The 144,179-nt window shown below is 40.5% G+C and overlaps 3 protein-coding genes across 3 annotated transcripts; 2 read left to right on the top strand and 1 right to left on the bottom strand.

Moving 5' to 3' along the window:
• Positions 1-23,097: 23,097 nt before the first annotated feature.
• Positions 23,098-49,314, bottom strand: RIOK1 (RIO kinase 1). Its single transcript, XM_080806342.1, has 17 exons — positions 49,006-49,314; positions 45,944-46,148; positions 43,845-43,935; positions 42,594-42,663; positions 40,886-40,928; positions 38,821-38,913; positions 37,965-38,077; positions 37,783-37,863; positions 36,157-36,243; positions 35,584-35,721; positions 34,700-34,803; positions 34,389-34,495; positions 31,768-31,833; positions 28,445-28,564; positions 27,541-27,594; positions 25,786-25,938; positions 23,098-24,703 (listed from the first exon to the last, which is right to left on the bottom strand). Exons 1-17 carry the CDS (start codon positions 49,074-49,076, stop codon positions 24,593-24,595), a joined length of 1,707 nt encoding a protein of 568 aa, XP_080662468.1. The 5' UTR covers positions 49,077-49,314; the 3' UTR covers positions 23,098-24,592.
• Positions 49,315-49,519: 205 nt separating this feature from the next.
• Positions 49,520-105,601, top strand: CAGE1 (cancer antigen 1). The gene is given in 13 exon segments (XM_080807102.1): positions 49,520-49,599; positions 50,500-50,717; positions 54,370-54,457; positions 57,966-58,471; positions 61,177-62,235; positions 77,304-77,414; positions 79,386-79,466; positions 79,695-79,728; positions 79,731-79,801; positions 93,964-94,068; positions 94,881-94,951; positions 102,129-102,197; positions 105,477-105,601. Coding segments are annotated over 13 exon segments (2,514 nt in total). The 5' UTR covers positions 49,520-49,586; the 3' UTR covers positions 105,565-105,601.
• Positions 105,602-117,951: 12,350 nt separating this feature from the next.
• On the top strand, positions 117,952-143,962 carry SSR1 (signal sequence receptor subunit 1). The gene is made up of 8 exons (XM_080805382.1): positions 117,952-118,116; positions 121,703-121,815; positions 125,677-125,764; positions 127,039-127,301; positions 129,056-129,132; positions 129,911-129,989; positions 131,438-131,531; positions 141,614-143,962. The coding sequence occupies exons 1-8, from the start codon at positions 118,038-118,040 to the stop codon at positions 141,679-141,681; spliced, it is 861 nt and encodes a 286-aa protein (XP_080661508.1). The 5' UTR covers positions 117,952-118,037; the 3' UTR covers positions 141,682-143,962.
• Positions 143,963-144,179: the final 217 nt, after the last annotated feature.

The following is a 144,179-nucleotide window of genomic DNA, read 5'->3' as shown; positions in this document are numbered from 1 at the left end:
AGGATCTCCAGGGACTCCTAGGCAGTGAGCCCCGCAAGGGAGCTGATACTGAAAATCACTTGCCTGAAGCACCAACTTCAAATTCCTTCAAAAGACTTGGCTCCAGCTGTCATCTACTCTTCAACCATCTTTAATAATTTCATTTCCCCAGCGGGTGCCGCCATGCTCTGCCCTGCTGTTCTGCTCTCCGAACACCCTCCCCACCTGAAGTCTTCCTTATGCCCAGGACAAAATCAATTTCATCCGACCTTGGGCCTCCTCTGGACCTTGTAGTCAAGAAAACCCCTATTGTGTCACTTGTCATATTGTACCTATATTGCATTTTTAAAATATTTTTAAAGATTTTATTTATTTGAGAAAGTGGGAGCACAAGCTGGCGGGGAGGGGTCAGGCAGAGAGAGGGGGAGAAGCAGACTCCGTGCTGATCAGGGAGCTGGATCCGGGGCTTGATCCCAGGACCCTGAGATCATAACCTGAGCTGAAGGCAGATGCTTAACCGACTGAGCCACCCAGGTGCTGCCCCCCCCCCACCATATTGCAGTTTTAAAAAGATGTCTCTCTTTCCAGTTACACTACAGATTAACTCCCTGATGAAAGTCTTAACTAGCTTTGCGTCCCTCAGTTCCCAGCATCATTTTATTTATTTATTTATTTATTTATTTTAATTTTTTATTTCTTTTCAGCGTAACAGTATTCATTGTTTTTTCACCACGTCCAGTGCTCCATGCAATCCGTGCCCTCCCTAATACCCACCACCTGGTTCCCCCAACCTCCCACCCCCTGCCCCTTCAAAACCCTCAGGTTGTTTTTCAGATGAACTTCGCTGGTTCTCAATAAACGTGTATTAAAGACATGACTACATGGAGATGAATAGGAGGAGACCCTTTCTTTCCACATGCGGAATTTTATAGAGATAGAATAATATGAAGAGTGATGGACAATTTCTGCAGTTACTGCAAATTTCCCTGTGAGTCTGGAGGAGACTATGCCCTTCGTTTTCCTTCCGTCTCTCTAACTGCGTCTTCTTGCCAGTTTTCCTGTCTTCTTGTGATTTTTCTTCTTTTTTCTTTTTCCCACCGTCATAAGTAAAGATATGTATGATCTTTAAAGCTTTCTCAATTAAAAAGAGAGGGACCAGAAAAAGCTGTTGACTGACGACTCGGTGCTACCTCTCCTTTGCCTTCCTTGGCCTGCTTGAAAAGGTTCTTAAGAGATCATGAAGATAAAGAATTAGGCACTCATTCAAATATAGTATTTTTTATTTTCTTGTCTCAGGGGCTCACACCAATGAAATAAAAGATTTCTAGGCCATTTCTGCAGTGTTTGTATCTCCCTAACTAAATAACTCTGTTAGAATTTGCAATGTAGTTTTAGGTAAAGATTGTGATAAGCGTGCACGCGTGCGCACACACACACACACATCTTATTTTGTTCCTTCCTGAAACATTAAAAACAAAGCAAACAAAACCTTCACAGGAACGAGGAGATGGAGAGGGGAGACAAAATAGAACTTTGGAAGCTGGAAATGACCCACTGGCAAGTGACTTAGCTGACCTGAAAAGCTAACCACTGAACAAATGGGAAATGCTGAGCACAACCTGATTTACACCTCAAGAATCCTTAAAACACTCTAGGAATGGCAGCACCAGGTATCTCAGAAACTAGGGGTGAAGGAAGTATGACTTCCATCTGAAGGACGACTAGGTGAAAGCTGTTTAGGAAGTGGTTAACTCCATGGATTCCCCTCTCCCCCTCCCCAACTCTCCCCCTGCCCACCACCATCACCACAGCAAAATGTGGGAATTCAGGGGAAGGCAAAAAAATTCTCTGGACTGGGGGACACCAGGCACAGTTAGGGGTCAGGAGACTCTACCGAAGGGGGAAGAGGGTATGAATGTTTACACACTGATAATGAAACAATTAAAGGTGCAAGGCTTTCAGATGCTGGGAGCCAGGTTCTCACCACCAAGAGGGATGCTGGACTGTCCTAAGGGAGGATCAAGATATCATTTGTCAAGACAGCATCTTTTTGTAAACTATATTGCAGAGATATGGGAAAAAAGTATATTCATGAAAGAACAAGATCATATGAAAAAGCTGTGGTGAGAGAATTTTTCAAAAGCTATTAGAAATCAGGATGTTTTAAAAATGGAAACTCAATTTAAGATTGGAAACCTCCCAGGACAAAAAAGACAGAGAGATGAAAAATAAGACAGGGAACTAGAGATCCAAGGTAGGAAAGAGGTGAGGGGAACCCCATGAGACAATGAAGAGACCCCAGGATGACAGGTGTGCACCGGCACAGGGGCAACCAGGCCAAAGAACTTTTGTGAAGATGAAATTGACAGGATATTTGATGAAAAGGAATATTTGGGGGAAGGGACCTAGACAATTAGTAGAGAATTTGGGATGGAATTAGTCATAGCCAAGGAGAAAAGTAAGCAAAAAAAAAATTTTTTTAAGATAGCTGTTAATATTGGGGAGGAAAAAGTTTCCTACACCCTTTAAGATTCTTTTGGCTGGTCTAAGAGTTAAAGTGGCATGAGGCCAAATGTAATTACACATGCAAAGAGAATCCATATAAACAGAGGAGGTTCCAAAGACAGTCAGGCAAAATGAGGTACAGATCATCCTGAACAAGGAGAAGGGGGAGGGGTCTGGAACTTCAAAGACAGGGAAGACAATTCACAGGAAGATGAAAAAGGATAAATGTTTGGTAAACACATGTTTGCTGCGCCACCCAGAAACATGGGGAAGTAGGGAGGAATTTTAACAAACAGAGTTTGCTAAGCTCCTTCCTGTCTACTACACCTAGTTTATCTTACACTGTAGTTGTCAGTGTTGACACTTCCCTTCCTGGAGCAGGCCCTCTGACTAAATTCTTCCATGCAGTTAGGAGAAAGGTCAAAGGTTCTTCCCGAACCTTCTGTTTCCTAAAAATAATAAGCCTAAAATGATCCACATGCCAAAGAGATACATTAAGGGGTGGCGAATTTTGCTCCTCTGCATTAACTGAGGGAAGAACTAATAGCTGGAAGGGAAAGAAATATGGTTCAGGCTCTGCTCTGAACAGCAGATAGCCCCACTAGCACAAATATCAGAACTCATATGAAATATAACTGTACTGGTAATGGGGAGAAGAAAGGAGGTATAAGTGTGGGGGCCAGGGAGGAGCCAGGGCTGAGGGAGGAGAAAGACCTAATTCTCATCTCTTATAGAAGAAGGACAATAACGAATGACTGAATCTGAAAATAAAGCAATAGAAATGCAAGCTTGTTAACTGGAGAAATGGGGGCAAATACCCAAGAACCAACTTAAAAAACATAGCAAATACCAAGGGAGGAATAATTGGGGAGGGGGGAAAAGCATAGGGAAAGTGAGCTACGACTATTTTCTGTGTAACATGATGATTTACCTAACTTTTTAAAATAAATACTATATACACTTGACACAAGGTAGAACAAAGAAATATGAGGTTTATTAGAGGAAAATATGTTTAAACTAAAGCAACTGATTAATATAAAGTTTAGACATTTTTTAAGTAAAGAAAGAATCCACTGGCTAACACCAAAGTGAGTCAAATTCCTCACCTTAACTAGGTAGAATTATTCATTCTTTTCTTTTTTTAAAGATTTATTTATTTATTTCACAGAGGGGGAGGGGCACGGAGAGACTGAGAGAAACAGATTCTCTGCTGAGTGGAGCCCAAACAACCAACCAACAGACTAACTATGGGGCTCTGTCTCATGACCCCAAGATCATGACCTAAGCTGAAGTCAAGAGTCAGGCATTTAACTGACTGAGCCACCCAGGCACCCCTGGAATTATTCAATTGTAAGAAATTCACATTTTTGAAAGAATGGTAATAATTACATGAACTATCTGTAGAAAATGCAAGTCATGCTTAAAGGAAGCATATTTTCTACTAATGATTTTACAGAGCTAAAAGACTTTGTAAAGTCCAATTTTTGTAAAGGCCAATTTTCCATATTTCAGTATATACATAAAATAAGATAGTCCTTAGGAGTTTTCAACCTTGAAAGAAAATTCTTCCCAAATCTCTTGTCCCAATTGAGGTAAAAACTGACTTTCAAACTCAAAGAGTTAGAAGGACCAGACTCTTTGAACTATGAGTCTCCCAGCCAGGATTTGGGATATTGTGTCTTTGACCAAGCTTTCTCTGAAGAACCTCAAAGCAAGCATGGTTTACCAGCCATGCCACAAGGCAGATGGAACTAAGGCTTTTCCTTCTTACCTTTGGATAAAGTTATTCTCAAGACTCATATGTTAAACTGGGTTTTGGATTGGTCTTCCCTCCTCACACCCTGCATCCATTCCTCTTAGTTCAGAGATGTGGTCAAATCTCCCCCCACCCAGCCATATTCTTACTCCCTGTCCTTTCCATACTCAGAGGTCACTCTCCCTCTGAATGACCTCTCTCCTTCCTGTCCCCATGCAGCTCCCCACTGCCACATCCCACAAACACACACCTGGCACCTGGGACTATTTCTTAGACCAGTTACTCACAGAGCAAGTTTGAGAAACTCTGTAGGATGAGCTCCTTCCTTCTCCCTTAAACCCAAGGCTACCTCCTGAACTCTAAGAACACAGTGACAGTTCTGGGGTTCATCTGCTTCTGCATATCCAGACCTGATAACTTTTAAATTTCTTTCCTTTTTTTATATTTTAAAAATTTTATGTCTTTGAGAGAGAAACAGAGAGAGAGAGAGAGAGAGAGAGAGAGAGATAGAAAGAGAGAGAGGAGTGGGGAAGCAGAGCAAAGGGAGAAGGAGAAGCTGACTCCTTGCTGAGCAAGGAGCCCGATGAGGAACTCAATTCCATGACCCCAGGATCATGACCTGAGCTGAAGGTAGACGCTTAACCGAATGAGCCACCCAGGTGCCCCAACTTTCTCATTTCTTAAGACTTAAAGCCCCCTCTACAAATTCATAAGGCTACTTTAGTCTCTAAACACCAGCATTCCATGTGTGAACCCAAGAGCCTAGCATTCTTGTGTTTTCAGGGAAGTTTCATAATTTGGTAATAAGATCCATGTTCCCTACATGGCTATGGAAGTGGTTCATTCTTAGGGAAATGTTTGAAGAAGTGATGGCCACAGCATGGGGAAAGCTACCAAAAACACTGTTTGATTCTTGGGGAGTTTGCCCTTTGGAAGAGACGAGACCACATGGAAGGCAGAGGGGAGAGACAGAGGTTACTCTTAGTCCAAACACGCCGGCGTCTTGGAAATGCATTTCTTCCTGGCTGAGAGGTGGGATCGAAGATGAGGGTAAGGTGGCTGCCCTCTGAGTCAGCCCACAGGGCCTGGCTGGTTTCTGCTGTGTTCTGAAGTGGCTTAATCATGCACTCCGCCAAACCGAGGCAGCTCCAAGAATTCAAAGGGGATGGGGTGAAGTAGAATCCCCTGCTCGATTGCACTGACTTGAAGGTTTCTTAGCAATGTGAGCTAAGTGTGTTCCTAAAAGCAACCCACAGCTCTTTCTTCCTGAAAGGACCAAGTCACACACTGACCAACATTTTTGTCTAGGTAAGAGTCACAGATAAGGCCATTTGACAAAAGCACGGAAGTGATTTTGTCTAGAAACTGAACACTAACAGTAGAACAAAATCCTCCATCCTCGAATCCTGCTGGGCTGAACTGGGTTGTCTGCAAATTGGAGAGCACCCCACCACCAAGGCTTGCTCCCTCACCAAGCCTGATGCCCCGGAGCCATGTCTCCAGGTGGCTGCTGGCCCGGGACAGGAACCCCTCCAGAGGGCAGAGCAGCACACTGATCCCCCCATAAATGTGTGCAGAGCTGACGACAGTGTCGGATGGTTTCAAGCACTGGGTCATCTTTAGCATTGCTCGTCCATCAAAAACTCTGTTGAAACTTGACATTCACTTCCTACCCTTCCTCCTCATCCTGCCCCAAGTGACTAGCAGTAAGAAGTGAGGCAAAACTTTTAGTGTAGGCATAAATGGGATTTTATTTTTAATGGAATATAAAATGGTTATAATACCTGTAAACTTTTAAAGTCATCCCATTCAGGAGGAAATGGTAAATTATATGACCCTCGCTTTAAAATAATAAGTCAAATAATTCCCAACCCTAATAGCTACCTGTCTTAGTCTGTTCAGGCTGCTATAACAGAATACCATAGACAGGGTGTGGCTTATAGGCAACAGAAATGTATTTCTCACAGTTCTAGAGGCAGGGAACTCCAAGATCAAGGTACCAACAGATTCAGCCTCTACTGAGGACCTCCTTCCTGGTCACAGACCACCGTGCTCTCACTGTGTCCTCACATGGTGGGAAGGACCAGGAAGCTCTCTTTTGCAAAGGCACTAACCCATTCATGAGGGCTCTGTGACCTGATCACCTCCTAAAGCCCCCACCTTGGAATACCATCACATTGGGGGTTAGGTTTCAACATATGACTTCGGGGAGACTCACTCACTCAGTCTACAGCACTTTCTTTTTTTTTTTAAGTTTGTTTTTATTTATTTATTCATTTGAGAGAAAGAGAGGGAGAGAGAGGAGGAAGGAGCAGAGTGAGAGGGACAATTAGACTCCATGCGGAGCATGGAGCCCAACTCGGGGCTTGATCTCAGAATCCTGAGATCATGACCTGAGCTGAAATGAAGACTCAGAAGCTTAACCTACTGAGCCACCTGGGCAGCCCTCTGTAGCACTTTCTTAGACGATTCTTACAGGGATTGATTAACTATCTGAGACACTCACTGCCTTACTCTCTTCCTCTCAGTAGTCTAAGAGAATAGAAACATTTCCTTCACCAAACCACTGGCACAGCTCTCTGTGAAGACCAGATAGGAAGGGACCACTATCCTAACATTGCACCAACATTTAGGATAATGATCTTGCTTTCCTTTTTTTTTTTTAATTTTTTTATTAACATGTTATGTATTATTAGCTCCAGGGGTACAGGTCTGGGAATCGCCAGGTTTACACACTTCACAGCACTCACCACTTGCTTTCCTTTATTTTACCATAGTGTACTAAATAATAGAGTTCTGCATCATTTTAAACTTCATGCAACTGTACTGACTGAGGATCCATCTGTGTGTATCTCCATGTCTTATTTTTTTTGCTCAATCTTTTTGTTTGTTGTATGCACCTCTCTTTATTCATTTTCATTTGCATCATATTTCATTAAACAATTCCCAATGTTTTGGGAATGAGCTACTTTCCCCATTCTACTGCTGGTAGATAGTGAGCTACTTCTAGTCTGGGGTTAGTATGAGCAACGGGGCGGGGCCGGGAACATTCCTGTATACGGCTCCAGGGACACACGTGCACAAGTTTCTCTAGGGCAGTGCTATCTGGTCGAACTTTCTGCAATGATGGAAATTTCTATATCTGTGTTGGCCAACTCAGTGGCCATCAGCCACATGTGGCTATGGGGTATTTGATATATGGCCAATGCAACCGAAGAGCTTAATTTTTATTTATTTAATTTTACTTAATTTAAATTTAAATAGTTACCCGCAGCCTAAAGGCAACCACATCAGGCAGCACAAGTCCAAGGCTGTACATAACACTGGAATTGCTGAGTCATCGGTACGGCAACTTTGACTCTTCTAGATAACGCCAAACAGTTTCCAAAGCTCCTGGTCTGGCTATCTATTATTGTATGTGCAAAAGAAAAATGGCAACTTCTCCAAGCCCCAAGTGGCAGCCAGACTTCTTCAGAGAAATATGGATGTTGAGTCTGCAGGACTCTCAAGTGATGTATTAATGTTGGTTTATGAATAACATGTTTTAGTGACATTTGCTAACTCCCTTAGCAGGTTATAGTGAGTGGCCTTTACTATATTGAACAATAGAAAATATTGGGAATTGTACAACATTTGCCCATGAAATCAAAGACTGGATTCAAGTTTTGGGGTTAGGAAGTAAAAGTGAACTTAGAATCATTGGTATAGCAAAAGGAAGCCTATGTCGGATCCAAAAGCCTGACTTCTAATTCTGATGCTCTCTTGGTGGTGGTGTGACTTTGAGAAAGCCGTGTAACCTCTGAGGCTCCATCTATTCTCGCATTCATGGGCAGGCATTTGGTAGACACTAGGGATTTAAACGGAAGACAAAGTCTCTGAAGTATCACACTGTGTACTTGAGGACAGAGCCATATGAAGTATTTATTCAATCATCAATCTATTCAGTTGCAGTAATGAGAATAAAAAAATCTTACGCTAAGAAACAATCAGGAAGTGAAAAGAAAGCCAACAGAATGGTAGAAAACATTTTAAAATATCTCTGATAAGGGGTTAACATCCACAATATATAAGGAATGTCTATAACACAACCACAAAAATATAAACAATGTGATTTTAAAATAGGCAAAAGATGTGAATAGATAAAGAAGCGTGTCTTCTCCAAAGAGGATACACAGATGGCTAGCACACATATGAAAAGATATTCAACATGACTAATGATGAGAGAAGTGCAAACTGAAACCACAGAGAGATCATACCTCAGACACATTAGGATGGCTACTATCAAAAGAATAGACTAACAAATGTTGGCGAAATTGGCATCCTTCATGTACGGCTGGTGGGAATGTGAAATGGTACAGCCATTACAGAAGACCGTATGGCGGGTCCTCAAAAAATTAAGACTGTAATTGCTGTATGATCCAGAAGTCCCACTTCTGGATATATATCTTTAAGAACTGAAAACAAGATTTCAAGGAGATGTGTGTCCCCCCCATGTTGATAACAGCACTATTTGTAATAATCAAGAGGCAGAAGCAATTCTAGCACCCATCCACAGAAGAATGGATAAAGAATATGTGGTACGTATAAACAATGGAACTTATGCTGACATTCTATTTATTTATTTAGAGATTCATTTTTTTAAGCTTTAAAAATAACTTTATTGAGGAATATTTCACATGTCATGTAATTCATCCTTTCCAGGTGTATAATTCAAGGATATTATGGTAAATTTACCAAGTTATGCAACCATCACCATAAATCAGGTTTAGGATATTATCATCACTCTAAAAATCCCTTATGCATATTTATTGTTGATTCTCCTCTCTCCTGAGATTCATTTATTTTTATTTGAGAGAGTGCACACTCACATGATGCAAGTGAGGGGGGCAGCGCAGAGGGAGAGAATCTCAAGCACATTCCCTGATGAGCACAGAGCCTGATGCAGGGATCGATCTCACGACCCTGAGATCATGACCTGAGCCGAAATCAAGAGTCAGATGTGTAACTGACTGAGCCACCCAGGCGCCCCTTATGCAGGCATTTTAAAGGAAATCCTGGCACATATTAGAACTTGAGGAAACTATGCTAAACAAAACAAGCCAGATGAGAAAGGACAAACCCCGTATTATTCTACTTATTTGAAATATCTAAAGTACTCAAGAGCATAGAAACAAAAGGTTAAAAGGTGGTTGCCTAGGGCTGGGGAAAGGGAAAAGGGGCATTAGTGTTTAGTGAGTATAGAGTTTCAGTTTTGCAAGATGAAAACATTCTGGAGATCTGTTGCACAACAACGTAAATATACTTAACACTACTGAACAGCACTCAAAGATAGATAAGATGATAAATTTCATGTCAGGGTTTTTTTCACCACAGTGAAAAGTTATCCTATGGGATCCTTGTGAGAATGAAGTAATTAAACAAGATACGCTGCCTGGTGGAGTGCATCACATTTAACAGGTGCTCAAAGTTTCATTTCACAGCGGTGCCTACCCTCAGCATATCTGCACATCCTTCCCAGAGCTCCCTAACTGGTACCTGTGCCATCAACCTCTCTCCCTACCAGCAGTTTCTGTGCAACACTGAACCCAAATGTCATTTCCATTAACCGGCCTGCTCTAGCACTCTCAAGGTCTGCCTGTGTGACCGGTGCAGGGTGTGTAACCTTCTGGTGAATTCAGCGTGGTAATGCACTTGACGTCTTAGAGCGGCACACCTAGTCAGTGCTCACGGACTGGTCGCCAGCATGACTCTGATGGCTTTGCTGATTAAGCCTATGTTTCTGCACTCAGAGAAGGCCTTCGGTAACCTGGGTCCCTCTTACTTCATGTAACCTCACTAGGCACACCCTGTTGACTGCCAACCCAGCACCATTTCCTCTTTCCCCTTGAAAGAACCCCAAGTGCATCCAGCAACACATCTTCCTCTGGGTGGGGAGGGGGTGGCCATGGGATTTGGGAAAGTGGCCCAGCCCTAATCCCAAGGGGAGAACCGCCATTAGTCCTTGCCATCTCCTGGGCCAGTGACTGGCAGTGAAATGCAATTCACATGGAAATCTGCAAGGAGACCTCTGATGGACGTATTCTTAGCTGATAAAAGGATGATGGGGGAAAAGTCCTTTCTACCTCTGGGTATTGTCATGAACATATGATACACTGCTGACGGCAGGATGAGAATACTATAAAGAACCAGGTCCTGGATGAAGACTTTGGATGGCCAAGGGAAGCATCCAGAATGGGCCTGCCTCTGAAGATAATGCATCAGGGCTCCTTCTCAGCACAGCACACTCGTCCTACTGGTTGTCAGCACACTGAAACAGGTCTGAGCTGCTTTGTTAACAGCTGCTGTCCTGAGCCTCTGTGTGTCTTGCTAGTACCCCTGCCTCTCATTCCTCCCCTGGAATTTGTTAGGCTTTGCCTAATCCCTCCACAATGGGTAAACACTGGTCATAGCAGAGGCCTCCAGGACCCTCCACCATCACCGTCACCAGAGGCCATTCTGGTTGGTTATAGCGTTAAAAAGTATGCTGAAACAGGTGTAATATTTTAAAAAATTAATTTTGTCTTTACTGTTTAAGCCACATGGGTCAGGGTTCACTGTTACTTGCAACCAAAAGCATGTTAATGAACCCTTTCCTAACAATCAGAGTAGCCTTTTAAGGATGGGTCTCTGCCACGTAGCTTAGCTTTTCACCCTATTTCCAACCAAACGAACCCGTTTCTTGATCCAGCTCCAGCCCCATCCAGCCAGTTTGCTCCCCGCTCTATACAGCTACACCATACATTGCCTATGCCACACAATTTTGCACTTAAAACATCTTGCATTATTTCCTAATTGTTCTGTGTATAAACACGTGTGTGCATGCATGCATGCATGTGTTTTATTCCATAAGGAAACAGTAATATTAAGGGTAGGAGCAGAGGTATAACCCTGGTCTATCCCCCAGTAGCATATCATCTGTAGGCTTAAAATGCTATTCAATTCAGAACACACACACACACACACACACACACACACACACAAAATGAGCAAATGAATAATACGGCTACTGTAGATTTTCATTAACTTTCTATTTGTTTCTAGGGGGATTTGTTTTTATTTTGTTTTTTTGGTGGGGGAATCAGTGTTGGAAAAATAAATCTAAAGTATGCAAGTAAATGTTTGTGATAAAAATGGACTCCAAGCTCTCCAACCTCCCTTGTGACCTCAGAGCACACTTCACGTGGCCAAAGCCTCTCTAAGAATGCGACATGAACGATACATAAACCAGAGCCCCAGGAAGGCTCTGGATGGCATATCATTCTGCTGTCCACAGCTTCTACTTCAAAAAAACTACCACCACAGAACCCAGAACAGACTCAGGGCAGCTAAGAGGCTTGTCAGGGAGTGAGGGAACCAGCCACCAGGCAGCCTGGCCGTTCTTGGGGCCGGGTTGGGGATAAGGGGATAGTCAGGCCACAACAGCTGTTGCCCTCAGAACTAGAGCAGAGGGCTAGCAATCACATCTACAACTTTCCACTTTCCCCTGGTCTTCCTGGAATTGTGAGCGACAGAGAGCATCTCAAATCCCTTCAAGAAGCCTCCAACAGGCCATTGGAAAGTGGACCCCATTTCCACAGCTGGGGCATAGACCCTGTGACAAGCCTCCCCTGAGCTGGGGACAACAGTCATGGCCAGGAGGTGCTTCAAGGCTCTCTCAAGGGCCTAGATCTCTGGACCTTCCTGGCCTGCTTCAGGGAGGTGACCTGATAGTGGGGAGCACGACTACCAAGAGGGGGCTGGGGGGCCAGACCACCAAAGACTGCCAAGCTTGGTGCACTTTCCACTCCTGCGGACGTCCGGGAGCACTGGCTGGGCATGTTCCTAAATGCCAAGGAGTCCCCATGCATCCCACCCCGCCCGTTCACAAGCACCGGCGGACCTTCTCTGCTGTCTTGTCTGGGGACACGTGTGTCGCCGTCATGCACCGTCGTGCGTGCGCGCCGCCTCCACGTGACCGCAGCACTCGCCCCGGCAGCGCCGCCGGCCCCACCGGTGCCCAGCCTCCAGCTGCAGCAGCCCAAGCGCCCCGGAGACATCTGCTCTGATTCCCACCCCCCTCAAAACACCTGGTTCTGGAAAACAGACTCCTGCGCTTGCTGGGCTGCTGATACTGGCTGGCGCATGGGCAACCGTGAGGAGCCCAGGGCTCCTGGGGACGAGGCTGGACCAGACAGTGCCCGCTGAGGCTGGGCGGGGCCTCCCTCGAGCTTGAAGATACGTGGAGCTGAAATCCCAAACCCCAAATACAACCATTCCTTTTCTGCACTTGCCTTCTTGTAGGGACTTGCTCTTTCTTTGTTACCAAAATGTTTTCCCATTGTTAAGGTTGTTGGCTTTTTTTTTTTCCCCCCCTCTTCCTCCAGACTGCCTTGTCCGCAGCAGGCGCGTCTAGTCTGAGAGCTGGATGTCCATCTCTGGGACACCTTGAGAAGCTGCTTCGCTCTGGAGAGCTGCCCCCCGAGAATCTGCTCTTTGTGGCCCATCCCCAGACTTCAGAGGCAGGACCATTTAAGCCCTCTCTGGCCCACCCCAGGGACTCAGACCTACTCCCCACGGTATAAAGTATCTCAGAGAGCCGTGGGAGGGTGAATCCAGCCGACGCCCAGGACGGCTCACTGCCTCTTCCATGAAGACGCTTTCTTCCCTGGCAGGCGCAGCCTAAATTTAAGCAGCATCCATCCTGCGTACTCACTCTGAAACCGGAGAAGCAGGATGGGAGGCGGAATCCTAACCAGAACCGGGCTTTCCAGCGAAAGGGAGCGCTACCGGCTTTCCACCTCCCACCAAGCTATAGAGCAGCCATGACCGAAACCGAACAGCCAAAGAGCAAAAACGAAAACCAACCGAAAGAACCCACGCCACAGCTCTACCGGAGAATCCCCGTTACAGCCTGGCCCGCATGCCCAGAACGACTCGCGGGGGGTTGGGGGACGAGGTGGAGGGACGCCCTCCACGCAGCTGATTTCCCAGCCTCCGCACAGCCCACCCTCTGGGATGAGCCCACCTCTGGGATGAGCCCACCTCTGGGATGAGCACGCGCTCGGGCACCTGGCTGGGCAGGCCAGCTTCTCCTAGCCAGCTGCTGGGTGTGGGCTCCCTGAAGCAGCTCCACCTTACCCAGGAGCGCAGGCTGCCATCCCATGCCCCAAACCGGGAGCGGTTTCCTAACAGGATGAGCAGGTCCCCAAAGTTAACTGACTCCTCCCACTGTTTTAAGGGAGGGCAGGGCCGACCCCAAGTAAAACTGTGAAGTCAGGAAGTTTGGCTTTTGGACTTCTCCACCCTCCCTGCTCTGCACATTTCCCACTTCCCACCACACCCCGTTGCCCTCCACCTCCTTAAAATCTGCTCAACAGAAATTAGCCTTTTACAGTTGGGTGAGAGTTGGTCTTGAATTGAAATAAAATCCCTCACCTGCTCTTAAAAACACAATCCCAGAAGCAGCGTTGGTGGTGTAGGTCATTTCCTTGGAGATCCCCTTTCCTTCAAGGGCTGTGCCACGGATGCCATGACCACTGGCTCTGGAGATCTTCGCTTTGAAGTTTCAAATTATCCTGTGTGTAGAATAAAATATTTATTTTGGAAAAGGGCACCAGAGCAAAACCGTGGCACTGTAAGTCAACTTGCAATCGAACTTCCTGGAATTCCTCTGGGAAACCAGCAGCGATCACTTCCTAAGAGTCAAGCATTGGACTTTTCCCTGACACCACATTTGATTTTCATACCATCTTCCTTTCAGGTGAAGGAACAAGTTCAGAAAGTTCGGTTTGTTCATCCTGCTGATGAACACTGGAGGTGGCATTTGAACCCATCAGGATTTGTCTAACTTTGCAAGTGCTGTGCTTAGAAATGCAAAAGCCTTAGCAATCACCTGGTCCACCTGGTCCTCCCCATTCTGGAGCTGAGCAAGACAAGAGCTTACGGCAAATGACTTCCCCAAGCTCACTGATCCTTTGCCCAAAAGCTCCAGAAATTCAGCCGGGCATCAAGTATCTATCCGCCCATAGGTTTTTGCTGTGGCGACTTCTCCCTTCCTCCGAATGGCTTCACTCTTTTTATTGATAGGACAGCATATGCTCCTTACTGAAACCATTTCGAAATTCTTCATAGATGGGGTATAAAGTCTAAATAAAATAAGGAGGAATATTAGGTCCCAGACTAGAATTCAGTTTCTTAATTCAAATCTGGGACTTTCTCAGTTACAGCACGTGGCCGTCTACCGACACCTGCAAAATATGAACAAAACGAAGAGGGAAGCAGGTTTCCTACACGTGAGGAGTCTGGATACAGTGCTATAACTTCATGTATGCTCTCCCAGTAGGCTTACATTTCCCAAGAGAAATCCTATAGCCTCTACTCGTTCATTTTATATGGAATGGGCACCTTTTAGGAACCACAAGAGAAAAGTAACCAATACTTACTTTTTCTTTTTTTTTAAAAAGATTTTATTTATTTATTTGACAGACAGAGATTACAAGTAGGCAGAGAGGCAGGCAGAGAGAGAGGAGGAAGAAGGCTCCCTGCTGAGCAGAGAGCCCGATGAGGGGCTCGATCCCAGGACCCTGAGATCATGACCTGAGCCGAAGGCAGAGGCTTTAACCCACTGAGCCACCCAGGTGCCCCTATACTTACTTTTTCTTATTAAACATTTATTGTGTGCTAAAGGACCTATCTGCATTTTATCTCATTTAACCCTTACTTCAATATAATGGGTACTATTATCCTACAATTTTCAAACAAAGATCCTGCCACACTGTCCCCAGTAGCAACGGACTTTCAAATACAATTATGATGGTCCACAAGGGAACCTCAAGTTAAACTCAGGGCACAACTTCCTGGAGCATTAATGTTAATTGATTATCATTTTAAACTTTCAAAAAAGTTTTTAGCAGGAATTTAGTATGAAGTAGAATATAAAATTCACAGAGTTTTTTTTGTTTGTTTGTTTTTTGTTTTTAAAGACAAAACAAGAGATTTGAAAATGTTGTGTCTGGCAGCGGTGTGGAAAGCAGCTTGGGGTCATGTTCTTCTGTCCCAGGGAGTACCTGCCGGAGGAAAGTGTAAGGAGCACACTAAAAAGCTAACAAAATACTGTGAGGAAAAAACAAGTATTTAATGCCTCCTTGTAGTCATTTATTAAGAAGGCCCATTTTCCCCTCACGCATTATATATATTATCTGTATTTAAACCAAGTGGAATGGCAATTTTTTCTTCAGAAGTAATAAATATTCCCAAATATGGAATTTTAAAAATATCTTCTAGAAGATTGATTTTGACAGATTTGGGGGGAGTCCCTTGCTCATTCCTTCCCTTATAGGTTGCTCTGTCCTACACACCACATATTCATGTATACAATTTAAAATTTTCTACCTCACAAAATATAGGTGAAATTAATTTTAATCTATTTTCTTTGACCCAATATACTGCAGTCCCCCTGGACTGTATCCACAGTGAAGACATTCCAAGACCGCCGGTGGATATCTGAAACCACGGATAGTACCAAACCCTTTATGTATCCTTTTTTCCTATGCATGCATGCATATAATAGGTTAATTTATAAATTATAAATTAGACACAGTAAGGGATTAACAATAATAATGCTGTTACACAAGTTATTTGAATGTGGTTTCTCTCCCTCTAATATCTTATTGTACTATATCACCTTTCTTATTGGGATAATGTTTGATGTTAATAATAATGTTTGATGATAAAATGTCATGGGAGGAGAGGGAGGGAGGTGAGTGACTCAGGCACGGTGACCCAGTGCTAAGCCACTACTGACCTTCCGAGGATGCGTGGGAAGGAGGACCACCTGCTTCTGGACTGCGGTTGACCATGGGTAACGGGAACCACAGGTAAGGGCGGGGGTGGGGGGGCGTGACTGCATGCAAAAGATTAGCATTTCAACATGTCATCAATATTAACAAGTTACTTTACATTCATTTTACATTCCTCTAGAATGTCACTTTACATTCTTCTTTTTCCATACTGAGTCTTCAAGATTCAGTGTGTATTTTGCACTTACAAGCCTGCCCAGCCACACTGCAAGGGCTCAACAGTCTCCCGTGACCGGTGGCGAGCACAGACGCAGGTCTAGGACTCGGGAGTCCTCATCCCTCCAATACCTTCCTTTCATAGATGGGAAAGCTGAGGCCCAGAAAGAGAAAGTGAGTCCCTAGCAAGTTCACAGCATGCCAGACTCCCAGTCTAAGTCTCTTCAGGAGTCTGTGTTTGTGTGATTGTCGCTCTTCTCTCCAAGCCTGGGTGCTGTTTTAAAGGAAAGCAACTCCTCGTTAAAGGAGCTACAACGTCTGGAAAAAATGTTACTCCTCAGTTCTTTAAGAGAACAGACTCAAAACTCAGCCACCAAACATGCACCTGCTGTCAACAAGATGGGTTCATTTAATCCTTCTTGAAGGGGAACATAAAGAGATGAACTTGACCGGTCCTGTGCACCCTGGGCAGTCTGAAAGTCCTGGCAATCAGCAGCGTAAAGGCCTTTTAGGCGGCTTACAGGACGGGTTAATAATTAGAACGCAAGAGCACAGCTCCCTCTAGAGGCGCAAACGTTACTGCAGGGACAAGGAACAACTCCTCTATCAGGAAATTCACAAGGCACACAGTAAGAAAAAGGGGCCTTGAGATCATGCTTCATATAAAAAGCAAACCTGCCTTGTGGAGTCACTGGCCCCTTTAAACCCACTGATTGTATCTTTAATAAACAAACTCCTTTAAGAGATGCCATTCTAGCTTGGTCCCTTGGCTTTGAAAGGTCTTTTCTAAATCATTGATCTGCTACACTTTTTTAAAAATAATGGAATTGTAAAGAAAAAAGTCTTATGACTACCTGGTCTGACTCTGTCTACAGATGAAAAATATCCTTCCAAAGGAAAGTGACTCACCCTTTCCCCCACCAAGAGAGGGTTCCCCTCAAGCAAACCTTGACAATGTTTACGTGGTGGGACAACAGGAGACAAGCTCCCAAGTAGGAGACTCCTGCCATACTGGTATCATTTTATGATGAACCAGGTTGGGCAGGACCAAAAAATAACAATCACGCCAGTGTCTTGCAGCTGGCAAACCTTTACGCCCTGTTGAAGAAAAGGATCCGGACGGTGCTTCCCTGGGGTAGTTGTCAGCCTGTCAAGTAAGCAGAGCTCTTGTTTACACTCAGAACCACCTTTTAAGACAAATTTATCGGGCACCTGGGTGGCTCCATCAGTTAAGCATCTGCCTTCAGCTCAGGTCATGATCCCAGGGTCCTGGGATCGAGTCCCACGGTGGTCTTCCTGCTCAGCAGGGGGCCTGCTTCTCCCCCTGCCCACCATTTGTGCTCATGCTCTTTCTCTCTCACACAAAAATGAATAAATAAAAATCTTTAATAAGATAGATTTATCTTAAAAACTCTCAGTCTTTATTTGGGAAAAGATGGCAAACTGTATCAATTCTAAGCCTTAGTTTCAAAGACTTCCACTGTCATTTATTGCAGTGATTTGGGATTGAATATTTCATTAGTTAGTTGAATTTTGGTTGAGCATTTTGGATAATGGTCAGACGGTCTCACACCTTCAAAATCAAAATAATGATCTAGTTTAAAACCCATCACACTTCCATCGGCTTGAGTGCCACGGGGGCCTACAGACAAAGCTCAGGTCAAACACCTTAAAATGGACACCGCTGGTCAGTGTAGGGCTAGAGAGGTACAAATCAGTCCACATCAACTCCTACTTTTCACTGTTACAAACATGCAGGGTGCATATTGATGTAATACCTTTTTTTTTTTTTTTTTTTTTTTTTTAAGAAACACAACCTACTAATCACTCACATGTTTACTAAGCATTTACTCTGTTCCGGATAGCATGCTAGGTGCTGGGATACAAAATTGAACAAAGGTAAAAATCCTTGCCCTCATGAAGCTTACATTCTAGTCGGAGTTTGGGAGGTGAGCGAAGACACATGATACATGTGTCTGTAAATTCAATACGTAAGTTTGTTAGAGGAGCCCTAGAAAAATAATGTGGAGAAAAGGCAGTACAGGTGTGTAGGGGCCGCTGGGAAGGGGGCAGACTGCAATTCCAAATCGAGTGATTAGGACAGACCCTCTGAAGATGGAATATTTTAAAACAAGGATCAGGTTTGGCAGAGCTAAAACTTCCATTAGTCTTTGTTCAATATGCAGGTTCTCGAACTGCATCCTACTCGTAGCATCTGGATTTCAGAGCCAAATGGTCATCTCAAGTGACACCAAGCAAGTGCAGCACCAGGAAGGCATTACAATTCATATATAGACACTGCTATTATGTGAAAAACCTTGTGTGTGACATACTTTTTTAAGTCATATAAAAAAAAACTTTTTCTTACGGAAACATTAATACCTCAAAATAGAATACAATGACTACCTATACACCGATTACTCAGCTTTAGCAATTATTAATGTTCTGCTGATCTTGTTTTGTCTACTGTAAGGAAAGGCATAAAGATGAAAGTATTTTCTGAAATAACACGGGATCGGGAGGGAGACAAACCTTAAGAGACTCTTAATCTCACAAAACAAACTGAGGGTTGCTGGGGGGAGGGGTTAGGGAGAGGGTGGCTGGGTGATGGACATTGGGGAGGGTATGTGCTATGGTGAGCGCTGTGAAGTGTGTAAACCTGACGATTCACACACCTGTACCCCTGGGGCAAATACTACACTATATGTTAATTAAAAAACAAAACAAAACAAAAAAGATGGAGTATTTTCAAGCAATCCCAGACATATTTGTTAGATGCGTAACGACTTCAGTCCATAGGAGGCACAATTTTTAAAATGGAACAATACTACTATCTTATCTAATAAAATTACAATTCCGTCCTATCATCTAATACCTACTCCATTTACAATTTTTTGTCTAACGAACAAAAAAAGTCCATTTTTAAAAAAGATTTTATTTGTCAGAGAGAGAGAGAGAATAGAGAGAGGCAGGCAGAGGGAGAAGCAGACTTCCCGCCGAGCAGGGAGCCTGACGCGGGACTCGATCCCAGGACCCCGTGATCATGACCTGAGCCAAAGGCGCTTAACCAACTGAGCCACCCAGGCATCCCCAAAAATCCATCTTTTTACAACTGGTTTGGTCTAATCGGGATCCAAACGAAGTCCCCAGCACTGGGATGCAGGTCTCTTCGACTGCTTTCACGTTTTGCAATAGCTCTTCCTTTTTCCGAGACAGACCTCCTGACTTGGATTTGGCGGACCGATTGCTCCCAGCATCAGTTCTCCCGTCCCTGTGAGCGGTGTATTTCCTATCACTGCTGATGACATCAGGAAGCTCCCTGGATCCGGGTTCGGTGGCTTCTGCAGGAGGCAAGGGAGTTCACAGGTGGTCATGTGTGCTTCTCCCTACAGCGCAACAGAAGCCCCCACGTGCCTGGCTGCTCCCTTTCCAGTGACTGAGGTGTGGGTCCTGGCCTCCCCAGGCAGCCTGCAGCTCTCCTCAGCATCCCTCACACCAACTCTGTGAGGTGGGCACAGCTACTGTCCCCACCACAGTCACGGCATTTGCCTACTTAATGGAGCAGGTTCTGAGAATCTGAAGCCACCAACGCCACCAGGGGGCCTGCACCTGAGCGCAAAGAGACCCCTTCACACCTTTCTAAGCCCTGAAATACTCCCACGGGGCCTTTCGGAACTCCTGGTCAGACACCAGCAAAAAGCCCTGTGTCCTCGGCGTCTTCTCTGCGGGTTCCCTCTTCCTCATCCCATTTATACTCTGGCTCTGCTGAGGGCACTGCTTGCCCTGCCACCCTGAATCTCAGGTCATCGGACACCACTCACCTCCCGGGGGCAGGCATCGATGCCACCCCCTCCCAGCCCACTTCCCCCCCTCACTGTGAGGATTCAAACAGGGCCCTTACCGATGCTCTAGAGCGAGGCCTGTCCTAACACAGATAGTCCTGCCAAGCCCTGGCCTCAGGTCCTTGACCGTCCAGCCTTCGGTGCTCTGGTCTGCTCCCTTCCTGCGGCCACCGGTGGATATTACACCAAGGGCAACCCTCCACGAGCATGACCTTCAGTATCTCTCACCTCCTCTCTCCAGCTTCTGCACTCCAGCATCCTGATTCCAACCATTCTTTGGCCCCAAGGACCTACCACTTTTTCACTGACAAATCTAGAACCCCATGACGTTCACATACAGGATGTATAAAGGCTAAAATTTTGCCCAAAGTAGACGAAGTTGGTCAGTCTTTAAACAAAATTACTAAGTAGCGCTAATGAGACACAGAAACCTCTCTAGAGAGCTAGAGATAGCTCTGCTCGCACATTAGATGACCCCCTTACTATTCTGGGGGAAAAAAAAAAAACCCGAGGACAAGGACAAGGCTGTGTGATTAGACTAGCCAAAGCCACCTGCTCATAATCACGGCCTGCCAGCACTCAAAGCAGGATGTGGAGTGATGCAGAAAATGAAGGAAAGGAAAGCCAAAAACCAGTCAAGAATTCCACCAATTAAAGTTTCGGTTCCCCACACTCAAGTCCAGAGGTTTCCACACCACTGTCAACAGGGACTGAGACCTCTGGAGGACACAGATGCAAGAAAGGCATCTTCTCCTTTGGAAACTAGCTTAAATGATTTTATATCCTGTACTACAATTTCCCCTGGGACAATTTTTTAAAAATTTTATTTATTTATCTGTCAGAGAGAGAGATAGGGAGCGCACAAGCAGAGGGAGCAGCAGGCAGAGGGAGAAGCAGGCTCCCTGCTGAGCAAGGGAGCCCAATGTGGGACTCGATCTTAGAAACCTGGGATCAAGATCTGAGCCAAAGGGGTGCCTGGGTGGCTCAGTGGGTTAAGGCGTCTGTCTTCGGCTCAGGTCATGATCCCAGGGTCCTGGGATCAAGCCCTGCATCGGGCTCTCTGCTCAGCAGGGAGCCTGCTTCCCTTCCTCTCTCTCTGTCTGCCTCTCTGCCTACTTGTGATCTCTGTCTGTCAAATAAAGAAATAAAATCTTAAAAAAAAAAAAATCTGAACCTAAGGCAGATGCTTAACCAACTGAGCCACCCTGGTGTCCCTCCCTGGGACATTTATAAAAGCCTTTTTATCCAAGGCAACATAAACTCAAAGGCTATGGAAGTTAAAAACTGCAAGCCAAATGTAAGGAGTGTGATAACTTAATCTGACTGGAGACAAAACATAAAGAGCTCCTACTTCCTGATCGCCCACGGTTGAAAACTGTGTCCATCTGATGTGGTCACCAAACATCTTCCTAGGAAACTAAACTTTGAGAAGCTGCTGATCCATGCAACTCTTTCATCATCAAAAAGTAACCCCCAGAAATCAAGGCAGAGCTCTGAATGGGCATGGTCTCTACTTACTACGTACAGACAACGAAAAATTAAGAGAACCTGTCAAGCTTTTGAAAATGAAAGGGTTTTAATGTCCTCATTTGGAGTCATGACATTGGAGTTATCCTGAAACTGAACTTTTACTAGCTTTTAGAAGAATTTTTTTTCAACTCTTCATTTCCTGAGCCAAAAGATTAATGAAATCACAGCCACAAAAACGGGATGGGCCTGCTACCAAGAAACAGCAAGCTGCTTGCACTGAAGTCAATCGAACATTCATGAGAAGAGATGGTCTCAAACAACTTAGTACCAAACCATAGAGTTTTCCAACCTCTTGAGTCCATCTCCATCAAGTAGAGATAAAGCAGAAAGAAACCTGACAGCAGCCCAGAACACTGGGTTTCCATTTGGTCAGACTGAGGCAAAAAGCTACCACAGTCCATGTCTCTTCGCTACAAGGCCACGCTCAGATGCTGGGCCGGTGGAAGTTCTGTGCCCAAAGTACTTTAGCAAAGGAAGGACAACTAGAGGGGCACAGGCGAGAGCTGTGATTTTGTGCTTTAAAGAAATGACCCCAATTTCTCACAGTAAACACAAACACATTATGTGAAAGGATTAAATACCAACAAAATAGGACAGGAGATCAGACACATCGACACCGACAAAGTTACGTCCCTGCCTTTGAGTCAAGACCCAAACCCCGCCTCCCCAGATGGAAAGTAACTGTACCAATAATGAAAATAATAAATCCGTGGGCACTTCAAACCTGTCAAGCACTCAAAATTCAACTGCAGTCAAAGTCAGCAAGTAGCCCTCTAAGTTTGCTTAAGAATAGGCTCCTTCCAAGCCTTCAGGTGAGAAAGACAGGAACGGGGAAACACGGTTTCAAACAAGTTTGCCAGGAATATCAGCAGTGGTTACTGGTCGGTACAGCCTGCGGCCCTGAATCCAAACAAGGAAACGGTCTATCAGCAAGACAGTTACCAGAAGAATGTCCCTCAAATTAGAATCCCCCAACAGTCCCAAATTTTGGGGTCTTACAAGCCACTTCCTCCCCGCAGCAATGCCAATGAGAATATATTGTTCCTATTATCTTGCTGACACTACTTCTACCCAGGAGACATTGATTACAAATTTTGTAACTGCATTAGATTCAGCAAAAGAGAACACTGAAAAGCTTAACCCCCAGACACACCTTGTCTGAGAGTAAGATCAAACACATATGAGAAAGGGAAGATACTGAAGATAAAACCCCCAAACACATACAGAATTGCTAAGTCGCTTTCTCTCTGGCTAACTGTAGACTATTTCACAGGGGCTACTGTTGTAGTTCACTGAAATTACATTTTGGATTTTGAACTTTTTTAAAGTCAGGAGGGGAGGAAAATGTGAACAATAATAAATAAATACGACCTAAAATTTTAAAAGCTCAGCTGACGGTGCCCCACCCTCCCCTAGTAGCCCACCAACCATAAAACAACCAGGTGCAAGCTTCAGTTTCAGGGAAACTAAATTTATTTGTAGCAATTGTTTCTGATGCAAGGGCTAAAGCAGACATTTCCAATAGAAAATTTATGGTAAGGAAAACTAAAAGTTGATCATTTCTTTGGAATTCCGTGCTCTGTTGCAATGGAAGCTTACCGCCAATCCTGCCCCAGCCACATAGCTTCCCAGCACCGGAAGTGACAACTGCTGTAGTCTCGCAGTCGCTTGGGTCATAAACCCTGAAACCATCCCTCAGTCATACGTCTCCCATATTCCCTTAGCGCATCCAGTTCGCTCCACTCTGTTAAACCTAGAATTCCGCCACTGCCATGTCCGCTGCTACTGTGTGAGAACCGAGCCATCGCCAGCTCTCACACGGGTTACTATAGTAACCGACCCCTGGTCTCCCACCCTCGCTTCCGACTCAGGTCCCCACCAAGGCCAGAGAGAGCGAGAGCCTTCCGAAACACAAGTCAGAGCATATCATTCCTCTGCTCGAAACCCTCTAATAGCCTCGCACCACCTGATCTCTTTCTCGGTTATGGGAACCTCTTGTTTCTGGAACATTTCAGGCACACTTCTGCCTCGGGGGCTTCACACTGGCTGTTTGCTTTGCCCGGAACACTCCTCTCTCCTGACACGCACATGACTCACATTCTTCAAGTATTTGCTTGAATGTAGCTGCTCCGTGCGGCCTGTTTTTCAACTGCAAACTCCCACCTCCCCAGGCATTCTCTCTGTTCAGCATTATTTCTCACCACAGAATTTACCACCTATTGATACATTGTTTTTTTGTTTATCTGTGTAATGTCTTGCTTTCAAAATGTGAAGTACCTGAAGGTGGTAATTTTTCAGTTATGTTTCCTGCTGTATCCCTAGCACCTAAAACACTCAAATATTCGATGAATGAGCGAAAAGGCCAAAGAGCCAATTGTGAAATAGCTGCGATGTCTTCACTCAAGAGAGTAATAAAGACGAGGAGTAAGGGCATCCCAAACCAGCAGCAACAGCACAGAGTCCCAGTGGATGATGACATCAAGAGCCAACTGAAACCTCTTAGAAGCAAAACTCTCTTCTACAGAAACTGTGGCCCTGGGATCAGAGGATTTCAGATGGATCTCTGGTAGGTACGAGCAAAGCGAAAACAATCCGCCCAAGTCTGTCCAGGGTGCCTTGACGTTTACGTTAAGACTACGGATGTTGGTCACATTTAAACATTCATGATGCTTCCAAAAACGTATTGCAGGAGAAAAAAATACATATAAAAATAAAATTATATAAAGCTCTTCATTAAAATAGTAGTTTAAATAAATCCTTTCTATCAGTACCACCTGGAGGCAGTGAGAGGCTCTAGACAGGAGAGCTTAGAGCTTGTTACATGATTACATGAGAATACGTGACCCCGTCTTCATGACACCGCCGTGTGAACCCCTTCCAGACGCAGCTCACCGCGTGGGCGGGAAAAGCGACTGATGGAAGATTATTCTGTGTCTCGAGTTCTCGTTCTATTTGCCCTTTTTCATCTTGGCTGTCTTCTCCTTTCTTTTTTTCACATGCTTTGGAATTTTGTTTTTTCTTTTCTCTCTCTGGGCTTCCTTGACCATCTTTTTTCTTTCCTGTAAAACAAAACAAAACAAAATAAAGAAAGAAAGGAACCTGCAGTTTTCATTCAAGAGTATTCATTTTACTATTACAACTAAGTAAAAAAATGTATATGAAAGGATAAAAGTGAGTATAACAGGAAAAGATGAAAATGATTAGGATGGGGTGGTGCAGTTTGGTTCCAAATTTGTCTCTAGGGTTTCTTATAGAAATTTGAAGAGTCCCAAACAGAAATATCTGGGAGGACTATTAAATGTTTGCAACTATTTCTTCACAAGTTTCATATTCTAACAGAAACAAAGGTTGGAAAGAGACAAAGTATTTGCAGTAGACTGAGAGAAAATGTGAGCATTAACTTGGGTAAGTCTCTCAGAAGTTTCAGGGACTAGAACGTTGTAGGGTTTAAAGGCTTAAGCTAAGAATGAGCAGTAACATTTAGACAGCAATCATGTATCATTCGTCTCATGCTGATGGCTAAGAGTGGAATCAGTCTTTTAGATTCTGGAAACACCGGCTTAGTTGCAAATCCCCTTCGAAATGGCCCTTCAGTATTTCACCACGGGACAACTCCAACATCAGTTGTGTTTCAAGTGAATGACAATCATTTCTAATCAATGAATTCAGTGTGTCCTCTCTCTAGGCAGTGCCCAGGGAGCTCCTAACAGAAGCCCAATCTCCACACGATGTGACCTCCAAAGGCAAAGCTCACGCGTAGAAACTAGCACTGCGGGGCGCCTGGGTGGCTCAGTGGATTAAGCCCCTGCCTTCGGCTCAGGTCATGATCTCAGGGTCCTGGGATCGAGCCCCGCATCTGCCTCAGCATCCCTGCTGAGCGGAGAACCTGCTTCCCCCTCTCTCTCTGCCTGACTCTCTGCCTACTTGTGATCTCTCTCTGTCAAGTAAATGAATAAAATCTTTAAAAAAAAAAAAAAAAAAGAAAGAAAGAAACTAGCACTGCAACTATAAGTACTTACTGATCAATAATGTTTCCAGCAATTATGATCTACTAATCTAATCATCTAATCTTGAGCTCAGAGAAACGAAACTGGCTTTGCTGCCATACTGAAGAACAAGAGAATTTTCGTCCTCGGCTCACCTTTTTATCAACTTCAGTGTCAGCAGTGGGTTTCCTGGAGCAGGCCTGGTCTTCCTGCTCTTCAGTGTCTGTGTCAGAACACTCAGAGCTTCCAGCATCTTCTGAATCGGAACAAGCCTCTTCCTTAGCCTGATTGTCTAGAAGTGCAGGGACCTTGAAAATATTACAAAACCACATTACTCTAAACCACTATTGTCCAATGTGTTAATGCTAGAATTCAGATTTTTCAGCCTTCCAGGTATACGATGAACAATCACGTCCCGTAGTGAAACATCGAGAACAACAGAATCGACATCACAGAGGAAGCGAGGAAGCAGCACAACAAGTGAGGCTCCAGAACACACCCAAATGAAGGAACCGGGGCTTCACGGGGTGACCCAGATCACCGACAGAACTGAGCTGGGGTTTGGGAGGATGAGAAATACAGACAGAAGTGAAGAAATAGAGATTTATTTGGATAACTTCACAGCTGTTTTCCTATGAACTGAATTTCAAGCAACACTTACTATTAATCCAATCAAGAGGGAAAACAATATTTAAACAAGAGAAATTTGTGCTTTTTCTCCCCGAGGAAGTTTAGTAGTTTTTAAACGAGCAGGAACCATTTTTAAAAAAACAAGAGATTTTCCTTTCATAAGAAAAAAGGATCTTTAAAAGGCAATTGTACAGAAAGGTTTTCTAGCCAGTTTTCACAAAACCTTCATGGGCTGGCATTCAAGGCACGACCGCCCCATAGCACTTACTAGATGTAAAACATACTGAACGTGTTTTCCTAATTCAATTCTTCCAAAAACAGAGACACAGTAAATTTTCGAAAATCAAACTATGATCCTTCATATTTAAGCCTTTAATTAAGAATATTAAAATAGGTTCGCCTGGGTGGCTGAGTCAGTTAAACGTCTGCCTCTTGATCGCAGCTCAGGTTTTGATCTCAGAGGAGTTCAAGCTCCACACTGGGCTCCATGCTGGGTGTGGAGACTTTCTTTCTTTAAAAGATTTTATTTATTTACTTGGGAGAGAGAGAGTGAGACAGTGAGGGAGAGAGAGAGAGAGAATGAGCATAAGCAGGGGAAGGGTGAAGGAAGGGGCAGAAGCAGAGGGAGAAGCAGGCATCCTGCTGAGCAGGGAACTCAATGTGGGACTTGATTCCAGAACCCTGGGATCATGACTTGAGCCGAAGGCAGATGCTTAACCAACTGAACCACCCAGGCGCCCCACATGGAGCCCATTTAAAAACAAAACAAAACATTAAAATAAACAAAAAGTGCCTTTATTTTTGCTTATGTTAGAGTTAATCCACACCATTCTAAAAATGTAAAACAAAACAAGATTGTTTCGAGAAAAAACACTACAGGAATCCAGAACTGTAAGACTGCTAAACCCGTGAGAATGGTCTGGAACAGGTTTTATACTAGTAGGAGACCAGATTCCCTTGTTGTTGTTAACTGTGAAAACATCAAGAAACACCTGGTTATCATTAAAAACTCCATAAATAAAGACCAGGATATAAAAAGTATCAATGCCTCAGCAACAAAAACAGAACAACTGAGAGGCAGAAATAAACCACAAATTCCTGTAATTCACTTTTATGGTTAAAAAAAAGTGAACACAAATACAGCATTTCTGAAAATGCCCATAAACTTCGAAAGTATCTATACTAGTAATACTACTGTTAGTTTAATTCTAGTATGCAGTAGGATTTATACACTTCCAAAGGGTATTTGTGTAAATGAGCAGTAACACAAGTTCTTATACCTTCTGAACTCCAGACAGATCTTTCTTCAATCCTGTAACCGTCTGGTACAGAATCTTAAAACGAGAAAGACAAAAAGAAGAATCAACATAAAGCTAGGCAGTGAAAAACACACATCGTAATATTACAAGTGAACACTGTGGGCTCATAATCTTCTATGATTATTAAAAGGTGCTTAAATTTATCCCCTGGCTAACACAGCAAGTTTATAGCATGGTGTATCATTCTTGCCCACCAAGCATATAGGCATTAGCAACCTCTGGCCCACAACCCACCCACAGCCTGACGGATTTTACAAATGAACCTCTGCCACCAATTTTATAATAGAAAACTCTAACTTTGATTCTCAAATAAATGGAATGTATTCTCCTTCCCAAAATAACTCCATTCTTCTCTCAGTATTAGGAATCATGAAAAGCTGTGTTCAATTTTTATTAAAGGGCTTTTAATTTCATCAATAAAAACTTGGAGAAAATTTTTTTTCTTATCTTATAATGACCTATATAATAACCTCAATTTTGCTTCTTAGCCTGAGAAGTCTAAAATATTTACTATCTGGCCTTTCCACAGGAAGAAATGTTGCAGACCTTGAAATATGTATGTTAATGGACCTAGTGTAATAGTTATTTACAACCCAGACTTTACACAGATCTTCCATTTTCTGCAAATATAGTCTGTTGGACTCAAATGTGCCATTTTATTTCACAAATACCAGTGAATTCCCTTTACATCCAATGGGCACAGAGGACCTATCAATACGAAGGGAATGAGTCATCTCAGAAGATCAGAAGCCAACATTCAAGATGGCAGGTGTGGGACAGGAGCTTCCTCTATAAGATATAAGATATAAATATCTATAAGATATTTATCTACAAGATAAATCTACATGCAAACCAAGCTACTCACATTGTCCTGTTGGGCATTCATGGCCATGTCCTCTTCCTTCAATTTCATCATTATATCCATATCCCTTTCATAATTCTTTACTTCATTCAAGGTTCTAGGAATATATGCTCGCTTAAACACCTAACAGAGAAAAGGAAAATCAAAACGGTTATTCACCTGCTTCTCTCATTCCCTGAGCATCCCACACCCATCCCATCAGAGGAGTCCATCACCATCTACAGCACTGATTCTCAGCCAGGCACTCTGCACACAGTCGCATTGCTGTGGGCATCCCAAAAGGACTTTGTTACTAATGATAAAACGTGAAATGCTTGGAAGTGCCCTCCTTCCCCTTGTTTGCATTCCCAAAAGCTTTTGAGTGGGAAAGAAAGGAATGGAGCTGCAGGTAGCAAGTACTGCCCTGGCCATGCCTTACAAAGGAACATGTTCTTACATGGAAATCTCACCTACTATAGTGAAAATTCACAAGTGCTGATAAATACAGGGTGCCTTATATTCATCCATCACACTAATAATCTGAGAACTTTTGATAAAAAGTCCACTATAGGGGCACCTGCGTGGCACAGTTTGTTGAGAGACGGACTCCTGGCTTCAGATCAGGCCCCGTGTCAGGCTCTGCGCTTAGTGTGGAGTCTGCTTGAAATTCTGTCTCCCTCTCCCTTTGCCCCTCCCAATTGTTCTCTCCCTCTCTCAAACAAATAAATAAATCTCTAAAAAATACCCTGATCCCCAAGATTAAAATAATTTTCTTTTTCACCACACATAAATATTTAAAGTCTACAATGGTACCAAAATCAACATTTAAATCATTTAAAAATTCACATTTGTGAACGGAAATGGGCTTTTCCTTCTTGAATCATGTTTCAATGGGTTCTTTAAAAATGTTCTCTATCTGAGGCATGATATGCCCTAATTTCAAACTACACTGCAAAGCTATAATAAGGGACACCTGGGTGGTGCAGTCAGTTAAACGTCTGCCTTCAGCTTCGGTTGTGATCCCAGGGTTCTGGGGTCGAGTCCCCCACCGGGACCCCTGCTCAGCAAGGAGCCTGCTTCTCCCTCTGCCTGCCGCCCCTCCCACCCACCCTGCTTGTACTCTTGTGCTCGCTGTCTCTCTCCCTCTCTCTTGCTCACTCTCTGGTAAATAAATAAATAAAATCTTTTAAAAAAAAAAGTTGTGGGGCGCCTGGGTGGCTCAGTGGGTTAAGCCTCTGCCTTCGGCCCAGGTCATGGTCTCAGGGTCCTGGGATCAAGCCCCACATCGGGCTCTCTGCTCAGCAGGGAGCCTGCTTCCTCCTCTCTCTCTGCCTGTCTCTCTGCTTACTTGTGATCTCTGTCAAATAAATAAATAAAATCTTTAAAAAAAAAAAAGTTGTAATAATCGAAACAGCACATAGCACTAGCATAAAAACAGACATGTAGATTAATGGAACAGAATAAAGAGTCCAGAAATAAGCCCGTGCATATATGGTCAATTAATTTACAACAAGGGGATATGAACATGTAACAGGAAAGGACAGTCTCTTCAGTAAATGGTACTGGGAAAACTGGACCGCCACATGCAAAAGAATGAAACTGGACGACTATCTTACCAAACAAAAATAAACTCACAAAGAGCAAAAACCTAAATGTAAGACCTAAGACTTTAAAATTTCTAAAAGAAAACAAAGATAGTAAACTTAAACACAGTCTTAGTAGTATTTTTTTGGATCTTTCTCCTCAGACAAGGGCAACAAAAGCAAAAACAAGCAAATGGGGCTACATCAAACTAAAAACCTTATCAGAGCAAATGAAACCATCCACAAAATGAAAAGACAGTCTGGGGCGCCTGGGTGGCTCAGTGGGTTAAAGCCTCTGCCTTTCGCTTGGGTCATGATCCCAGGGCCCTGGGATCGAGCCCCGCATCGGGCTCTCTGCTCAGCGGGGAGCCTGCTTCCTCCTTTCTCTCTGCCTGCCTCTCTGCCTACTTGTGATCTCTCTCTCTCTCTCTCTGTCAAATAAAAATAAAATCTTTAAAAAAAAAAAGAAAAGAAAAGAAAAGAAAAGACAGTCTACCAAGTGGGAGAAGATAATTTGCAAATGATGTATCTGATAGAGAGTTAATATCCAAAAGATATAAGGAACTCAAAAAACTCACCACCAAAAAACAAAATAAAACAAAACAAAATGATTTAAAAAATGGGCAGAGGACCCAAACAGAGATTTTCCCAAAGACATAGAGATGGCCAACACACCCATGAAAACATGCTCAGCCTCACTGCAGAGATACACATCCGAAGCACAATAAGAGATCACCTCGCACCAGGCAGAATGGCTATTACCAAAAAGAAGTAAGTGCTGGCAAAAATGTAGAGAAAAGAGAACCCCCATTCACTGCTGGTGGGAATACAAAATGGTGTAGCCACTATGGAAAACCGTACGGAGGTTCCTCAAAATATTAAAAATAGAACTACCACAAGATTCAGCAATTCTATTTCTGGGTATTTATCCAAAGAAAACAAAAATACTAATTTGAAGAGATACATACACCTCTATGTTCATTGCAGTATTATTTACAATAGCCAAAGTAAAGATGAAGCACACTAAGAGCCCATTAATAAAGAAAATGTGTGTGTGTGTATATATGTATATGTATACATATATATGTATATAAAATAAAACATTACTCAGTCTTAAAGAAGAGTGAAATCTTGCCATTTGTGACAATATGGATGGACCTAAGGGTATTATGCTTAGTGAAATAAGACCAAGAAAGACAAATACTATATGATTTCACTTATATGTGGGCTCTTTAAAAAAAAGCAAATGAACAAACAAAACAGAAACAGGCTCAGAAAAACAGAGAACTGGTGGGGGTGCCAGATGGGGAGAGGATGGAGGAATGAGAAGGAGATTAAGAGTATAAACTTCTAGGTTTAAGATAAATAAATCACAGGTATATAAAAGACAGCATAGGGAATATAGTCAGTAACATTATAATAATATATATGGTGAGAGATCGTAACTAGACTACTCAGTAATGTACATAAACGCCGAATCACCGTGCTGCACATCTGAAAGTAATACAGTACCGTGCACGAACTATTCTTCAAACAAATAAGTAAAGCTCTCTGTCTAGGACAATGTGCTAATAGGCTGCTGAGTGGAATGATGTAATGAAATGTAATTTATCCAATTTGGTTCAGTTCAATTATGTACAAGGAAATATTCTCATCATCTGAAAACTGCTTCTCTCTTAAAATCAAGTTCATGACCTAATATGTCCTTAAAAAACAAAAACTCAGAAGTGTTTCCTGCGACTGTGGATAAATAATCCATCTTACCTCTTCATCCACATGATCTTGGCTGGACCGTTCTTCCTTGGTCCTTTGAGATGCTATTTCCATGGCCTTGGAAAGAAATTAAAAGTTACATTCCTTTCTATTCGACCTACAGAAGATGCATCCATTTCTGAGTTTTAGTATAAACCTGCTCTCATCTTTCTCAGTTTCACCTCTCACTTCTGAGAAAAAGGACTCCGAGGCCTGGGGTGATATAGGTTGGCTCTCTCTGTCAGACCTCACCAAAAAGGCTGCTCTCAGCTCAAAGGTAACAGCATAAATCAAACTATTTAACCCTGGGGAATCCCTACCCCTTTCCTCAAGAGTGAAACTGCCTTTCCTAATTTTTTTTTTTTTCAAGATTTTATTTATTTGAGAGAGAATGCAGGGAGAGGGGCAAAGGAAAAGGGAGATAGATGCAGATGCCCCGCTGGGCAGGGACCCTGGGACCACGACCTAAGCCAAAGGCAGATGCTCAACCAACTGAGCCACCCAGGCGCTCCTAATTTTTTTTTTTTTTTAAGAAGTCTCCACGCCCAGTGCAGGGGGTTGAATTCAAGACCCTACTTTTCCTAATTTTTAAATGATTAGCAAAAATATTTACTAAAGGACAACTGAGACCCAAAGAATGGAAGAACCACCCTTTAATTCTGTAGCAATCAATGAACAGAATCAAAGAGGAAAAGTGGACTGTCCTCTAGTTTCGAGCATGTGTGTCTAACGCTGCAGAAAAATAAACTGCCAGAGGAATCTCTTTGAGCAGTGGCTGCAGCTAAGGTGACAAAGATTCTATGAGAGTCTCTGGCCTTGGAAAACTGGAGATTTGTTCTCTACTTGGAATACATAGAAAAAAGGAAAGAATTGTACTAGGATTTTTGGTTTCTTCATTCAGACACTAAAATTAGTGCTAAAAAATTTAGGAATAAAAACGGTATGTATTTATTCAATTGACATACATAATTTGCTCAGTGAGTACGAGGTATAGATTAGGTACTGGTAATACAAGAAATCAGCCTGCTGCCCCTTATGGGCTCGCCATCTAGCAGAGGCTGAAAACATTAAAAGGAACTTAATAACAAGAGTGCCGGGTGGCTCAGTCTGTTAAATGTCTGACTCTTGATCTCAGCTCAGGTCTGGATCTCAGGGTTGTGAGTTCGAGCCCCAGCAGTATGGAGCCTACTTAAAAAAAAAAAAAAAAGTGAAAAAAAAAAAAAAAAGAACTTAATGACAAGTGAGGCAGTTTGACCACTTCTACTATAGGCTCACAAGATCTGGGAAATACAACTGTGGAAACAATGATTTCTGCCTGATTTCTCCTTGAGAAAATTCTGTGAATAGAGCTCTAATGTGGCCAACAAGCACGTGAAAAGATGCTCAACGTCACTCATCATCAAGGAAAGGCAAATCAAAGCTACGATACTCCACACCTCACACCCGTGAGGACAGCTACTACGAGAAAAGAAAAGACCAACACAGGGCACCTGGGTGGCTCAGCGGCTCAGTGGGTTAAGACTCTGCTTTCAGCTCAGGTCATGGTCTCAGGATCCTGGGATCGAGCCCTGCATTGGGCTCTCTACTCAGCAGAGAGCTGCCTCCCCCTCTCTCTCTGCCTGCCTCTCTGCCTACTTGTGATCTCTCTCTCTGTCAAAAAAAAAAAAAAAAAAAAAAATCTTAAAAAAAAAAGACCAACACAAAAACAAAACCAGAACATAGTGAGGATGTATGTGGAGAAATTGGAACCATCTGCACAGTGTTGGGCTGGAATGTAAAATGGTTTCACTGCTAAGGAAGACAGGATGGCAGTTTCTCAAAAAAAGTAGAATAGAATTACTAGCTAATGCAGCAACTGCACTTTTGGGTATCACCCGAAGGAACTGAAAGCAGGGTCTTGAAGAGAGACTGGTGCTACCCATGTTCACAGCTGCATTATTTGCAACACGCAAGGGGTTTCAGAAGCACCCCCAGTGTCCACGCAGACGGATGGATGCACAGGGTGTGGCTTTTCACCATGAATGAATCTTGAGGGAACTATGCTAAGGGAAACAAGGAACTAGAAAAAGGAAACAAAACAGCATGGTTCCACTTATGGGAGGTACTTAAAGTAGACAACCTCACAGACAGAAAGCAGAAGGGGCTGGGGGCAGGGAGAAATGGGGAGTTAACGTTTAATGGGTATGGATTTTGTATTTTACAAGATGAGAAAGTTCTGGAGATGGACAGTGGTGATGGTTGCACAACAGTGTGAATGTACGTGATGTCACTGGACCATACACTTACACATGGTTACAATGGTACGTTTTACACTATGTGCATTTTGCCACACTGCAAAAGTTCTATGATTCGAAAAGGCCTCTGAGAAACAAGGGAAAGACCAGAAGCCAAACAAGTTTCTCGCTGAAGATTCATGAACTTTGGTGGTCTATGTGATCTTGCCCAATGCTTCAAGTCAAGAAACCTGGCTTTCCCATTGGCTTTTTACTGTTCTGATTCCCTATGTGTGAAATCAAAGGAAGGGCTCAAGAAGCTATTGAAAGGAACATACACTGAGCAATTAGAGTCCCTCTGATTTGCACGTGAGTGCAAATTGCTATTTTCTGTTCTTTCCTTTTCTCACCCCATCTCACCTTTGAGAGGTAAGCATCCATGTTCTCATGTGTAATGGACGGATCTGTGACAAATTCAAAGAGTTCCCGCACAGTCATCACAGCAACACTGTGCTTCAAAAAGAAATCTGTTGGAAGGAAAATACAGTACAGCCTTAGGAGGAGAAAGATTATTATTCCAACTATTTTATGAAGAAACAAAGAGAAGAAGAAAAATATACCATCTTCCAGCAAATGCTGGAAGCATCACTACATGATTTAGTGCCATGATTTGGTATCAGGAGAACCAACAGACACAAACAACTTGGTAGGAAATTCCAATTTCCACTCACCGTTGACATTGGCACAGTCCTTTCTTAAGAACTCCAAGGCATGTGGGTGGTCATGCTCTACGGACTGAGAAACGTCAATGATGTACACACCTCCGCTGTGATACCTGTGGGCCAGACACGCAGGGACTTGGGATCAACTACTTTCCTGCATTTTTTTTGTTCAAAATAATTCTATCTTAAAAGCAAGGGATGGGGTGCCTGGGTGGCTCAGTGGGTTAAAGCCTCTGCCTTCAGCTCAGGTCATGATCTCAGGGTCTTGGGATCGAGCCCCGCATCGGGCTCTCTGCTCAGCAGGGAGCCTGCTTCCCCTCTCTCCTCCGCCTGCCTCTCTGCCTACTTGTGATCTCTCTGTCAAATAAATAAAAAAAATCTAAAAAAAAATTTAAAAAAAGAGCAAGGGAAACAACCAATAGAACGAACAAGGTGAGTAAGGTAAGAGGCCACTCTGACTAGCAGGAGATGAAAACTGAGACAATTTCCAAAGTCCTGTAAGTCTGTTAAGGATCAGCTGGTCAGTTCTGTGACTAAGGCCACCGTAGGGCACAGAATACATCCTACACTATGACCATGTGAAAGCCAACTTGAAAACTCTAGAATTTAAAAATGACTTCTTGGGGGCACCTGGGTGGCTCAGTCATTAAGCATCTGCCTTTGACTCAAGTCATGATCCCAGGGTCCTGGGATGGAGGGCCGGGTTGGGCTCCCTGCTCAGGTGGGTGTCTGCTCCTCCCTCTCCTCTCCGCTCGTGTTCTTTCTGTCTCTGTTTCTCTCTCAAATAAATAAACTTTAAAATAAAATTAAAATGACTTCTTGCTTTGGATTTTATTTTCTTGAAGGTCATGAAGTGCTGTACAGGAGGTTCCTAAGGGACAAAACACACTCACAGCATGTTAAATTCACTGAGATCTGCGTGGACAAGTCTGGCATCTTGATACATTCTTCTCATATACTGGATGAGCTGTAGATACAACTCCCGAGCCTTGGATTCTGATAACTGGACGTTTTTCAACAGTGGCGCTGGCCTTGAATACAAATAAAACGAACTAAGATAAAATGCCCCAGAACAAGTTTTCTTGCTTTATACCACACATGGCTACATGGGCTTCTTTTCAACAACTTATCACCGAACAACTCTATAACTACAGATGTACCAATCCAAAAAGTTGTCTAGAAACGGGTGTTCTCCCAGCTTACTGTTTCAAAACATTCCTCAAAAGAGGGTGAACTTTGTTAACTGAAGCATTCTGAGACTTTAAAAGGTAGCATAAATGAGTAACTCTATGCAGGAGTACAGCAGAAAAGATTCACACAAAAAAATTCCAAGATGAAAGGAGCAATTTAAATGGGAAAGAGTCCTATACTGGATTATTCAAAGCACTTAAAAATACACTTCTGAAAAAAAAATTTAAAAAAATACACTTCCGAGCATGTAATGCTTAGGCCTTCCACGTACTCACATGTCATCTTTACCAATGAAGCCCATGACAAGAACATGACTTCTCAGCAGGATAGGTTCTGGGCATGGGATCTGCGCTGTGGTTAGCCTGTGGTATTCAAAGACAAAAGGACGAGGGAAAAGGTGACCCAGTATCCAAAACAAATGACAACAGCTACAGAACACAAGATTAATACGGCTGTTAGGAAACAGCATCAACATGTCTCAATGGTGTTACTGCATTTCAGAAACTCAAAGACCCCAGAGATTTTGGGTAGCACCATGATGCACAACCAAGAATGACAAAACACTGGCAATTAATCTACATCTCACCGCCTCTAAGGCTCAGCCCGATTCCAGAGATGTGAAACTGTGAATTGTGCATCTTGGAATTGGTGAATTACAGCAGATCTGTCTTCTGAGTTGATTAGCCTCAACAATGATTAATAAAACAGTTGGACTCAGGGGACCTGGCTGGCTCAGATGGTAGAGTGAGCATGTGACTCTTGATCCTGGGGTAATGAGTTATAGGCCCATCCACACTGGGTATAGTTTACTTACAAAACAAAACAAAACAAAACAGGTGGACTCATACATAATAGCTAGCTGAACACAGGAAGATTTCAAAAGTACTTTCAAAACAAGTATTTAATACTAAAACATCCAATGTATGTCATTAATGCACTGCAGATAAAATGTTAAAAAGGTATTTGAAAGAGGGGAAAAACTTCAAAAGAAATTTTTTTAAGATTTTATTTATTTATGACAGAGAGACACAGCGAGAGAAGGACACAAGCACAGGGAAGCTGGAGAGGGAGAAGCAGGCTCCCTGCTGAGCAGGGAGCCCAATGTGGGGCTCGATCCCAGGATGCTGGGATCACGACCTGAGCCAAAGGCAGACACCGAATAACTGAGCCACCCAGGCACCCCAAAACTTCAATTTTTTGAGAAAACCTGGTCTCAGCTCAATAAGCTGCCCTCACCTGATATAAAAATGTCAGCACAAAGAATGGATAAATATGTCCAAGACTGGACTGAAATCAGAAAAAGGAAACCATGATAGAGTTTGGGTCCTAACAAAATTGTCTAAAACTCCAATGCCTATAAAAAATGACACATCAGGGGCACCTGGGTGGCTCAGTGGGTTAAGCCTCTGCCTTCAGCTCAGGTCATGATCTCAGGGTCCTGGGATCGAGCCCCGCATCGGGCTCTCTGCTCAGCAGGGAGCCTGCTTCCTCCTCTCTCTCTCTGCCTACTTGTGATCTCTGTCTGTCAAATAAATAAATAAAATCTTTAAAAAAAAAAAAAAAAGACACATCAGTCTCAAAACCCGACAGTGTCATTTCCCTACTTAAAATCTTGCAACAGCCCCCTATCATCCTCAGTATAAATTTTAAATGCTTTCACATGGCTTCCAAGGTGCTTGGAATGACCCAGCCTTGCTGAATAAATATGAATTTTTCCTTTGGGTTCCCCAAACAGAGAAGACAAGGTAGTTCTTATTTGTCCAGGAATGTGCTGGATCTAACAGTAATGAACAGCACTCCGAGTCCCCACTTTTGGACAGAACCACCGTGGGATGTGCCAGCAGGAAGGAGCGAGGGCCAGTATGGTGGACATAGCACAGCCACAAACCCCAGACAGTCACCTGATTAAGTTCCTCATTTCTTTTTCTGCCCAGGTTTTCACCATTTTTCTGGGGTTTCCTTTACAATAACCATGACGAAATCTTGAACGAGAAAAATATTTGTTATTCCAATCATTCCATTATTCCAGATTGTATTTTAGGATAGAGAAATTAGGGCAACTGGAAAAAGAATCAGAGCTTACCTGAATTCCCCACTTACATACTTATCCCGATCTTTGAACACCAAAATAGAAGTTTTGTAAATTTTGATTGCTCTGCTCTCTCCATTTGCCGTGCTAGCATGGTACACATTCGCCTATTTTGTGTCAAAAACAAAGGACATTTGTGTTAAATAGCTACACATGGTATTTCAATTTTTCACTCTATTCAATTCTATTCTCAAAAGTTAAAAAAAAAAGTCAAGCGAACTGAAGTAACATGTATGAGAAACACCATCATCCAAAACATCGTCACCAAACGGTACAGTAAGTAGGGCTCTAATTTACGTATATAGTAAGATCCAATTTATATACAAACCGTTGCAAACATTTTTGTATCTCAAGTAGGTGAAAAATATTTTAAGACACTCTTACATCTGACTTATAAATTGAGTTTTACTGAGAAGTGCTTCCCACAGAATGAGTTGCTAATTTAAAAATGCCGTGTCTGTCTTTCTCCATATCCATGTGCAAAGGAAAAACGGGAAAGAGATTGGTTGACTCACAGAAACCAGACTAAGCCCCTGCCCCCATTAATAACTATGCAATAAGGACTCGGGCCTGCAGGAATCAGACCATCTGCACTGACCCTGGGCACCCCTGGACCCAGTGATCCAGTATTGTGACGGAGGTGAAAAGGCACAGTGTGTGCCTAACTTCCTCCTCACCCATAAATATTAATAAAGCTGTTTTTGGAAAGAGTAAGCTTTCTGACTTGTGAGGTTTTTTCCCCCTTCCTTTACTTTTTAAAGGCACCATTTATGTACCAAGTGCCTTAGTTCCCTTTGGTATCTGAAGAACACTAACATGAAAACATTTAGGCATCCGAAGAAAAGCTCACTTCTTTTCCTGTGCTTATGCAGCCATTTATCTCGGATATGATTCCTCTAGTCAACATCTTGAATAATATCATTCGTGTTCTAGGATCCAACACCTAAAAAAATGGAAAAAGAAAAAAAAAAGAAGTTCAGAGAGACAGTACCAAGTATTTCTCACTAAAACAGCTGACCATTAATAACCTGAAAAGCTTAAGTACTAGGCCATCCTGGCTGACTCAATGAGAGTATCAACTGTGGTGTTTTCATGCACTCCGATTTTTAGTAAATAAAATGCGACACAAAGGCCAGAAAGACAAGAGACGAACCAAGTTCAGTCATGGAAATTAAAAGTCTGCTAAGTCAGAGGGAAGCAGAAATTAACCATAGACTGACATTAGCTAAGAGAATATAATACAAGTCACATAACTAGGTTTACATTTTCTAGTAACATTAAAAGGAGTAAAAAATAGCAGGTAAAATTTGTTTTATTTTATTTAATCCAATATATCTAAAACACTACCAATTTCAACATGCAAGCGATATAAGAAGTTACCAGCGAGAGATTTAACACTGCATTTTTTACACCAAGCCTTCACAGTCCAGTGTGTTGACACTGACAGCACGTCTCAATTCAGACTAGCTACATCTCAAATGCTCAGTGACTGCTGTACCAGACATGTAACTTTATTAAAAATTTTATTTATTTATTTGACGCAGAGACAGAGATCACAAGTAGGCAGAGAGGCAGGCAGAGAGAGAGAGAGGGAAGCAGGTTCCCTGCTGAGCAGAGAGCCCGATGCAGGACTCAATCCCAAGACCCTGAGATCATGACCTGAGACAAAGGCAGAGGCTTAACCCACTGAGTCCCCCAGGTGCCCCAGACATGCAACTTTAAATCAGGGGTCAGCACCCTATAGCTCATGAGTCAAATCCTGGCCACAGCCTGTTTTTCTATAGCCTGCAAGCTAGGAATGGTCCTTACATTTTAAAAGAGTTGTTTAAAAAAAAGAATTGTGAGCCATAATGCTTAAAGTATTTAACCCCTTAAAGAAGGAGTCTGCACACCTCTGCTACAGATGAGTAAATCAGGAAAAGGGTTCCCTTTGAAGTCAGAGCAATCAATCTTGAGATGGCTGCAGCAATGTTCTGACCCTTTCTATCATCTTTTCAAAAATCTGGGCCAATGCTAACATCCAATCACAACTCTCTACATATGGGAAAATAAAGATAATTCTTCTCCACTTTTGAATAGAAAGAATAAAAACAAGTGTAATTTCTAAACCAAGTAATGAATTTCTAATTGAAAATTACACACACAGGGGCGCCTGGGTGGCTCAGTGGGTTAAAGCCTCTGCCTTCGGCTCAGGTCATGATCCCAGGGTCCTGGGATCGAGCCCCGCATCGGGCTCTCTGCTCAGTGGGGAGCCTGCTTCCCTTCCTCTCTCTCTGCCTGCCTCTCTGCCTACTTGTGATCTCTGTCTGTCAAATAAATAAACAAAATCTTTAAAAAAAAAAAAAAAAAAAAAAAAAAAGAAAATTACACACACACACATATCCCCACTTTGTGGCAGCTACCTATCCTTTGCGAAAGCTCAGAAAAATTCCTGCTGACCTTAAGACAATACAAAAGATTCCGATCTTAATGAATTCTGCTTCCCCACAGAAGAAGGAAGCACTGCATGATGGCCAGAGCGGGGCATGACTCTAATTTATCTGTTAACGGCCCTATTATAAATAAAGCAAAATGTAGATTTGTAAACTCAAAACTACAGGAAATAGTAGTTTCATATAACATTAGCATTAAGCAAGAATGAATGCAAACTATAACCCAAGAGAAAAGTAATGCTCATTTAAAATGAGAGCTTTCAGGGCACTTGGGTGGCTCAGTCGGTTAAGTGTCTGCTTCTGCTCAGGTCGTGATCTCAGGGTCCTGGGATTGAGCCCCACACTGGGCTCTCTGCTCAGCACAGGAATCTGCTTCTCCCTCTGCCTCTGCCCAGCTCATGCTCTCTCTCTCTCTCAAATAAATACAATCTTAAAATAAAATAAAATAAAATAAAGAGAGCCTGCAGCCCAGTGAAATTTTACCTGTTCCACAGTTGCTCTGTCCGCCTTATCTTTGATGCGATACCTAAGCAAAACCAAAAAAGTATATGTAACATTCAAAATTCAGAAGCCAAAATAAAGTTTCCAAATGTATCATTCCCTGAAATTCCTATAAGGGTAGTTTCTTTAATAACAGATTTCATAATCTCATTGTAGTTTCATTGCTCAGTGTGATTCCTTCGTGTCCCCTTAATCATCAATTCAGTTCCCTAGAGCAAAAGGAGCACATCTGCATATTTCATCCATATTTCTGTCCATATTTCAGAAGGATTAGATAAAAAGTACAGCTGGGATAAAGTGAACTATGCTGCAAAAGAGAAAACACCGAGTCTATCAATACTGTCCTTAAATCTTTAATGATTCTATTAATACAGATTAAAATCATTGATACTGCCTTCTCTTTTAGAGTTCCTTTCTACAAAGACACAAGTTTTTACCATCTTAAGATATTTCCTGGGTTCTACATTAAAATGCAAACTCTGGTTGGTTTCAGCTCATACACTAAGTGACTCTATCAGCGCTCATCTAAACTCATAAAGATTCAAACACAAAGATTCAAACAAACACTTCCAGGAAGTAACAAGTGATTATGGCAGTTCTCAAAAAGTTTGTATCTTGGGGTGCCTGGGTGGCTTAGTCAGTTGAGTGTCAGACTCCTGGTTTCAGCTCAGGTCATGATCTCAGGGTTGTGAGATCGAGCTCCTCCCGCCACCCTCCCACACTCTGCACTCAGCAGGGAGTCTGCTTGAGATTCTCTCTCTCCCTCTCTCCCTCCCTCCACGCCAGTGGGGGCGCGCACACTCTCTCTCTCTCAAAACAAATGTTTACAAAATGAAAAGAAAGCTGATTATCTCCTAGGTATAGCAATAAACCAGAAGAAAACTGATTTTTAAGTTCAGTTCTTTTTTTTTTTTTAAAGATTTATTTTAGAGGGAGAGAGTGGACATGTACATGCACAGCCAAGCAGGGGGAGGGGCAGAGGGAAAGAGAGAGAGGCTCCACAACCAGACTCCCACTGACCCCAATGAAGGCCTCGATTTTTTTTTTTTTTAAGGGCTCGATTTTAAGACCCTGACATCACAACCTGTGCCAAAATTAAGAGTCAGACACTTAACTAACTGAACCACCCAAGTGCTCCTCAACTTTGGTTCCAGCACTACTAGTTGTATAACCATAGTAACATTTTCTACAATATATTGTTAATGCCTTAGATTTACTAGGACGTAGAAGTTAGCCAGATCTTAAACAACTGATTTTGAAAAGAATAAATAAAAACTGTTCTTAGTTATATCACTATTCAGTTTTAAATCGCCCCTTGAATTTTTAAAAATATTTCATGGAAAGGAAGAAATTTTAATAAATTCTTAATAGGGAATATTTTTACGCTCTAACATTTTACTTTAAACTAGAATCTATATTTTAGTTTAAAACAATTACCCTCCTGAGAGTATATCTGAATTTCACAAAATTATAGTTTGACCATACACTCTTAAGACTCAGTATTTTCAACTTATAAAGGAAAGGATACCCTCACTTAAGCTAAAAAAAAAAAAAAAGAAAAGAAAAAGAAAAAAATTGGTTTAAGTACACAAAGAAATATCCTTTCCAAAAGATTTATGACCAAGATGCTACTCTATTTGTCTCGAATTAGTCCCCATCAGCCATGTTTTATAGCTAAAATATTACTTACATATCTGCTTCCTTTTGTCTAGACTTTTCGGTGACTTTATTTATGACAGAATCAGTAACATTTAGCTTATCTGAAAATTAAAAAATACACAATGTAAACAACATTTAAGACAAAAAGACAACAGTCTGAATAGAATACTTCCTCCCTCCTCCTTATTTTCTAAATAATTTGTTGTATAGAGAGTATCTTTGAATACTAAAAAAATGTTCATGTTTTTAGAGAAGAGCACAACGCTGTGTCTCCGTAGTGACAAGTGTTGTCACCGTCATCACCACAGCTACAATTTCTGAGCCACAGAAACCCGGACCCAGGCATCCCCCCCAAAATACTTCACCTGCATATGCTGAATTTCAGACACTTGTTCATACTTTACACGACTAATACAGACAACATAACTGCTTGAATTCCAAGTCTAATTCTAAAAACTTCAAGTTTCACTTTAAATTATAGGTCCATGATGGGCTATGAGAGACATGCTAGGTTTATAATGAGTCAACGTCTGCAAGACAAAGATGACCCTGCATTTTTCAAGAGCTGGTGGTTCAAATCAGCATTTGACACTAAATGACTGATGCCTACACACTGAGTGTCTAGTAAAGCGAAATGTACTTAGGTTCTGTATTCTAGCACAGCTGACTCTTGAACAACATGCGTTTCAATTGCCCAGGCCCACTCACATGCAGAATTTTCACAGCATAGGACCGCACATGTATTTCCTCTTCCTTATGATTTAACATTTTCTTTTCTCTAGTTTCCTTTACTGTAAGAATGAAGTATATAACACATATAACATACAAACTGCGCATCTATCCACTGTTTGTGTTATCAGTGAGGCTTCCCGTCACCAGTGGGCTGTTAGTAGTGAAGTTTTTGGGGGAATCAAAAGTTATACATGGATTTTCAACTTTGTGGAGACAGCATCCCAACTTTCACGTTCAAGGGTCAGTGTATTTTCAACATCCTACTATTAGATACTCTTACCATAAAATCTAATACAAAACAGACAAAAACTTGAATAGGCACCTGTAACTTTATAATTCTACAGCAGAGAAAAAAACAGAACTAAAAAAGTCTAAGCTAAAGTCTTTTCCTGAAGCCAGGCTTTTAAGTCACTGAGTTTTTATCTTCTGTAAATGTTATTAGTCAGTCAGCAACAACTGAATACGCTCATTTCTTGATTTAATAACATTTTAATAACACTATGGTTTCTGAAGAACTTCCTCAGAGCCCAAATATATTTTACCAACTCACCTAGATTAATTTTATTTTCAAATTTCCGTAAGACCTTGTCTGCTGGAGTAGACATTTTGGCTGAATTGCAATTGGAAGTCTGTCGATTTGCCTAGAAGAAACGAGTTTCAGAGTTGAAGGCACTAGTTTTAAATAAAGACCTCGGGTTCACTATCACATCCCTTTTTCCTTAGCTCACAGTTAACTATTAAAGCATCAATACTTGAATGAGTACCCCAATAAAAGGTTAAGAATCAATCACATTTAGTGTGCAAGAAATTTTTTAAAGACATCTGAAATAGGACAAAATTACTGTTTATTTTATTTTATTTTTTTTATTTTTATTTTTTTTTAAAGATTTTATTTATTTGACAGAGAGAAATCAGAGCTAGGCAGAGAGGCAGACAGAGAGAGGGGGAAGCAGGCTCCTGCTGAGCAGAGAGCCCGATGTGGGGCTTGATCCCAGGACCCTGAGATCATGACCTGAGCCGAAGGCAGAGGCTTAAACCACTGAGCCACCCAGGCGCCCCCAAAATTAGTGTTTAAAGGAGTCTGTACCATTTGCCTCTTTTCAACCTCTCTACAATGTATCCCTCATTATTATAAATAACAAATTAAAATTAAATGCATTTTTTGTTTGCATTATAGATTCAAAATTTGAAAATGTTCATTTAAACCCAAAGTGTATATAACGAAGGGCTTAGACCAACATGAAACTGGTTCTAAGAATCTCATTGTGGGTCTACTATCACAAGAAAAGGAAAGATTAAGTATAAGACTCAATAACAGACTGGCACTATGCACAAACTTAAGTAATAGCAAAAAGAGAAGAAAGAACCCATAAATAAGAGAATATAGTACAGATAAAAAGCACCCATAATAATTGCTGATTTAATCCTATTATCTCAACTTGGAGGTGTGAGGCTGACTTGTTTCTTGTTTGCACAGGCCTGTTTAAAGTTTTCTACTAAATATAATTTTTTAAAACGTTTCTAAATACAGGTTCACAGTATAAAACAAAGGTAAAATTTTAATCACCTATAATCCCCAACACCCAAGACAATAGTTAACATTTAAGGACATATAACTACTTGTACTTCTAGCTTTGTTGAAAGGGATTACACTCTAAGTTGAAATAGCTCCGTGTCTCACCAATAAATCAATGGAGGAGTTACCAAAACAAGATAAGTGTGAAATTCATCTGGTTATTTTTAATTGCTAGCATTCTAGTCCACAAAATAGTCTTAACAGTCCAAGAAATATTTTTGGCTTTTTTCCCCCTCCATCTCTTTCAGAAACCGTTATGTTCCAGGAAGATGCACCATGCTAATGCTAGGACTATGCAAACTCCTAAAACATTAAGTACTTCCAGCTGAGATGAAGACTTTATGGAGTTTGGTAACTTGCATTTTGTACACAGCAGAGATGGTAGATCATAAACATATGTCATCAATATAGCTTTCCACTGCAATGTATCTTAAAGTCGCATAACATCCCATCAGGGATCCCATGAGGGAAATCAGTCCCTCAGTAATTAACCAAGTTTACGTCCAATGTTTCTCTATAAGCAATACTGGAGGATCATTCTTTTAACATTATTTTTGGCACAATCCTAGAAGAACTGCTGAGTCAAAGCACTTATTTTATGTTTTAAATACCTTTCCTCACATACCAGTTTATCCTCCAAATAACTGTGCTTATTTACTCAATCAGCAATTATAATTTTGGGTCTTGATCAGTTTCATAGAGGAAAAAAATGGCATCTCTACATATTTAATCTGCACTTCTCTAATTATTAAGCAAGTTGAACTTTTTTCTCCACGCTTCCTAACCGTTTGTCGTAAACTGCCTATTTACATCCTTTCCTGTGCACATTTTAAAGCTTGTCATCATAATTTAAATGACTCTTTTTAAATGTACTCATTATGAAAGGAATCTACATCCAGGAAATTACCAGAAATACAAAAAGGATGACGAATGAAAATGGTTAAAACCTGGGGCTACAAGGCAACAAAACCTGATGGAAATCTTTCAGTTAGTCAATCCCAGAAGGACAAAAAGTTCTTTGAAAAAAAGACAACGTAAGCAGTAACAGATGTATAAAACCATTTATAAAATACCTGGGGGTTACTCCTTGCATTTGAGATGTAACTCTTGGTGAGTTTCCCAACTCCATCATCCCAGTCCCAGTCGTCATCATCATCGTACTCCTCCTCTTCCTCCTCCTCCTCCATCTCACCTTCCACCGTCTTCTCAGACACATTCTGCAGGTCTTCAAACAGAACACCATCTTGTTCTCTGATGGTCTTCAGGTCAATGTTTTCACTAGAAATAACAATGTTTCAGCATGTTTTACACATACGTCTAATCGGATTTACACATGTATTTTGTGATACAACAGACTAAATCTATACCAATAAATCTAAAAGTTTTCCTTCCAAAGTACTTCCCCATAAACTCAACACCAAATTGTTTTTCACAGTGCCATTCCCATTGTTTGCTTCTTCTCCTGGTCCTACTAAAAAGAAATACATCCGGTATGAAACCCACTTCTGCCTTAATGAAGTTAGGATTTACGCTGTCACTTTCTCTGCTGAACAAATAGACTCTGACCAACACACCAGACCCACCTCTAGGAAAACCATTCGCAGATAGGCCTTAAAAGGGGGGAAAAAGGCTTTTTGACAAAATTTGAGAATAAGTCTAAAGCAGCCTTACCTTGAGCTTAGTGCCACTCCCACAAAAGGAGCTGTATCAAGATCTGTGTCACACAAAGAACTTTAAATCACCCTTGTTCGTGAAGGGAAGGAATGAACAACACAAACACCACAAATGAGAGTGGGAGTATGCGTGTAATTCCGTATGAGAAGTGGTGAGTCTCCAAACCAGAAAACAGGTCCAGAATAAAAAGGGAGCACAACCAATGGGGTGTTTTCTTACTATGGGAAAATTCAGACCGAGTGCTACCGTATCTTCTTAGTTATTCAAGAGAAGCCAGAAGTGTGGATTTTTGTGGCAAATCCTACTTAACTGGTACATTTAATTTTAACAAAACACTGCATATCAAACAAAATATGTGTCTGCAGGTCATAGTCAATAGAGGAACTACCAGTTTTGACCTCTCATGTAGAGAACAGAGACAGAACCCCATAGAACAGCTGATAATGTGAACTACTAGCTTAAAAAACAGTCAGACGAGAGTTTAGTAAATTCAGATGATCAATCCTGATTATTAATTAGCCACAGCTTACAGGGCTCCAAATCTCCATAAATAAGGATGGGAAGAAAATAATCATTACACACCTGCTATTTATAGTTACTATGATTTTGCAAATACAACCCTTAATTTGATCCTTCAATTGCCAGTAACCTAGAGTGGTATGTTTAAGTTATACTTCATTTGTACCAGAACTTCTCAACCTTGGCTGGACAGTTTTTTTATTCTGGAAGGTCGTTTTGTGCCTCGTAGGATGTTTAAAATCCACCTGTTTATCTTCACAATATCCAGTGATGGTTGGTAAACCAGTGCACACTCATTACTGTCAACTATTCACCAGTGACACTGGGCTGTATTTCACCTTCCTACTTCTTCCCTAAAGCCTTACACATGCTTATCTGGAAACAAAAATCTGCAATTAATTTGAAATAAAATCTTATTTTTCTGGCTAAATCCAATGTAACCTCCCAGTAATGATCATTTGCTCATGGAAGTCTTCCTTATTCCTCACCCAATAAGGAATATTGGGTGAGGCTTACTTACTAAGTAGTAAGCCGAATCTAATACAAATATCAATTGTCTAATCCTTTAATGTTTCCCCTACCATGCAAGCCCTGTGTCAATCAGGGTGGTGTTTATCAATGCATCCCTACCCACGAATGTTAGATCTGAGACACAGAAAATGATCAACATATATTTACTGAAAAAAATCCCCAACTGATTAATAAAAATCCCCAACTGATAATAAAATTATGTAAAGAATTCTTACTGTAAACACAAAGTAAAAACGGTATTCTTGGAATTCCAAAGGAACTCTCAATGTTTCATGTAGGAGTTATCCTTAATTCCTTTTGCCTCACAGCGTAACCCACATCCAATACACCAAATCTTATCACTTCTACCTAAAATATAATCCTATTACCCTATATCTAGCTCCCATCAAGTCTGAACTGAATTACTTTTGTCAATTTTTTTTTAAGAGAGAGAGCTTACATGGTTGGGGTGGGGGGTTGCAGAGGGAGGGAGAGACTCTTAAACAGGCTCCATGCCCAGTGTGGAGCCTGATGCAGAACTCATCTCATAACCCTCAGATCACGACCTGAGCCGAAATCAAGAGTTGGATGCTTAACTAACTGAGTCACCCAGGCACCCCTACTGTATTAATTTTGAACTGCTTCCACTCATGCCCTCCAAAACCACCCTCTCCATAACAGAGCAATTCCTTTAAATCATAAGTCATATTATGTCATTCCCCTGCTAAAATCTCTCTTATGGCTTTCTATTAAAACTTAAATATCCCAACTCCTCAACACTTACAAAGCTCTACACCATCTGGCCCCTTCTCACTTCTACATCCTACCTAGCCATATTCTCAACCACTTCAGTTGTGCTCTAGGTACAATGGCCTCTAAATCTCCCCTTCACAGCCAAGAGCGATACCAACGTCAGGCCTCTGCACTGTTGTCTTTTGCTGAACGGCTGTTCCTTCTGCTCTTCTTGAGATTAGTTCCTTTTCGTCGTTCAAATCTTGACTTAACTCTCTCCTAACATTGTCGTTAGTCTACCAACTGATTTTAACTATTTACATGGTGTCTATTTTTTTTTAATATCTCTAGGTACTCAACTGTCAGTCCCTCCCAAGTACAAGGTAAAATTCACTGACAGCAGGGACTTAGTCTTGTTCATCACCATCTCCAGCGCCGAAGACAGAACCCGGCACACAGTAGGTGCTGAAATATTTCTGAACGCTGAATACAGTTAAAGAGCAAAAATCTGTGTTTCCTAACCGCTATCCCAACCGTGCGTGCCCGCGAAGCTCACTCTGGCGCAAAGCAGGTTATAAAAGACCCGGCTGGGATGCAGAAAGAAGCGGAACAACTACCGGTCTCCCTCAAAAGCCCAAGGGGGCGGTTGGCGGAGAAGACAGCACAATCCCAGCAGAGTCAGTGTCCAACCCACGCCCACCTGTCGGAGGCATCCGCGTCGTCGAACTGCCCCGGGACCACCCGACTCATCAGCAGCCGCCGGTAGTCCATGACGGAAGCGCGCAAAGCCTCTACGCCCGAGGAGGCCGTCCGCCCAGCGCTGGAATAGGAACCCCACACGGACAGTCCTACCCGCAACCCATCAAACCGCCTTTCGGCAGATGCCCGCCTAGCAAACCACTGAGAAGCTCCGAAGCTAAAAGCGAGCGCCACGTGCTAAAAGGGAGATGCACTGGCAACGGGAGGAAGCAGAGTCTCCCCGACCGGAAACTCCCGCCCAACCGGATGTCTCAGCCCTGCCGGAAGTCCCGCCCTCCACAGCCGCGCGCTTGACGGCGAGGGGCGGGGACGAGGGCGTGGGAGCCCGGGTGGCTGAGTTCCCCGCGGAGATTGGCTGGCGCAGCGGACTGACGTCACACAGGGTCGTTCCAGCCTGCCTGCTTGTCTTTTGCTAGTTTTTAAAAGCTTCGGTGGGAGAGCCCTTGAAGTGTTGGTCTTGCTCCCGCAAAACCGTACGCGGAGGGGGGAAGAACGAAACCCTTACTGCGGATCCAAGAAACTATGGACCCTGGAAGTGAGCACGCTTTTTAGACTTAAGGAGTTTGGTGCATTGTTTTGAGGGGAAAATAAGATAAGCGACTTCAAAAGTTTGTGATACGACTGAAAAAAATTTAAAACAAAACTAGAATTTTGGGCGGTAACTCCCAATGACTTCTTTTTTTTTTTTTAACACCCATCTTAAAACAGCGTTAGACTGTCCTGGAATATCTACCCAAATATCTGAATAAGTATTTTTAAAGTGTGGCATAAATCTGGTAAGGACAGAATGAAAGTGGAAAGCTTAACTTGAAATGTCAGCTGACAGATGGTGCCATATGAACAAAGTTCTAAAAGTGTAATCGGAAGTGATGATGTAAGAGGTGGAAAGAAAGCATAGGTTAGAAAAAACATTGTTAAAGGAGAGATGGATACGACTTGGTAACTGGATAGCCCAGATGATGAGGTAGAAGGATACCAAAGGTGTCTCCCAAGTTCTCCAATCCAAGTGCCTGAGAATAGTGTCGGATGGGAAAGTGGGAGAAAACTGATTTACAATGTTGGATTTGATTTGATAATGACATAGTAGTATCAGGTAAGTGGTATAACGGAACCCGATAGCCCCTCTGATAATATTTTGAAAATACGTTTTAAGTAACTGAGGGGTCCCTTCATCCTCCTAGGTCTTTTAGGAAATTATTGGGTAATAGCCACATGTGTATTGATGTGTTTTTGTTCAAATCAGTATTTACTACTACACGAAGTGACCATGGTATACTCAAACTGAAAATTTTTATTTTTCTAATAACCTGACAATGGACATTTAAAAATTTAGGACAAGGAGTGTTGCTCCTTCCTTAATGCAAGGAGGGATGGGGGGGTGGAACCCTTTGTTTGCATATACTAATAAACATTAAAATTATGTTTTTTTTAAAAGAAGCTTTCCATCATTCAACAGTTAGGAACAAGGACTATCAAAAAGTTTGGTCGTCATCTTCAGATCCTGTGCATTTTGAAACGGATGTTTCTCATGAAAAATTAGAAAGCGTGTCGAAAGCGAAGGCCATGAATTTCAGCAGTCTTTCTCAAGACTTAACCCAGTCACATTCTCCCTTCTACATGGAAACCAACAGTAGCACTTCAGACTTGCCTCAGGTGTGCATTGCTTATAAGTTCTAGGAGGTACAGATGTATGCAGCTTTCACATTTTTTCCATATGAAAATTTCCTCAAAAATATGGGGAACAATAGAAGAATTTCCAGTGGAGGCTCAGAAGAGGGGAATACAGGGTTTGGTTTTCCCAGTTCCCTTAGTGTACAAAGAAAGAGAGAATTGTACAAATAATGTTAAAACTGATCCTTTCTAGCCTCCCTGTGAAGTCTTAAGTGTGCAACCAGGGGACATGGCCATGACAACTAGTGACAGGGGCAGAAAAAGAGTCCAAGCGACCGGACATTTGGTCTAGAGCGTGTTCTAACACATCAGCATGCAAATGATTCAAATGTCATTCCTAATGGCATTGACAAGACACTACATGTCAATGATTTTCTATCTTAATGAAAATTCCAAGTGCCCTTTCTCACAAAATAAAAGGTTAGACTGTCCCAAATCAGTATTTAGTATCAGTATTTAGAACAACTGAATGTTGTTCTAAATGTTTCACAATTATTAGCAAGTATGTAAATAATAGGAGTGAATTAAGTTGTGCCATATGTAATTGACTTTTGTAAATTTTTGTAAATTCTAAAATGGACAAATATTAGCAATTTCATGTGGATTAGCCCATAAATTGGCATAACCTGTCTAAAGGGCTATTTGGTGATAAGAAAACAGGTGTTATTTTTAATTCTACCTCAAGGAAGTATGCAAATGACATACATTCAGAATTACCCTTAATAAATAAACACTAAGGGTGCCTGATTGGCTCAGTCAGAAGAGCATGTGACTCTTGATCGCGGGGTCGTTAAGTTCGAGCCCCAAGTTGGGTGTAGAGATTACTAAAAATAAATAAATAAACTTTTAAAAAGGTAGTGGAAAGAACCAAGATGCCCTTCAACAGATGAATGGATAAGGAAGATGTGGTCCATATACACTATGGAGTATTATGCCTTCATCAGAAAGGATGAATACCCAACTTTTGTAGCAACGTGGACGGGACTGGAAGAGATTATGCTGAGTGAAATAAGTCAAGCAGAGAGAGTCAAGTATCATATGGTTTCACTTATTTGTGGAGCATAACAAATAACATGGAGGACATGGGGAGATGGAGAGGAAAAGGGAGTTGAGGGAAATTGGAAGGGGAGGTGAACCATGAGAGACTATGGACTCTGAAAAACAACCTGAGGGTTTTGAAGGGGCGGGGTGTGGGAGGTTGGGGGAACCAGGTGGTGGGTATTAGGGAGGGCAGGGATTGCATGGAGCACTGGGTGTGGTGAAAAAACAATACTGTTACGCTGAAAAGAAATAAAAAATTTTTTAAAAAAAGGTATCATTTAAAATAAAAAACAAATGAACATTAGAAGCAACCTAAATTTTTATCAGTAGGGACCTGGTTAAATTATTTCACTGATGTACACCTTAGGTGTAAACCTTAAATACGGTAATACAGATAGAGTTGACCCCTGAACAATGCAGGACTTAGGGGTACCAACTCCCCTCACAGTTGGAAGGCTTCATGTAACTTCTGAGGCCCCCCAAACCGAAGTACTAAGAGCCTACTATTGACTGGAAGCCTTAACAATAACATAAATAGTTAACACATATTTTGTGTGTTATATTTATTATATACTGTATTCTTACATTAAAGTAAGCTAGAGGAAAGAAATGTGATTAAGAAAATCATGAGGAGTGGGGGTGCCTGGGTGGCACAGTTGGTTAAGCATCTGACTCAGTTTCAGCTCAGGTCCTGAGCATGGCGTCTGCTTAAGACTTTCTCTCCCTCTCAGTCTGCCCCTCCCCCCTGCTTGTTTTCTCTCTCTCTCTCTCTCTCTGTGTCAAATAAACTAATGAATTTTTTTAAAAAAGAAAATCATTAGGATAAAATACATTTACAGTGCTATACTGTGTTTCTCCAAAGAAATCTCTTTATAAGTAGACTTGGGCAGTTCAAACTCATGTTGTTCCAGGATGAAGTTGTATATTTGTTGATATAGAAAAATGATCACATTGCTTCTCACTGAGTAGTGGGCTTCTGAGTGGTTTTTTTTTTTTACTTTCTTTTTAAAAATAATGTTAAAGATTCTTTTTTATAATGATAATTTTATCATTTCCATTTTAAAAGAAAATTTGGTTATAGTATTATAATCAGGGTCTAACGTTATATATCAAATTATAAAGAATGAATGTCTTAAATGATGTAATGAGGTTCTCTTTCTTGGAATTCACTGAGTATTTTGTTCTTTATAAAGAATTTACAGACTAGGGACGCCTGGGTGGCTCCGTTGGTTAGGCAGCTGCCTTCAGCTCAGGTCATGATCCCAGCATCCTGGGATCGAGTCCCACATCGGGCTCCTTGCTTGGCAGGGAGCCTGCTTCTCCCTCTGCCTATGCTGGCTCACTCTCTCTCCCTCTCTCTCTCTGACAAATAAATAAATAGAATCTTTAAAAAAAAAAAAGAATTTACAGACTAAAAGAACAAAAGGCATATTTTAGTTAAAAATAGTATTATCGTAGAAGGCTAGAGTTAGAAGTGAGCTCTGAAATTTGACAAGTAGTGGAGTTCTGAGAAATTTGTGTAAATATAACATCAATACATGTGAATAATGCTATTTTATTTTTCAAGTATATTGTTCTTGATATTTTTAAAATCTCATTAGCAGGAATGGTCTAAATTAGCAAGAAGTCTAAAAAACAAATTGTTGTAAAATATAACTCAGTTTTTTTTGTACTTGAGGTACATTTAGAAAGTGCAACAATGTTATAAAAAGCATGATTGAATAGAGGTTTGTAACCAGCTGATTTTAGTAAGAGATACAATTTTTTTTATTTTTTTAAAGATTTTTTTTTTTTGACAGACAGAGATCACAAGTAGGCAGAGAGGTAAGCAAAGAGAGAGAGGGAGAAGCAGGCTCCCCGCTGAGCAGAGAGCCCGATGCGGGGCTCGATCCCAGGACCCTGGGATCATGACCTGAGCCGAAGGCAGAGGCTTAACCCACTGATCCCCTCAGGTGCCCCATGGAGATACAATTTTTTTTTAGAGCATCCTCTAGTTCTCACATACTTGATACACTACCCATGATTAAACCAATGCTTTCCTCCAACGTTCAAAATAAGACTTTCTTTACTATCTTACTTATACTATTAATTTACTTCACAAAACCTTTATCCTAGATAACATTAAGGTAACTTGGAGAATAAGCCCTCCATGAATTTTTTAGATTTCTATCAATTGAAATCATATTTCAATTCATTACTGGAACCTTGTATCTTCACTGTCAAAACCTGAATAACAAGTATCCTAGAAGTTGTTTAGACCAGATTTAGCAAACTTCAAAGGATGATCAGAGATATATACATTATCAAATATCCCTATATTTATAGTAACATGATTTGACTTACCAAAAAAACAAGATATTAAAATAGCAAGATACTTGCTTAATGTCATTTAACATCATAACTCCATTAGCATGGTTTTACTAAAAAGGAGTTCAGATATACAGTAGGGAAGGGTACCAGAAAGTACATTCTACCCATGCAACAAAAAATTGCTATGTAACAAGTTACATAGCAATGCATATCCATGTTCAGAAGAGGCTTATGATATTTATTTGAAATAGTAATATTAATGCCTTTTTTATTATTAATACAGAATGAAACAAAGAATGCTGAAAGGGAAGATGAGTCTAAACTCACACTTTGCGAAGAAATGTGTGGCACATTAGATGATTGGTTAGGCGGTGAGTATCTCTTTGTTGGCAGTATGCAAACAGAGACACTAAGATTTTGATATGTGTCCTGTGATAACAGCAATAATATTAATAGTAATAGCTAAGTGCTAATATATGCTTTATATGCACAATTACATTTAATCTACAAGCAATCCTATGAAATAGGGTTTTTTTTTTCTTTTTGAATAAGAGTTGTTTTGTCTCTATTTTACAGATGAGAAACCTGAGGCTCAGAGAGTAGCTTGAGAAGTACAAACCATAAGCAACACATTTGACTCCATTAAAATTTTTTAAAATTTCTATATGACCGAATTATAATCAAGAAAATAAAAAAACAAGACACAGACTAAGATACCTGCAATATGTACATTGTCAAGATTAGTATCCAAGACAAAAACTCCAAAAAGAAAGAGACACATATAACTCAATAGAAAAATAGGCAAAGAATTCATATTAGCTTGCTAGAGCTGCCATAACGAATCACTACAGCATGGGTGACTTCAACAATGGAAATGTATTTTCTCACAGTTCTAGAGGCAGGAAGTCTAAGATCAAGGTGTTGGAAGAGTTGGTTTATCCTAGACCTCCCAGATAGCTGTCTTCTTATGTTTTTACGTGGCCTTTTCCCTGTGCCTCCCTGCTGACTTTTGTTCCTTTAAGAACGCTGGTCATAATGGATTAGGTCCCCAGTTTTATAACTTCATTTAACCTTAGTTACCTCTTTAAAGGCCCTACCTCCAAGTATATTGACATCCTAAGGTACTGGGGGGTAAGCTCTCAACAAAATAATTTTGAAGAGATGCAGTGCAGGCCACAGCGGTATCTAATAGGCAGATCACAGAAAAGGAAACCTGCAAGATTATTAAAAGACCACAGAATTCCATTTCATACATATCAGTTTAACATGCCTTGAAGGATGTAGCAGAGCAAAGAAACTTTTCTGCTATTGGTGGAAGTATAAATTGGAACGGCCACTTTGAAGAGTAATTTTGCAATGTCTCGTGAAGTTGAAGATACTTATTTTCTATAATCCAGCAATTCCACCCAGAACCTAAACAAAAATTCTTAGTATACATTGAAACTTGTACAAGGATTTTCACTGAAGTGTTGTTTTTAGTAGCAAAATTAGAAACAAATGTCTAACAAAAAGGAAAGAAAGTGTAATACTTCAGTCAAATGAACTAGATCTACATGTATTTACATGGCTAAATCTGAAAAGCAAAATTTTAAGTGAAATAAAGACCCTTATATGGGGTTGAAATAAATATACATATACATTCTTGTTTGTAATAGATAGGTTACAAATATAATTTGATTCTAATTACATAAAATTTTAAAACACAGAAAGTAATACTATATAGTCACAGTTCACCCAGGGTGCTGCAGGATCTTTTGAAATATTTAGGAAACATGATACTGGATATCTGTTGGACCCCACAGAATACTAGCTTGGGTTTACTATTTCAATGTAAAACCATACTCCAGCCCTTTCCATAAAATATCATTTGCAAAGCTGGGTTTTTGGAGGTTGCCGTGATAAAAAGCAAGTATTGTATGAAAATCAATGTGGAATAGAAAATGAGAGTTGACGTCATCCTATCTGATTCCAAGATTTGAGACATGTGGTATCCAATAGTTCATCCAAGTAGTAAGTTCAGTTGTATAAGAATGATATAAAACATTGTGTTTTTCTTTCAGTTTATGTATATTTTCAAATACCTAGTCAGGGAAAATACTTACATTGAGCTTAACTACTTAATAAATTGAACTGTTAGGTATTTCTTTTGGTCTTTTGGTGCTGTGAAAAACTACTGAGACAGTAAGATGTCACAAAATGAGAAATTCTGGGAAGTTGATATGTATTATTTAAGGTACATGGGAAAGTAGAAAAATAAGTTCATCTGTAGTTATCTCTGGGGAGGGGGAAAGGAGGGAATTGAGATAGAAGGGAGGCATCATTAATTTTGTAACACTTTATTTCTTTTCACTTTATTTGCTTCTGATTTTTGAAAACCTATTAAGTCTGGATAATTTAACATACTGAGAAATAGTATAGCAAAGCATTTAGAAATAGTATTCTAGATGGCTAAAATCAACAACACAGGAAACAACAGATGTTGGCAAGGAGGCAGAGAAAGGGGAACCCTCTTACACTGTTGGTGTGAATGCAAGCTGGTACAGCCACTCTGGAAAATAGTATGGAGGTTCCTCAAACAGTTAAAAATAAAACTACCCTACAACCTAGAAATTGCACTTCTAGGTATTTATACAAAGGATACAAAAGTACTGATTCAAAGGGGCGCATGTACCCAATGTTCATAGCAGCAATGTCCACAATAGCCAAATTATGGAAAGAGCCTAGATGTCCATCGACAGATAAATGGGTAAAGAAGATGTGGTGTATAAATACCCTGGAATATTACTCTGCCATCAAGAAAAATGAAACCTTGCCCCTTGAAACAATGTGGATGGAGCTAGAGGGTATTATGCTAAGTGAATTAAGTTAGAGGAAGACATATATGATTTCACTTATATGCGGAATTTAAGAAACAAAACAGAAGAACATAGGGGGAGGGAAGGAAAAAATAAGATAAAAACAGAGAGGGAGGCAAACCATAAGAGACTATATTTAGGGGGAAAAACTGAGGGTTGCTGGAGGTGTGGGAGATGGACTAAATGGGTGATGGGTGTTAAGGAGAGCACTTGTTGGGATGAGCACTGGGTATTGTATGTAAGTGATGAATCACTTAAAATCTACCCCTGAAACTAATATTACACTATATGTTAATTAACTTCATGAGAGACTGTAGACTCTGAGGAACTAACTGAAGATTTTGGAGGGGAGAGGAGTGGGAAGCTGGGTGAGCCTGGTGGTGGGTATTATGGAGGGCATGTATTGCATGGAGCACTGGGTGTGGTGCATAAACAATGAATTCTGGAACACTGAAAAGAAATTTTAAAAATAAATGAATAAATTTAAGAAAATAAAAAGAAAAGAAACAGTATTCCAGAATTGCAGCTGTACTGCTTATCTACTCTGTGACCTTAGGCAAGTAAGTGACTTAGTATCTCTTATGTCTCAGTTTCCTTATCTGTACAACAGGGAAGATAACAATGCCTAGTTCACGGGATTGTCGTGAGATGAAACAAGTTTGTATGTGTTTGTTATTATTCTATCATGCTTGTGTATTCTTTGGAAACATAATCAAAACATTTTAAAATTACAGTGTAACAAAAGAATTTTGAAGATACCTTAGGATTTGTTGCAGTGGTATTTGACCAGAATCACTGTAACAAGCTTTTTTGTAGCAGTCATATGAGAACTTCCAGCCCCCATGGAAAAGTAGTTCTGTTTTGTTTGCTAGCACAGAGTCATGCTGAAATCCACTCAATAAAAGATGTTGAAATTAATGTAATTTTAAATAGACTCCAGCAGTTTCATAAATGTAAATGTAACTGTTAACATATAAGTTTACAGTCAGCTAATTCTTATTTCCATCTTTCTCTTTCTAATGAGATGTCAGCATTGGAAATGATTCACAGAACCTACTAACTCAGCCAGCTGACATTTCCTCCTTCAGGCAATTTGAACCCATTTGCAAATTTCATCTCAGAGAAGCACTTAATAATGGAATGATAATATCTCAAAATCTGACAGAAAGCTTACCTTACACAGAGAAACCAGAAAGGCAAAGTTGTGTGTGTAATTGTGCAAAAGACACCAATGTGAAGGAAAATTCATTTAAGGAAGAAAATCTAGTGGGAACTAGCACCTCCACAAATGAAGACCAGCTTGCTCACGAGTGTGTCAGACAACCTTCTAGAAGCCCACCTCTAGTCTACAGCAGTGGAGAGACACTGAAATTCAGAGAAATGTCAATGCCTGAAAGTGCTTCCATGGAGTCTAGTCAACCTCAAAGCTTCCTGTATGAGGAGAATGTGCACAGAGATGTTGAAAAACCATTTTATAAAGAGAATAGCTTTAACCTCTTTGATCTGAGAGCTAATTATACAACAGAGGAGGTAAGATTTTTGATGGTCAGTATAATTTGTAGAGTGTTAAAATATGTGCTTTCCATGTTATGCAATATAATCTGAGACTTGAAGTACTGCTAGATCATCTAATCACAAGGAACATTGCTTCTCTGAGAAGATGCCTTCTGAGATCTTAATCAATTTAGAAACAAAATTTCTCAAATAAAATCAAGTCCATATTGGAAGACTAGCTCTACCAAATGATAACTTCCTTGAGGATCAGGGCTCTGTCTTGCTCATACTTTTTTTGTATCTTAGCATCTACATAGTGCCTTGAATATAATAGACTTTTATGTTTGGTGAATCAAATCGGCTGGAATTCAGTTTATAGAAAGGAAAAGGTTGAAAAGAAGAAGGAGAGTGATACTAGGTCATTTGACAAGAAAACCTTAAAATTTTTCTGATGAAGGATTTCTGTGACAAGCACAAAATAGTAATTTTTCTACCAAAGTGAAAATATTAATTTGGCTTTTGACCTATTCTTTCCCAACACACATGTAGTGTCCTAAGAACTCTGAAGATGCCAATAGTATAAATTCTGCATACTCTGAAAATTTTTAAAAGGCAACAATTTTAAGGGTGCCTGGGTGCCTTGGTCATTAATCGGCTGCCTTCAGCTCAGGTCACGATCCCAGCGTCCTGGGATTGAGCCCCTCATCAGGCTCCCATCTCGGTGGGAGGCTTGCCTCTCTCTCTCCCACCCCCCTGCTTGTGTTCCCTCTCTCACCGTGTCTCTCTCTGTCAAATAAATAAATAAAATCTTTTTTAAAAAAAGTAACAATTTTAAGAATTGGTATGGGCAAATAGGTATAGTCATAGAATAGCAAAAACAGTACTTTTTTATTTTAAGTCTGAAGAGCTATGACTATTATGTTTCATTTGCAAGTATGGTTTTTTGTTCATTTATTTGGAAGCAGTATGTAAAAGAGAACTTTATTTCCCTGTGTTAATTCTGGAAAATGACATTTAAAAAATCTGTTTAACTAGTATTTCTCAAGATTGCTCTTTCCTATTTCCACTGCATTTAGTTGTTTATTCAGCCAATAAATTCTTTCAGGAATCTATTATGTGCTAGGCCCTGTACTATGTGTTCGTTAATGGTTTTTAAAAAATGTGGTTTTGTCCTCATAAAATAACAGCTTACTAGAGGAAACTCACATTAATCATAATAGTAAATATTTCATCTATGGTAAGTGCTATGACTAGTAATATAAAGTGTATATAAAGTTTGTGTATGTTATATAATATTACATATAAACTATAAACTGTAAGTATGGTAAATGCTATGAATAAAATGATGGGAATCTTACTGTTCCTAAGGTAGTGGTAATTGAACTGGGCTCTGAAGGATGAGTTAGGAGTTAAGATAACTATGGGTGGGATTAGCAGTCCATGCAGAAGTAACATGTGGCTTCAGGGAGCACGGCACCCACTAGGACCTGGCAGGAGCCCAGTGTTTTGGGATCGAAAGTGGCAGGTAGTAGATGAGGATGGAGAGGTAGCGTGGGTCAGGCATCAAGAACAGACATGGGAATCTTATAGGCCTCAGTGGGGATAGTTATCTTTATCCCAGAACAATGGTAAACCATTAAAATACAGGGATCCAGTATCTCTAAATTCTAGAAAGTTATACAGCCCACCCCTGCAGATATCTTTTACAGGGTTTTATTTTCTTTTTTAAGATTTTATATATGTGTGTATGTCTGTATTTCTTTATTTACTTGACAGAGAGAGGGAGAGAGAGAGCATAAGCATGGAGAGCAGCAGAAGGAGGAGAAGCACATTCCCCACTGAACAGAGAGCCCAATATGGGGCTTGATCCCAGGACCCTGAGATCGTGACCTGAGCTGAAGGCAGATGCTTTACCGACTGAGCCACCCAGGCACCCCCTTTTACAGGGTTTTAAATATCATACTCATTAGAACATTTTCTTACTATCACTTATTATCCTTTGAAAAAGCCCCCAAAACCTGTATTGTGGGAGAAAATCAATCACGGGGCATGTTCATCTGACATTCTTACATTCACAGGAGTCATAGCCATGAGGTAATGATTTAATGAGCAACAAAAGAAGTCTTCATTCAAAAGAGGCATCACAGACTATAGGGTAATTGATAAATTTCTTTGAATTCATTTGAAGTTAAAGAAAGTACCTCACATGTGTTCAGAAAAGTTGGTATCAAAGCTGAGTTTTTCTTCCGAAAAAGTAAATGTGATACATACCTCTGTCATATAACTACTGTTTGTGCTCTGCTATGCTATTGGGTGCTACATATACATTTAGCAGTTACTACTTAAGTACGTCTGTTAAGTAGGTATTATTATTGGGGGCGCCTGGGTGGCTCAATTGTTAAGTGTCTGCCTTCGGCTCCGGTCATGATCCTGGGATTCTGGGATCAAATCCTGCATTGGGCTCCCTGCTCGGCGGGAAGCCTGCTTCTCCCTCTCCCACTCCCCCTGCTTTTGTTCCCTCTCTCACTGTTTCTCTCTCTCTGTCAAATAAATAAATAAAATCTTAGGGGAAAAAAGTGGGTGTTATTTTACTGGAAGAAGACATTATCATTGCTCTTTTATGACTGAGGTTATAACTTTTATAACTAAACTAGAGTCCTAGGATTCAAAGCCAGCTATATATGATTTCAAAACTCATGATCTTTATACTCTTTTTCACACTCATATACTCTAATTTACAGATCTCAGTGTCTTCGAAAGGAATACAGACCTTTGGGGATATTCCTGAGATGCCAGTCTGTCACCATAAGGAGGTCGCCGTGGAGGGCGTGGACAGGCCACGGATGGGCTCACCTTGGTCTCCTGCAGGCACTACCTGGGGTAGTGGAGCATCTACAGATGACGGCAAGATGCCTGACACAAAGCAGAGCTTGGGAATCTTACAACTTCCAGAAGAGGATATGGCTTTAAATGAAGTCTTACAGAAATTACAGCACACTAACAAACAGCAGCAAACTCGGATCCAAGACCTGCAGAGTAGCAACAAGTATTTAGAGAAGAAGGTCGAAGAACTACAGAAGCAGACTACCAGACAGCAGGTGTTCATGGACATCATAAATAAGCTGAAGGCCAAGATGGAAGAATTAATTGAAGACAAATACAGAGTGATGCTAGAGAAGAATGACACTGACAAGACACTGCAGAATTTGCACGAGGTCTTAACTCAAACCCAAAAGCATCTTCAGGAAGCTAGGCATGAAAAGGAAACCTTAGAGCTGGAGCTTAAGAAGATCAAGGGCAATTACATTCACCTACAGGAAAGGTACATGACTGAAATGCGACAGGAAGATGAAACCGTCAGTCAGTGCCTAGAGATGGACAGAACCCTAAGGGAGAAAGAAGAGGAGGTGGAGAAACTGCAGCTACTCAAGGGAGAGCTGGAAAAGGCCACCACCTCCACTCTGGACTTGCTGAGAAGGGAGAGGAAGGCCCAAGAAGAAGAGTTCCAGTCTTTACAGGAGGAATTTCAGAAGCATGAGAAGGAACACCTGGAAGAAAGACAGAAAATGAAAGCAACACTCAAAAAGCTGCTCACTCAAGTTAATCATTTGCAGTTTGTATCTGAAAACGAGAAGGTAAAGAACGCCCAACTCCAGCAGCAGGTCAACGAACTAAAACAGGAAAACGCAAGGTTTCGGCAGCAGGTGGCGAGGAGCCAGGAGCCAGACGATGCCCCTGGGTTTGACCCAGCCTGGTTAACGGAACACTCTGGAGAAGAGGTCGAGGCCGATATCAAAAAGGTACCAGTGCAGATTCGGAATTTTGAGCGCAGAATTTCATGAGTTGCTGGCAATCTGCTGATGCACATTTAGACACTGCAGTCACATTTGTTGGTAGAAAGAGTTATTAACGAAAAAACGAGAGAATGGAAAATGTACCACAGGTGTACAGAAGTTTCTGCGGTTCTTGGGTACCCAGATAAAGAAGAGCCATTTCTGGCCTCTTGTGACTATTCTGGTAGAAGTGAAAGTTAATGTGGGAATTTTCTGGGTACCTGTGATCAATCATCTGAAGCATCCCTTGAGAAAGGATCTTCTAGGTGGGGATCTCAGTGTTTTCATGCCACATCTGCCTAAAAATGAAATTAAATAATGCAATTGCGTGGTTGGTTTACAAGGTCAAACAAACCAATATTATATCACATGTTAATTTTGTGACATTATAAACTTGGTGATTGAGATGTAATTGACATATAACGTTAGTTTCAGGTGTATAGCATGATTTCACATTTGTATATGTTGCAAAATGATCATCACCACAATAAGTCTAGTTAACATCTGTTAAAAAAAAAAAAACAGCCTGGTTGGGGTGCCTGGGTGGCTCAGTGGGTTAAAGCCTCTACCTTCGGCTCAGGTCATGATCTCAGGGTCCTGGGATCGAGCCCCACATCGGGCTCTCTGCTCAGCGGGGAGCCTGCTTCCCCCTCTCTCTGCCTGCCTCTGCTTACTCGTGATCTCTCTCTCTCTGTCAAATAAATAAATAAAATCTTTAAAAAAAGAAAAAAACAGCCTGAGAGCCTCGTATCAGTAGGTTTGGAGAGGATATAATACTGATTCTCTGCAGTTCAGATGGCTTTTTTTGGCAGATGAGATCTTTCTCACAAGCCAGAGCACATCTATTGTTTTTATACTATTAAAGTTTTGTAGGCCTGTTTTAAATTATTTACAGTTTAACCTTATTAATTCTGACTACTTAGGAAGAGGGCTAATCTTAACTAGAAAAATGTATGTTTATTTTAAAACTCTTAATAACAAGCTCAGCTGATTGTGTTCCCTTAAGGATGTCCTTAGAGGGCTTTTTTTCAGGAATCCTTAATTAGTATAAGTACTGTTTGCAAGTAAATAGTTCTATTATTTTTTAATGATTCTCAGGAAAATATTGTTCCCTTCTGTTTAAAGAATTCTCTCTGTAATCTTTTCTCCAGAAAGAAATTAGGGTTATCTAAGCCAATGCTCCTCAAACTTTAGCATTCATCAGCCTTTGCTGTGAAAATGCAGATTTCTGGGGCCTGTCTCAGGGTTTTTGATTCAGTAGGTGTGCTGTGGGGGCCAAGAATGCATGTTTCTAACAAGATCCTGAGTCTCCCCAACGCTGCTGGGCGGAGGGTCACACTTTTGAGAACCACCAACCTAAGCAGAGATGAACTTAAGTCATCTTAAGGGTCTGTATTTTGTCTTCCAAAATAGCTGCTAACCAAATCATCATAAATTTTGTATTGGTAAACTCTGAATGAATTAGCACAACTGTAGTTTATCACAGTACATTATTTTTTTTAGCTTTCTTTAAAAAAAAAAAAAAAGTAAAGTTCTTTGTTTTATCTTGACAAATCAATTTCTTTAATATCCCCAGATCATCCTTACTCTGCTTTTAGTTTTGCTTTTACGAACTCTAGGTATGGTTTCTCAAAAGTATGATCTGGTATATCTATGAGGTCAAAGTATTTTCATAGTAATAGGAAGATGTTGTGAGCCCGCTCCTCTCATTTTCACAAGTGCTTCCAGTGAAATTTTCTAGAAACTCTGTGTCATTCATTGCTTTTATGTCTGACCAATCTATGAAGCAGATGTGAGAACTTTGCTGTCTTCTATGAAGTCAGTATTATAGATATTTACAAAAATATAAACAGTGCAACTCTTTTCATGAATTTTTTCTTTTGGAAAATGTGGTAATTTCATATTAAAATTGTTATTTATATTTATACAAGGGATTTATTGTTATTTGAAGGGATTAGTAAGCAAATAAGTTTTTAAATGTTCTCAGTTGTAATATCTAATACAATAAATATTGGTAGATATAACCCACATAAACAAAAGCCTTTTAGGATTCTCAAAATTTTTGAATCTATAAAGGGGTCCTGAGAATCCAAAGTTTGAGAACCACAGCTCAGTTTTTTTTTTTTAATAAATTTAACATTTATCTATACAAATTTAAATTTGAGTGCCATGTTTTTAGGGCTGCTCAGAGGTTTGAGGGGGGTTTCCCCCTTTTTTTCTTGTTTTTTTTTTAAATTTAAATTCAATAATTAACATATAATGTATTATTTATTTCAGGGGATACAGGTCTGTGATTCATCAGTGTTATATAACACTCAGTACTCATTACATCATGTGTTCTCCTTAATGTCCATCACCCAGTTACCCCATCCCCCCAACCCATTCCCCTCCAACAACCCTTTGCGTCTATGATTGAGAGTCTCTTATGGTTTGTCTCCTTCTCTGATTTTGTCTTGTTTCATTTTTCCTCTCTTCCCCTATGATCCTCTGCCTTGTTTCTTAAATTCCACATATCAGTAAGATCATATGATAATTGTCTTTCTCTAATTGACTTATTTCTCTTAGCATAATACTCTCTAGTTCCGTCCATGTCATTGCAAATGGCAAGATTTCATTTTTTGATAGCTGCATAATATTCCATTGTGTGTGTGTGTGTGTGTGTGTGTGTGTGTGTGTACACACCACATCTGATTTATCCATTCATCTGTCAATGGACATCAGGGCTTTGCTGCTATAAACATTGGGGTGCACACACCCCTTTGGACCACTTCATTCCTATCTTTAGGATAAATATCCAGTAGTGCAGTTGCTGGGTCACAGGGTATCTCTATTTTCAACTTTTTGAGGAACCTCCATACTGTTTTCCAGAGTGGCTGTACCATGTTGCATTCCCAGCAATAGTGTAGGAGGGCTTCCCTTTCTCTGCATCCTCAGGAACCCCTGTCATTTCTTGACTTGTTAATTTTAGCCATTCTGACTGGTGTGAGGTGGTATCTCATTGTGGTTTTGATTGTATTTCCCTGATGCCAAGTGATGTTGAGCAATTCTTCATGTGTCTGTTGGCCATTTAGATGTCTTCTTTGGAGAAATGTCTGATCATGTCTTCTGCCCATTTCTTGTTCTTTGGGTGTTGAGTTTGGTAAGTTCTTTATAGATTTTGGATACTAGCCCTTTATCCAATATGTCGTTTGCAAATATCTTCACCCATTCTGTTGGTTGCCTTTTGGGGTTTTTTGTTGTTGGTTTTTTTTTTTTACTCTTCCCTTTGCTGCACGAAAGCTTTTTATCTTGATGAAGTTCCAATAGTTCATTTTTGCCTATGTTTCTCTGGTCTTTGGAGATGTGTCTAGCAAGAAGTTGCTGTGCCCAGGGTCAAAGAGGTTGCTGTCTGAGTTCTCCTCAAGAATTTTGATTCCTATCTCACATTTAGGTCTTCCATCCATTTTGAGTCTATTTTTGTATATGGTGTAAGGAAATGTTTCAGTTTAATTCTTTTGTATGTGGCTGTCCAATTTTCCCAACACCATTTGTTGAAGAGACTGTCTTTTTTTCACTGGATATTCTTTCCTGCTTTGTTGATGATTAGTTGACCATAGAGTTGAATGTCTATTTCTGAGTTCTTTATTCTGCTCCATTCACCTATGTGTATGTTTTTGTGCCAGTACCATGCTATCTTGATGATTACAGCTTTGTAATAGAGCTTGAAGTCTGGAATGCCACCAGCTTTGATTTTCTTTTTCAGCATTCCTATGGCTATTTGGGGTCTCTAGTGATTCCATACAAATTTTAGGATTATTTGTCCCAACTCTGTGAAAAAAGTTAGTGGTATTTTGATAGGAATTGCATTGAATGTGTAGGTTGCTCTAGGTTGCTCTAGGTTGCATAGACATTTTCACAATATTTGTTCTTCCAATCCATGAGCATGGAATATTTTTCCATTTCTTTGTGTCTTCCTTAATTTCTTTCATGCGTACTCTATAGTTTTCTGAGTACAGTCCTTTGCCTCTTTGATTAGGTTTATTCCTGGATATCTTATGTTTTGGGGTACAATTGTAAATGGGATTGACTCCTTGATTTCTCTTTCTTCTGCTTAATTGTTGGTGTATAGAAATGCAACTGATTTCTATGCATTGATTTTATATCCTGCCACTTTACTGAATTCCTGTATGAGTTCTAGCAATTTTGGGGTGGGGTTTTTTGGGTTTTCCACATAGAGTGTCATCTAATCTGCAAAGAGGGAGAGTATGATTTCTTCTTTGCCAATCCAGATGCCTTTTATTTCTTTTTGTTTTCTGATTGCTGAGGCTAGAATTTCTAGTACTGTGTTGAACATCAGTGGTTACAGTGGACATCCCTGCTGTGTTCCTGACTTAGGGGAAAGCCATCCATTTTCCCCATTGAGAATGATATTCACTGTGGGTTTTTCCATAGATGGCTATTATGATATTGAAGTTTGTACCCTCCATCCCTACACTGTGAAGAGTTTTAATCAAGAAAAGATGCTGTCCTTGTCAAATGCTTTTTCTGAATCTATTGAGAGGATCATATGGTTCTTGTCCTTTCTTTTATTTCTGTATTGTATCACATTAGTTGATTTGCAGTTGTTGAACCACCTTTGCAGCCCAAGAATAAATCCCACTTGGTCGGGGTGAATAATCCCTTTAAGGTAGTGTTGGATCCTCTTGGCTAGTTATTTTGGTGAGAATTTTACATCCATGTTCATCAGGGACATTGGTCTGTAATTCTCCTTTTTGGTGGTCTTTGGTTTTAGGATCAAGGTAATGCTGGCCTCATAGAATGAGCTTGGAAGTTTTCCTTCTATTTTGATTTTTTGAAACAGCTTCAGAAGAATAGGAATTAATTCTTTAAATGTTTGGTAGAATTCCCCTGGGAAGCCACCTGGCCCTGGGCTCTTGTTTTTTGGGAGATTTTTGATTACTGCTTCAATTTCCTTGCTGGTTATGGGTCTGTTCAGGTTTTCTATTTCTTCCTGGTTTAGTTTTGATAGTTTATATGTCTCTAGGAATGCATCCATTTCTTCCAGATTACCTAATTTGTTGGCATAAAGTTGCTCAAAATATGGTCTTATAATTGTATTTCTTCAATGTTGGTTGTGATCTTCTCTTTTATTCATGATTTTATTAATTTGGGTCCTTTCTATTTTCTTTTTGATAAGTCTGGCCAGGGGTTTATCAATCTTATTAATTCTTTCAAAGAACCAGATCCTAGTTTCATTGATCTGTTCTACTGTTTTTGTTTTGGGTTTCTATTTCATTGATTTCTGCTCTAATCTATATTATTTCTCTTCTCCTGCTAGGTTTAGACTTTATTTGCTCTTCTTTCTCCATCTCCTTTAGATGTCAGGATACGTTGTGCATTTGAGACCTTTCTCTTGAGAAAGGCCTGTAGTGCTCTATACTCCCTTCTTAGGACAGCCTTTGCTGTATCCCACAGATTTTGAGCAGTTGTGTTTTCATTTTCATTTGTTTACCTGAATTTTTTAAATTCTTCTTTTATTTCCTGGTTGACCCATTCATTCTTTAGTAGGATGCTTTTAGCCTCCATGTATTTAAGTTCTTTCCAACTTTTCTCTTGAGATTGAGTTCCAGTTTCAAAGCATTGTGGTCTGAAAATATGCAGGGAATGGTCCCAATCTTTTGGTACCAGTTGAGACCTGATTTGTGACCCAGGATGTGATCTGTTCTGGAGAATTTTCCATGTGCACTTGAGAAGAATGTGTATTCTGTTGCTTTGGGATGTAATGTTCTGAATATATCTGTGATAGCCATCTGATCCAATGTGTCATTTAACGCCTTTATTTCCTTGTTGACCTTTTGCTTAGATGATCTGTCCATTTCAATGGGGGGGTGTTAATATCCCCTACTATTATTGTATTATTGTTGATGAGTTTCTTTGATTTTGTTATTAATTGGTCTATATAATTGGCTGTTCCCATGTTAGGGGCATAGATATTTACAATTATTAGATCTTCTTGTTGAAAAGACACTTCAGTTATGATATGGTGTCTTTCCTTGTCTCTTATTACAGTCTTTGACTTAAAATCTAGTTTTTCTGATATAAGGATTTCCATTCAGCTTTCTTTTGATGTCCATTAACATGATAAATGGTTTTCCACCCCCTTCCTTTCAATCTGGAGGTGTCTTTGGGTCTAAAATGAGCCTCTTTCAATTAGCATATCAATGGGTGTGGCTTTTTTATCTATTCTAATACCCTGTGTCTTTTGATTGGGGCATTTAGCCCGTTTACATTCAGAGTAACTATTGAAAGATATGAATTTAGTGCCATTGTATTGCCTGTAAAGTGTCTCTGTTCCTTTCTGGTCTGTGTTAGTTTTGGGCTCTCTCTTTGCTTAGATGACCTCTTTTAATATTTCTTGTAGTGCTGGTTTGGTGATCACAAATTCTTTTAGTTTCTGTTTGTTCTGGAAGCTTTTTAGCTCTCTATTTTCAGTGACATCCTATCCAGATAAAGTATTCTTGGCTGCATTTTTTTTTCTTGTTTACCACCCTTGCTCAGAGTTTTTAAGAGTTGTATTTAATTCAGCATTTTACTTAAAGAGCAATCCAGATTCTTTATCTTTATCCCGACATGTCTGAACTGTGTACACATAGGATTCTAATTTGTTCCTGAACTGCTCCCTGGTGAAAAAAGCCTGAGTCCCCCAGATATAAAAAAGGACTTCTCGGGACGCCTGGGTGGCTCAGTTGGTTAAGCGGCTGCCTTCGGCTCGGGTCATGATCCCAGGGTCCTGGGATCGAGTCCCACATCGGGCTCCTTGCTCAGCAGGGAACCTGCTTCTCCCTCTGCCTCTGCCTGCCTCTCTGCCTGTGCTCACTCTCCCTGACAAATAAATAAATACAATCTTTAAAAAAAAAAAAAGGACTTCTCAGCTGGTCTGCAAAATTCACAGTGTTCCAACTCTGATGGTAGGATTTCTCACATCCCAGGTAATTTTTTAAAAATTCATATTTTTTATTGGGGGAGGGAGAAATATCGAGGTCAGACTAAACCAAAGAGACAATCTAAAGCCACAGAGTTAAGTTATGGGATCAAAAACTGGAAGAACCTTCATTTAATACTTTTTACATGTCCTAGAAACTCTATCAGAACAGTAGTCTTGTCTGGCTCAGTCTGCTCCTAGTGATTGGTAAGTGTTCCTATCAGTAAGCTGCTCACCCAGTCCAAAATTTAGCTTTGGGGCAGAGGTATGGCAGTAGGGAGTTGTGTACATTGGTGGAATAAAGAACGAAGTTGGTGTCAGGTGAGTTCAAATCCTGACTTCACCACTTCCTGGCTGTGTGTCTTGGCCAAGTGACTTTATCTTTATCAGCCTTAGCTTCCTCTTCCTAAGTAGGAGAAATGATACTTGCCACTGACTTGGGAAGTGACAAGCACTGCATTTAATGAGAGAGCATGTTACAGGGCATGGCATATGCTAGCTTCTCATATGAGCTATTATTTTTCTTCCTCTTCTATTAATGTCCATCTTTCTGATTTTTTTAAAAGATTTTATTTATTATCTATTTGACAGACAGAGATCACAAGTAGGCAGAGAGGTGGGTAGAGAGAGAGGAAGGGAAGCAGGCCCACTGCTGAGCAGAGAGCCCGATGCAGGGCTCGATCCCTGGACCCTGGGATCATGACCTGAGCTGAAGGCAGAAGCTTTAACCCACTGAGCCACCCAAGTGCCCCTCTGATTTTTAATTTATTTGAGAGAGAGCAAGGGAGAGAGAGAGCATGAGCAAAGGGGAGGGGCAAAGGAGAGGAAGAAGCAGACTCCCCGATGAGCAGGGAGCCTGAAACAGAACTCATCCCAGGACCTGAGATCATGACCTGAGCCCAAGGCAGACGCTTAACCAACTGAGCCACCCGGGTTCACCATTTCTTTGATCTTAAGTGCAGTCATCTGAGCCAAAATTGGGGGGGGGGCATGGTCTGTGATGTTCCTGATCCAACACAATGCTTATTTTTATTGAGTTTCAGCTAAAGTTTGTTGAAAACTAGCATTTAGTGCTAAAACTGAGCCAAGCATTTTATGCAGAAGATCACAAAGTGGTGGCCCACTGACTATATCCACCTGAAATTTTGTTTTTACACGTGTGAGTCTGAATGTGGCACAGACTCTTCTTAGCTACAAACCTTCCCATCCCACTTTGTTCCTTTGAACATTTGCTTACTCACTGTAAGGCTTGGTTCCCCACCCCGCACCTATGTCACTGGAGGCTGCTATTCTTTCTACCTTACTTGCAGGCTGCTGCTTCTCTATCACACCTCCCAAGGAAAAATGTGTCCTCAGCCCTCCTGTCAGTGTCACCCCACATCAAACAAACATTTTGTTTGCTTGTTCTGGGTCTCCCATACCCACTAGAATGGAAGTCTTCGACATCAGACACTTGGTACATTGTATGCCCTGTCCCTAATACAGGTTGAACCCTTAATCAGCACTCAACCTGTCCTTGAAGACTTTCAAGTTTACTGTTCCCTGCTTTTCATGGGTTATCTCCTCTGGTCCTTATACCATTCTTTATATCAGCAGGCTTTTTTTTTTTTAATAATTTTTTTATTTTATTTATTTTTTTATTTTAATTTTTTAATGAACATATAATAAACATATAATGTATTTTTAGCTCTGGGGTACAGGTCTGTGAATCGCCAGGTTTACACATTTCACAGCACTCATCATAGCACACACCATCCCCAATGTCCATATCCCCACTACCCTCTCCCGTCACCCCTCCCCCCAGCAACCCTCAGTCTGTTTTTTGAGATTGAGTCTTTTATGGTTTGTCTCCCTCCCGATCCCATCTTCTTTCATTTTTTCTTTTCCTACCCTCCAACCCCCCGACATTGCATCTCCACTTCCTCATATCAGGGAGATCATATGATAGTTGTCTTTCTCCGATTGACTTATTTCGCTAAGCATAATACCCTCTAGTTCCATCCACGTCATCGCAAATGGCAAGATTTCAATTTTTTGATGGCTGCATAGTATTCCATTATATATATTATATATACCACATCTTCTTTATCCATTCATCTGTTGATGGACATCTAGGTTCTTTCCATAGTTTGGCTATTGTGGACATTGCTGCCATAAACATATAAACATGTGGGTGCACGTGCCCCTTCGGAGCACCACGTTTGTATCCTTAGGATATATACCCAGTAGTGCAATCGCTGGGTTATAGGGTAGCTCTATTTTCAGTTTTTTGAGGAACCTCCACACTGTTTTCCAGAGTGGTTGCACCAGCTTGCATTCCCACCAGCAGTGTAGGAGATTTCCCCTCTCTCTGCATCCTCACCAGCATCTGTCATTTCTTGACTTGTTAATTTTAGCCATTCTAACTGGTGTGAGGTGGTATCTCAATGTGGTTTTGATTTGTATTTCCCTGATGCCGAGTGATGTGGAGCATTTTTTCATGTGTCTGTTGGCCATCTGGATGTCTTCTTTGCAGAAATGTCTGTTCATGTCCTCTGCCCATTTATTGATTGGATTACTTGTTCTTTGGATGTTGAGTTTGCTGAGCTCTTTATAGATTTTGGATACTAGCCCTTTATCCGATATGTTGTTTGCAAATATCTTCTCCCATTCTGTCAGTTGTCTTTTGGTTTTGTTAACTGTTTCCTTTGCTGTGCAAAAGCTTTTGATCTTGATGAAATCCCAATAGTTCATTTTTGCCCTTGCTTCTGTTGCCTTTGGCGATGTTCCTAGGAAGAAGTTGCTGTGGTTGAGGTCAAAGAGGTTGCTGCCTGTGTTCTCCTCAAGGATTTTAATGGATTCCTTTCTCACATTGAGGTCTTTGATCCATTTTGAGTCTATTTTCATGTGTAGTGTAAGGAAATGGTCCAATTTCATTTTTCTGCATGTGGCTGTCCAATTTTCCCAGCACCATTTGTTGAAGAGGCTGTCTTTTTTCCATTGGACATTCCTTCCTGCTTTATCAAAGATTAGTTGACCATAGAGTTGAGGGTCTATTTCTGGGCTCTCTATTCTGTTCCATTCATCTATGTGTCTGTTTTGTGCCAGTACCATACTGTCTTGATGATGACAGCTTTGTAATAGAGCTTGAAATCTGGAATTGTGATGCCACCAACTTTGGCTTCCTTTTTCAATATTCCTTTGGCTATTTGAGGTCTTTTCTGGTTCCATATAAATTTTAGGACTATTTGTTCCATTTCTTTGAAAAAAATGGATGGGATTTTGATAGGGATTGCATTAAATGTGTAGATTGCTTTAGGTAGAATAGACATTTTCACAATATTTGTTCTTCCAATCCATGAGCATGGACCATTTTTCCATTTCTTTGTGTCTTCCTCAATTTCTTTCATGACTACTTTATAGTTTTCTGAGTATAGATTCTTTGCCTCTTTGGTTAGGTTTATTCCTAGGTATCTTATGGTTTTGGGTGCAATTGTAAATGGGATTGACTCCTTAATTTCTCTTTCTTCTGTCTTGTTGTTAGTGTAAAGAAATGCAACTGATTTCTGTGCATTGACTTTATATCCTGAAACCTTACTGAATTCCTGTACAAGTTCTAGCAGTTTTGGAGTGGAGCCTTTTGGGTTTTCCACATATAGTATCATATCATCTGCAAAGAGTGATAGTTTGACTTCTTCTTTGCCGATTTGGATGCCCTTAGTTTCTTTTTATTGTCTGATTGCTGAGGCTAGGACTTCTAGTACTATGTTGAATAGCAGTGGTGATAATGGACATCCTTGCCGTGTTCCTGACCTTAGCGGAAAAGCTCTCAGTTTTTCTCCATTGAGAATGATATTTGCAGTGGGTTTTTCATAGATGGCTTTGATAATATTGAGGTATGTGCCCTCTATCCCTACACTTTGAAGAGTTTTAATCAGGAAGGGATGCTGCACTTTGTCAAATGCTTTTTAAGCATCTATTTGGAGTATCATATGGTTCTTGTTCTTTCTTTTATTAATGTATTGTATCACATTGATTGATTTGTGGATGTTGAACCAACCTTGCAGCCCTGGAATAAATCCCACTTGGTCGTGGTGAATAATCCTTTTAATGTATTGTTGGATCCTATTGGCCAGTAATTTGGTGAGAATTTTCGCATCTGTGTTCATCAAGGATATTGGTCTGTAATTTTCTTTTTTGATGGGATCCTTGTCTGGTTTTGGGATCAAGGTGATGCTGGCCTCATAAAATGAGTTTGGAAGTTTTCCTTCCATTTCTATTTTTTGGAACAGTTTCATGAGAATAGGAATTAATCCTTCCTTAAATGTTTGGTAGAATTCCCCTGGGAAGCCGTCTGGCCCTGGACTTTTGTTTGTTTGGAGATTTTTGATGACTGTTTCAATCTCCTTACTGGTTATGGGTCTGTTCAGGTTTTGTATTTCTTCCTGGTTCAGTTGTGGTAGTTTATATGTCTCTAGAAATGTATCCATTTCTTCCAGATTGTCGAATTTGTTGGCGTAGAGTTGCTCATGGTATGTTCTTATAACTGTTTGTATTTCTTTGGTGTTGGTTGTGATCTCTCCTCTTTCATTCATGATTTTATTAATTTGGGTCCTTTCTCTTTTCTTTTTGATAAGTCTGGCCAGGGGTTTGTCAATCTTATTAAATCTTTCAAAGAACCAGCTCCTGGTTTCGTTGATTTGTTCTATTGTTTTTTTGGTTTCTATTTCATTGATTTCTGCTCTGATCTTTATGATTTCTCTTCTCCTGCTGGGTTTAGGCTTTCTTTGTTGTTCTTCCTCCAGCTCCTTTAGGTGTTGGGGTAGGTTGTGTATTTGAAACCTTTCTTGTTTCTTGAGAAAGGCTTGTATCACTATATATTTTCCTCTCAGGACTGCCTTTGTTGTGTCCCACAGATTTTGAACTGCTGTGTTTTCATTATCATTTGTTTCCATGAATTTTTTCAATTCTTCTTTAATTTCCTGGTTGACCCATTCATTTTTTAGAAGGATGCTGTTTAGTTCTCCATGTATTTGGGTTCTTTCCAAATTTCCTCTTGTGATTGAGTTCTAGCTTCAAGGCATTGTGGTCTGAAAATATGCAGGGAATGATCCCAATTTTTTGATACCGGTTGAGACCTGATTTATGACCCAGGATGTGGTCTGTTCTGGAGAATGTTCCATGTGCACTAGAGAAGAATGTGTATTCTGTTATTTTGGGATGGAATGTTCTGAATAAATCTGTGATGTCCATCTGATCCAGTGTGTCATTTAAGGCCTTTATTTCCTTGTTGACCTTTTGCTTAGATGATCTGTCCATTTCAGTGAGGGGAGTGTTAAAGTCCCCTACTATTATTGTATTATTGTGGATGTATTTCTTTGATTTTATTATTAATTGGTTTATATAGTTGGCTGCTCCCATGTTAGGAGCATAGATATTTAAAATTGTTAGGTCTTCTTGTTGGACAGACCCTTTGAGTATGATATAGTGTCCTTCCTCATCTCTTATTATAGTCTTTGGCTTAAAATCTAATTGATCTGATAGAAGGATTGCCACCCCAGCTTTCTTCTGATGTCCATTAGCATGGTATATTGTTTTCCACCCCCTCACTTTAAATCTGGAGGTGTCTTCGGGTCTAAAATGAGTTTCTTGTAGGCAGCATATTGATGGGTTTTGTTTTTTTAATCCGTTCTGATACCCTGTGTCTTTTGATTGGGGCATTTAGCCCATTAACATTCAGGGTAACTATTGAGAGATATGAATTTAGTTCCATTGTATTGCCTGTAAGGTGACTGTTACTGTATATTGTCTCTGTTTCTTTCTGATCTACTACTTTTAGGGTCTCTCATTGCTTATAAGACCCCTTTCAATATTTCCTGTAGAGCTGGTTTCATGTTTGCAAATTCTTTCAGTTTTTGTTTGTCCTGGAAGCTTTTTATCTCTCCTTCTATTTTCAATGATAGCCTAGCTGGATATAGTATTCTTGGCTGCATGTTTTTCTCGTTTAGTGCTCTGAATATATCATGCCAGTTCTTTCTGGCCTGCCAGGTCTCTGTGGCTAAGTCCACTGCCAATCTAATGTTTTTACCCTTGTATGTTACAGACTTCTTTTCCTGGGCTGCTTTCGGGATTTTCTCTTGTTGCTAAGACTTGTAAATTTTACTATCAGGTGATGGGGTATGGACCTATTTTTATAGATTTTGAGGGGCATTCTTTGCATCTCCTGGATTTTGATGTTTGTTCCCTTTGCCATATTAGGGAAATTCTCTACAATAATTCTCTCCAATATACCTTCTGCTCCCCTCTGTCTTTCTTCTTCTTCTGGAATCCCAATTATTCTAATGTTGTGTCGTCTTATGGTGTCACTTATCTCTCGAATTCTCTCCTCGTGGTCCAGTAGTTGTTTGTGTCTCTTTTGCTCAGCTTCTTTATTCTCTGTCATTTGGTCTTCTATGTCACTAATTCTTTCTTCTGCCTCATTTATCCTAGCAGTGAGAGCTTCCATTTTTGATTGCACCTCATTAATAGCCTTTTTGATTTCAACTTGGTTAGATTTTAGTTCTTTTATTTCTCCAGAGAGGGCTTTTATCTCTCTGGAGAGGGTTTCTCTAATATCTTCTATGCCTTTTTCAACCCCGGCTAGAACCTTGAGAATCGTCATTCTGAACTCTAGACCAATGTCCGTATTGATTAGGTCCCCAGCCTTCGGTACTGCCTCTTGTTCTTTTTTTTGTGGTGAGTTTTTCCGCCTTGTCATTTTGTCCAGATAAGATTTGCTTTCTCCTCCTCTGGAATTCCGCTATTCTCCTTGGTGAGTGAAGTTGGTCTTGGCTGGGTTTCTTGTTGATCTTCTGGGGGAGGGGCCTGTTGTAGTGATTCTCAAGTGTCTTTGCCCCAGGCAGAATTGCACCACCCTTACCAGGGACTGGGCTAAGTAATCCACTCTGGTTTGCTTTTGGGAGCTTTTGTTCCCTAAGTGCTTTCCGTAGAGTTCTGGAGGACGGGAATGAAAATGGCTGCCTCCCAATCTCTAGCCCAGAGGAGCCGAGAGCTCGGGGTCCTGCTCCTCAGTTGCGCCTTCAGAGAAAAGTGCCCAACCGCCCCCGTCTCCCTGGCCTCTGATCGCGCTTGGAGAAAAGCTCTCGGTCGCTTTCATCTCCCTGGCCGCCAGCTGCACACTTGGAGAAAAGTGCTCAGTCACTCCACCTCCCTGGCCTCTGGCCATGCTCCAAGCTCACCCAGCCATCAGGCCTTTTTTTTTTTTTTAATGGAAAAAATAAAAATCAAAATAAAATAAATAAAACAATAAAATAGAATAAAATAAAATAAAACATGGAAAAACAAACTGAGAACAAACAAACTTAGAACAGTCAGGTTTCTTTCTTTTTTTTTTTTTTTTAAGAGATCACAAGGAGGCAGAGAGGCAAGAAGAGAGAGAGGGGGAAGCAGGTTCCCTGCTGAGCAGAGAGCCTGATGCGGGGCTTGATCCCAGGACCCTGAGATCATGACCTGAGCTGAAGGCAGAGGCTTAACCCACTGAGCCACCCAGGTGCCCCCAGAACATTCAGGTTTCTTATCCAAAGTCTCACATAGCTATGGTGAAACAGCAGAACTCAGATACAAACTCAGGCAGTCCAACTCAGGCACACATTTTTGACCGTGAGGTTATACATACAAATACCTTCATTGTGGGTACCCTTGAAATATCTAGAGTTTCAGTGTTGTTGAGGATATCTGGTTACTCAGGTGTCAGAGCAATTTGACTGAAGTTTGGATTTATAAACTGACCAGGCTAGGCTAAGCAGGATGTATGTGTGAATGTGAAAGCATGTATTGTTATTATAGATGAGTATTAACTTCCCAGCGATTATACTACTCTGGCCCAATAACAGCTTATATACAATGTGAATTTATAAGAATTCTTTCCACACTAACCCTTTACTAGATGTCTTACAAGTAATTGAAGAATTGGGTTCAATATTTTATCTCTTTTGGTTTGGTCACTTATTCTGGAAATTTTGTGTGTGTGTTTTCTGTCCTCCCTTTAGCTTTACTGAAAACTTTTTAATATAGCTTCTCAAACTGTTCCTCTTAGGACATCACCACTCCCGATGTTGAACATTTGAAAGAGAGCGAGAAAGTTAGTGATACGATGCTACAAAAATTGAAGCACTTCCATCTTAAAAAGAAAAGTTTAGATAAAGAGGTACTGTATTTATTGTTTATTCTAAAAATTGTATCATGTTTGGTGAAAAAAATCATCAAAGAAAAAGATAACATCAAAGTATAAAGGAATTCTGCAAATTTGGGATTTTTTTGAAAAGAGTTGTTTTTGGCAGGACACTTGGGTGGGACAGTTGGTTAAGCATCTGACTCTTGGTTCCCACTCGGGTCATGATCTCAGGGTCTTGAGATTGAGACCCAGGTCAGGCTTCTTGCTCAGCTTCCGGGTCTGCTTGAGATTCTCCCTCTTCCTCTGCCCCTCCCACTCATTCTCTCTCTCTCTCTCTCTCTCTCTCTCTCAAATAAAAGATGATAGCAGGATGTTAACTTGTGCCAGTTTTAATGAGAGAGGAATACAGAAGTGGCAAGTTTATCAGCTAATGGAATAAAAACATTGTCAAATATGGGATCTTTGATTGTAGAAACAAATTCATTCCGGTGTTATGAGGAAATTATTTCTCTGAACTGAGGTGGATAGAAAATTTATTATGAGTACTCTGGGAAGTCTCTTTGTCTCCTAGCTAACCTGATGAAGGAATAACAGATACACAGAGAAATTACTGTCCTCCATTCTTAAACCAACCTTCAAAAATAAGCCCCATTGAGGGTTGGAGCAGGATGTTACAGAAATACAATTTCAGATATTTGTGTTGTTTCAGTAAATTTACTGAAATATTGCCAGGTGAAATGATGTGGTGTCTGTAATTTGACTCTGTGAAGGGGGTTTGGAGGGAAGAGGGTATGGCCGGGGATATAAATGATACAAAATTGTCCACTAGCCATCAGTAGTCGAAGCTGGGTGATAATTACATGGAGGTTCATTCCATTTTTTCTTCTCTGTTTTTTTAAATATTGGAAATTTTGGGGGTGCCTGGGTGACTCAGTCGGTTAAATGTCCAACTCTTGATTTCAATTCCGGTCATGATCTCAGGTTCATGAGATCGAGCCCCAAGCCCTATGTAGGGCTCCACACTCAGTAGGGAGTTTGCTTTTCCCTCTCTCTCTCTCTCTCTCAAATAAATAAATAAATAAATCTTTAAAAAAATTAAAAAATAAAATAAATATTGGAAATAGTTCATAATAAAAATAATTCTGTGCATCACACTTTACCTCACTGATTTGAGGAGAAATATGAATACTGAATATTAAAATTTATTGTCATTTTTATAATGGAGCAAACGAACAAATAAGAAATGATTATAAATTATATCTAGGAAAAGTTGGTAGTTTTTTTTTTCCCCTTTAAAGAAGTATTCTGATAGCCTAACTGTAAAAACACCTGAATATTGGGATAAGCTCCCAGAGATCCCAAGCCTACCCTCAGGTTCCGTGATCTGCTAGGACCCGGTGATAGTCACAGCTATGTTTCACCATGAGAAGCTACAGAGCAAAGTCAGCAGAAGTAAAAGGGGCTTGGGGCACAGTCCAGAGGAAGCCAGATTCAAGCTGCCAAGAGCCCCTCCCCAGTGGAGTCACACAAGATGCACTTCATTTTCCCAGCAATGAGCTGTGATGATACGTGTGAAATTTTTACCAGGGTCTCATTAGAGACCCAGCACCCAGGGTTTTTATCAGGGGCTGCTCATATAGGCATGTCCCTCTAGCATGTACCAAACTGGACCTTCCAGAAGGAAAGAGGCATTCAGTATAAACGACTCGTTCTGTACAGATAGGTTAGGCACAACGAGCCATTCAGATTACAGAATGATGGCACTCCTCCTGCAATGCACATTCCCGGATGCCAGTCAGGGGGCAGCATGACGAACAGGCCTTCCTGAGGGAGCAGTCTCTGATCTGCTGTGTGAACTTTCTTCTGCTCAAGAGCTGTAAAAACAGTAGATCTTTGGAGACCAAGGACTAGACAGGGCATGGCTTGATGATTTTATTATCAATGTTATCGAATGTAGTTTTATTTCTTCTCCTTTTCTGAAATATAAAACACTTTTTCCCTTAGCTATTGGAACATAAAGACAAAATCACAGCTTTTAGAGAGTTAATTGCAAAAGAAAAAGCACTTCAAGATCAGGTTTTTGAGGTGAGTTTAACATTTCCCATGTACTGTCTTTAACATGCAAAAATATGATTTCAAATATTTATGTTCTCCTGGTATATTTGTCGAAATCCTTCTAGCTCCGAGTTCTACACTTCTATTATTCTAGCCACTGAAGAGCTCTTTGATTGTTAAACTCACAAAGTATTTATTCTCAAATTTCCCAAGGAATGTGCCAGTATTGGAAGTGAGCACAAATCTATTTAATCTCAGTTTACAGGTTTTGATTCAGATGAAGCCACAATGCTGGAGATGTACCCGTCTTACTGGGCGCCAAACTGAATAAGTACCACAGTCTGAATGAAGAACTTGATTTCTTGATAAGAAAGACCTTTTGTTGCTTTGCTGGCATTTTTATCCACAGCACCATTTTATTAACAAATTTAAGCCACCACCATTCTTACTATATCAGACCATTCATTAAAACAGTCACATACTGGCACTGTGACAGTATCATTTGACCATAAAAACATAGAATTAAAGTTTGCATTTTCAGGTTTTGAAAGTTTACATCTTGTTCTACCTGACTCCTGTTTAGACTAATCAGATTTCTTTCTTTCCAAATGCAAAAATCAAAAAAGGGGTGCTGTTTTTCACAGTGATTGAAACACATTTATGCTACCACCATTCTTTTTTTTTTAAGTTTGTTTGTTTGTTTGTTTGTTTATAATCTCTACACCCAACATGGGGCTCTAACTCACAGTCCTCAGATCTAGAATTGCATGCTCTTCCGACTGAGCCAGCCACCACCATTCTTAATTTATCAGTAGCTGTTTACAACAACTATGATTAAGGAGTACTTCGGGAAATAGTTCACTTTAGATGCCATCTAAAGTTCAAGGCATCACTACAGAAAAGAAACGGTCATTATGTGATTTAATGGAGACATTAGCTACAGCTGTGGTGGTGATCATTTTGCAGTACAGAGTGTATCAAATCAGCATGCTGGACACCTTAAACTTACACAGTACTATGTGTCAGTTGTATCTCAGTAAGCTGGAAAAAAAAATAAAGGCAGATGAAACAGGAAAAATATGTTATAAGAAAGTAAAAATGTGATCCTGGAGGCTGAGATCTTGGGGGTGGTTCAGTGGGTTAAAGCCTCTGCCTTCAGCTCAGGTCATGATCTCAGGGTCCTGGGATCGAGCCCCACATCGATCTCTCTGCTCAGCAGGGACCTGCTTCCCTTCCTCTCTGCCTGCCTCTCTGCCTACTTGTGATCTCTGTCAAATAAATAAATAAAATCTTTTTTAAAAATGTGATCTTGGTATCTAGGTAGTTACAGAGTTGCAATCCAACAGGATCTCACATAAGAAAAGGTGATTAATTAATGTAATTTATTTTTAATAGCAGTTAGAGAAGTCTACCATATTTCTAAATTATTAAAAATTGGCATTCTGCAATAAATTCATAGCATAACCATTCATCTTTGAGAGAGAAGAGAAAGTCCAATGTGATGATGGCTCAAAAGTTTCTCATAATTCACTATTCTTTTAAATTTAACAAGTAATTATTGACTTCTCACAAAAGGCTAAAAATGCTAGTCACTATGGGGGCAGAAAGCCAAATCAAACATGATCTCTGCTTCTAAGAAACCTGGAAAAGAAGATAAAATATATAAATAACTGTTCACGAGGGATAAAGGGGAAGTTCCTTAAAAAGTGATACAGTGACCAGTGTCTAACAGAGGCAGTGTTTGTCTAATGATAAGCTCAGATGAGGAACAGATACTGTCCAAGTGGGAGAGTCATGGGACACCTTATGAAGGCAGTGGCAACTGGACTTTGAAGACTAATAAAATCTGAGCATAGGGAGAGGAGAGGAGAGCCCTCAATCAATTCTGTCGTTCATTAGTAGTTTCTGTGCTTCGGGCATAAAAGTTAATACAAGTGGACCTTCCCCTTCCCAGCAGTGGGAGGCTGGAATGAGAAAGAGGACACAGCTAAAGCACGTCAGACACACTATGTAGTTTCTAAAATGTGCCGCAGGCTACTTGTACAAACTGTCTCTCAGAGAAACCGAATAATTGATGAGGGAGGGAGAGCTCCTCACTGAAAAGGTAAGCTACTAAAAGCAGAAAAGAAAAGGGATCTTTTGGGGGCAATTATAATGGCTGCTAAAACCTTACATTCAAGACTGAGGGGGAGATTTTTGCTTTTTTTTTTTTTTTCTTTTTGAGAGAGTTTTGGTGGTGTTGGGGAAACAGAAGGAGAGGGTGAGAGAGAGAGAGAGAGAATTCCAAGCAGACTCCAGATCCAGCACAAAGCCTGATGCAGAGCTCAATGTGGGGTTCAGTCTCACCACCCTAAGTTCATGACCCAAGCCAAAATCAAGAATCGGATGCTTAACCGACTGAGCCAGCCAGGCGCCCCTGAGGGGAGCTTTTAGTGAATGGGTCAACCTGACAAGCACCTGAGCTTGTTAATCAATCTCAAGCCGCTAAAGGTGAGCCATGCACACCCCCCTGATGTGATGCAGGAGGACAGGCACAGCAGATCTATGAAGTCTTCTCACCAAAACAGCTGGATCCGGGGCTCCTGGGCGGCTCAGTGGGTTGGGCCTCTGCTTTCGGTTCGGGTCATGGTCTCAGGATCCTGGGATCGGGCCCTGCATTGGGCTCTCTCCTCGGTGGGGAGCCTGCTTCCCCCTCTCTCTCTGCCTGCCTCTCTACTTGTGATCTCTCTCTGTCAAATAAATGGATAAAATCTTCAAAAAAAAAAAAAAAAAAGCTGGATCCGAAAGCAGACTTCTAGACCGAACTACCTTGACCGTGGATAAATATAGAAGACACCGTGATAACAAATCCAGAGTGGGGAAGATTTGCATCAGTAAACACTTGGCACGAGAAAAGGGAGGGAGAGGAAAGGCATAGTCGGTATAGACAGTGGAGACAACGAACACATCAACCAAATGCAGTGTGTGGCACCTGTGCAGGTCCTGATTCGAACAAACCTACTCTAAAAAGGTATTTGTCAGGGACGCCTGGGTGGCTCAGTTGGTTAAGCGGCTGCCTTTGGCTCAGGTCATGATCCCAGCGTCCTGGGATCGAGTCCCACATCGGGCTCCTTGCTCCGCGGGGAGCCTGCTTCTCCCTCTGCCACTCTGTCTGCCTGTGCTCGCTCTCTCTCTCTCTCTCTCTCTCTGGCAAATAAATAAAAAAAAATCTAAAAAAAAAAAGGTATTTGTCAATAGCAGAAAAAGGAACACATTCTGGTATTAGATAATATTAATATTTTAATATTATTAATTTTAATATTTATATCATTGTGCTTTTAGTTAATTTTTTTAAAAAGTTTTATTTATGTAATATAATACCCAATGTGGGGCTCGAACTCACAGCCCCTGAAATCAAGAACTGTATACTTCTCTGACTGAGCCAGACAGGCGCCCAAGTATCATTGTGTTTTTGAAATCCCTTATCTGTTACATATAGAAAAGTATTTATGAGTGAATTAATAGAATGTTTAATTTTGCTTTATTTGTTTCTCTTAATTTAAATTCAACTAATTAACATATAATGTATTACGAGTTTCAGAGATAGAGTTCAGTGATTCATCATTCTTTTTTTTTTTAAAGCTTGGGTGTAAGTGAAGAGGGTAACAGCCAGTACTGCTTCTTAGTTCCGTTTTTTTTTGTTTTGTTTTGTTTTTGTTTTTTTTAAGATTCACGTGTCAGAGAGAGAGAGAGAGAGCACACAGCACAAGCAGGGGGAATGGCAGGTGGAGGGAGAAGCAGGCTCCCAGCCAAGCAGGGAGCTCAATGCCAGATTTGATCCCAAGGCCCTGGGATCACGACCTGAGCCGAAGGCAGACACCCAATTGACTGAGCCACCCAGGCATCCCTCATCATTCTCATATAATACCCGATGCTCATTATATCACATGCCCTCCTTAATATACATCACCTATGATTGAGTCTCTTATGATTTTTCTCCCTCTCTGATTTCATCTTGTTTTATTTTTCCCTCTCTTCCCCTATGATCTTCTGCACATATAAGTGAAACCATATGATAATTGTCTTTCTCTGATTGACTTATTTTGCTTAGCATAATACCCCCTCGTTCCACCCACAGTGTTGCAAAAATGGCAAGATTTCATTTTTTTTGATGGCTGAGTATTCCATTGTAAATATATACCACATCACCTTTATCCATTCATCTGTCAACGGACATCTGAGCTCTTTCCATAGTTTGGCTATTGTGGATATTGCTGCTATAAACACTGGGGTGCAGGTGCCCCTTTAGATCACTACATTCATATCTTTTGGGTAAATACCCATTAGTGCAGTTGCTGGGTCATAGGGTAGCTCTGTTTTCAACTTTTTTGCGGAACCTCCATGCTGTTTTCCAGAGTGGCTGCACCAGCTTGCATTCCCACCAACAGTGTAGGAGGGTTCCCCTTTCTCCGCATCCTCGCCAGCATCTGTCATTTCCTGACTTGTTCATTTCAGCCACTCTGACAGGTGTGAGGTGTTATCTCATTGTGGTTTTGATTTGTATTTCCCTGATGCCAAGTGATGCGGAGCATTTTTTCATGTGTCTGTTGGCCATTTGTATGTCTTCTTTGAAGAAATTTCTGGTCATATCTTCTGCCCATTTCTTTTTTTTTTTTAAAGATTTTATTTATTTATTTGACAGACAGATCACAAGTAGGCAGAGAGGCAGGCAGAGAGAGAAGGGAGGAAGCAGGCTCCCTGCTGAGCAGAGAGCCCGATGCGGGGCTCGATCCCAGGACGCTGGGATCATGACTTGAGCCGAAGGCAGCGGCTTTAACCCACTGAGCCACCCAGGTGCCCCTCTTTTGCCCATTTCTTGTTCTTTGTTCTTTGGGTGTTGAGTTTGGTAAGTTCTTTATAGATTTTAGATACTAGCCCTTTATCTGATATGTCATTTGCAAATATCTTCTCCTATAGAGTGGGTAGGTTTGCTTTTAAATACTCCAGGGAAATGAAAAGATGGCAGAATTGGGGAGGCGGGAGGTTGGAGACAGATGAAAAGACGATGGAAAAATATTGATAATTGTTGAAGTTAAGTGATGGACACACAGTGCTTCATTATACTCCTTGCTCTACTTTTGTATGTGTTTGGAATTTTCTGAAGTAAAGAGTTTTTGAAATGCAGAAGTGAGCTCCAGAAGGCTCACTTCTCATTCTCTGAGGAACTCTAGGCCGGCAAGACATGGTCCGCTGGAGCGAAATCTGATGGCTTATGTGTCCCTTACTATTTGTCATGTGCTTATCTTGTGGCCCTTCTGACCCCTTTTGATTCTTCACAATTCTGAACTTCCGCAGGTCACCTCCTGACCACTTCCAGCTTGAGATAGGGTCTTTGACCCCAGCTTCACCTACTGCTGGGCTCTAATAACACCACGGGTATTTAACTGTCAGGGACAAAAATGTCTTCTGATCCTAGGAGCCTTGGATAAAGTACACCGAAGTCAGGGATTTGGTCAGAGTGAATAGACTAGAGTCTAGTTAATAGTGCTGGGGTTTAGGGTTCAGGTTAGGCTAATAATAATGATTCCTCAAGGTCCTCCTAGAGCCCATCTTCAGTAAAATAGTAATCTTTTCATAAAAATAAAATTTTTTAGGGGCACCTGAGTGGCTCGTCAGTTAAGCATCTGCCTTCAGCTTAGGTCATGATCCCAGGATCCTGGGATGCAGTCCCCAATCAGCAGGGAGCCTGCTACTCCCTCTCCCTCTGTAGCTTCCCGGCTTGTACGCACTCTTTCTCTCTCTGTCAAATAAATAAATAAAATCCTGGGGCGCCTGGGTGGCTCAGTGGGTTAAGCCTCTGCCTTCGGCTCAGGTCATGATCTCAGGGTCCTGGGATGGAGCCCCGCATCAGGCTCTCTGCTCAGCAGAGAGCCTGTTTCCCCCTTCTTTCTCTGCCTACTTGTGATCTCTCTATGTCAAATAAATAAATAAAGTCCTTAAAAAATAAAATAAAGTATTTGAAACCAGTAATATAGAAGATATCCATTAACTGTTATTATATAATAGTTGAAGATTTAAAAAATACCATATACTTCACTATACTTTACTATGTATATATACACACTTCACTACACACACTCACACACACTTTACTATAGTATTCTCTGCATTACATAAAACATTTAATTTATTATTTTAATAGTCTTCGCAGTTAGATGTTTATTTCTAGTCAAGGAAATACTTAGAAGGTAGCAGATTATTTTCATGTTCATCTCCTATAATCATAAAATAAGGAAACAAATATGATGTAAGACAGAAAATTTCTACTCTAGGAAAAATGTTCTAAGGGAGACAAAAGAAAACAGTCACAACCCAGTGTCTTATGGTTCCTCTGGGACCTTATGGTTCCTCCTGGGTTTGGACACAGTATTCCCTTGAGCAAGCTTTAGAGTTTAGTGGGCTTCTCTGCCACTGAGCAGCCTCCTGAGGAAGACTGTGGGCTCACTTGAACTCCAGCCACACAGCTGAGTTGGCTGTCCAGTCAGGTACAACGTGTGCTCTTCGGTTTCCACAGGAAGATGTCAACCTTACCATCTGTTTCCTTGCTCTCTCAAGCACCCTGGGCACTTATTTTATCAAGGGATGCTAAGTCCCCATTGCCATGTCCCAGGACTAGGGTGTAAGATCTCTGGGCGGCCATTACTGTGCCTACCACACCCTATTCCTCAACTTCCTGGCTTCAGTTTTCCTAAATCCTGTTCTGACGCTGGTGTAAGAACCAATGCTTGCACTACGAACCCTTGTTGTGGGATCTAACATCAGCCTATTCGCTGACCAACTCAGAGTTTGTTTAAGGACTTGTCATCCCTGAAGGATTGTCTATGCAGCCATCTCATGGCTCTCGGAGTAATGCATAGTAGAAAACACAGTTCACTTCTTGGTCAGATACATATATACCCCTACATAGAAGAAACACTTGTTTTTCATTCTTCTATTCCATGTTTTTGTGTTGGTCATAAATTCATTTCACTGCTTAATAAGGAGTCACAAACTGGGTCATGATTATTCTCAGCTGCTGTGTGGAACATGCTGGCTTGGCCTTCACAGAACTGCTTTTACGAAGCGGTGGTTGGTGCTATGCCCTTAGCAATCCTAGGAAACCTCTTTCTCCATTTCTTACAGAGATTATTGTTTCACTTAGTGCCATGGGGATAAGAGCTTCCTTTGAGAAAACAGATGTGTTTGCATCACATTAATAATGAAAACCATGTAAATGGCCAGATTTCAGTTTTGCTTTAGCTATAGGGAAGTTCAATCAATCAATCAATCAATCAATCAGGGGCCCCTGGGTGGCTAAGTGGGTTAAGCCTTTGCCTTCGGCTCGGGTCATGATCTCAGGGTCCTGGGATTGGGTCCTGTGTCGGGCTCTCTGTTCAGCAGGGGGCCTGCTTCCCCCTCATTCTCTGCCTGCCTCTCTGCCTACTTGTCATCTCTCTCTGTGTGTCTAATAAATAAATAAAATCTTTAAAAAAATTTTAAGAATATAAAATAAAATAAAAAATCAATCAATCAATTAGCCAGCCTTCAGATGTCCCAGTTTCCTAGGCCATTCATAACAATGATAGATACATCTACTCTTCTGGTGAAATGTTATTTCTACGTTGACACACTTTCTCTCTAAGTTGACAAGAGCAGAATGTAAGATAACCCATATGGGGAAAAAGTATTAATGGAAGCAAAAGAACATTTTTTTTTTCTTAGGAAACCTGGAATTATGAACTAGGTAGAGCCAAATAGCTTGACTGTATCACCAGGCCACTTGTACCCCTCATCACAGAAGGTCTCAGTGATCCTAGTAGAGGGGTGTGTGGTTGGCACAGTAATGGCCGCCCAAAGATCTCCATACCCTAGTCCTGGGACAAGGCAATTGGGACTTTGCATCCCTTAATAGAATAAGAAATCTAGGCACTTATGGCAAAAGGGATTTTGCAGATGGGATTAAATCAAGGACCTTGAGATGTGGAGATAGACTATCCTGAATTATCAGGTTGGGCCCAATCTAATCTCATGCATCCAGCCCCCTCTGAGAGAGATAGGACTGAAGAATGTAAGAGACACAACATTGCTGGCTTTGAAGATGAGGAAAGGGAACCACAAGCCAAGGAATGTTGGCAGCCTTCAGAAGCTAGAAAATCTCCCTAAAGCCTTCAGAAAGAAACACAGTCCTGCTGATGCTTAACTTTACCCATAGGAGGAAACCCCTGTCAGACTTCTAATGGGCAGAACTGTAGATAATAAATTTATGTTAGTGTAAGCCACTAAGTTTATGGTTTCTTACAGCACCAATAAAAAACTAATACAAGATGTGTTGACCTTATTTATTTTAGCAATCTGGATTTCAGTGCCTCATAATGTATTAGAGCAGTTCGTACCTTATTAACTTGGAACTAAGTCTACAAATCTAGAACATGGGGGAGGGGCATAGCAGGGACCCAACCTAGGAAATCTTCTGCTGGAGGACTTCATGACTGAACATGGACACCTGTTCTGAGGGCCCCTCAGCCAGCTCTGGCAGCCAGCTGGCTTCTCCACCTCTCACTCCACCACTCAGTGCCACGTCCACACGTCGTGGAAATCAGCTTTCCAAGAGAACTTCCTGCTGTGCTCTGGTCAAGTGTATGTTGCTGTGGACAGGGCCAGACATGGGTCCTCTTCCTCTACCTTACTCAGCCCTACCCTTGGAACCTGCTACTTCAAGATGATTGTCAAGGCCCATCCCCCGTGCCGTGGGTCTGCCTCTGCGCCATGCACTCCAGCACACGTGGGCAGACACCACAGGAGGGGAGGTGCTGGGGAGATAGGAGAGCACGCCACTGCGCCTGCTGTCAGCCCTCACACACCCTGGAGTGAGGAGTCTTGCTGGACCTTATGTAAGGGCTTTGGTGCTATCTTAAAAAGTATTTATTTTAAACATTTCACAACAAACCGTGTAAAAACTAATATAATAAGTAGACGGGTACCTACTGTCCAGATAAAGAAATGAAATGCGAATATAGGTGAAGCCCTCTGTGTCCCTCTCCAGTTGCATTTTTCTCCCCTCCTCCTCTGGTTACCATTATCCTGAATTTAGTGTTTACCTTTACCATCCATGTCTGTATTTCCTGCTTACATATTTACCTTTAAACAATGTGCATATCGTTTTGCCTGTCTTCTTTACTGCATCTTATATATCCTTCCCTGAATTCCGCCCCCCCAATCTTATAACTGCAAGATTCTTTTTTGTGATAGGTGTAGATGTAACTTAACCCTTTTCCATGCCTTTGTAGTATTTTGACATATGAATAAATCATAGCTCACACTAGAACATTTCAGATACATCCAGTCTTTGTCCACACATTTTTACAGACTTGAAATCATACTGTATGTAAACTCTTGAGTTTTGCTTCAATTAAGTATCATACATTTTTACATGTTACTATGCTATCCTTAGAGATTGTATATAGAGTATATATAATTTTCAATGACTCCATAATATTCCATAGAGTGAAAATAAAATATTTTTTTAGCCCTTCCCCTTGTTGGATATTTGAGTTCTTTTTACTTTTACCTGGAGAGGTTTTTCCGTTGTGAGTTATTTCCTTAGGATAAATTATCAAAGTGGGATTACTGCTTTTAAAGCTATAAATAAGCATGTGGATCTTTATGTACACTATCAAATGAATTTTCAAGACTTAAACTTTATCTTCCAGATAACAGTGTGTTTGTGGTACTATTTCACCAAAACCTTGCAGTATTAAATATTATCACTTGAAATTTTTCTAGATAATTGGCCTTTTACTTTATACTTGCAGTCAGATGGAACGTTTTTCAGTATATTGCTTTTTCCGTTGTATCCGTGGGATGGTCTCACCTGTAGATTTTAATATATGTGGAGTTTAATAATTGTCATTTAACGCAGGTTTCAACACATACATTCTATTTTCAAGGAATAAGAGTTATGATAGAATTAATAATATCCACTATGTGCAGATTTCAAACCATCTTCCAAGCCATAGTGTTTTAAATTTGTACAATACCTATTCCTGGGCCTAATACCCATCTAAAGATTTTTTGCTTTATCTTCAATTTAGCTTGTCCCCAAATCTGATTTCCCTTCCACCTTCACTTAGTTATGGCGACTGACTGGGGAGGCTGAAGGGGTGGGAGCAGGGGAAGGAGTTTCCCAGTGAGAGCCGAGATGCTCACTGGGGGCAACAGAGGATGCCAAAATCAAAGAACTAAGACTAAACAGGGCCCAAACCATGCACGAATGTCATGTGAAAGGCCTAGAAGGGAAGCCACAAGAATTACTGACCAAACTGGGGGGTGGGGCAGTGGCTCCAGGCATAGATAGAATCTATGGATCCAGAAATTTAGGGCCAGGTAGAATAGAGCCGGGGGAAGCCTCTTCTCTGTGACCCATCTGGTGAATGGGAGTTCTGTCATCTGTCTGACTCGTATATCTTGCCATATTTTTTTAAAGCTTACATTTATTCATTGACAGAGGGTATGCACAAGCAGGGAGAGCAGCAGAGGGAGAAGGAGAGGGAGACAAGCAGCCTCCCGACTGAGTAGAGAGCCCGACGCAACTCAGGGTTCAATCCCAGGACCATGGGTTCATGGCCTGAGCGGAAGGCAAACGCTTAACAGACTAAGCCACCAAGTGCCCCTACCTCCTGCCATTTTAAGCCAAGTGCATAGAAAGCCACCTTACTAATGTTCAGTTTCTCTCCCTTCATTCAAATCTGCTTTCTTTTGGTGGAGACTTGGTGTGGGTTCAGATTTCCTAGCATTTAGCTCTGAAGCATTACAACGGCTCTGAGACATCAAGGGAAAGACATGACATTAAAGGAAAGCTTTCATTAATATTAGTAAATAGCCACAATCAACGTTATTTTGTATTATCTTCCTTTACCAAAGAGAAATGTTGCCACCCCCACATCCTTTAAATTATTGCTTAAATATTACTTTACATATTAAAAAGTACTTTTTGGTATGTTTTCATGAAAATGTTTTAGACTTTTTCGGTAATTTGACTCTAGTACACTGTCTTCTACAACTTTCATATTTTGGAATTTTTTTTAAGCTTTAAAATTTGAGCTCTTAATAAAAAGGCAAGACACAGACTGGAAGAAAACATTAGAAAATCAGAGAAGTTGTATCTAGAATATGTGAAGCACCCTCAAAACTTTGTAATAAGAAAATAACCCAGTTTAAAAAGTGGGCAAAAGGGGCACCTGGGTGGCTCAGTGGGTCAAGTGTCCGACTCTTGATTTGGGCTCTGGTAATGATCTCAGAGTCGTGAAATGGACCCGCGTATTGGGCTCCCTGCTCAGCAGGGAGTCTGCCTGAGATTCTCTCTCTCCAGCTCTCCCTGCTCCTCCCTGTACTCGTATGTGTGCGTGTGTGTGTGTGTGCATGTGCTCTCTCTCTCTCAAAATAAATATAATCTTTTTTTTTAAAAAGTGGGCCAGAAGATTTTAACAGATAACTCACTAAAATGATACACGAATAGCAAATAAGCACCTGAAGAAAAACTCGCCATGATTAAGATGCACGTTAAAACCATGATGAATACCACTATATACCTATTACAGTGTGTGTTAAAACACTGACCATGCCAAGGATTGATGAGGATGTGGAGCACCTGATGGGAATGCTGCTGATGGTAATGTAATATGGTACAGCCACTTTGAAGAACATTTTGGCAGTTTCTTAAAAAGATAAATATATACCATCGGTCTACTCTTAGGTATTTACCCAAGAAAAATGAAAGTGTATGTTCAGGGGCTGTCCATTAATTGTCTGCCTTGGGCTCAGATCATGATCCTGGGGTCCTGGGATCAAGTTTCTTGTTGGGCTCCCTGCTCAGTGGGAAGTCTGCTTCTCCCTCTGTCTCTCCCCGTCCCTACCATTTGCATGTTCTCTCTCTCAAATAAATAAAATATTTTTTAAAAAAGAAAGCATAGGGGCACCTGGGTGGTTCAGTGGGTTGGGCCTCTGCCTTTGGCTCAGGTCATGATCTCGGGGTCCTGGGATCAAGCCCCGAGTCGGGCTCTCTGCTCAGCGGGGAGGCTACTTCCCTTCCTCTCTCTCTGCCTGCCTCTCTGCCTACTTGTGATCTCTGTCTGTCAAATAAATAAATAAAATCTTAAAAAAAAAAAAAGAAAGAAAGCATATGTCCATACAAAGACTTACACATGAAGTTTCTTAGCAGCTTTATTTATAATAGCCGAAAACTGAAAGCAACTCCAATGCCAACCAACAGATGAATAGATAAATGAACTATGGCATGTCCATACAGTGGAATACTACTGAGCAATGAAAAGGGGATGAACTACTGATACACATGCAACATAGATGAATCTCAGAATTGTGTGGAATGACAAGAGCCAGACAACAGTAAATACTGTTTGCTTGTATTCCCTAAAATTCTAGAAAAGACAAATCAATAGTGACAGAGAGCAAGACTGGTATTTGCCCAGGGCTCACATAGAGGGTGGGAGTTAGGGAAGATAGGCAAGCAGGAAAGAGGAATTACCAAGAGGCAAGAGGAGGGGCAGTGATGGATATGTTTATTATCTTGATTGTGGTGATGGCTTCATAGTTGTACACATATGTGGAAATTTAACAAACCATACTCTTTTTAAATACGTGCAATTTATCATGTGTCATACTCTTAAAGCAGCTAAACTTTACATGCTTCAGCAAAAACTTAAAATGTTGATTCTTTTTCACCATAATTCAAAAAATTGCTTTACAAGACTATTCCTTTATTTCTTTTTTTTTTAATTTTTTATTTTAATAAACATATAATGTATTTTTATCCCCAGGGGTACAGGTCTGTGTATTCCTTTATTTCTAAAACAAATATCCCTTAAAAATGTTTTCCTCTTCTTCCTTTAATTTGAGGTTAGCAAATTTAAAAATTCAATCCAAGGACTTAAAAGTGTTCTTATCTTGAAACCCATTAAAGATATCCAAATCCTGCCATGAAGTCTGTAATGAAAAACAGAAGTGAGAAGCAATTCCATATTGCCTCAGTAAGAGGTCATTAGCTATATGAAGCTCGTCCAGGTGAGGAGTCCAGGTGAGGAGAAGCGAAGGACTAAAATGGGAAAAGCCCTATGCTAATGGTTGATAAATACGGATTTCAGTCTTTCCACTTTTAGACACACCTTTCAAAAAACTTTTAGATACTCTTCACCTAGATTTCATCTGTTAAATTGAGGTAGTAATATCTGTACTCCCTACCTTAAATAATGTATGTAGTCAAAGGAGTAGGACCACTAACTTGGTATTGACCCCATTAATTTAAAAAGAGTAGGAATAAGGGGCGCCTGGGTGGCTCAGTTGGTTGAAGGTCTGACTCTTGACTTCAGCTCAGATCATGATCTTAGGGTCCTGAGATCGAGCCTCCCTCTGGGCTTTTTGCTCAGCACAGAGTCTACTCATCCCTCTTCCTTTGCTCCTCCCATGCTCATGTGCACGCTCTCTCTCTCTCCCCCTCTCTCTGTCAAATAAATAAATAAATAAAATCTTTTTTTAAAAGTAAGAATAAGAAAGTTGCTGTTTCTGCTGGAAATTTGTTTTGCTATTGCTTCTCCCAGGGGATTTCACTACAGACACATAAGTATATCTAAAATATTAGAAGATTGATGGCCATTCTTTTTTTTTAAAGATTTTATTTATTTCTTTGACAGAGAGAGAGAGATCATAAGTAGGCGGCCGGGGGGAGGTGGGGACAGGCTCCCCGCTGAGCAGAAAGCCCGATGCAGGGCTCGATCCCAGGACCCCAAGATCATGACCCGAGCTGAAGGTAGAGTCTTAACCCACTGAGCCACCCAGGTGCCCCTTAACATTGGTATTTAATGGGGACATTTTTGTCATTTTTCTTCTATAATTGAAAATTAAAGTAACTGCTAAGGGAACTTGTGAATACCCTTTCTTGATAATCAATCCAAGACGTCACTTTTCGAAATACAATTTTTTATTTTTATTTATTTATTTTTGTATCTAAACATTGGATCTTAGGTCAGAACATGACATATGAACTGAAACTTTTTTTTAAGACTTGCCGTCATTAATGCAAGTTGAGAAAATTTATCAAGCCTGAAAATGCATCCTCAAGCACATCAGCGCTTTAGACAGAATCAAATATGTTTATGTATTGGTTATAAATGGAAAGAGGGTAAAAAAAAAGAAAGAGGGTAGTAGGGTAGTAAAGATTTGGGTTGACATTTGGATTCACTAACAAGTGTTAAATTCTTTGCAAAGCTGTTTCATATTGTTAAACTGGAGAGAATTATAACTAATTATAAAATTATAATTTCTGCTTATCTATTCTAAATGCAATTTAACTAGGATTAGCATCTATTGATTCACTTACAGTACAACTTGGTTTAAGAGAATCCTGGAATAAAGATTAGGTCACTGTTCTCATTTATTCTCAGTCTATGGTTTCCACAACAGTTTTTAGGTTAGTACTTTTACTGATGTTTCTCCATAGGTTGCAAAATTGGGAAATCTTCTAGAATCAAAAGAAGACCACTGCAGTAGACTCATTGAAGAAAATGACAAATATCAAAGACATTTAGGCAACTTAATAAATAAGGTACAAATTTTCTTATAGAAATCTTTGTCTTTAAAAACTATGCCGGGTGCCTGGGTGGCTCAGTTGGTTAAGTGTCTGCCTTCAAGCTCAGGTCATGATCACAGAGTCCTGGGATCAAGTCCTACATCAGGATTCTGCAGGGAGCCTTCTTCTCCCTCTGCCTCTCCCTCTCTCTGTCTCTCATAAATGAATGAATGAATGAATAAATGAATGAAATCTTTTAAAAATAATAAAATTAAAAAACTATGCCAAATACTAAAATAATAGAATTTTGGTGCTGCAAAGTATCTGAGGAGTGATGGAAATATTTATATTGATTCCTTTTACTTCTTAATGACATTATAAAACCCTCTCATTAGCTTTATTAGCTGACAACCTAGAAAAGAACATTTTGTGTATCTTTACCTCTGCCATCAGCAATTTCAGGTCTTAGTATTACGATTTCATTTTGAGGGTAATTATAAATCTTGCCAACTTAACATTCTAGTTTATCTCCTAAAAGCTGCATTAACTTTAACCAAACAGGCTCTGACCCTTAGTGGATACATCCACCGCTTGTAAGGAAGACAACTGGATTATAGTTGACCCACTAGTTATCTGCTTTCTGACACTTCACTCCTTCATGATGAGTAGGCACTTTATAATTCTATTTCTATTCACATTCCTGATTTCAGAACTATAAGAAAGTTGTTTTGCCTACTCTAAAACTACGGTGGGAGTCACATAATTGAATGTCAGTATGTAGAGATTTTTTTTAAAGCAAAAAATAAAAACTCTATGTCAGAGAATAATTTTTAGCTTCTTTTCTCAAGGTTACATCCTACGAAGAAATCATCGAATGTGCTGACCAAAGGCTCACGATATCCCACTCCCAGATTGCACAGTAAGTTGAAAAAGCATAGTTTTTAATTTTGTAAACATGTGCTCATATTGGGTTTGCTCTCTGGCTTGCCAAGTTTCTGTTCTTAAACTCCTAGGAGGAGGAAAAATGTACAGTTTTTGTACATTCAGACCATTTCTTTAATGAAATAGTATGCGTAATGTCTGACTGCTTGAATCACTGGATTTTCATCTTCCTTTCTCAGAGCTCCCTTTGATTTCAGGGAGGTGGGAGGTGACGGACTTAGTGAGAGACATCCAAACATTTCAGAAGCTATTCCCTGGTATTCAAATAAAATAACCTTGCAATGCTTAGACTTTGTCCACAAAAAGTTTCTGAATGCACACCGAATGAAACATGCATGTACGTTGATCAAGAACCAATTAAACTCTCATTAGAATGGGATTCAGCTTTAAAGTACTCCAAAATTCGTGTTTTTAAATTCTGCATATTTTTTCACTCCTTTCTTATCCTCATTTCTCATAAGCTGTTTCCTCATCCTTCCCACAATTTCATTTATACTGTGGTGGCTATCACTAGAGCTTAAGCAAAAGGTCTAATCTTACATAGGAAGATACCCCAAATATGAAATTTCTACAGGGCTAACTGACATTTGAGAAGATATAACATCTCCACTGTGGCTGAAAGCAAGGCAGGAGGAATGGCAAGATGCAATTAGAAAAGCAGGCAGAAACTGTATCCTGAAGGTAGGGCAGGGAGCCCGCTTCCCTTCCTCTCTCTCTGCCTGCCTCTGCCTACTTGTGATCTCTGTCAAATAAAATAAATAAAATCTTTTTTAAAAAAAAAAAACAAGAGGCACTGTGATGAGCACTGGTGTTATATGTAAGTGATGAATCACTAAATTCTACTTACCTGGGTCTTCCTTTGTCTCAGATCATGATCCCACCATCCTGGCATCAAGCCCCACATCAGGCTCCCTTCTCTGCGGGAAGCCTGTTCTCCATCTCCCCCTCCCCCTGCTTGTGTTCCCTCTTGCTGTGTCTCTCTCTGTTAAAAAAAATTTTTTTTAAATCCTTAAAATATATATATATATATATATATATATAATCTTAACATTAAAACAGATAAGAACAGCCTGAGAAATAAATGATAAGCTAATTTCATCATAAATATAGATGCAAAAATTCTAAACAAAAATCATAAATAAACTGAATCCAGCAATGAAAAGAAATACCTACAGTGCATCCTGAGCAAACTGAATTTATCGCAACAATGAAGGTTCAGCATTAGAAAGTCTATTAATAAAGTCCACCACATTAACTGATTAAAGGAGAAAATACCATTTCAATACGTTCAGGAATTCTACAGCAGTATACAATAAGAATTTTCTTTTTTTTTTTTTTTGGAACTCATAACAAAAATACAAGTAAGGGAATCTTCTACTTTTTTTTTTAAAGATTTTATTTATTTCTTTGTCAGAAAGAGAGAGAGCGAGAGAGCGAGCACAGGCAGAGGGAGAAGCAGGCTCCCCGCTGAGCAAGGAGCCCGATGGCAGAAGAAGGCAGCTGCTTAACCAACTGAGCCACCCAGGCGTCCCAGGAATCTTCTACTTTTTTGAAAAAAGTTATGTTCCCGGGATGCCTGGGTGGCTCAGTTGATTGGGTGGCTGCCTTCGGCTCAGGTCATGATCCCAGCGTCCTGGGATCAAGTCCCGCATCGGGCTCCTTGCTCAGTGGGGAGCCGACTTCTCCCTCTGCCTCTGCCTGCCATTCTGTCTGCCTGTGCTCACTCTCTCTGACAAATAAATAAATAAAATCTTAAAAAAAAAAAAAAGTTACGTTCCCATCCCTCCATCCAAAAAAAAAAAAAAACCAAAGCCAATATAATAATCAATTGATATACTCCCAAGTATTTCATCTAAACATCAGGAACAAGATAAATAAACCCATGGTTGTTGCCAATTTTATTTAGCGATATGCTAGCAGTCCTCATCAGTACTATAAAAAGAGAGAAAAAAAATACTAAAGGTTGGTATGAAAGTAACAAAACTCATTATTTTCCAACAATATAATTGCCTACAAAGAAACCCCAAAACAATCTACAGATAAATTACTGATATTTATAAATGACTTTAGCAAAATTGACACTTACAAGAAAAACTTCCAAAGTCAATTGAATTTCTGTACATGAGCAACACGTTGTAAATAAGTCCAATTTTTTAAACTCTCTATATAATAGCAAACAAAAGTTCCCTACAAAAAATATGCATGAACTTTGGGAAGAAACTTTAGTCCTTATTGGAAGATTAAAGAATAAGTAAGTGGGGCACAGTATAATACCCACGGAGTAATGGGTAGAGGGTTATAAAAAAAAAAGTCTGTTCATTTCCTATCCTGGCCTCCTATATTCTCCAGTCAGGCTACCTTGTTATTCTAGGTAATCTTCTATTTCATTGTCTATCCATCATGGACCATCGTGGACGTAGTCTATAGGCTTTGAGGGCACTTGCCAGTGTCCTTTACATTAATGTATTCACTCTTTATCATCCAGAGTACCTACTGAGTCCTTGAAGAATACTTCCAAGGCCATGCATGTCTCTTATAGACAACACTGCATTCACAGATAACAGTTCCTGCCCTTTCACAGCACCTGTGGTTTCTAGCCATGTGAAGTCCCTATAAATGTTTTTCTGTGCAAAACCAAATCAGAAGTCACAGAAAATTCCAGAGTGTAAATCCATAACCTTTCTTCCTAATTCTGTTATAGTCTAAACACAGGGTGATCAATAATATTTTCCTGGCTTGAACATGCTTTTAAAAATCCATAGGTTTTTTTAAATGCCCATCACCCAGTTAAAAATCCATGGGTGGCTCAGTCAGTTAAGCATCCGACTCTTGGTTTCGGCTGATGTCATGATCTCAGGGTGATGTTATCGAGCCCTGAGTCAGGTTCCATGCTCAGCATAGAGTCTGGTTGAGATTCTCTCTCTCACTCTCCCACTGCCCCTCCCCTCCAAGTAAGTAAATAAATAAAATCTTTTTAAAAATCCATTGTTTAGGGACGCCTGGGTGGCTCAGTTGGTTAAGCGGCTGCCTTCGGCTCAGGTCATGATCCCAGCGTCCTGGGATCGAGTCCCACATCGGGCTCCTTGCTGGGCAGGGAGCCTGCTTCTCCTTCTGCCTCTGCCTGCCACTCTGCCTGCCTGTGCTCATGCTCTCTTTCTCTCCCTCTCTCTAACAAATAAATAAATAAAATCTTAAAAAAAAAAATCCATGGTTTATATATCTTGATCACAGAATAAAGTGAACAATTGTTAACCTTTAATTCTTGTAACCCCAACGAAATAGCCACATTTAAATATGTAACATATTAGGAGAGCATTGACACTGCTCTATAATCACAATTCCATTGTATTTCTTTGACTTCTTTTTTCTTTTTTAATGAAAAAAGTTTGGCATGAGAAAGAGAAGAGGTAAAAGTAAATGGCAGAACAGTAATTACGGCAGATAGAAAAAATGGCTCCCTACAAGATAGTAACGTCCTAATCCCTGAAACCTGTGAATGCTACCTTATATGGGCAAAAAATGGGGGGGGGGGGCTTCAGCTCTATGTGAAGTAATCCTGTTAACATAGGACAACATACAAAAAATTAAAAAGGAAAAAGCATGTGATCATCAGACAGAAAAAACATTTCACAAAAGCCACTCCTGATACAAACACCAAACAAACTAGAAACAGAAGGGAACTCATTCAATGTGATGAAGAGCATCCATAGAAAAAATACTGTTAAAGTCCTACTTGAGGATGAGAGACCAAATACTTTTTCAAGATCAAAAATGATTTCTATTCATATTGTACTTAGAAGTTCTGCCCAATGCAACCAGAAGGAAATAAAAGGCATTCAAGTTAAAAATGAACAAGTAAATGATTTTTTTTTTAGAGTTTATTTATTTATTTGATAGAGAGAGAGATGGCAAGAGAAGGAACACAAGCAGGGAGAGTGGGAGAGGGAGAAGCAGGCTTCCTGTCGAGCAGGGAGCCCGATGCAGGGCTCCATCGCAGGACCCTGGGATCATGGCCTGAGCTGAAGGCAGACACTTAGTGACTGAGCCACCCGGGCACCCATGAATTTGGGGGGTTTTTTGTGTGTTTTTTTAAATTTTTATTTATTTTTTAAATTTCTTTTCAGTGTTCTAGAATTCATTGTTTATGCACCGTACCCAATGCTCCATGCAATATGTGCCCTCCATAATACCCACCACCAGGCTCACCCAGCCTCCTCCCACACCTCTCCCCTCCAAGGCCCTCATGAATTTGTTTTTTAAATACACGATCATCTGTGTAGAATACCTGATGAAATCTACAAAAAAGACTATTAAGATATTTACAAAGTTGCAGAACATGAGATCAATAGTATTTCTATATACTAGCAATGGGCAATCAGAAATCTAAATTAAAAAAATAAAAATATTTCTAAAAGCACTGAAAATATGAATTACACAGGGATAAATTTGACAAAAAAATGTGAAAGACTATACAAAGTATAAAACACTGTAGAGGGACGCCTGGGTGGCTCAGTTGGTTAAGCCGCTGCCTTTGGCTCAGGTCATGATCCCAGGGTCCTGGGATCGAGTCCCACATCCGGCTCCTTGCTCAGCAGGGAGCCTGCTTCTCCCTCTGCCTCTGCCTCTGCCTGCCTCTCTGTCTGCCTGTGCTCACTCTCTCTGACAAATAAATAAATAAAATCTTTAAAAAAAAAAAAACACTGTAGAGAGAAGATAAGGAAGACTGAGCTAAAGGAAGAGGTACACCTTTTCATGGCTCTTCAGAATCGTTATTGTGAAGCCTTCATTTCTCCTCACCCTGATCTACAGATTCAATGGAATCTCAATAAAAATTCAGCAGGCTCTCAAAATAGAAATTGACAAGCTGATTCTGAAATTCATATGGAAATTAAAGGGACCATAGAATGGTCAAAAGAACTCTGAGAAAGAAGGACAAAATGATAGATTCAAGCTGTTTGGAAACAGAGGGCCTATTTAAGATTGTCATCTCCTCCTGGATTGGACAATGTCTCCTCTCTAACCTTGGAAAACAAAAGCCTGATATCTCTGGACAGTAATGCAGAGGCTTCAAAATGCCACCATGCATGTCTTATCCTAAGACACATGCTTTGTTTTACCCATTATAATGCTTATTTTTGAAATACTGCCAATATTTAAAAAGGACTCTTTCTCTCTCTGTCAAATAAATAAATAAAATCCTGGGGCACCTGGGTGGCTCAGTGGGTTAAGCCTCTGCCTTCGGCTCAGGTCATGATCCCAGGGTCCTGCGATAGAGCCCTGCATTGGGCTCTCTGCTCCGCGGAGCAGAGAGCCTGCTTCCCCCTCTCTCTCTGCCTGCCTCTCTGCCTACTTGTGATCTCTGTCTGTCAAATAAATAAATAAATAATCTTTTTTTTTTTAAAAAAAGGAAGATTTCCTGTAAAAATTTCGATTTCCATCTCCTCTTTAAAAGCAAGATCTGCCATCGTTGCTGTAACATTCCCACTTGGCAACATCAGGCAAGAGGCAAGTAGCAACTTTGTCCTTCAGGCAGATAATAGGTGTGGTGTCTCTCCCCATCAGATGGGAGCCCCCAAACGTGGGGTGACCTGATCTGGCAGAAGCTGGGGCTCTCAGGCCGTGAAAGAATTCACTGGAGGCAGAACAAAGGAGACAGGAGTTTATTCAGTAAATCCAACTGAATACACTGCAGAGAAGCAGTAGGCAGGCCATCAAAGCAGAGCCTGTCTGCCATGAGGTAGTGGGTGGGAGCTGTATTTAAAGGAAAAAGGAATGAGGTATGGGACATTTGGAATTTTCCCTTTTTGGGTAACTGTGTTTGGTTGTAAGTAGCCCATTGGTTAGTGGGGGCTTATGGATATTTCGAGGTGAGTTGCCTCATAGGCCTGTCTGTATTCATTTCAGGGGTTGGGGTCGCCTTGGGCCCTTTTGCCTTGATCAATTTTCTGTTGCTCAAACCTATTGTCTAGAAGAGGCCTACATTAGGGGTATACGCTCTCTAGTTTGCCCCAATCCCCCCTTAGCTGGCTGCACTCATTTCACATACTTGCCTGACTCTTCCATAGGCATTTGCATTTGAGGTTATGACTTCCGCAAGAGAATTTCCTCTCTGTGGTAGGCTGGGTAATGGCTTCCCTAAGATAGCTGCATTCCATTCCCTGGAACTTGTGAATGTGCCCTTAGCTGGCAAAAGGGACATTGCAGACATGATTAAATGATGGATCTTGAGATGAAAAGATTATCCTGGATTATCCAGGGGAGCCCTAAAGACAGTCACAATTGTTGTTATGAGAGGGAGGCAGAAAGAAATTTGATGATGAAGGAAGGCAGTATGACCAAGCAAGCAAGCAAGCAGGCAGAAAAGGCGATGTGCTGACGAGCCAGGAACCACGGAATTAGGACTGCAGCCAGACATGATGGAAAAGGCGAGACCAAGAATACTGCTTCAGAGCCTCTGGAGGGAGCACGTCCTTGCTGACACCCTGATTTTAGCCCAGTGCGTCTGATTTTCGACTTCCGACCTCCCGAATAAAGGTGCCTTGTTCCAAGCCACCAAGGTTGTAGTAATCTGTTCAGCAGCCGCAGGAAAGTGATAAACTGCCCCTGCCTGGGAAAGCGAGTTTGGGAAGAGAAGACTATTTTAATTAATTTGTCCTCCTAGAGGCAAGAAGGGGACCTGCTAGTATCGCTCTTATTGGAAGCCATTAAAGTAGAACACAAGTAAATCTCCGACAGGCCCCCGAGTGCTGTGATCCTTCCTATGACACTACTACACATTTCCCCATGTTCAAGCAGTTCACAGTTCAGGGGCTGTGCTTTTAACATGTTACCTCCCAGGATTATGTTAGCAGGGATCAGTTCTCTACCCACAGTGTGTGTAAATGAATAGGACATCGAACTGTCACTTCGTGGGTTTACCACTGTCTGCTTTCCCTCCTCACTCCTGGAACCCCTAAAGGGAGAGACTGATTAAGTCATTGGAGTTGCTAGGAAAGAACCCCAAATTGTCATGTGCTGAGGTAGATGGATGAGAGACTTTGCCAAAAAGCTAGATTTACCATTTATATTCATCTCAAATCCTCCAGTGCATCCAACAAAATATTACTTTGGAAAAGTCAATTTTAATCATAAAATTCAATTGTTCCTCCCTTCAGTTTAGAAGAGAGAAATAAACATTTGGAAGATTTAATTAGGAGGCCCAGAGAGAAAGCAAGAAAACCACGGTAAGTTTTTTACTCTCTCTCTTTTCTAAATAACAATGTCTTTAACTTTAAAACCTAAGTATGTAAATAATACATCAAAAAAACCTTTTTTCCTTCTCTTAACTTAAGATAAACTATATGCAAGTTCTTGGTATTTTACCTAGCATAAAATAGTTGCTTGATAAATGTTTTTGGTAGGACTTGAATTGGAAAGTCAGAATACCTACCCTCATGGAACTTACAATCTCCTCTAAGGAAGATACTATAAAGATTATGAGCTAAGATTTTGTCTACAGCAAAACAGCTTACATTTGTATTTCATGACCAGACTTTCTTATACTAATGTTAAACTTACCACCCATTATTTCTGTGGATTTGATGCTGCAAGGGATATGCACAAACCGTATGGGGTTGATTAAGACCATAGTAGGATATTAAAATGGGATTCTTCCTGGCCTAGTCCTTGAGGTGTTAATAAAATAGTCACAAGTTGGTTTTTTTTTTAATATTTTATTTATTCGAGAGAGAGAGCGCGTGCGCAGGAGAAGTGGAGGGTCAGAGGGAGAAGCGGACTCCCTGCTGAGCAGGGAGCCTGATGCGGGACTCGATCTTGGGACTCCAGGATCATGACCTGAGCCAAAGGCAGTCGCTTAACCAACTGAGCCACCCAGGAGCCCCCAGTCACCAGTTCTTAAAGTGAAAGTGAGATTTCCCCGTATGTAGAGTTTCTGAAGGAAATTTCAAAGAACCTGCTTCATGACTCGTATCTCTTGGCCAGATCCCATATATAAAAATGTGGAGAGTGGGGAAGACTAGAGAAGAAATTTCTTTGAATCCGTCATGTTGTGTGTTGGGTCCCCCAAAAATTGGGTACCCCAATAATGGGTCCGTGATTAAAGGAGCGAGACTGATACAAAGTGAAGGTCAAGCAAAGCTTTATTTCGCGCCAAGCATCAAGAATCAGACCGACCGTCAAACAGACTGGTCGGGGCCGCCCCTACAGAGAGGACGACCGCTCCCTGCTTTCCAGACTAACTTTTATAGAGCAAAGGCCATGTGGTTGGGCCTGGCCACGCACAGGTGGCCAATGAAATTATAACACACACAGTGTGTTATAACTCCACAGTGATGCTAGGTGACCAATTGAATTACAATTTACCCTAGTAGACATTTGAACCAGCCTATCACCTAGTTCAGAATTGGTGCCCAAAAGGTGCCCAAAGGGTGGGCCCCATATTCTTTGGTAGCTAGGAGACAGTATGCGCCCCCACTGATTGAATACCTCCACCTGGGCTGACTCACCCTTGTATTTGGACTTTGTTACCTGGGACTGGTTTCCTGGACTTGCTTTTAAATAAGTTCCCCTGGGTGGGGGGGCAAGTTCAATTTAAGTTTTACAACAACATGGCAGTTCAACCGGGGTGGGGCCGCTCTGGCTGAATAGGCCCTTACATTGTGGACTCCCATCGCCCCCAAATAATTCCACCTCTTTTATCGAAAGCCTCGTGAGGGGGTTTCCAGAAGATCACCTGGAGAGATTTGATCTGCATTTCCTAAAATTTGAGGAACAGGGCATCAGTGATGCACCCTGCCTGAGAAAACTAAAGCAAGCCATGGCAGCCCTGCAGAGGGGCTATGTGGGGTGGCCTGTTCTCTCTGAGCTTGTCCCCAGGACAGAAGACATGTGTGATAGTTTGTTAAGAACCAAGCAGGAGGGAGTTGAGTTCTCTTGGGCTCTGCCCAAAGCCACCTGGAAAGAAACCAGCAGCAAGAGGCTGGAAGGGAATACCAGATTCTTTCGGGCTGATGAAGGAATATCAAGTGACCACCAGAGGAGAGAGGCATCAGCCTCAGTCAAGGGCAACTGTAGGACAGAGGTCCTTCGCCCTGGCTAGCTGCACAGAGAAAGCCTCAGCTTAGCTGCTTTCCAGGCCCAGGAACTCTGAAGCCACCAAGCCAAGTAAAAATGTCCTATCACCTTGCTTCTTCTCCCTCCTCCTGCAAATGGACAAGGACGAAAACCTAGAGAGAGCAGAAGTTGACCTCCAATAGCAGATGGTGTCCACCAACTACAAGGCTTAGCTTAGAGGAGGGGATGAGAAATCCTACTTTTGAGTAATGATTAAAGGATTAACATTTAAGTCTTGGACATTCTGCTTACCAAATTGAGACTGTGTGCCTGCCTCACAGGGAAGACTGACCTTACCTCACCGGGCTTGCTGCACATTCAGCCGACGGCAAAGGAAAATCTCCCCAGAGTGCAGAAAGTCTAAAGTAGAAACAGGAGGCAGCCATTAAAGTCGCATTTGGACTTCGTCATAAGTCATGAATGTTCAGCATACTATTTGCAATACAACTATGTTTTGAAAATTAAAACCCCTTAGCAGATTTATACTAGTTTTGCAAAGTGATAGGTTAACTATGAGGGTTTTTTTCCTAATATGAAAGAACATGATCTGATGCCTGGCATATTACAGATGTTCAGTAATTGCTGATTTAAACTGAGTATGAGTCTTCTCTGAGTTGCTGACAGAAAGTGTGGAATATTATCTTTTAAAATAAGAAAATTAGCATATAAATTCACACATTTCACTAGTTCAGGTAGCTTTTCACTGATACTTAGCCGATTATAAAATGGATTTGAGGCCCTTTTGTATAGATTTAGACTGGCCTTGAACCCCAGGGGTGGGGGTGGGGGAGGTAGTTGAAGCTGAAGACCTCACAAGGCCCTTTGCAGCTGATCAAGGCTGTTTCTTAGAAAACTGGAGACTTACGGGAGCCTTCAGCCACCATCCCTAAGGCTTCCCGTGGGCCTCAGTAAATTCAACAATGGGAACGCGCTTTAGACTACCTCCGCACCGTCTCAGAATTATGGTGCTCCTGGTGCTGATTGTGTTCAGGAGTGGAAGACTGGGAAATAAGGAGATAAGAGCGAGCCCAGCATGTTAATAATTTCAGATTTATTTATTTGCCTCTAGTTCTTCATCACTTTCAAGGAGCCATAATCTTATCCTAAAGAAATCCATGAGAATTTTAAAACATAGCAATACTGTGGCTCAATATGTTTATTCAGTTGCAAGGAGACTGATCCATATACAACATACACTGAAAAGTTTGATCCTTTAGGGTCTGATAGTTCTATCCTAAGTGGCAATTTCTTCTTGAAAGTGAGGGCACGCATTTATCAAATGATGGCGTCCTTGTTCATTAGGTTCACTGTTTTAGCCCTCCTTACCACCACCTGGGGGTTTTTTTGTTTTGTTTTGTTTTTTTACCTCATTCTCCTTCTCTCTCCTACAGGCCCAGAAGATTAGAAAATCACCCAAAGTCCTTGACCACGGTAAGTCATATTGATGATTGCTATAAAGAATGTTGTATCTCCATGTAATTTGACAGTAGCACAAGATTAAATTTCAGGAATGTTCAGCTTCGCTTTCCTTTCTGTGCTCAGATGAGGCCTCTTCGGCCTCTGATCATCATACATCCTGTAACTGGGAAGCCCTCCCTCTGAAATTTTCCTTGTATCGGTGTCTTCACATCATCCTTACAGCTACTGCTTCATGTCGGGGCCTCATCATTTCTTATCTGGCGGATGACAGTCATCTACTTGGTGTTTCTGCCTCCAGCTGGGTGCCCCATCCTTCCATCCTCCACCGAGCAGACCGCGATCTTTCAGAAGCAAATACGATGAAGCCCCTTCCCTGTATAAAACTCTTCAGTGGTTCCCTGTTGCATTCTGGATCAGTTTGAGCTCCCTAATACAGCTCATAAAGTCCCCTATGACCTGGCCCTTGCCTTCCTATCCAGTCTTCTCATTCACTGCTTCCTTCTCACCGTCATACCTCCAACCATATCAAACCACTTGCCCCTTTCCAAACATGCTATGTTATTTTCATGCCTTCCTGCTATTGCCTATACAGCATCCCCTGCCAAGAATGCTCTCTCTCAGTTCCTTGTGTCCCCTTACTTTAGTTCCCACCTTACAAACTTATCTGCCAGCTCAAGCTCTGCTTGACCAGAACGCTTTGAGTGCAGGGATTATCTCGTATTCATTTTGGGATTCCCAAGCACCTACCCCAGAATAGGTATGAAATAGGAGGGAGTGTTAGGCAGACTCAGGACCCATTACCAATGCTACCCATGCTGGAGTAATTCTTGATAGAAGATACAGCCACCGTTGCCCTTGTCCCACCCTGGGCTGAGCGTATGTATTCATGAAAACCCATGGTTTATATCTGGCATAGCTTTGTGGAAGAGGGTACAATCAAAGGGCATGTCTCTATATGCCCCACTGAGCCCCAGCTGTTCTAATAGTTGAGTTATGAGAATACCTTAACACTACCAACTCTTCGTTATACTGTACTGATGAGTCACTTCATGAATTACTTAGATTCTTGCTTCTGTTCCTTTGTCTTCATTCTGCCAACTGGCAACCAAACCAAGGAAGAGGAAATTCAACCATCCTTGTTCCTTGTCATGTTCCTTAATGGAAAAAAGGTTGAGACAAACAAAAATCCTTATTAAAATATAGTATCGGCATTATCTGAGAAGTTCATCTATCTATAGGTTGTACCCCTTTTCCACGTGTGTTTAAGAATTAGCTGTTTATGGGGTGCCTGGGTGGCTCAGTGGGTTAAGCCGCTGCCTTCGGCACAGGTCGTGATCCCGGGGTCCTGGGATCGAGTCCTGCATCAGGCTCTCTGCTTTGGTGGGGAGCCTGCTTCCCCCCCAACCCGCCTGCCTCTCTGCCTACTAGTGCTATCTGTCAAATTTAAAAAAAAAAATTAAAAAAATAAGAATTAGCTGTTTATGGAATAAGAATTGTATGTGTAATCAAGAATTCCACATGGAATCAAGAATCAGCTGTTCTATCACTGAATGCCTGTGTTTCCTAAAAATTAAAGATATATTTTTTCCTTTCGTTTTTAGATGCCAGTTGTTTTAGAAGAAAATATAAATTATTTAGATTAAACAGGACTGAAAATTAAACATTAATCACTTTTGTCAACCAATCCAGGAACAGAGTCATTATTACTAAGTATAGAACCCAGGTCAATCATATAAATAATACATTAAAATCTACATAAATGATAAAATTTTACATTCCAAAAAATGTGATTACTTTTCTTCTAATTTATTCCCATGAACAATGAAACATATTCTACTTTGGCATAAACAGGGGAATACGGTGGCTTCTTTTCCAAATGTCTATTTTCATTCACACAGAATAGCACTTCCATACTATCAATTCTTGAATGACACATAAAAATAGTAATTTATCTCATTTCAACTGTTTGTTTCCCCCTGGAGCAGATCCTTTTTCCCTCTAAGCAGGCAGGCTCTTCCTACTGCCAACCAAATTTTAAGACACTAATTCCGAAATCCTTTGGAATTAAAACCCAGATGAAAGGAGAGGACTGGTCTAAGATGTAACCCTCATAATTCTACTTTAACACAGTTTTCAGGAATTAGTTCTGAATTTAAACAAAGGAACCAGCAGCAACTGATTTTGTGAGATGTATCAGAAAAACAAATATACAAACATGTGTATTATTCTTTTGATAAATCTTAAAGCCAGGATGGTGAGGTAGCTGTTGAATCAACTATTGGAAGGGAAGAGATGATTTTAGCTTGCTGAAATTAGTTTTGCACTTAAATTACTCAGGTAAGTACAAGAGGAAAATATACAGAGAATATATATCTGGACTTAAAGGAAGTACTGAATAAATAAAAGCTATTATTATTACTATTATTGTCATTTTTGCTGAGGAATTCTGTAAGACAAATCTTAAATGTAAACTTCACAAAATTCAGCAGATTGCAACACCTTTTAAGACGAATGATGAGAAATGCATAGCCTGTTTCAATTGCAACAGTGCTATGTTTCAGAACATTAAGCACTGAAAGTTTTGGAAGTGATTCAAGTTTTAAAAAGATACATTATTGGGGCATCTGGGTGGCTCAGTGGGTTAAAGCTTCTGCCTTCAGCTTGGGTCATGATCTTGGGGTCCTGGAATCGAGCCTGGCGTTGGGCTCTCTGCTCGGCGGGGAGCCTGCTTCCCCCCCTCTCTCTCTCTGCCTGCCTCTCTGCCTGCTTGTGATCTCTGTCTGTCAAATAAATAAATAAAATCTTTTTTTAAAAGATACATTATTATTAATAGTTTTAGGAGCTCCTCTAAGAAAAATTAAAATATGATAGGAGAAGGGCAAATATTAACATAAGGATGGCTAAGGCAATTCTGGGATCTGCACACGAATGTGATGAAGCAGTTGCAAAGGAAGGATTAAGATAGGTCGTCTGCAAACGAGCCCATGCATAAACTCTATGTTTGCTGTGTACATTATTAGACATTTATGATATTTTACCCACAGTTTGTCTCAAAATGAATGTACCTCCTCTGATACATGACTCAAGGACACAGAGTCTAAGCCTGTGCTTCTTTCAATAAACATTTAGAGACTTTCAGTAAATGATGTGACAGCATCAGTGTTAGATGCCAAGGACACAACATAACCAGGCAAAGATACTCAAGGACTACATCATCTACTGAGGGAGACAGACTCTGTTCTAGAGCGGGGTGCCGGTGTACCTGCCCAGGGTGCTCTAGAAGCATAGATGAAATGGCTCAGGACTATGTATGGGAAACTCAGGGAAGATTTTCCAGAGAGGGTGACACATGAGCCAGATGTATCGTGACTGGATAGCCCCCAGACAGATGGAAGAGGAAAGCCACGGCACACTCAAAACACGGAGGCACACTCAGAGCACACTGTGTTATATCCCCTGAACCACAAGTCGTGTCTAAAACCCATGTTTGGGACACCTGGGTGGCTCAGTTGGTTAAGTGTCTGCCTTTGGCTCAGGTCATGATCCCGGGGTCCCGGGATGGAACCAAGCATCAGAGTCCCTACTCAGTGGGAGCCTGCTTCTCACACTTCCTCTGCCTGCCGCTTCCCCTGTGTGTTCTTTCTCTCTCTCTGACAAGTAAATAAAATCTTTAAAAAATAGGGGCGCCTGGGTGGCTCAGTGGGTTAAGCCTCTGCCTCCGGCTCAGGTCAGGATCCCAGGGTCCTGGGATCGAGCCCCACATCCATCGGGCTCTCTGCTCCGCAGGGAGCCTGCTTCCCTTCCTCTCTCTGCCTTCCCCTTTGCCTACTTGTGATCTCTGTCTGTCAAATAAATAAATAAAATCTAAAAAAAAAATCTTTAAAAAATAATAACAAATAAAACCCACGTTCTTCATGTGGCAGGAGACAAAGATGATGATGAATAGCATTGTATGCCTTGCCAAAAAATGTCAACTTTATCCTTATGAGAAGATCTGAAAGATTTTAAGTCGAGGAGTGATATGGTCAGATATGCATTTTGAAGGTTCACCCTAAAAGTGGGGTGAAGGGTAGGGTGGTGACAGATGATGCCAGAACTGGGAGCACCTGTTGAGAGACAGCTACAGGGCTCCAGGCAAGGAAAACTGATACCAGAAACTAAACTCATGACAGTGAAAATCAAGAGGAATATATGGATGCCCGGCAATGTCAAAGGTAAAGTGAAAAGGATTTGGTAATTGGTTAGCTGTGGAGCTAAAAGACAGGGGAGCCTGGGAAGCCTATCAGGGTTCTGGTTGTGTTGTCCTAACTGAAGTAGAGAACACAAGAGGGACAGTTGATTTACAAGGAAAGAGAGCACGCATGTGAGGTTGCCGTGAAACATCTAGGAGATAATTAAGAAGTCGTTACATATACGCTGAGAAGGATCCAGAGGCCAGGGAAGGGACTAAAGATAAAGGGGAGAGCAGGGTTAGTTGATGAGTCAAGGTTTCAGGAGAGGAAAGAGAAACTTGGTTCACCAGCACCTCATAGAAACAGGGACACCTCTTCTGCTGAGCATGGAAGAAAGGAAATCAGGATAGGCATGCTCAGGGCAGCCAGGGGTTGTGCTGTCATTAAGTGGGAGCTCATGGCTGAAAGCTTCACTCTCTTCTTGCAGTTGGAGGCTCAAGAGGGGAGGCAAAGTTTTGAAATAGGCAAAGCCTCTGCCTTCACAGATCACAGCTTTGGGTCTCATCACAGGTTATGACAAGGAGGAGGTACAATTTCCTCTCTGCCTCACAATTTCTGTTTTTCCTTCCACTTGGTTCTCCTTCCCTCTAGTTCCTTGTTCCTGTGATTTGGACCCATTGCATCTTCTTCAGGACTTGCCTCATCCATTGTTTTGATTCTCTCCCACCTTTCGTTTGTAACTCATCACTGAATTCTTGCTCTCACCTGAAAAACATCCTACCTGCAGTCCTCTTCTCTAACGCTATCGCGGTTGCTCTTTTCATGCCCTGTTATTCCTTCTGAGAAATGATCGACAGTTTACAAAGCACCTGATCTTAGCCGACCAGGCATCTCGACTCATTGTGTTTCTGGATGAATATTTTTCTATATTGGCCATCTCAATATGCCAGTCTCAATTTTAAAGGGTGTATAATATTTCATGGAGTTTATATGTGTGTGTGTGTGTGTGTGTTGTGTGTACCATAATTTACTGAACTATATTTTAAGGACGCAGTTTCAAATTCTTACTTTGTAGTCCCACATCTATTGCTTTACATGCTCTGGCCCCACCCTACTTGTGTGCCTTTGCCCATCTTGTTACCTTTTCTGGGAATGCCCCTCCCTGCCCTAACTCAACGAAACTTCCTCCCTTCCCCACCCCCACCAACCAGTTCCTCATAGTTAACACATTTGTACCCTTCAATGCCTAATTTAAATATCACCCTCATCCTTATCTGAAATCAATCAGTGTATTTATTTGTTTGTTTATTAAAGGTTTTATTTTTAAGTAATCTCTACACCCAATGTGGGGCTCGAACTCACAACCCCAAGATCAAGAGTCACATGCACCACCAACTGAACCAGCCAGGGGCCTCTCCTCCATTTTATCTGAGACTTTCTAATGGTATTTAGCACCCTCTTCTCTAAACCACACATGGAAGACAGTGTGCTACAGGAAAAAGAGCCCTCACCACGGAATCATAAGATCTAGGTTCAAGACCCAGCCTCCCCATAATAGCTGTTGTAAGAATGGAGTTCATAGGGAGGTTATGTTAAGAACAATTATAGGGCTGTGTTAATATTATTGCAAAAATGTAAATATTTTGTATATTATGTCTATCTTTAAAAGATAGTGATATTTGCCTACAGAAACACAACACTGGGTAGGAGCCAGTGACATGTGTAATTCAAACCTAGCAGCTCCACTCTGAAATACTTACAGAGGACTCTGGGAGTCAGTATGAATTCATGATGGTACCTCAGGGGTAAGCTGTGAAACTAAACACAGATCCTCTTGTATTTAGCAAGGCCAAGCTTGCACGAAGAACAATTAGAATATATATATTTTAAAGGTTTTTTTTTTTAAGATTTTATTTGTTTATTTATTGGGGGGGGGGGGTGGGACAGAGGGAGAGAGAGAATCCCAAGCAGAGTCTGGTCTGAGCACAGAGCCCAACGAAGGAATATACAAAAGTTTCAGGTGCTTCCTGCCAGGAACCAGGGCAGCGACCAGTATATATAGTCTCTATTATTTCACAAGTAAGTATAAAAACTACAGTGCATAAATGTACAAGGAATTACTACAACTAATAAATATATCTTTTCAAATATACTCTTCCTGGGATGCCTGGTTGGCTTAGTCCATTAAGCATCTGCCTTCAGCTCAAGTCATGATCCCAGGGTCTGGGGATCAAGTCCTGTATCAGGCTCCTTGCTGGGTGGGAGCCTACTTCTCCCTCCGCCTGCTTCTCCCTCTGCTTCTGTTCTTTCACTGACAAATAAATAAAATCTTTAAATATACTCTTCCTTTATTATTAAGGATGATTTACATACTGTAAATGTCCTCTGTGTTAAGTGTAAAACTCAGTGATTTACGAAGTAAATTTCATGCAGTAATCACCACAACCTAGTTTTAGAGTATTTCCATCACACGCCTCCCCCCCAAATCTCCTCCAGCCTATTTGCAGTCAGTCACCGCTTGCAGCCCCATTTCCTCGGGATTCTGGTCAATCTTGTTCTTGGGGAACATACAAGAGAAGGGTTAGTAGGACAAACTCAGATCAGCTGCTGGGCTAGAGCATGAGGCACTGGGGCTGCTACTCGGTGACTTTTGGTACTTCACTATTACCTGCCACAACCTATCTAGTCTTTGGAGGGGCCAGCTGGCAAATTAAATTGGAATTTGACAGAGCCCACCACCACTATGGGAGTAGCACACACCTTCCCCTTCCCCTGGGATTGGGTGTGCTTTTAATTTACTATCTCTGTTGGGAAGGGAAGGGGTAGTGTCAGTTTGAGAAGCTTCCACTTAGCTTTTCCTACACATAATACTCTTTTTTTCTAAGATTTTATTTATTTGAGAGAGAGAGAGATAGCATGCATGAATGGGGGAGGGGCCAAGGGAGAGGGAATCTCAAGCAGATTCCACACTGATCATGAGCTTGACTCGGGGCTCCAGTTGATCTGAAACCAAGAGTCGGACAATTAACCGACTGAGCCACCCAGGCACCTATCCTAATACTCTTGACCGCTCCCCTAGGAACAAATGTAAGGGTTCTTTCAACCACTAAGTATGTCCATTCCATTTGTACTTTGAGGGACCAAATATGGGTGGGTTTGATAACCTAAAGGACCCACTGTTGACTGGACTCAGGCTGGGACTCCATTTATTGCCTGGCTCCCTTATATTTCTACGCTAAAATGGGGCTGTGTTGGTCCTGGATATAACATCAGTTCAGACCGTATGTCCAACAATCCTCCAAAGGTCTGGGTGTTCCCCTTTACTCAATGCACGATTACCATGAGCAAATGTCCATAGGGCCCCTCGAAGAAAGATGGCGCATTCACTACTGAATTGTCGTGTTTCAGGGCTCCTCATCTTAGCACCCTGACTTCTCTTCAGTTACTGGATTCTAGAACTGAAAATTGGCTCACGCCCAGGTGAGGAGGGGATCGTGACTTTACTCGGCAACTGCCCTCAGCCTCCTCTTGATCTTTCTTGATTTCTTTAATAGTATAAGTTAACATGAAGTTGGGTAGTATTACTGATCTTAGTAACCACTGTCTCTCTCCAGGTTACTTCTCCTGCCTGTTCTCCACTCTTCTCCCCTGTTCAGACTTTGCAGCTCCTGGTGATTACTGAGCCCACCTTGTTTCTGATGGTTAAGGGGTCCCACCTGGCCTCCATTCATTTTCATCCTCTCATCCTCTCTGTAATCAGCCCCATTCTGTAACAGCGTCTCTAACCCCCAGTTGGGCTCCAGAGGTCAGCCCACTCATCTCAGTGAGGCTGGAGCCCTTCTCACCTGTGCATTCCTTCTTTCTTTGGTAGACGGAGTGTTTTCCAGGCCCTCTCAGAGAATGGGAGCTGATAAGTTTTCCAGCCTTACATAGTATATCTGTTCCAACAAGCCTACATTTAGGGGGCAGGCAGAGGAGAATGAGAGGCTGGTGAAGTGGGAAGAAAACTGGGAGAATAAGCTTGTCACTGAGCCTAGAAAAACAAGTGTGAAAGACAGCAGGGCTCAGATGAAGACTTTGGGGTTTAGCAAGATGGAGACATTGTAGCGGTGAAAATAAAAGCCTAGTTGGAAAGGTGGAGAAGACTGAAAGGTGAGATAGTGACGTTTTACTGAGTCAGAAAGCAGAGAAATGAGGCTGTTGCTGAAGGGGAACAGGGGCCACAGGGAGTTTTGTTTAAGATGGGTATGTGTGTATGTTGATGGGAACGATGAATTGGAGAAATAGAAATATATTATGAGGTAGAGAAGAGAGAGCTAGTCTTAGAATCACACGTTTCTGAGCAGGCCATAGAACAAAGACTACAAATGGTGGGTGCCCTTTGTGGGCCTATAAACATTTTTCATCGTAACAGAACGGAGGGGAGAGGACAAGTGTATAGATGGAGGTAAGTGGCGGGTTTTGTGGACAGTGATCAGGTGACTATGCTTTTGTCCATCGGTTCTTTTCAAGGAAATCTGATCTGGGGAGATCTGTGAATTGTGTGGAAAGAGAACCAGATGGGAAGCATGCCTGGGAGGCCGGAGAGGGAATATAAGCCCTCCTTTTAAGTGAGGAACTGGGCTGGAGAGCCAGGACTCCTTTGAAAGTCTTCCTTATTTTCTATTTCTTTTTCCTGTAGTGCCCTCTTTGCATGAGGATTTTCTTTCAGGGGTAAAGGATAGCACAAAAAAGTCAATTCTTTTCTCCAGCCCTTGCTAGGTGAAAGAACACTTAAGTCTTTACTTGCAGGCAATAAACACAACTCTTTTTTTTTTCCTTGATTTTTTTTTTCATTTCCTATTAAGCCTACAACTAAGCTGAGGTTGCAAATTTGTGGAGAAAAGATGTCACTTATTACAATACAACAATGTCAACAAATATTTTCTGAGTTACCACAGAAAGCACTCTTCTGTAACACTAACTCAAAAGCACTAAGATCCTTGGCCTCGAGATGTTTACAAACAGGACACATAACCAACTGTATATATTGTGTGAGAAATTAACAAGTGCTGTGAATGAAGGAGAATAGAAAGAAGGGAATAGAGAGTGTGGGGGAGGGAAGGCTGGAGAGCTGTGATTTTAAATTAGGCAGTGAAGGTAAGTCCCACTAACAAGGTAACAGATGAGCAGAAGTTTATGGGGCATGAGGAAGTTCCTCAGCTATGTGGTAATCTGGAGGAATATAACAGAACAAAAACTGGTGCTTAATGATCCATTTGCCAAGGATGCTGAGGGGAACTCTTAAGTAATCAGGGGGAAAGATGGCTCTGCTTCTACAAATTCCAAGGGAATAAAATGCCAAAAGTGGAAAATCAACTGTAGATCTGCCTAAGCCATAGGAATGAGAATAAATAATGAGGATGTGGTATTTTCCCGGAAAATGAAGATCTTTAGAGAGGTAGGTGCAGAGGTGAGAAGAGAGGGAGAGAGAGCATGGCAAAATATTTGGAAAGATCTAAATAAATTAGTAGAATTTATTTTATTTTATTTTTAATTAATCTCTACATCCAACGTGGGGCTCAAATTCACAACCCTGAGATCAAGAGTCACATGCTCTACTGGCTGAGCCAGCCGGATGCCCCTTATATTAGTGGAGAGATTCTTAATTCCATGAATCAAGGATTGGAACCAACTAAGGGGGAGAGCTCTGGGTGGGTAACAAGAGAATGCTTATTATAGGGAGAATGCAGATCATAATACAAGGTTTGTGAGCATGCAGATCAGGGTGAATATTTTACTTCCTTGATCCACAGGCAACTACTTTTTATTTTTATATCAGTTGGATAGTCACATATGTTTCTTTGTTTTCTGGTTGTATGTTTTTATTTTCCTTAAATTCTGCATGTCAATCACATCCAGAATAGGCACATTTTATTTGTCCCTGATGCGCGTTTAGCGGCTGGTTATCTAAAATTCAAGTCCCAAATAAAATCCATTAGTAATCATTTAATACCTGGTGTGGCAGTCCCAGTTTAAGCCTAAACTGGATTATCCTTATGGGTTCGGGCTCTGTCTAAACATGTCCTGAGAACTGGGGAGACGGACCTACTAGGAATCTCGTTTTAATTATGAGAATCCTCCCCACTGGAAATCAGTCCTCTGAAGGTAAAGGAGTCAGTGAGATATCCTTGGTCCAGAAAGGAGAGAAGAGGTAATTCTGAGTACTGTATAATGTCTATTTTCGGGAGACAGCAGCAAGTTAAATAGAAGGCTGTGTTTGTCAAAAAAACCTGTCAGACATCAGGCACTCAGAAAAGGCCTGATCTGAAACTCATGAAACAGAAAGCTGAGGAGGGAGGGTCTTCCCTTGCCTGTTGAGTACTCGGCAAGGTTCAGCACAAAGTAATGGCCGAGGCCTTCGTGGCTTTGACACAGAGTGGCAGCGTCGGCAGCCGAGCATAGAAATGGAAGCAGGAGCCGAGTGGGAGGGTGCCCTCCGCTTCTGCCAGCTGCCTTAGCCATGTTAAAAAACCAAAACTGAACCAAGGCAATTCAAAGATCTACTTGGCTTTATTGTGATTCATGAATTGGGCAGCATTCCATCTAGAAATAGAGGGCAGCTCTGAGGAGGAGTTGTTCAAAATGGAAGGTTTTTATGGGAAGGAGGGTGGAGCCAGAAGTTACTAGCAAAAGAAAAGAAAGGATTGTTTCAGGCACAGTCTCTGGTTCCTTAGGGGGAAGGACAGGCCCTCTTAATAGGCTGATTACCTTGCCTTCTTTTGGAGGTTGGAGAAGGGCCCAGGTTGACAACATTCCTTACTGTTGCTGATCAGAAAATTCCTGACTGGTTAAGACTCCATTTCTGGGGGAAATTGAAACTGCAATTAAGTTGCTAATCAAATCTAGATTTGGTGATTTGGCCTAAGTGATGCCATTTTGGGCCTGTGATTTTTCTTTTTAACAGCAGCAGGGTCAGGTCAGTGGCACTGGTGGCCTGGTGGAGTGGCGTGGAGCTGAGTTGGTTGAGCCCAGCACTAATTCTACCACAACAGAATTAGTGGCAACAGCAGCCACAAGCTGCTTTTACAGGGTCCCCAGGCCAATGAGGCCTTGAGCAGAGCCCGTGCAGGAGAAGAACAGCGGATGGTTCTAGGCCACACAGTACGAATCTCAAACCAGACTGCCACATTCAAATCTTGCATCTGCCTTCGACTAGCCTTTAAGCTTGGGTAAATTACTGTGTCTGTTTTCTTCTCAGCAAATAATATCCAGCTCATAGGGATTTTTAGAGATTATATAGATTACACATGAAAGCACAGCTCTAAGAGATAGTGATTGACAAGAGTAAGCATGCAATCAAGGTTTATTTACTCCATTATCCGTATGACATCTTACACCGGTCCAGTCCAATAGTACTTGGTTCACATTGTTTAGTGGCATGAAATGCTAGAGTAGCAACCTAAAGTCCAACCAGATGAGAAGGAAAATGAAAGACAATGAACAGCCACTGTTGCCTTATATATTTGCCAAATGTTTACCATATGCCAGGCACTGTTCTAGGTGATTTATAATTCTGGAATGTCAAGAATTTAAGCACTCACTGTTTAACTGTGGGTGAGGGTGTGGGCAGATAGGAGTCAAAATTTTCCTCTGTTTTTTATGCTTTTTGCATTTTTTGAACAATTATATATTACAAAACATTTTTACTTTTCTTTTCTTTTTTTTTTTAAAGATTTATTTATTTTTGACAGTGAGAGGGAGAGAGAGAGAGCACAAGCAAGGGGAGCAGCAGGCAGAGGAAGAGGGTGAAGCAGGCTCCCGCTGAGCGGGGAGCCCGATGTGGGACTCGATCCCAGGACCCCGGGATCATGACCTGAGCCGAAGGCAGATGCTTAACCAACTTAGCCACCCAGGTGCCCCCAAAACATTTTTACTTTTCAATGCCACATACGGTAGTTCACGTTCCTCCTACCACTTGAAATTATACAAAGACTACCGCGCCGGGAACCAGGCGCATCGTCATTCAAGTAAAGTTACTTATAACGCTAATTAATCGGAGCCAACCGGCGAGCGGGGCGGGGCGAGCTACAAACCTCAGGTTGCCAGCCCGCCAGTACCGCGGGAGGCGGACTTTCGCGGGAACGTCGGAAGAGCCCGGCAGCCGGTCACGTGACTCCTGGGTCTGCCCGCGCTCCCCAACCCTCCGAGCCAAGCAGCCACGTTGGCGGCGTTCCTCGGCCAGAGGAGGGGGCGTGGCAAGGGCCCGTGCGTGGTGCGTGCCCCGCCCCCTCCCGGAGCCCGGATGAAGAGTAACGCCATTACCGCCGGAGCCGCGGAGAGCACTGGCGGGCGGTGACTGGACACCGGACCGGCCGCGCCATGAGAGTCCTCTCCCGCCTGCTTCTGCTGCTCTTGCTCGTATTCCCCGCTACGGTCCTGCTCCGCAGTGGCCCTGGAGGTGAGGCGAGGGGGATGGGCAGCGGGTCTTGGCCGGGAAGAAGACGCTAACGACAGCAAGTTTGAAGCCGGAGGCGGCAGCGGATCCTGGGTCCGACGTCCGTTCCGCCAGCCTCTCCTTACCCCTTCCCCGACCCCCGACTTGTAGTTAGGGGGTCCCAGCACGCGCGGGGCGAATCCCCGCTGGTGCCTCCGCCCCTTCCACGCGGAGCGCGGGGCAGTGCCGGGCGACCTTGCTTGGTGGCCGCCCGTAGCCTTGGTTTCTCTGTCCCGGGACCCGCACCTGCTGCTGTGGCCGGAGTTGGTGGGTCTTGGGCACAGGGAAGGAGGCGAGTGGGCAGTGGGCACAGCTGCACCCAGAGCGCGCCGCAGCCCGTTGTATTTCTTCTGGCCGCCTCCGCTCCACCCCCTCCGCTCTGGGCTGACGTGTCTTTAGCTTCCACGTTGGGAGCCCTCCTTCATTCATTTGCTGAAACCCGTGGTTTCTACACACCTAAACTCTTAGAGCATCTCTTTCCGCTCCCCTTTTGTGGTCCTCTCCCTGTTTATCAGCCCCTGCACCCTGTGTGTTACCAGGAGTCTTCATTTCAGGAAAACTCCCTATTTTCGCCTTCATTGTCCACCCCTACTCCCAGGCCAGCTGAGGAATTCCTGTTACTTGAGCCCTCATTTTTCTTCCCCCCTCCTCCTTTTTTTTCTGTAACTATTTTTTGTTTTGTGGAAGCATCACATTGCCCTGGGGAAGAAACATCGAATTCGACATTATACGTTTGTTTGTTCTTTCCAGCAGTTAATCTGGTGTGAAAATAACTTAATCGGACATTAAAGATGGGGAACCTTGTCTTTTTGTCCTGGTTCTATTATGAACTTCAGCTTTCTAATCTGTAAAAGTCAGTCTGACTAAACGATCACTAGAATTCCTTTCGTTCTGTAAGTTTAAGCAAGCTGTGTGGCAAAACGAATGATAATGGCAGGTATCCACCAGTGCTGTTGCGAAGAAGAGTGAAGGGACTGGTTTCTCTTTATTGGTAAAAAACCAAGTAAGAGAATTAACCAAACCTCTTAATGAATTCATTTGCAGGTTTCAAGAGGGATTCTGTTCCTTTATGAGTTGCTTGCTGGTTTGTTCTTACTGGCTTTTTAAAGAAAATTTGGGGGCTCTTGGGTGGCTCAGGTCATGATCCTAGGGTCCCGGGATTGAGCCCCGCATTGGGCTCCCTGCATGGCAGGAAGCCTGCTTCTCCCTCTCCCACTCCCCCTGCTTGTGTTCCCTCTCTCGCTGTGTCTTTCTCTGTCAAATAAGTAAATCAAATCTTTAAAAAAAAAATTTTTTTTTGACAATTGTACTTAGAATCTAGAATATGTTTTTTCAGGTTTGAAAACCTTTTCTTTTTTAAGAAACGTCAATTGGGGCGCCTGGGTGGCTCAGTGGGTTAAGCCGCTGCCTTCGGCTCGGGTCATGATCTCAGAGTCCTGGGATCGAGTCCCGCATCGGGCTCTCTGCTCAGCGGGGAGCCTGCTTCCCTCTCTCTCTCTCTGCCTCTGCCTGCCTCTGTCTACTGGGATCTCTCTCTGTCAAATAAATAATAAATTAAAAAAAAAAACTTTAAAAAAAAAAAAAAAAGAAACGTCAATTGTATCTAAACCTAATTGGATAGCTTTAAACATTTTTTTGTGAGGAATGGTCTTTCTTTCAAAGGATATTTTTAATTTTTGCAGTTGAGAATTGCTAGACTTTCTAGGCACAGAATTGTTACTGATTAATATTAGTATCTACTGAAATACAGGGTGAAAAGCCATCGTACATATTGAGAACTCCTGAAATTGAAGTCCAACTTAAAATTATTATGTCAGGATAGGTATTTTTCTTATTGGTTTTAGAAAGTGACTTGTAAATTATAAATGGGCTGTCTTTGTTCAGCAAACAGTAGAGGCTGTTTTTCAGTTCATGATGTGTGGTTCCGTGTTCTTTAATGTTTTACATAAATCTTAACAGCCAGTAAAAATTCAAGGAACTGGAAAAGGCTTAAAATGCAGAGTCCTTAATATATACTGTTTTTCCTGGGTATTGCAGCATGTACACATGCTTCCTTTCCCACATTTTTTTTCCCCCTTCTGAATTGCCACATCATCATTCTTTCTGAGAAATGTTGGAAGAGTCCAGTAGAACTTTGAAATTTCTTTAAGTGACTGTCTTGCCTGAAATAGATTTAATTGACTTATTTAGAGAACTTTTGCCTATAAAATTGTTTCTTGGCCTTAGTTATGCTTAATTTTTCAGTGTAGGGGAAGTAAAAAAGTACTTAAAACATGTTTGGGGGCACCTGGATGGCTCAGTGGGTTAAGCCTCTGCCTTGGGCTCAGGTCATGATCTCGGTCCTGGGATCAAGCCCCGCATGGGGCTCTCTGCTCAGCAGGGAGCCTGCTTCCCCCCTCTCTGTCTGCCTGCCTCTCTGCCTACTTGTGATCTCTGTCTGTCAAATAAATAAAATCTTAAAAAAAAAAACATGTTTGAAGCCATATGCAAAAATAAGTGCATGCTCTCAATGCTTTCAACCCTGAAGTTACCAGTATAGTTTTTATTTTACTAAATGTGCTTTATGCAAGCTAGTTTTTACTGTGGATGCCATACAAATATTTGTTCCTTGGACTTACATTGCTGTCAAGTTCTAAGAATTTGAGCTGTAGTTAACTTTAATAACAAATGTTTCTTGCCTAGTTACTGAGATTGCTATTTTCCTTTAGACTCGAACAGGGTTGTGTTTTTTGTATGGTTAATAACAGGGATTAAATTTTGGAGCTTCTTTCTTTTATTTTTTTTATGAAATTTTATTTTAATTTTTTTTTTTTTGACAGCGTGCCTGTGCACACACACAGGCATGTGCGCACAAGCAGATGGAGGGGCAGAGGGATTCGGAGAAGTTAGGTTCCCCTTGGAGTGAGGAGCCTGATCGGGGGAGGGGCGGCTAGGTACATGGATGTGGGCCTTGATCCCAAGACTCTAGGACCATGGCCTGAGCTGAAGGCAGATTCTCAACCAACTGAGCCAGCCAGGCGCCCTTGGAGTGTCTTAGTTTTAAAACAAACTTACTTGAAGTTTTTTATTCTAGCTTCAAGGCATTTTTAGTTTCAGCAGTTCATTTTCCCCAACAAGTAAGTGCTTTTGAAAATTAAACAGCATTTCCCATTAAAATTAACATACAGTTGGTAAGACTTTTTTTTTTTTAATTTTATTTATTTATTTGAGAGAGACAGAGAGAGAGAATGCACACAAGCAGGGAGGGCAGAGGGAGAGTCAGGTTCCCTACTGAGCGGGGAGCCTGCTGTGGGACTAGATCTCAGGACCCTAAGATCAAGACCTGAGCTGAAGGCAGATGCTTAACGACTGAGCCACCCAGGTGTCCCTGGTAAGACTACTGATAAGATAAAATCATGAATATTCTAGATGCATTGTAATTTGGCATCTTTCAAGGGAACTGGGAGATTGAATTACTCCAAGGGGAAAGGTGTATTGCCTAAACCAGGGACTGAAAAACATCGGTATGCCAGGGGTAAAGGTTAACTTCTTATTTGTGTTTTATTGTTAGGCTCATTAGCTGCAGCTCAGGATCTTACAGAAGATGAAGAAACGGTGGAAGATTCAATAATTGAAGATGAGGATGATGAAGCAGAGGTGGAAGAAGACGAGCCCACAGATTTGGTTAGTGTTCTATACAGTGTAATTCATGTTTATATCATTTCTACAATTTATCTTTTTTTTTTTTTAAGATTTTATATATTAGACAGAGACGGAGAGGGAGAAGCAGACTCCCTGCTAAGCCAGGGAGCCTGATACGGGGCTTGATCTCAGGACCCTGGGATCATGACCTAAGCAGAAGGCAGGCACTTAACTGACTGACCCACCCAGACGCCCCTAGAATTTATCTTTTTGTAGACCAATTTGGGATTTAAATTCTTGCTTTTAGAGGTTTGTTACTGTGATCAGAGTGGATTGAAGTTGGGAGAAACAGGCCAGTGACTGAGGATGGATTGTGAATATTTTCTTACACAAGGAGGGAGGCATGATAGAAAGAACAATTAAAGATCATACGGACATGAGCCTGAGAGGGTAACAGTGGAAATGGCACTGGACCAGTGTTGATAGATTTGGGTTGCATGCTACTTAGATTTTTGACTTTGAGTAGCTCCTCTCTCTAGATCTCATTTTCCTCCTCTTTTTTTCCTTCATTCAGTAAGTATATATTTACTGGGTCCCCACTATGTGCTGGGCACTGTCCTTAGTCCTGCAGTAAACAAACTAGGTATTTTCTCTGCTCTCATGAAATTTCTGTTCTTAGGGCGGTATATATGTGTTTTGGTGGCAGGCAGTGAGGAGCAGGAAGTACACAGTGTATAAAATGTGCCCTGTGAAGAGGAAGGGGCTTAGAGAAGATCTCTTAAAAGTCCAGTTCTGAAATTTTTACTATAAAATTACAGTAAAACAGTAAGAATGTTGGGCTCGAATCAAGATCATTGCAGCATGCTTCTAGCTCATTTTATTTCCTCTCTTGGAACACTATAATTTATCCTGCACAAATTTTTACTCCAGAATCAGTCCTCTTCATGGAATTAGTAATGCATTGCCTTCAGTGTCCAAAAACGAAGGCCATCGAGTATGAACTGTATCCAATTTCTACTTCTGAATATATTATTCACTCATCCTTTTTACGTTTTCTTTAGTGAGTCATCTGTCTTTACTCTTTCTAAGGCTAGCCCTACCACCTGCGTTCTTGTCCCCATCTTGTCCTGTGGGATTTTGTATTATTTCCTTCTGTAACTTCATTGTTCCTTCTCAGTGACTTGATTCGGATAAGCTATGCATGTATTTCCATGTGCCACTTCGAATTCCTCCACTATAAGTTGCTACACGTTTTTTCGTTACCAGCACGTATCTTTTTTTTTTTTAATATTTACCTTCCTTTAAGATTTTTTTTATTTCTTTTTTTTTTTTTAAGATTTTATTTATTTATTTGACAGACAGAGATTACAAGTAGGCAGAGAGAGAGAGAGGAGGAAGCAGGCTCCCTGCTGAGCAGAGAGCCTGATGCGGGGCTCGATCCCAGGACCCTAAGATCATGACCTGAGCCGAAGGCAGAGGCTTTAACCCACTGAGCCACCCAGGCGCCCCCAGCACGTATCTTGAAAAGAATAAACTGTACCACTTCACGTTTGTACTGTGGTCTCATCTGATGTAGCTAGTAAAACTGTTCTTGCTAAGTCACCACTGACCTAATTGCGAAATTCCTGGCCTGTTTTTCATTGTTATCTTGTTTGAGCTCTCAGTAGCATTTGCGGAGTACCCCTTCCTTGAGTTCCTTCATGTTGGCTTCTGTCCACCTGCCCCTTTAGTTTCCTCTGCCCAGCTGCTGCTGCTTGCTCTCCCTACCACCTTCTCTCTCTCTGCTTGGCTCCTTCATGTTGATGACACTGTGGTGTCAACTAGCACCACCTTTTCTCGATGACCTTCAGATCCTGTCTCTCTAGGTATTTACCTTCCGGAGCTCCATACCTTTATTTCCAGCTCTCCACCAAATAGCACCATCTGGATACTCCATTCGTACCTGAAATTTTATGTGTTCAAAATGGAATTCAGCTTTTTACCATCCATCCCACCTCCATAACTATTTTCTGTTTTGATATGGCTCTAGTGATTCAAGCTCTTGCCTCATGACTTCCATTTCTTTTTATCCTACAACCCATTAATCAGATCTTCAGGGTGATTTCTCTGAACCATTTCTCAAGTATACTCTTTTCTCCTTATTACAGTTTATGGTTCCTGCCTTCTTGTCTCTGATCTCTTTCTATTTGTGGGTCTCTTTTCTCAAAAGTAGAAATTCACTAACTCTTACTAAATGAATAGTATCATTAAGGATACTTAATATATAACATCAAACAATTGCACAGTCATTGAACAAATGTTTGAGTGTCTTCTCTGAAGTGTATAACCTGGGTTTGAAGAATAAAGTATAAGACAGTCTTTGCCCTTGAGAAATCTGTCTGTTGGGGGAGAGAATGTTTTAAGTAAGTGAGAGAAGCAGAATGCCAATAAACAGTGGTGCCCTTAAGCATCTCAATTTGTTAAAGACCTGAACACTTCAAGTATCTGACTATCTCTGTAATCCTCATTGATGAGTAGAGAAGTGCTGGACCAAGGATTAAAATTTTTTAAGGTAATTTTTTTAACATTTTATTTATTTGACGGAATGATTTGGGGAAAGGGGCAGAGGGAGAAGGGGAAGCAGGCTCCCCACTGAGCAAATAGCCAGATGCGGGTCTTGTTCGCAGGATCCTGGGATCATGACTAGAGCTGAGGTCAGACACTTAACCAACTGAGCACCTAGGCGCCCTGAGGGTTAAATTTTTACATTAAAGTTTGTTCATATTTTGTAACTACTGTGTGGAGATATAATTTACATATCATACCATTAACCTGTTTTGATCATATAATTCAACAATCTATGGTAAATGTACCAAATTGAGCAACTCTGAATTTTAGGACCTTTCTATCATCCCAATGTGATCCTGCTCACTTTTTTTTTTTTTTTTTAAACCACTTCTTCCGGGGCGCCTGGATGGCTCAGTCCGTTAAGTGGCTGCCTTTGGCTCTGGTCATGATCCCAGGGTCCTGGGATCGAGCCCCACATTGAGCTCCCTGCTCAGCAGAGAGCCTGCTTCTCCTTCTCCCTCTGCCTGTTGCTCTGCCTACTTGTGCTGTCTCTGTCATATAAATAAATAAAACCACTTCTTCCAAGTTGTGTGACATCTTCTCACAGGAAAATTTTTCTATTAATTTGGGATGATGACAAGGTTGTCTAGAACAGAAGTCAGCAAAATGGCTGCGGGCTAGGTCTAGTTGTCCTTTTTGACGTACATACTGTCTGTGGCTGCTTTCATACTGAAGCCTCAGAGTTGACCAGAGGGACCTCGTGGTTCCCAGAACCAAAAATATTTGATATCTAGGTCCTTGGGTTGGTGCTGCTTTCAGAGTCTTACTTCCTTCACCCTTGTGGGAGGATGGGGGCGTGGGGAGACTGAGTTTGAGACTTCTTCCTGTGAGGTGCTATTCCTGGCATTTAAACTGAGAGGGAAAATAAATACTGTTTGTTTTAACTTGCGAATTAAGTGTTCCTTTGAAAGACACTGTTTTTAAAATTTTTTCAAACTTGACAGATAAAGTTTACCAACCCATTTTCTAGAACCTTACAGTTCGGAAGTGTTGTTTGAGTACCTGCAGCCTTGGTATTTCCTGGATGCTTTTAGAAATAGAGTTTCAGGCTTTCCCTGGAACTGAATCAGAGCTGCATAAAATCCCCAGGGGTCTGGTATGCATATTATTCTTAGAGATGACTGCTCTGGAGGTTTTATGCTAACTGATAAGATACACTGAAATCCATACCACTACTAATCCCTAATCCCAGCAAAGCCTGGGAGAAGCAATATTTTGTCCCAAATCTAGTGAAGTCGTTACTTGTAAATGATGTATTTTCCTTCAAAATTATCTTTTTAATGTTGTTTTTGTTAGGCTGAAGATAAAGAAGAAGAAGATGTATCTGGTGAACCTGAAGCTTCACCAAGTGCAGATACAACTATCTTATTTGTGAAAGGAGAAGGTAATAGAGAAATGTTAGTTTTAACTCAGACATGGGAATTTTTCAAATGACAAGCTCACTTTTTGGGGGAAGCATTAGTAATGTTTAAGGTCTTTATTCATCTTCCTCTTTCTTACATTACAAGTATAGTATAAATATGTATTTGAAAAAAATCCTCTTACATGTGTGATTACTCATATCCATAAGGTAGTATTCCTGGCATTTAAACTAAGGGGGAAATTAAATAGTATCTGTTTTAATTAGAAGTTAAGTATTCTTTTGGAAGATACTGTTTTTAAACTTTTTCAAACTGCCACAGTAAACTGACTCATATTTTGAGTGTATAAATATTAGTGAAATATTAAATCTGTACAGTTAGGCCTGGATTAGAGCCTAGTTTCATTAAAAGAAAACATAATGTCTTGTATTTATGGGGAGCTATAAACAAATACTGTTCTCAATATTTTGTGTGCATTCACTTTATCTTAACAGAAACTGTATGAGGAGTTACTGTTAAACTGAGAGAGATGAAGAACAGGTCCAGAGTTATTCATCTGTTAAATAGGTTATAAAGATGGATTCAGATGTGTCTGTCCCAAAGCCTCTGCTAACTGGGTAAAACTCAGTTCTGTAGGCCACATATAATTATTGAAGAATTTTCTTTTTGAAGTTATTATCTTGGTCTTCTCAAGTTTTGTTTTATTCCCACATATATTAGAATTTTATGCCTACAAAAAGTATGATTTGATTAAGAGATTCCCCCTCCCCTTTTTATAGCTTCCTCATTGGGTTGTTCCTTCAAATTTTGTGTTTTGTCTGATTGCTTAAAATGGTGTGGGTTACCTGGTTAATTTTTTTTTTCAATATTTTAACAGATGCTACAATTTTCAGGTGGACCTCTTAGACTTACCTTTCTGTCATTCTTTCCTTGTCTGCACAGATAACAGATATAAGTTGGAGGTGACTTCAAGACAAGTAGTCCCACTGCAAGATAATCTTACTGCTAAAAATACACAGCTCTTTCTTAGACCACATAATGTGGAAGTGATGGAGTCTAACATTGAGATTCTGTGTTGAGTTACGAAGTTAGAGTGCTAGAGTACAGACAAGCGTTCCAGTTTATACACCAACTGTAATCAGTTACTAGTTAGTAGGAAACTGGGGTGCTCTACTGAAAAAGGTTCTGAAATCCTGTCCATTTGTAGGAAAAGGTGCTCAAATCCTTAGTTATGTCTGTTTTTTTGTGTGCTTCAAATATTTTCTAATCTTCTGGTTTCTTTTTTTTTGTTTCTTAGATTTTCCAGCAAATAACATTGTGAAGTTCCTAGTAGGCTTTACAAACAAGGGTACAGAAGATTTTATTGTTGAATCCTTAGATGCCTCATTCCGTTATCCTCAAGACTACCAGTTTTATATCCAGAATTTCACAGCTCTTCCTCTGAACACTGTAGTGCCACCCCAGAGACAGGCAACTTTTGAATACTCCTTCATTCCTGCAGAGCCCATGGGTGGACGACCCTTTGGTCTAGTCATCAATCTGAACTACAAAGATTTGAATGTAAGGCCTGCTAAACAATTTTTTTTTCTTTTTAAGTTACAGATGTATAAGAACAATTGACATTGTTAAATGAGTACTCTTGTATTTATTCATTCAGGTGCCTGTTTATGATTGGAGCTCTCATGGACAACAGGGAGGCAAAAATAATTTGGTCATAGTTGTCTTCTGGTCTAGAATCCAGCAAGGCAGATAGATATGAACAGGTGATAGCCCAGCATAAGTGAATCAGACTAGAGATGAGTATTAGGGCCTGTAGTAGCAAAGAGGGCGTGACTTGAGCTTGAGCTTAAAAGGACAGTAAGCCACACAGTGGAGTCTACTTCTTACTAAGATGGTAAGATATATAGAGTAATTTGTTTTGTACCTTCGTTCATTGCTTATATTTTGCCCATTTTACTGCTTTAATTTGTAAGTCTTAAGGGCTTTCTGTAATTTTTTCCATCATTTTATATACTCGTAGATAAAAATATAATTAAATATTTTTAGGATAGAGCAGTGAGGTTTATGGTTTATGAGAACCAAATAGTCTTATATAAGCTCTGTTGTCTTTCTTGTGGTTTTTAATATATATATAGTATGTCCAATGAGTGAATGAGAGAATCCCACTAGAATTTTACTGCTGGGAGTTAACCTCTAGGTGCCAACTATTACATCCTTCAGATGAGAGCACATCTAAACCATTCCCTTCTCAAAAAGTTTTCAGAGAAGAAAATTTCATTTCATTTCATTCCGAGAATTTCATTCTCGGAAGTTTACTCAACCTTTTTCTTCACGTAGTGTCAACGTGTTTACTCATGTCTAAGATAAATCTCTCATGCTGCAATTAAGTTTTCTTTTTTTTTTTAAATTAGTGGGTTTTTCATCCTTCAAAATAATATATTAATCTTCCTCAACATTATAGTTAAGCAGTTTGAATAATTATCTATTTTTTGTTTTCAAGCAGAATTAAACTTAATCCAACAGACAGGTTGCAGTTTTAGTACCATTTTGAATGTTAGTTTGTATCAATGTATTCTGATTCATGGAATTGTCATTGGAGCAATGCAGGTGGAAAGATTTTAAAGTAAAACTTACATTATTACAGTTTAGTAATAAGTGACAGTTCTGAGGAGTACTGCCTTTGTGTGATGCATCAAACACTGGAAACAGCTATCTGTGTATTATCCCACTGATTCTTGAATTTGAAAACAAGTTGTGCTGAACTGACAAAATTGTTCCAAGACTGCCACAGAAAAATATTTTGATACCAAAAAGTGCACTTATTGTAAATTGATTTCCAGTCCATTGTAAATTTAGAGCATGGATTTGACTTCTGTTCAAGTCTAGTTCTTAAAATCTGCTACTGCAGCTGCTACTGTATACATTTTCATACTCTTCCCTTTTTTTTCGGAGGATTATACTCAGCAGAAGTTATGGCTTCTAGTTTATGGGTATTCTGTGGGCTTTCTTTCTGTGCATTTTATCCCCTTTATATTTTACTTCCCTGGTTTCTCACACATTTCCCCTTCCCCACCTTCACAAAAGCAGAGGACAACTTTAGCAAAGTTGGAGGCATTTTTTATTTTGTGGAAGAAAGTAATATTATAATGTTGAGTCTGAATTACTTGCATAGTGCAATTACATGTGACTTTTGAGTCTTACTGACCTAAGTGATGAGAAAGCTGTTTTATATCTATTAGGATAACAGTTTTCAGAAATCTTATAATCTTCTATTTTTTTTCAATGCTGTTGACATTTTTGTGATTTATTAATAGGGCAATGTATTCCAAGATGCTGTCTTCAATCAAACAGTTACAATTATTGAAAGAGAGGATGGGTTAGATGGAGAAACGTAAGTGAAGTTTGCAATTTGTAGATCTTGATCTCACAGGGCAGGCCTGGAAGGCTTGCTCCTGTCATCTTTTGTTTTAATAATGAAAATAGACCAAACTAAGATTTCTGTGAAATTCTGCTTACGTAAATCCCTATTTTAGGACTTTATATTTTATAACTATTAATAGTGAGTTAAGAAAGATAATAGAAAATGACCAAAATTGTTTTAAAAAGATAGTTGGCTTTCTGAATGTCCCTTCTTTCTAAATTCTTATCTACCTCATGCTCATGAGCTGATCACCAACATCATCTAAGTTCATACGTCTTCAATTGCTATTAAAAATATAAACTAGATGTTACCTTAGAAACTGTGTTCTTGAAGGATGATGAGTCATTTGTCACTGTATACACATATATGTAGTTGACCAAAAGCAATTTTTAAGTCAAAGTATGCAAAATAATTTAATATTTGAGGGAGACAAAACCTAATGCAGTTATTTTAACTGAGCTTGAGCTTGAGTGTAATAAATTGTAATTTTATTTATTTTAGATCATATAATTGCTTTTTTTGACTAATTGTTCTTAAAGATAAATCTGTGAAACTTACTACCTAGACTTAAGTAGAATATAAAATATTTTCTTCCTTTCCTCTACAAGTTATTTGGAAAGCATATATTGTGTTAGAATTTTAGTTGAAATTACAGCTATGGTTATGGTTAAAGCGGGATTGTAGTTTTATTTAGTTGTGATGTTTCTTAAGAATTAAAGCCAGTTTGCTTTTTTTCCTTTTATATCAGAATCTTTATGTATATGTTCCTTGCTGGTCTTGGGCTCTTGGTTGTTATTGGCCTTCATCAACTCCTGGAATCTAGAAAGGTAATTCTAGATGAGTGACTCTTACAGCCACACTTTAAAAGTTGTTACCGTACTAAGTATAATCTAGTTATTTGTGGCTTCTTGCTCTCAACTGTGGGTTTGTGCATTTATAGGTTTATTGCACCTTTTTAAAATAAAACCTGAAGATGAGATCTTGGATACGTGACTTGTGTCTGTTTAGACTTCCATACTCAAATGTATTTAGGGTCTTTTGGCTACATCTTCCAAAATAATCTTTACTTTCATACTGTAATTCTAAATTATGCTAGAATTTTTATTCCTTAAACTCAGACATAAGATTTCATTGTTCTATTTACTTTTTCATGGATGTTACTATAACTTTAAGCAACACAGCTTTTACATTTGCCTGAATACTATTAACTCTAGGAATAATTTCCAGTTAGCAATTAATTGAGTCTTTTCATTTGAAAAAGAAAGAATGAATTTGGCCATATTCTATCAAACTTCTGCTTTCTTGTTAGGGTAGTAAAGTGGCAGCACTGATGCACCTGCTATATTCCTGGTTTGTCTTTCGCTGTGTCTTTATCTGTCCTCCCTGCAAAGAAAGCAGAACAGCCCATGTTCCTCTCAATGGAAAGTATAACAAGACTTGTGTCAAAATTTATATTAAGTGCTTGTTCTTTAAAAGAGAAATACTTTGTGCTCAAGTATTGCTTTCCATAACTTTCTTTACCTCATTTTCATAGTAGCATTTTTGTTATAAATTTGTGTTAGATACAAGGGCATTTCCAGTTTTTTTGTTTGTTTATTTTGGGGTTTTTGTTTGTTTGTTTTCATGTGAATGAAGCCAGTTTTTAGTTACTTTTCATGTATTCAGAGTCCATTTTTTGGACCATATACCTAATACTCTTACATAAATGATTAGGTTTGTTGTTTAAGAGCAAGACTAAAGAAGGAATTGAATCACTTTCTCCCTAGTAGTTTTGATGCAAATACTCTAGGGACAAAGTTTGAGGTTGTTAGCTTAAATGAGATTTAAAATTTTTGTTTTATCTGTGCCAATTAGTTAGCTAACAGTCCAGAAATCTACCTGCCTGCGTGCAGCGTTCCAGTAATTATCTCAAATTTTGTTGGATGTTAAAATAAATTTATGATTTGATTCCCAAAGGGAGAGAAAAATCACTGTATAAATAGAAGTTCTTAGTTGGTCCACCAGCCCACAGACATGAAGTTTTGTAGCAAGGAAATGTCCTTTAAAACCTGAAAATAAATCATTGTTGTGAAGTTTTATTCCTTATCATCTGTTCTTTATAATTGGAGTTAGGCATGATTTTATCCTTCTAATTAATAAAATACTTAAGTAGGAATATGTTTTGAAGAGGACATATTTGTTTAAGATATTTAAATTAGGTAACTTAATACACTTTTTAAAAATTATAGTCACCATTATAATAGAACTCCTTTAAAATGTTTTTATGCTCTTTTAGCGCAAGAGACCCATACAGAAGGTAGAGATGGGTACATCAAGTCAGAATGATGTTGACATGAGTTGGATTCCTCAGGAAACTTTGAATCAGATCAGTAAGTACTCTTATAAACTTAACTGGAAAATTTTTCTCTTAAATGGAAATTAAGTATTTTAAAATAAAAGTGGTCAATGCTACTTAACACTCATCTTTTCCATTACTTGTATAGAATCAAGTGTAATATTAATAAACACTTTAAATTTTTATTCTGAGTAGTATTTTTAAGCTTTAATTTAGAATGCTTCCAAATCAGCAGTTTTATATACAAATGTGTGAATTCTCTGTATTCCTAATCCTTTCCTATCTCTTTTTTTCTGTTGCTTCAGTGCAGAGTAGAAGAGGTGAGGCAATTAATTTTTTTAATGGTGTTTGCTATGTATATAGTACTGGATTTTGTATAGCATATGAATACTTCACAGGAAGTTTAATGAGTAATGGAAGAGTTTTCTAGCACTGTATTTAGTAGAAAAACTAACTACTAACTGCCCACTGTAGTTTGAAAGAATAAAACTGAAACATTGCTTGGTAGTTTATCTAACATATATTTCAGTTTCATTATGTATGTGACTAGTTAAAATACTAATATTTATGAAAGAATGAAAGACTTTTTTTCTCCCAATTGTAAATGGACTGTTTTTGTTTTATAAGATTTATTTATTTACGTTAGAGAGTGAGCAAGCAAGCTAGTGCAGGAAGGGGCAGAGGGAGAGAGAATCTCAAGCAGACTCTATGCTGACATGGAGCCTGATGTGGGGCTCGATCTCACGACCCTGAGATCATGACCTGAGCTGAAACCAAGAGTCTGTTGCTCATCTGACGATGCCACCCAGGGGCCCCGTAAATGGACTTTTTAGAAACATTCATTATAAGAGTAGTATGGCCTCATATTAAAAACATTTATAAAGAGTACAGAAGTGAAAAACTGAGATCACCTCCTGTCTCCACTAATTTCATTTTCTATAAATAATAGGTGTTCGTTATTCTAAGTATTTTCTGTACGTTTACCAGTACGTATGTCTGTTGTTTGTGAATATTTTATACAAATGACATCGTATTACATACACTGTTCTGCTTCCCGAGTTTTCACGTCTTGGATTTTTTTCTTTTAAGATTTTATTTATTTATTTGACAGAGATCGCAAGTAGGCAGAGAGGCAGGCAGAGAGAGACGGGGGAGGGAGGCTCTCCGCTGAGCAGAGAGCCCGATGCGAGGCTCAGTCCCAGGACCCTGGGATCATGACCCGAGCCAAAGGCAGAGGCTTTAACCCACTGAGCCACCTAGGCACCCCTTGGATTTTTTTTTTATGTTAGTGACTTATTTACCTCATTCTTTTTAATAACTGGATCGTATTCCTTTATCTAAATGTGTTATAAGTTAAACCTATTCTGTATTGAAGGATATTTATTATTTCCAGTTTTTCATTCTTAAATTAAAACTATAGTGAACATTTTTATATAAAAATTTATGGGATAATTTCTCATTTTTTAGTTGAGTTAGTTGACATATAATAGATTCACATGCACAGTGTAATGATTCAGTATTTGTATATATTGTAAAATGATCACCACAGCAAGTCTGTTACCACACATAGTTAAAAAACTTTTTTTAAGAATTGTTTTTTTACTTGAATGCATGCTCACAGGCAGGGAGAGGGGAAGAGAGAGAGGGCAAAGTTGACTCCCCACTGAACAGGGTCCCCAACTCGGGGCTCTATCACAGGATCTGGGATCATGACCTGAGCCGAAGGCAGACCCTTAACTGACTGAGCCACCTGGGCACCCCAAATCTTTTTTTTTCCTTGTAACAAGAACTTTTAAGATCTACTCTCTTAGCAAACTTTCAAATATATAGTGCAGTATTAAAAACTATAGCCATCGTGATATCCATTACACCCCCATGACTTAGTTATTTTATAGCTGGAAGTTTGTACCTTTTGACCTCCTCCTCCCCTTTCACCCACCCCTATACCTGGGATACATAATTCCTTAAAAGTAAAATGGTTAGGTCTAAGGTTACATACATTTTTATTTTTATTTTAATGAAAAGTCCTATTTCCCTTTCAAAAGATAGTTTATATTCTCAGCAGTGCATAATATTGCCTATTTCTTTTTCATTCTCACCAATCTTAAGTATTTGTTTGTAAAGATTTTATGTATTCATTTGAGGGAGATAGTGAGAGGGGAGAAGCAGACTCCCTGTGGAGCAGGGAGCCCAATGCAGGACTCGATCCCGGGATTCCGGGATCATGACTTGAACCAAAGGCAGTCGCTTGATCAACTGAGCCACCCAGGTGCCCACCAGGCTTAGGTATTAAGTATTATCAAATGTTTTAATTTGGCTGTATGGTATAAAATGTTGCCTTTCATACAGTTAATAAGGTTTGACTCCTTTACACATATATATTGGCCACTTAGTATCTACTTTCTTGTGAATGGGCAGTTCATGTCCTCTCCAGGGTTGTGAAGTGAATTTTTTTCATTATTACTTTCAGGGAGCTTTCTCTATTGAACCATAATTATGATATGGTAGTTCCTTTATTAGAAGTGGGTACAAAGTAGTAACAGCATAGGAGGGAGGGTCCTTCATTCTCTAGGAGAGAATAAGGGAGTCATTCATGAAAGCTGACTTTTGACCAGAGCCTTAAGAAGTTAGGTGAGAAGGAATCTTCAGTTTTATGTGCCAGGCTAAGGACTTGGCTTTCCTTCTTGGTAAAAGGTAGCCATCAGATACTTTGAAACAGAGAAATAAGTTTATATTTTTAAAAGAAATTATCATAGTTTTGTGGTGTATGGTTTAGCAAGCATAGCAAGCAGGAGCCAATAAAAGTTGGGATACCAGTTAGATGATTTCAGTAAAACATCTGAGAAATCCTTAGGGCCTAAGCGAAAGCAGTAGTGATGTGGAGGAAAAGAAACTAGAAGGTATCTCAGAATTGGAGCAGATTGGGCTTTGGGTGGCTTTTTGGATGTTTGAGGGGGGAAGGAGGGAAGAGTTAGAGTTTAAGGCATCTGGATGGAAGATGATCCTGGTACTGTTAGGGAATATAAGAAGAGTGGGACAGTGCATGAGGGGAGAGGAATGAGAACTAGGTCTCTCGATCGTGAGAAGCCCTGATAAGGATGTCCAATAAGCATTTGAAAGTTGTATTTAGAGCAGAGGTGAATCGATTTGGAGACATTGATGGGGCACCTGGCTGGCTCAGTCTGTGGAGTGGGGTTGTAAATTCAAACCCCACTTTGGGTGTAGAGACTATTTAAAATTAAATTAAAAGATTTGGAGACATTGAGCCATACAGTACAAGTGGTGGCTGAGATCCCATGAAGTAATTTATCTTCAAATTTAAATCTTTATTCTTTGCTGTTTAAGGCCAAGTTTTCCATATTATCCTGATATGGATAGCAAAATACGGAATTGGGTTGTAGGGTAAACTGTGGTCTCTTTATAATGCATCAGAATTACTTATGTAGTCTGGTATGTTTAAAATAAGGGTTCTTCATGAATAATTAAATTTTAAATATCTTACACAGAATTGTTTGAAATGTTGAAAAGCATTAAAAGTCACAATTGAAAAGTAAAGTTACTATAAGCTGTGGAGCCACCCCTCCCAAAGAATTTCTGCATGACAAATAGATTGTGGGTAGGGGAGTGGTTTTATAGTATCTTTCTCCCTGACATTGTTGTTCGTGAACTTAAAGCTGAGAATTATTACACTTACAGAGTGTTTGTATTTATGATTGTATTTTCATCAGCAGGTGTCACGTGTTTAGTCTGTCATAATACTATGCTAGGTTCTGAGTGGGCATGTTGAAAAGAAGAATATTACTGGTTTTTTTTGTTTTGGGGGTTTTTTTTTAGATTTTTTTATTTATTTATTTGACAGACAGAGATCACAAGTAGGCAGAGAGGCAGGCAGAGAGAGAGGAGAAAGCAGGCTCTCCACGGAGCAGAGAGCCCGATACGGGGCTCGATCCCAGGACCCCGGGATCATGACCCGAGCCCAAGGCAGAGGCTTTAACCCACTGAGCCCCCTGGGCGCCCCTATTACTGTTTTTTTCAGGAGTTTACATTTCCATCTGAGGAAAATAAAACACATTTATGAAATATTTGAGTAATCAGAGATGGTATCTGATATGTGATAGAGTGAATAATATGGACAACTTCTAAGTTAGGAAAGGGGACCATATTAGGATCTAGGGAGGCCTTGTTGAAGCAAAGAATTGAACTTCTGTTGAGCACCTCCTTATACTGGGCATTCTAGAACACTCTGTAAGGTGAGGTGCTGTCTCTATTTACTGATGAGAAATTGCTACTGAGAAAAAATAATCTGCTAAGATCCTCAGCTGGATTGTCAAATTCTGAAGCCCATGTGCTTTCCCAGGAAGACTTAAGACTCAAAGAAGGAGAGCATCGCTAAATGTTTTTTAATGGTACTGGTCTTTCTTGCTCAAAATCTGATTTTGTTTTAGGTCCATGTCTTAACCACCAAAGATACTTGTATTATTCCTTTTTCCATTTACATGAAACCCCTCATTTTGGAAAAACTTTATAAACAACAGTGAAACTTCTGAACAGCATTGATATAATCTGATTTGCCAGTTAAGATAAAAGTTTTTATCAAAATCAGGGCTGTGATTCATTGCCCTCTACAGACTTATTGAGAGGCATGTTATTTATAAATTGTTATTGGAATTTGAAAATAGGTGGAAGGCACGTAACAGTCTCATACATAATCAGTCCTTTTTCACCATTACTATTAGCCAAGCCTGGGAGCTAAGAGGTCCTAGTTGGAGCCTCATCCTGTGAAATCAAAGGAGTCCTGAGATCATTTCGGAAATTGGGGGCACAGTGAGAGACTCTTAATGATAAAAAACAAACTGAGAGTTGATGGAGGGGGGTGGGTGAGGGGTGGGTTAGATGGCAGATGGGCATTAAGGAGGGCTCTTGTGGTGAGCACTGGGTGTTCTGTTAAGTAATGAATCACTGAATTCTACTCCAGGAGCCAGTATTGTACTATATGTTAACTACCTAAAATTTAAGTTTAAAATATACATATATGTTACTTTGAATAAAAGAAAAAAATTTTCAAAATTGGGGGCACAGAAGTTAAGAAGGAAGAAGGGTATAAAAAAATACACGTGATTAGTAAAAACATGATTATCCTCCCCCCCCTTTTTAAGTAATCTCTACACCCAACATGGGGGTTGAACTCACAACCCTGAGATCAAGAGTCCAATGCCTTATTTATTTATTTATTTATTTATTTGACAGAGTAGGCAGAGAGGCAGGCAAGAGAGTGAGGAGGAAGCAGGCTCCCCACTGAGCAGAGAGCCCAATGTGGGGCTTGATCCCAGGACCCTGGGATCCTGGCCCGAGCCAAAGGGAGAGGCCTTAACCTACCAAGCCACCCAGGCACCCCGAGTCCAATGCTCTTTTAGCTCAGTCAACCAGGCATTCTGATTATTTGCTCTTTTAGAGTTAATTTTTTTTTTACAGTGCCACACTACTTCCAAAAAAATTTTGATATGCAAAGAAATAACTCCCTTCCTGATAGAAATAACATCACATTTAAAGAATAATGAATTATTTTATTTATTAATAAATAATCATGTTGAAATTTCTTCAGTGGTTTCAGAAATATCCTTTACAACTTGTTTTTCCAATATGGGACAATGCATTGCACCTGGTAGTTCTGTCTTAAGTACCCCCCCACACCTTTTTTTAAGTCCCTTTTAATTTATAGCAGTTCAAAGAGATTGGCCTTTCAACCTGTGGAAAGTGGCTTCTCATACTTTAATATGTGTAAAGATCATTTGAAAATCCTGCTGTGATGCAGGTTCAGATTCAGGTGCTTTAGGCTGGGGCCCAGATGTTGGTGTTTCTAATAGGCTCCCAGATGGTGCCAGTGCTGCTGGCCCCGTTATCACCCTGAAGGATGAGACTGGAGAAAGTCTCATGTTCCCAATTTCTCTTGATTGTTTTCTCTTGGTGCCTTTTAGTTAAAATTTCTTTAACTTAGAAGATAAATCTATAGGTTTGATTAGATTGAATCATTTTTGGTTGATAGCATATATCATAAGTACTTCTCCCTGGATCACATCAAGAGACAGTCTCTGATTGTCCCATCATTAATGATCTTGAATTGAGCACTAGATTCGGGTAGGAGCCACATGACATTCCCGTGTAACCAGGAAAGGGTGGTGGTTTTGCTTGCAACCTGGAAGTTATCTCTGTGGCATTACTTTGGGATCACACAGATACCCAGTTCTCCAAACCATTCACCAGTTTAAATCCTTTCATGAATCAATGTTTCAGAAGTTGTGTTGATTTTTAATTGAAATTTCTTTAATTTTTACTAACTGCCATTCTTTTGTGAAGTAGAGCTCTCCATCAACTGGGACTTTTTGGTTACTTTATAGAAGGCAGTTACTGTTAGAAGAGGAGGATAAGTGCTTAATTTCCCTTTACTTTCCAATTTTCAAAGAGTTAACTTAAAAACCACCCATTGTGACAAAAGAGTTTTTCTAATTTTCTCTTGTTTTTTGATTATCATGTACAAACTCAGTTTTTCATAGAATCAGTATATTTTATCTGTATTCTTTCTTCATGTTCAGATTGTTACAGTTTTGACTGCTGGTTGCCTTTCTATGCTTGATCTCAACCAAAGGGCTGAGATGGGTTTACCGATTGCCTTTTTTGAACCACCTCCAGTCTTACCCTTTGGATCTTTGAATGATCCCTTCCATGCTGGCTCAACAAGATAATCCAGACATTTTGTAATTGCTCTAGGCATGGAACAAGCTGTTTCTCCAAGGACTCCTGGATGATACTAGAAATGAAAATCTAGGCTTTAGGAATGTCACTGATACTGGGTGACATTTTTTCTAGACCCATTCTGTGAACTGAGCTAGAAAATACATATTTTTTCAAACCCTGAAATCATACTGATATTTTCAGTTCAATTTAAAAAATACTTTTACTTAATTTTGTATGCTTGTATTTTGTTTCTCTTAACACTTGATTCCTTACAGCAGTAGTTCTCAAAATTGTAGCACTCAAGAACCACCTGGCCAGCTTCTTACCCTTGCTAGGCCTTACCCCCTAGAATTTCCAGTCAGGTAGGTCTGGGTGAGACCCAAGGATTTGCATATCCATTTTCTCAGGTGATTTTTGAGGCTGCTGGTCCAGACCATACTTTGAGAACTACCCTTCGAACACAGTTTTCTCAGGGTAAAGGGGTTGAGCCAAATTAAAGATAATTTAGGAAAAAATAGCCCGATCTTTCAAAGATAAGACATGTGCTTTTCATATTTAAGGACAGAATGGGGAAAACCAGGAGAAAATTTAAAGATAATGAAACAGGAGGTGCGCATGGTAGTGGAAGTCTCTCAAGCTTCCAGGAATGTTGGAGAGGGGTAGTGTGAGGACAGACAGGTTTCAGGGGCCACTGTTCAATTTGGCAAGAGATTTTTCTCGTCTCCGTCTCACTCATCAGAATGTAAAGAAAGGAGGGGTGGTTTGAAACTATTTGAGCCTGCTACAAATACATTTTTTCCTGATATGTTGTGCATTTCAGATTAGGATGCTTCTGTTTCCCTCAAGTCTTTTTAACTGTAAATGACAGGTTAGGTGCTATTAATAGAAAATTTTAGGTCCTTTGTTTAATACTAGTGTTTTAAATGTATACGCAAGGCAGCCTTGATCAGAAATTTATAAAGATGAAGTCTTTCATGTAATTTGACTTTCTTTTAACTTGGGGATCCATTAGAAAGCTTGTAATTTTTATCTCATTAATTTAAAAAATTGATCTGACGGCTATTTATATAGTATGACTCCCCCAGGTGTAGTAGGAAATGGAATAGATTGTGCAGTCTGAGAAGGGGTTGGTGAGGGACAAGTTTAGGTTTCTGCTGACATTTTGCCTTTGTCTTTTTAAAAAAGGAAAAAGTTGCAGCTTTGCCACAATTAGGTGGTTTTCTGTAACACCTTTCTTTTAAAATAAGGGCAGCTTGGGCATTTTCAGATCTGCCCCATTTACTGAATCTCATTAACATCATGTTCCAATGTTTTTTGTTCTTTCAGTTAAGTGATTTCTTATTTCATATAGTTTTAAGCTTTGCTCTTAAAAGTTGAAGTATTTTGACCTTAAATAATATATTAGGTTTTGGGGTTTTTTTAAGGTTTTTGGTGGGGCAAATGGTAAGGGGGGGTTGGTTTTTTTCTTGGGCTGAAAAGCATTACTCATATCAGTTACTGTTTTTTGCTGAAGTAAAATGCTGCTTTCTAGGCCCTTGAGGAATTTGGAGCCATTATCCCAAAAGCCGAATGACTCTAGAATGCTGTCTTACTCTGTTGCTCATGTATCTGCTTCTTAACTTGGCTGTGCTGGGCTGGTGGAGGTTTTTAGACTTCTTGTTAAGGTAGGCAGAGTTGGCTGCCTTACTGGAGTCCAGTTGGGGTGTGGAAACAGGCATTGAAGGTCCTCTGCAGCTCTTTTTCATGTATTCTATTGAAAACTCTGCTGCAGGTGGTTGAAATTGTTGTGAAGTGCTGATTACTGACTTCAGTTTGCATAGTAACCACTACATTCACACAGAGGGCTGTTTGATTCTAAAGTCCTTTTGGGGGCATCTGGGTGTCTCAGTTAAGCATCTGCTTTTGGCTTGGGTCATGATCTCAGGGTCCTGGGATCGAGCCCCACATCAGGCTTCCTGCTCATCGGGGAGTCCGCTTCTCCCTCTCCCTCCACTGCTCCCCCACTTGTGCTCTTGCTCTCTCAAAGAAATAATTAATCTTAAAAAAATAAAGAACATTTTGAGGAGTGCCTGAGTTGGTTAAGTGTCCAGCTGTTGAACTCAGCTCAGGTCTTGATCTCAGGGTCCTGAGTTTGAGCCCCACATGGAGCCTACTTAAATAAATAAAGCTCAAAGGTAATAACTCAGCATATTGTTTATCTTAAAATATTATCTAATAATTGGTCAGTTGCATAAAGGCAGTAGCTTTAGTCTAATCTTTCTGAAATCTGATGAAAATTGCAGGCTTTTTCCATCAGAAAAATGCTTCTATGCTCAGTTTTGGGTGAGTTGAGATCCCCCAAACACTTCGTTAACTAACCTGTCTTAAAGTATCGGGGTCAGTTTTCCTGTGATTTGCAGACTCAGTATTTCATAGTCATTAACTCTAAAGCATATTTTTGAAAAGGATTTAGCTGCTAAGTATTCTTGATAGACATTTACTTTATATTTTTAAAATACAGTTTTGGTGATCTGGCAATTCTAGAAAAATTAAGATCCTCCAGGTAAATTTTTTTTCATACCATTGTTCATGAAATGCTTACAAAATAAACCCCATATTTTGGTGTTAAATATTTTTTCCAGCCCTTTTTTTTTTTTTTTAAGCTGGAAAAATAATTTTAATTTGTAATTTGTACCACAAAGGGTTTTACTTCCTAATATGTAAAGTGCTCCTAGAAATTAAAAAAGTAGTGGTCAGAGAAGAAGATAGCCTTACTTAAAGAAACATATAGGTGACTCCTCTTACTGGATCAAAGTAAAAACTCACCACCAATTTTAGCTTTTGTTTAATAGAACCCTCTAGGAAGGTAATGTAAGGAGATAAAGAGAAAAAAGTATACATACAAAGAAGGCTTGTGTTTGCAGGATGGTTTTGATATTGATCTTCTGTCTAAAAATTTCCTTTAACCTGCTGTTTGTTGCAGCTAAATTTGTGAAATTGCCAAAAATTAGCAAACTGCATGGCTTAATTTGTAGGCAGTATAGGTGTTTTTAAGCTGCAAATTTCATATCTTTGACGCTATCTCATGTATAAACATATTAAATTGTAGAATTTAAGATTTTGCTTGGTTGCTTAAATATTCCAGTAACCAAGGGGAGACCTTTTCCCACCCTGGTCATAAAACGTTTTGTTTGAATTGAGTTACTTCTTGAAGGATTATTTTAAAGGTTAGTTTAACAACCTATACTACATAAGGGGCATTTATACTAGGGTATTTTTGCATGTGTGTTCTTTTTTGTTTCTTTTTAAACTTAGTGGTAAAGTTGAAGGAAAATGCTTTTTTAAAGGTCTTTTGAATCCATCATATTTACAATAAGCAAGTTAAAACTTTCTCTTTTCTTCCAGATAAAGCTTCACCAAGAAGGTTGCCCAGGAAACGGGCACAGAAGAGATCAGTGGGATCTGATGAGTAAATGTTCCTTTGTGCAACAATTCAGTCTTTACTTAACCTGCCCTAATGTTTTTCGGCCTGATGGGAATTAGTGCAGAGAAGCCATATCACCATAGAAGGCAACTACTACTTATGTGTGGACTGAGCAATCAGAGTCTGTGGCGATAATATTACTGAAAATGCACTGCATTCATTTTTCTAAAGTAACAAATTTGGTTTTTTTTAAGCCATTAAAATCTATGTGTGTGCGTGTGTATGTATGTGAGCAGTTGGTGTTACCAGAATCATTGTTGAACTACCTGAAACCTGCCTTTAGAATACTAAATATAATGCTGTCGTGTCTCTTTTTGACATTTTCTGGTACTCTCCCCCGCCGCCAAAACTCAATGAATATTTGTCCAATATGATTGTAAATGTCCTGCCTTAGATTGTTTTAAAGAAAACAGTTTGTTTCTCTTTTAGAATTGCTTAAATTAGCGCAAATTAGTATCTTGTTATTGTTGCTGTTTTACAACTAGTATTCTAAAGGCACAAACAGGAGTAGCTGCTTTTTAGCAATAGAATTGTTTTGGTATTTTGCTGCTGTTTACCATAATGCGCACCTTCAGAAAACTTCCCAAATGAGTCCAAGGAATTTGGGGATTTCTAGCAACAAAATTGTGAAGCATGAGAATTCTGCTGATTTTGATATATAAAACCCACCCCTTTTTCTTTTCTTTTTTTTTTTTTAAGAAAATGGTACATTTGTGGGACCTGAGTTGTGTTATCCATTGTTGTTTTCTTTCTGACCCACTTAGGTTTTTTTGTTTTTTTAAGAGATCATATTTTTCCCTTAATAGGAGTATCTTGCTTGAAAAAAATTGCCTTGGTCTATAGACTAAGCAAAAAGTCAGTTTATAGGGGCAGAGATATATTACAAGTAATACTAATGTGTAAAAAAAAAAAACAAAAAACGAATTGGATATTTTTTTAAGTAGTTAACCAGTTGGTTTTTATCTAATATTTTTGGGTAATTTGTTCAGAAAACCTTTTTTTAATAAATCTGAAGAATTCCAAAATTTTAAGCACTTAAAATCTTAGTACCAAAATCAGATTGGACTTTGTAAAATCCTATTAGAGTCACTCTTGTCCTAGGTAGTAAATTAAGTTTGACATTATTGTCAGACTGGATAAAGGGTAAAGTAAAATAGTGTGAACAGATAAGAGGCTTTTCCCCTCTGTCTTTAAGCCATATTCTCCCACATATATTTTGTAAAGAAATGGTAAATGAAATTCTAGTGGCTGTTTAATTCCTGATCTGTCTTTAATACAATGGATTTACCCCTCCTGCCCTCTTCTTTATAATCCCTGCCCATTCCTACACGAAACAACAGCAAAACAAGACACACAAACAAAAAAATCTTACCAAGTTCTTTAAGTATTTAAACATCTGAGCCAAAGCCTATGACAATAGAATAGAAGTTATTGTTGTATAGTTGTTAATCATTTCGCAAGTAGGGGCTAAGGTGTCAAATTCTCTATATTGGCATTGCTGAACTATAAACTTTCTATACCTGTAATATAAAGTGTTTGAGTTTTTAATTGGGCTGTATGATCAGTAGCTTATTTTGAAAAAGCTCTATGAGCTGTAAAAACTGCATGTTTTTTGTTTAATGTAATATAGGAGACCCTCCACCTTCTCAAGGAATATATTTCAAAACATTGCTTTGTGAATTCCTAAGTTTGTGAAACTCCTAGAACCATAATGCAGTGAGGTGTAATTACAAAATTTAAATGGTTTCTAGACAGTTTCATTGACTACTTGGTGGTACTTAGGCAGTGGCAAAGCCACTGAGTTACAGGTGCCAGCCCTTCTGATTCCTAAGTAATTTGCCTTACATGCTAGCCTACTGCTGAGGTTCAGATTAGTACCTCAGAAATTATTTGTCATGTTTTTTAGTTTTTTAGCATCGATTGGGAACAGTTGAAAACTCTTAAATCCTCAGCTGCCAGGGTCTTCTATAGTATCAGTATGTGTTTAGCAGAAAACTAACTCCATAATGAATGGAATTCAATTCCACACATGGTTTGTTCAAGCACACTTAATAAGTAGCCTATTTTTTAAATGTCTTTTTTAAATGTAAATATTTGGATGAAGTTTTTAAAGTTTGTTTTGATATTCATTTGCTACACCAGCCATGGTTTCAGAACTTACCTTTTAAGCAAATTGGTTTCAGAATCTGTAAAATGAACCAAGAATCTTGTGTACGAAACCTGTCACGCAGACATGTGAGAATAATGTGTTCATAAAGCATGGATCTTGCTTTGGTTGTATAGCTTCATCATTCATTTCACGGTCTTACGTAGTGAGTGACTTTTCAGACCTTCCCTACCGACTGAAGCGTTGTCTGAACAGTGGGTGGGGCGGGAATGGGACCTTCGAGGTCCTGAGGAAGAGAGAAGTCAGAAGAAGAGGAACATGGGCTTGACTTCGGTAGTTTTTAATTTTAAGTAAGTTTCAGAAAATAGTGACTTTGATAG

The sequence above is a fragment of the Martes martes genome (genome assembly GCF_963455335.1).
Source record: "Martes martes genome assembly, chromosome: 6".
NCBI lineage: Eukaryota > Metazoa > Chordata > Mammalia > Carnivora > Mustelidae > Martes > Martes martes.
Note: the sequence above shows the minus strand (reverse complement) of the source record. Positions and strands in the feature narration are given on the sequence as shown.

Excerpts from the sequence above, each read along its gene's own strand:
- RIOK1 (XM_080806342.1), bottom strand. The coding sequence starts at position 49,076 with ATGGACTACCGGCGGCTGCTGATGAGTCGGGTGGTCCCGGGGCAGTTC. Across the intron at positions 46,149-49,005 it reads GACGCGGATGCCTCCGACAG|TGAAAACATTGACCTGAAGA; the intron begins GTGGGCGTGGGT and ends TGTTATTTCTAG. Across the intron at positions 28,565-31,767 it reads AAGATCATGTGGATGAAGAG|GTGTTTAAGCGAGCATATAT; the intron begins GTAAGATGGATT and ends TTTCTCTGTTAG.
- SSR1 (XM_080805382.1), top strand. The coding sequence starts at position 118,038 with ATGAGAGTCCTCTCCCGCCTGCTTCTGCTGCTCTTGCTCGTATTCCCC. Across the intron at positions 127,302-129,055 it reads TGAACTACAAAGATTTGAAT|GGCAATGTATTCCAAGATGC; the intron begins GTAAGGCCTGCT and ends ATTTATTAATAG. Across the intron at positions 129,133-129,910 it reads GATGGGTTAGATGGAGAAAC|AATCTTTATGTATATGTTCC; the intron begins GTAAGTGAAGTT and ends CTTTTATATCAG.